This window comes from Numenius arquata, chromosome 2 (assembly GCF_964106895.1).
Source record: "Numenius arquata chromosome 2, bNumArq3.hap1.1, whole genome shotgun sequence".
Lineage (NCBI taxonomy): Eukaryota > Metazoa > Chordata > Aves > Charadriiformes > Scolopacidae > Numenius > Numenius arquata.
Window position 1 is genome coordinate 47054613 of NC_133577.1, and position 143853 is coordinate 47198465.

The 143853-nt window shown below is 40.3% G+C and overlaps 5 protein-coding genes and 1 pseudogene across 7 annotated transcripts; 3 read left to right on the plus strand and 3 right to left on the minus strand.

The window, feature by feature from the left end:
• Window positions 1-4833: 4833 nt before the first annotated feature.
• Window positions 4834-19073, plus strand: FBXO28 (F-box protein 28). Its single transcript, XM_074168545.1, has 5 exons — window positions 4834-5064; window positions 11267-11376; window positions 12441-12579; window positions 14971-15166; window positions 16980-19073. Exons 1-5 carry the CDS (start codon window positions 4852-4854, stop codon window positions 17372-17374), a joined length of 1053 nt encoding a protein of 350 aa, XP_074024646.1. The 5' UTR covers window positions 4834-4851; the 3' UTR covers window positions 17375-19073.
• A 3742-nt stretch (window positions 19074-22815) lies between these two features.
• Window positions 22816-28761, plus strand: DEGS1 (delta 4-desaturase, sphingolipid 1). Its single transcript, XM_074168329.1, has 3 exons — window positions 22816-22947; window positions 23805-24547; window positions 26703-28761. The coding sequence occupies exons 1-3, from the start codon at window positions 22866-22868 to the stop codon at window positions 26847-26849; spliced, it is 972 nt and encodes a 323-aa protein (XP_074024430.1). The 5' UTR covers window positions 22816-22865; the 3' UTR covers window positions 26850-28761.
• Window positions 28762-32754: 3993 nt separating this feature from the next.
• On the minus strand, window positions 32755-72018 carry NVL (nuclear VCP like). 2 transcript variants are annotated; one of them, XM_074164810.1, is made up of 23 exons: window positions 71726-72018; window positions 70051-70124; window positions 69270-69322; window positions 69085-69181; window positions 68154-68208; window positions 67531-67797; window positions 65900-66026; window positions 65532-65608; window positions 65128-65262; window positions 63427-63528; window positions 61431-61548; window positions 60831-60975; window positions 58065-58296; window positions 55555-55773; window positions 54151-54255; window positions 53297-53359; window positions 51804-51923; window positions 50264-50363; window positions 44017-44123; window positions 39715-39791; window positions 37879-37967; window positions 34822-34892; window positions 32755-33411 (listed from the first exon to the last, which is right to left on the minus strand). In XM_074164810.1, exons 1-23 carry the CDS (start codon window positions 71780-71782, stop codon window positions 33367-33369), a joined length of 2535 nt encoding a protein of 844 aa, XP_074020911.1. In that variant the 5' UTR covers window positions 71783-72018; the 3' UTR covers window positions 32755-33366. The 2 variants fall into 2 exon arrangements, with proteins under 2 accessions (XP_074020911.1, XP_074020903.1); XM_074164802.1 differs by having other exon boundaries at window positions 58026-58296.
• On the minus strand, window positions 37636-37746 carry LOC141462709 (U2 spliceosomal RNA; annotated as a pseudogene).
• Window positions 72019-72079: 61 nt separating the features above from the next.
• On the plus strand, window positions 72080-80448 carry CNIH4 (cornichon family member 4). 2 transcript variants are annotated; one of them, XM_074168793.1, is made up of 5 exons: window positions 72080-72198; window positions 73719-73787; window positions 74828-74940; window positions 79182-79322; window positions 79881-80448. In XM_074168793.1, the coding sequence occupies exons 1-5, from the start codon at window positions 72130-72132 to the stop codon at window positions 79906-79908; spliced, it is 420 nt and encodes a 139-aa protein (XP_074024894.1). In that variant the 5' UTR covers window positions 72080-72129; the 3' UTR covers window positions 79909-80448. The 2 variants fall into 2 exon arrangements, with proteins under 2 accessions (XP_074024894.1, XP_074024895.1); XM_074168794.1 differs by lacking the exon at window positions 79182-79322 and having other exon boundaries at window positions 72130-72198; window positions 79881-79908.
• Window positions 80449-83881: 3433 nt separating this feature from the next.
• WDR26 (WD repeat domain 26) lies at window positions 83882-117230 on the minus strand. The gene is made up of 14 exons (XM_074166833.1): window positions 116881-117230; window positions 115119-115218; window positions 114921-114977; window positions 108198-108334; window positions 107520-107617; window positions 106541-106697; window positions 101735-101873; window positions 97496-97636; window positions 96000-96119; window positions 94990-95135; window positions 94405-94483; window positions 93691-93820; window positions 90783-90968; window positions 83882-88941 (listed from the first exon to the last, which is right to left on the minus strand). The coding sequence occupies exons 1-14, from the start codon at window positions 117228-117230 to the stop codon at window positions 88916-88918; spliced, it is 1866 nt and encodes a 621-aa protein (XP_074022934.1). The 3' UTR covers window positions 83882-88915.
• Window positions 117231-143853: the final 26623 nt, after the last annotated feature.

The following is a 143853-nucleotide window of genomic DNA, read 5'->3' on the forward strand; positions in this document are numbered from 1 at the left end:
GCAAAATGTCTAAGGCAATTACAGCAATGTGAGAAAGCCGTGTCTGCTGCAGCCGCTAACCCAGCCCCATCAAGGAGTTGGGAAAATCAAACTCTGCTTTAGATAACCCCGGCAGACACAGGTACATGCTCTCTACAAGTGACAACAGACACTTTGGGAGCAGTCTTTTTCTTATACATCAACATTATTGGTGCAGTTTGTCATGTCAGTGGTGTTTTACTCAACTGGACTGATGAGACACAGGGAGACATTATTGATACCTTCACCGAGTTCTCTTTAGCATTGTGTAAATATATGGTAATATACTAAAATCAAAAGAATTCCTTAGAACTTACATCAAGGTAACCAGCAGCAAAACTGAGGCCTTCCCTATGGCAGAAACTGATTCTCTGTCCTAGGACTTTGCAAACACCTTACAAGAAAATAATACAGAGATTTAGCAAGTCATGTCATCTAATTAAAAACACCTTTTTCTTTGTAAAAGCTTTTTCACTTTTTACTTCTGAGCACAGCTGTGAGAGGACATGTAACCTGACCAAAAGAACATGCCCTCCAGTACTCAATCCCACAGCCTTCCTCCAGGGAAGGCATTTTGACTCCAAGAAAATAGAAAGGTTATTTTTCTGAACTCTTAAGCTTTTTATCCCCTAAGTAGCTCAGTTTACCTCATAAATATGTTACGTGTCCACAAACCCTTATTTTCTCGTGGAGCTGAAAATACTTTTAGTTAAGCTTTTTTTTTTTTAAATTTTAAACAGAAAACTATATTAAATGAAAGCTTGACTGTGCAAGATGTCTAGCCTGCAAGAACTACTCAACAGCCATCTGGTCCCCATACTTTTACCTGAGAAACATCTACAGAGATTTTATTTTCTTTCGTCGTGTCTTCTACCTGTTCTCCTTTTGCCACTTCCTCTCATTTCCCAGGGAGCATCACACTCTTCTGCCTCTCAACTTCAGCTTATGATTACTATCAGATACCTCATATACAGTGTTACAAATAAATTCTAAGGTAAATGTAGGCTTTAGAGGTGGTTTCTCAACCAGCTTTTTATGCAATATGTAGCACTACTGGGCCCTAAACTGGTTAAATTACCAAAGGTCCATTTAAATATTTATAGTGATTTAATTACACTGGGATTACATTCCTATCTGAAGCTATGACTCCACACAACAATAAATAGTAAGCTACCTATTAACGGATGAAAAGTCTCAGCTGCAAAACATGAATCTGTGCAAATATACACTCCTGTCTGCACTTGTTAAGAATATTTTAAAAGGAAATTTCAGTATGGCTTTCCAGGACCCTCAATGAAAATATGCCCCCGTGAGTATACCAGGCTTCTTTCAAATTTAGCATCTCTTAAAAAAACCCCTTAATATCCATAAAGTGAGCAAAATGCTGCTGCCCCAGAGAAGAAAACGTGCCATGTGGAAAGGCATTTCCTATTTTTCTATTGATTACACTAACTTAATAAAACAAATCTGTTCTCCTCCCACCCAACTTCTGCTCTTATCCTCAGTTTTTGAGCACATTACTCCTCTTTGCTCTTATATTCCATATTAACACGGCAGTTCTTGACCTATTTACACACCTCCCTCCAGTTCCTGCTGCTAGATTTCTTTCCCCCATCCCTGTCTTCCCAGATGTCTGCTTGTTAGCTCCTGCTTCTCACTCTCTTTCTTTCCCTTCCCCAAATTTCTTCTTCTTTCTCACGTTTGATATTTACGACTTTCCCTGTATTTGAGCCAGGCTCCTTCTCCTTTATCACATCTCTTGGCATTGCTCGTCCCCAGATAAAAGCCCAAACGAAATATTCTACGTACTTTCAGTAAAATTTCACGGTCCCTGCTGTCCTCAACAGACCACACTCAAATCCACTGGGAGCACAATATACAAACAGCCTTATAAGAACACAGTAAGCTGAGAGGTTGAATCTGTTCAGTATAGATACATCTCAAAATTTCACTGAAAAATTTTAGGACAAGTAATGAGATTTTACAAAGACTTATGACATAAAAAATTTTTGCGGATTACTACAAAGAAAGCAAACCAGATACCCTCGTCCCAAGCAGCCTTCCCTTTGAACTGTACAGTCCTAGCCCAAAGTACAGAGGCATCAAAATCCCCTAACATCTTTCTTGTGAGTCATTGAGATGTTTCCAAAAAACTTCATTCCAACTACACTTATCATTCTAACATGGTATAATCAAAACTAAGGCTATTTCAATATTTTTTATATCTTAAAAGCATTGAGTAGTAACCCAAATAAGGCAAATGAGGCATGTATCCTTCATTAGCTGTAAATATTGACTACAGTGTTTGCATGTTACTTGACATGCAACGGACTCTACATAACTTTCTATCATACCTTTCAGGAACTATTATCAAGTTGTCTGGTTTCATACCATCCTACAGTAAATGAAAAGTAGAGGCACCAGAGAGTCTGTGATGGGGATTTTGTGAAAGCGCATGCAGTCTGCGCTTTTGCAAAGCAATGCAAAGCAATGCACACTCAGACAAATGACACAAGATTCATTGGGGAAGGATGTGAATCAGAACCTGGAAGGCAGCAGAATTGGCTTACTTACTGGAGCAGACTTACTAACTATAAATCTATTTATATAGTTGTAGTTAGTAATATAAAACATATTGACAATATCATTACTATATTCTACTTAGTTATATAATGAACATATAGAACATAGAGCTTATATTTGTTAAACATAAAGCTGTATCTTAAAAACTCAAATTGTTCAAATTATACGACAAACCCAAAAAGTGTTCTTGAAACTATCTTAAATTATATATGCTTAGGTAGGATGAAAAAAACACTTGCTTTTGAAACATTAATGGACTGCCAGCCCAAACTTCACATGCCAAGTCACAAGTTTATAAAGAATTCTCTGGAGTGTGTTTTTAAACTGCTGACTGTGCATGTGAAAGGAGATCAGATCCTAAAATTATGCAGAAGAATGAAACCCTTGTTCCAAGACAGCCAGATCATTTTACAGCAGCACTGATGAGTTGAGGGGCAGGGGGAGCAAAACACTTCCAAATCCGTACAAGGCACACAGTGTTCTGCTCCCAAAAAGGAAATATTAATTTCAGTGCACATTTTTGGAGTGCCATTAGGATGACACACATAAAGGTTTACCCTTGCATTTGCCCCGCTCCCAAGTTAATTCTTTCCCAGTTGCAATTTTTTTTAAGAAAGAGGTTCCAGGTGAGTTTCCAAGGAAAGGGGGAAGATGCACATGAAAGAAATGGGTTAAGATAAACCTTCAAAGACAAGGAGCATGGCTGAAAAAAATGTACTAAAGCTAATGCTAATGATTTAGTTCTGTAATATTTTAAGCTGTGCTACCCTGGTGCAGGGACTGCTATGCATGGTCCCATTCTCTCCAAATATTTTATGGCTTTTTCCCATACGCTTTGCTACCGTCACTTCTGGCATGCACCTACTGATTTTCTTTGGCAATTGTCTTCAGCAGCACCAGTTCCCCAGTTGAGCACACACACTCAGTGCTACTGATGTGAAAAAAGCAGCAGCAGCAGCTGAAAGCAGAGGAGACTGGTACCGTGCTTTTCAATGGCTGTGTCAAGTTCCGTCAGGCTAAAATATTGTGAAACTACGGTGTAAGTGTCCATGACCACGCTGAGAAGCACCAGGGAATGTTCTGGAAACAGCCCTTGGTGCCATCTCTTTCCTGCCCCCAACTATTACATCCAAGAAACATCCCTAATATACAGGGTTGGAGGCAAATAAAGGAGCAGATTTTTTTTTTTTTTTGCCTCCTCAGTAACATCAGCTCATCCTGGCTCCCGCTGCATGTCATAGCCCAGGAGGGGTAGGCCCAGGCTGGACACAAAAGTGGGGTGTTCATCTATCTATACGTAGAGTAGAAAGACCAAGATTAAATTTGCACTGCTGTACTCCTGAGCAACAGCAGTGGCGAAGTTCTTGGAGGTCCTTCTCATGCAGTTTCCTCAGAAGGGGATGTGGAGAGGGAGGCGCTGATCTTTTCTGTCTGGTGTCCAGCCACAGGACCGAGGGGACAGCGTCAAGCTGCCTCAGGGGAAGTGCAGGTTGGGCATTAGTGAAAAGCTCCTCAGAGGGTGATCTGGCACAGGAATGTGCTCCTCAGGGAAGGGGTCACAGCCCCAAGCCAGTCAGTGTTCCAGAAGTATCTGGATATATACATATGGTTTAACTTTTAGGTTGCCCTGTGTGGAGTGAGAAGCAGGCTTGCCTGATCCTTGTGGGTCTCTTCCAGCTCAGGACGGCCTACATCCCTGTGAGCTTCTGCAGCCTCCTTTGCCTCACTCCACTTCCCCAGAGTGGAACATCGAAGTCCTTTAGCTTTGCAATGATCCAACATGCAATAAAACCATCCGTGTGGGGCCAGACTGCTGGTGTAGGGAGCTGAGGGGGCCATTTACCCACCACAGCCAGCGGCGGTTGCTCACATACCTCATGTGAGACACACACCAGGCCCAGGCAGCCATATTGCCCCATACAACCCAACACCGTTGTGCTTTTATCCTCTGCTGCATCCGCCACCAGCCAGCCCCGCGCCTTCATAACGCATGGTGGGGCAGATTTAAACCAAGCCGAACAAATAAATCTGCCCCTTGTGGGGTGCCCAGCTCTTGTGGAGGGCCATTTCCAGCAGGCCCCACCAGACCTCGGGGCCCTCAGGGACCGCCCCCTCACCTTCGCCGCGCTCTGCCGCCCTCTAGCGGCCGCGAGGGGCGGGGCGCCCCGCCCGTTATAAGCGGGGGCGGAAGTGTCGTCATAGGAAGGCTCGCTCCCCCCTCCCCTCAGTGGAGGAAGGACGGGTTCCAAGATGGCGGCGCCGGAGGAGCGGGTCCTGTCGGAGGGGGAAGGCGGCGCCCTGGGCTCGGCGCGGCTCTCCCCGCCCCCGGTCTCGGAGTCTCCCGAGGCTCTGGCGCCCTTGGAGCCGCCGCCTCAGAGCAACACGCTCATCGGGCTGCCCATCGTGGCGATCGAGAGCATCCTCAGTTTCCTGTCCTACGATGAGACCAGCCAGCTCCGCCTGGTAGGGGCTGGGGAGGGGAGAGCAGGCGGGCGAGCGAGGAGCCCTGCTGCGGCCGGGACCGGGACCGGGACCCGCCGGGGGAAGCCCTCCCTCCCGGCCGGCCGGGCCCCGGGGCGGGAGCGGCGGTGGGAGGAGGTGGGGAGGTGCCGGCGATGCCCTCGCTGGGGAAGGGGCGGGATGGGGTAGGATGGGGCTGGCTCCCGTCTCCCCAACCGCCCCCGAGCCTCGGGGACGGGCATGTCGGTGTGTGCCTCCGTATGCGCGGTCCTGAAGGTCTTCTGCCATCTCTTGCTTCTTTCATTCCGTTCGTCCTCTATAAGAAATTACTGGGCTGCTGAAGGCTTATTTCTCCTAATGACTGTTCTTCTTGGGGGACCAGTCCATTGTGTCTCATGTGCGTATTTATTTTACTTATAGGCCGTAAGCCTACAAGTGTAGGAAACGGTGAGCCTGCCGCTCCAAGGACCCTGCTCTATCTAGAAATAAACCTGGGGTGAAAAAGAAAATGTAAGAAGGCCCTTGCCTGCCTGAAAGGCTGCCTGCTTCTCCCAGTCATAGTAGTAGGTCTAATAAAAGATATTACCTCTACCTCCAAACTTTATAATGCCAAAATAAAACGCAGCTGTCAGTGAGGAGATCAGCGTGTATCAATCTTTAACTGCCTGCATAAGAGCCTGATGTATACTATGACATAATATGATAAGCTGCTCTCTTACTGAATTTCTTATGAGGTCGTAAATGGAATAATAGTGAGGGAATTAATGCATAGCTTATGTAACCCTCAGAAAACTTGCATGTACTGTACTGTTTCTATTTTAAGAACTCTGTTAGCCTAAACTGGATAATATTGCAAGCATCTTTCTGCAGAAAAGTGGACTGCATGTGTCCTGGATCAGCGGCACGAAGTGTGGCACCCTGACTGTAACTTTAAACTGAAAGCTCTTCAAGCAGAAAATCTGTTCTTTCGTACTGCACTGAGTACACCAGTACCTAAATATTTCTAGCAGGCTGTCAATCCACTAAAGGTGTCTCCTGCTTCTGTGAAGAAGATGTAGTACTGCCTTTTTTTAGTTTTTTTTGAGTTGCAGCCTCTGCTTTTGAGTACTTATAGTCTGAATGAAGGGAGGAGAAGCACATACACTGTTTGGGCGTGCTTAGTGTGCGTGGTCTGTACCACAATGCCAGACACAGCCCTTGGCTGTGACTTTCCTGTCGCCTTTCATAAATGGTGGTACCTGTGGGAGCTATCACTAGCCAATAGAAGGTTTTTTTTCTTTCTGTAGGGTGAAATTACTGTTTGTAAGCAGTGGTTTGTCAGCAGTGGGAGTTGGGAATAGGAAAGATGGTGGAGTAAGGACTAGACTAGCTGTTTTAACTGTCCATGCTACCTAAAAGTGTTACATTTTACTTCTTACGCTCTGTTACGTAGCACCTACAGGTTCATTTTTCTGAAAGACTCCCCCTTTCAGAATTTTCAGAAATATACAAAACCAGGCTGGATAAATACCAACTTTGGCACACACGTGGAACAATACTGGGTGTAAAATGAAGGAAACTATTCAGTGTTCCTATTCTTAATTTTTAAGTCAGTGACAGCTGAGAAGCTTAATCTCCATCAAATTCCCTGCTGTTCCCCTTAAGCACATCAGAAGTTATGTGCGTTCCTCTGAGAAGAAACTACTCTTGGTTTTGTTAAACAGCACTAATGTAAAGAACCAAAGCCCGCTTGGTTTGACCTAGTCAGAAGTGTAGCTCATAACCACATAAGCTTGATGAGCCAGGTCTTTTGGATGGCCAGTCAGAACTAAGTGCTCTTCTGGAGATTCACTGAAGGCTCTAAACAGAGGGGAAGAGACTGGTTGTTTTCCATAACTCCAGATGCTGTTGATGGAGAATTAAGGTAGCTTTTTAAAATAACAATTCATAGTGAAATTTCATCACTTTCAGATTTTTAAAGCCTACAAGTGGCCTTGGGAGACACTTGTATATTCCTGCTCTAAGATCCGTCTAGCACAAACAGGAAATTTTTCTTTATGAGAAAAGCAGCCTCATTAACCCCTTAGAATGTGGCATTCCATGAGATAAAGCATCTTGAGGAAGGTCGGAAGGTACAAGCCAGGACATCAGTCAATGTAAACGATGTTTGACTGTACACGTGTAGACATAAAATGTGGATTCACTAAACTGATCACTTTGGTGCATTCTCTGGATCCCAGCATTGAAGTAAATATCCTAATCTCTTTTTCTGGAACACCTTTGCTCACTGATCCAAAAGAAACAAATAAAAATCTTTGAGTGGAACTGGTGTTGGAGCTAGAGTGCGTGCAAGAAGACAGACTAGGGAGTTGGAAGGGTGGGAGGATGTAGAGCATCAGCAAGTTTTCAGATTAAAATAGAGATAGGAACCTGTATTGTTTATATAGAACATAATGTAAGTCGTCTTCTGTCACTAAAGGGTAAGTAAAGAATGTTTCCTGCTCATGATGGTTGCCATCAGGCAAGGCAGGAGCAGGGGCCCCCTCATTGTGCAAAGAAGTCCTTGCTTTCCTGAGCATAATGCTTTCTGCTATTCCTGGTGTTACTGCATTTAAAAGCATAAATGAAGCACCTACTGGTTAAGCAGTGAAGTAGATCTAAAGTAATGGAGACAAAACAATAGGTATTCAGAATTCAATTGTGTCTGAAATTATGCCTTAGTGCAGATCTTGGGTTCTATAAAGTGAATGACAGGAAAAGCAGCAGCATTTTGCTTTCAGCCCTTTTGAGTATTTACTTCATCTATTTCCTCTGATATGTCATCATAAGAGAAACACAGAAAACTCAAAAGATCATTATGTCTGAAGCTGTAACGTTCTGGACAAGCTGCAGCTGGGTATGCATGCTGATCTGGGAGCTGCCTTATCTTCTAGCTTTTGAAGACTTCTTTTACTGTGATTATTTTTTTTTTTTTTTGGATGACTTACAGCATCTCTGGAATTCTTACCTGAGTGGGATAATAATTAAATTTTTTTTGCTCATCTAAGTGAAAGAATGTACTTCCCAATGCACAACGTCTAAGCTTGGAAATGCACTTCATTCAGGCTGTTAGTACAGCAAGTGTGATTGAAAACAAACAGTCCGTAGCCTCCTTCCATGAACAATCTGAGGAGAGGGTTATCTTGGATTCTGATACGCGTCAGAAGTGTCTTTGATTCTGCAGCAAACTCGTGCTTGTTTTCTGCACAGCACAAAGAAGGACTGAGAGCCTTTGGACAGCACAGATTTAATCTTCCCACAATTTCAATAAATCTGTATTTACAGGCATTTCTATTTTAAAGCTTCTTGCTGAAGTCATCAACATTTTGTCACTTATTTATACTTTACCCTAGAAAGGCATTATGAAACATGGTGTCTACATAACCTCCAAGGAAAAGAACATGTATTGAATCTATATAGACATATATATAGAGAAAAATATCCTGTCTTTGATATTGGTTATCTGTTAGTGCAGCTTGGCAGAAGTAAGACAAGCTTGAGGAAAGGGAAGCTGGTAGTAGTCATCTAAGTATAGAATCATAGAATGGTTAGAGTTGGAAGGGACCTTAAAGATCATCTAGTTCCAACCCCCCTGCCCTGGGCAGGGACACCTCCCACCAGACCAGGTTGCTCAAAGCCCCATCCAGCCTGGCCTTAAACACTTCCAGGGATGGGGCACCCACAACTTCTCTGGGCAACCTGTTCCAGTGCCTCACCACCCTCACAGGAAATAATTTCTTCCTAATATCTAATCTAAATCTCCCCTCTTCCAATTTAAAACCATTACCCCTTGTCCTCTCACTACATTTCCTGACAAAGAGTCCCTCTCCGGCTCTCCTGTAGGCCAATTCAGATTGGCCAGATTCAGAATATCCAATTCAGATATTGGAAGGCTGTAGTAGTAGATTGTGTCAGTTTAGTTTGTTTACAAAGGAAGTGGAAAATTAGTTCTTTCATAGAAGCTGTTACAGCATATAAATCAGGATGCCAAGAAGCAACCACCTTTTCATTCTGCTTTTCACAGGGACTTGGAGTAATTTTCTGTCACTGAAATTTGAACACAGTGTCTGGTTGGACTTGACATCTGATGAAACTTCGGCTCTTTCAGCTTTATGGCTAGAATTAGAAATTATTCACAAAAATTTGCAAATACAAATATGAGCAAATTTAACTTTTTACTTTCTTTCAATAGAAAAATATTGAAGTCCATCAAACTGTCTTGGAGTAATATGAACGCTTAAAAGCATAATAATGTTACTTTGCATAAGACTGCTGACTGTGCAGTCTAAAAGAAGGATCTTGTTCCTATAACTTCAGGTGCTGGATGGTTTAAATGGTGACATCAGGAGCCAGCTGAGAATTAAGAGGTGATTGGTAAAATAAATCGCAGACAAACACTTCTGGTTTCTGGTGGTACCTGTTATCTGTTTGGTGTTTGGGTTGTAGACTGATTATTGGAATAAATATGGGTAATGTCCAAAAATTGAAGGAAATAATTCTTCGTGCTGCATAGTGTAAGCAAATGAGTAAGATTAAAAAATCCAGTGTTTTAAGAAATGTAGTGTTACCCATTGCGACCTGCTCTCTTGTACTTGGGAAAGGTCCTCGCTGCCAGTAGGGGTCAGTGTACACATGTTTAAAATCGCTCTTTCTGTGCTTCCTCTGAAATTGCAGCTAATAATGTATCTAGGATTGGTTTTCTCTTGTGCTGAATAATTGCAGAGCTAACACTGCCCTTGGGCAGGTACCAAGGCCTAGTTCAGGGGTTTGGTAGTATTAGAACTACAAGTCTTGTACTCAAAAAAGGCATCAGACCTAGGCATCACTAATGCAGCTAATGTCTTGGAAAAAACATGACAATTTCCTCCTTCCTGTAGTTGAAGGGCCAGTGTTATTTTTTTATACACTGGAAATAATTTAGCTGATCCAGTGAACGTGGGGGAGAGTGTACTGAGGCTGTACCTCTGTTGTTATCTTGTTATCCTTCTCCTTCAACTCTTCAGAAGGAAGATCCAACATGAAGGAGCACTGACAGCTCGACAGCAGTTGCTTAATGGTCTGTTAATACAGACTTCTTTAAAAATGGTCAGTTCTTACAGAAGTTAAACTAGCTCTAACTAGAGGAAGACTCATAGAAAGTAGAACTTCTTGAAGTAGTGCCTTCCATGCAAACAGAAAATAATTGCAGGCTTTTCTAAAGTGAGAATCTTCTTCTTCAAGGTATAAATTTACATAGACTTCAAAAGTTATGAGATGAATAATGTATGGAGGGAAGGACTGTTTATTTAAAAACAAACAAACAAACAAAAAAAAACACAAAAAAACCCCACAAAAAAAAAAAAAACAAAGCGAATTCATTGGAAAGCGGGGTCATGGGGGGAGTTGTGCACTTAAAGTACAAAAAAACCCCAAACCCCAAAACAATTTCAAAGGGCAGTTGGTTCACTAAACTCTTGCATCCTCAGAACTGAATTGCAATTGCTTTAAACTTTTGTATGAGTTGGCTTTGTCTTGTAACTAGTTACTTGAGGAAGTTTCAATTTAGCAGTTTGTTATATTTTCTGCAGCTATTAATGACCTTTCTCCCTAAAACTGTGGGAAAAAATGAGGCTATTGGTATCCAACATAGCAAATAAAGGAATCTGTTAAACAGAAGAAAAGGCGCTTTTTAATATATATATAAAAAGGAATCTTATTTCATGTGCACTGTATTGCATAAGTTTTTAAATTTAACTGTGGCTGTCTTCATAAACATAAGCCTTAAACGCTGAAAAATTTCTTGTTTGTAAAAGGATCTTTTTTTAAGATTACAAAATATGAACTTGATCTACCAGAATCACTCTGGAGACCAAGTTAAAAGTCAGGCACAGGCATTTGCAACGTCAGTTAAAATTGGAGGAAATTGTATATGCTTATATATGGGTGGCATTCAGCTTCGTGTCTCCTGTCAGGCAATATCAGGAGATGAATTTGTGAGGTGTGTGGAACGTAGCTGCTGCGTTTTGGAGTATCATGATCATTGTTAGAGATGGTGATGCCTTAAACTCAACTGCGGTTTCTGCTTCTTGAAATGGAGCAAAAACTGATAAAAGAATCTTTTACTACCCAGCAAGTATGGATGAGATAATAGTGAAAATGACTTGTGGCCTTAACTGAGCCTTAAGTTTTTCTTTTTACTTAAATGCAGGTTTGTAAGCGAATGGACTTGGTTTGCCAGCGAATGCTAAATCAGGGATTTTTGAAAGTGGAAAGATACCACAACTTGTGTCAAAAGCAAGTTAAAGCTCAGCTTCCAAGGTACGTATCAGTTACATCTGTAGTTAAACTTAAATGTGCTAGATTCTTTTAGGCAGAATATTGAAAAGGAATTTCTTGCTGGCTAATTCCACTTATATATCTTGAAAATTTGAGTCATGTTTGGTTTTATTTCATTTTTTTTTCCCCAAAGCACCATGAACTTAAGATCTAATTACAAGATAATGGTGTGTATGAATGTAAGTTGTCTTATACTAGGAACTGGAATATGGGAGAGTCTCTGGTATTTTAAACGGAGAAAAGAGGAGTGGGTCCTGTATTACTCAACTCTTCTGGCAAATCAAGCAAGGACTCCTAGGAATAAATAAATGCCATTCCTTTTCAAGACTGCTTGCCTTCACTGATGATTTATCTATGAGACTGCTTGAAAAAAAAAACAAAACAAAACAAAAAAAAACAAAACAAAACAAAAAAAACAACCACACGACCCCCAAACACGCAAGGTTTTTCAGTGCCAGGGATTAAACAGGGGAAAGGAAGGGGGGTTTGACATGTGAGTGTTAGTGGGAGCTAGTTTCTCGACTGCTTAGCAACAACTAAAAATGCTAGTGCGCTATCGACAGTATTTCCCATCCCAAATCCAAAACATAGCGCTATACCAGCAGCTAGTAAAAAAGTTAATTATCCCAACTGAAACCACAACACACTAATAATATAGTAAATTTATGACAATTACATGGAAGTACTAACTGTGGGTATGGGGGGGGAATAAAAATTTTCACATAGACTCAGTGTCTACTGCTAGTGAGTACTGAAAGCTTGTTTTTAAATAGTCCTAAATTACATATGGAGTTTATGGATCACATAAGATGTAGTAATTATTTACAGAACAAACTTTGTTTAAGAAAGTGTAGTATGCTATTACCATAGCATTGAGCTGGTTCTCAATCTATATCAGGTTTTTTCCATAAAGACAAAACTAATGTTAGTGGTTACATTTTCAAACTTCAGGGGGTTTTGAGGGTGAAATTACCTTGAGTGATTGTTCCAGTTTCGTTTTGTTGACTCATTGTTAAATCAGTGTCACTTAATGGTCTGTCTTCTAGACGGGAGTCAGAAAGAAGAAACCATTCATTAGCTCGTCACGCAGACATCCTTGCTGCTGTAGAAACGAGACTCTCACTCTTAAATATGACTTTCATGAAGTATGTGGATTCCAATCTCTGTTGCTTCATACCTGGAAAGGTAAAACATAGACTATGTTATGTGAACGTATGTTATTCTTTTTTTTAAAAAAAAAAAAAAAGGATTGTGTAACTTAACCTGGGTCAGCTGGGACAAATGTATATATTTATATAATACATACTGAAACTATGTTTCAGATACTTGCAAACAAACACACAAGCCAATATTCTGCTGTAACAGGCAGTGTGAAATGAATGAACCAGAATATATCTAAATATTAATTATTTTAAACTTCATTTCCATTTTCTCTTAGATTCTCTCTTAATTCTGACGTTTGACTTGTGGTGTATACATCCTATACAATCTTTTACAGAAAATACGTGATGTGTAGGGTTTAATTGTGAATTTTAATTGTTGGAAACAGCTGGAGGCCAGCTCGTCAGAAGATGTAGTAGTTTAGACTACGTATAGCACTAAGCACTCAATCAGGACGATTTTAGGCACCTTTCTTAAGCGTTTGAGTACTTCACATTAATTGAATTAAGATGCTTAGTATGTGGAAGCACTGTTCAGTACTACAGTGGATGGCGTATTTTTGTACAGTAAGTGGAATTAATTTTAAATGTAGACCAAAGTCATGATGTGAGGAAGAGCGGGACAGCTCAGGGTTGAAACCAGGTGTGGGAACATTAGGCTAATGCTCTATTCATTGATCTTTCTGTGTGAGGAGGTTGGTATTAATTTTTCATGGGCAGAGAATTGAATCGCACTGGAATGGATGGAAAAGTCAGCTGTTGGGTTCAGGTGAAGCATGGCGGGCAGTTTTACATTCAGCAGGGTAGGATAGGCTGGTGGTGTGAAATGTGTTTTTTATCTTGAAGAAGTAACTTGATTTCTTGTTGAGTTGATATTTAATTTTAAATTAAATCATTATAGTTTATATTTATGCTTATTTGACTTTATATTATATTTTTATATATACCATGTATTTTAAGAAATGTAATATAAAGTCAAATAAACTGAAGTCCTTGATGCTCACATAATAAATGGAATACTTGAAAGAAATGTTACCTTCCTTTTTGGAACAGTAGATGGAAAGGCAATATGCAGCCCAGAAGTGGGGTGTGCAGGAGTTGGGCAGGTGAGCTTCCCAGCCATTTTTTGTGGCCACTGAGTCACACGGACCTTGTTTGTATTCTGGTGTAACAGCTAAGAAGTTTGTTCTTTTTTTAAATTATTTACTTGCTCTGTGAGCTTGTTAGTGCTGCTGCTGCTCTTTCAGCAGTTACCAACTCACCAGAAAATCCTATTTTGGTCAAGCAGATTGAAGGCTCAGTGTTTATTTCAGCCTGTGGTTTCCCCCACACCTGCCCTGCTCCCCGCAGGAAGCTTCCTTTGAATGAAGCTGCCACAGAATTGTCACAAAGTAAATTTGTGTTAGAATATTTGAATCCTGATTTGAGGTTCAGCAAACCATCTGAGGTTTTGTGGTGATAGCAGAGCGCTGCTGCAAGATTTTGTGTGGAAGGTGGCAGGAGAAGGCTTTTTTTTTTTTTTTTCAGGGATGTTGTTGCTAACAGGATGTAATGTGGGTACAATTAGAGAAGTCTTTCGTAAGCTTATTGCGTGATAAGACGCTTCAGTCTTGTTTAGCGTTTGCAGCTTTTTAGCTGAGCTTCCTTGATTAAAACAGAAGATTGCAGCTGTATTGTGGTACCTGTGATTCTTAAGTCCTTGAGGTCTGTGTCCTTCAGGAGATTCTTCAGCCCTTCTCAACCCTGGGCATAATACCCATGTCGGTAGTGAGAGCCCAGCGCTCCTACCCTGCCCTGCCTCAGACTGTAATTCATAGATGAGCAGGACACCTTTCATCTCTCCTCACCAAAGAGCTTGTTTGTCAAACCTGTTAAAAGAGCGCTTGTGTTCTCTGTCAGTGGTGGGTTGACGATTTATAAATGAATAAATTTTGGACTTAATCTGAATTTGCAGTATTTTGGGTGTAAATATTTACAGCTCTTCAGACTGACGTAACAATAATTCTTGCTGTTCCATTCATGTGTTTCGGATGCCTCGTACCTGCCTGGGGGAGTGGCTGTTGTGTAGTGTGGCTTTAGTGTATTTTGCTTCAGGTTCTCCAAAAAGAAATGATTATGCTCTGCTGAGTATAGAATATATAGCTTAGAACTGAAGTATGGCTGTAGTAAAACAAAATTTCACACAATGAGCGTTATTTCATGAGTCTGAAGAGGGCTGCTGTGACAGATCAGAGAAGCTCTTCACTTGAAATATCACAAACAGCACTGTGTTTCACAAAGCGGCTCTAGAACTAAAGGAGACAGTGGTATGTGATAGTTATTGTAGTAAAAGCCCCTGAATATGCCAGCACTTCCAGAATGATCTGAAATAATCTTGCCTTTATCAGAAAATCCTAATTCTTCTTAAATGTTTTAGGTAATAGATGAAATTTATCGTGTGCTAAGGTATGTAAACTCTACAAGAGCTCCTCAGAGAGCTCATGAAGTTCTTCAAGAACTAAGGGACATTTCCTCCATGGCTATGGAATATTTTGATGAGAAGATTGTTCCAGTACTGAAAAGAAAGATACCTGGGTCAGATGTATCGGGACGTCTGCTAGGAACTGCCCCAGGTATTAATTCCAACGTATAGTTAAGTTTTATTTAGTTTTTCTGTAAAAAATCACAGCACTGTGTCTTTTTTAAGCTCCCTCCCTTAAATACAAGCTTTATTACATAAATATTGATGATACTTGTTTCTTAAGAATGTGAATCGAAATGCATTTCCTTTGGAATTTAAGGAGCCTTTGTACTACCAAAAGAACAGTCACTTAGAATTATGCATAGTGTGTATTCATTAAATAGACGCTTTTGTGCCACCAATGAATGAGACTTTATCGTTGCACTTGGTTGAAATTTGGCATGTGAGACGACAACTTGATGCCTTTTATTTTTAGGACAATCAGCAAATGAATCAGCCTAAGCTGCTGTACCCAAAGAGAGCTAGACCATACTTGGATGTGCTTTTTTACCTTCCTGGGGCACTAATGTATACGCTAACGAGCCAAATACTTCTGGGTAATAGTGAAAAGGCAATTAAGATAACAGTCTATAAATAAACAATTAAACTAGTCCTTCGTACAATCTGTCAGACTTTTTCCAGAACTTTTGTGAACCAACATCTAAGGCAGCTGCCTCATGTAATGGCCAAAAGCAAAAGGTGAGGAGAACTGTAATGTTTTCCCTGTGCTGACCGTCTTTATACTTCCTGGGAACTGTGAAATTAACTCTCTGACAGGGAAGCTTAATAAAAATAATTAAAAAAAATAACAATTACATCTTAAGCGAAAAAGATAGGCCTAACTGTAAGAGCTGCTTGTTGTTTCTGGTATGTCCTGTCCATCCTTTTAGCCATAAGTGTGTGTACCGCCTCTTAATTATATCATGTTAATCATACCTCAATTTGAGGAAGCATTGCCCAAAACCATAGTTGATGTCAATTGTCTTTTCAAGGCCAAGACTTTATGTGGCATAAAAATGCCTGGTTTGTGCTGAGGGAGGAGCATAACCTATCTAATGGCAACCTTTAGTGTCACATAACTGTAGCTGTGCTGGCATCTTTAAGGAAAAAAAAATAAAATAAAATAGGAGGATGACGACTATTCTAGGCTGTTCCAGACTGTTCTGTCTTTGTTGCGAGTAAAGGTTGCATCTTACGTGCACAGCATTGCTAGAAGAGTAAAGTAATAGAAATGGAAGAAGTGATAGATATATTTTATGATAGAAAAAGTGAAGAAATTATACAGTAGCTGTTAGTCTCCTTGATTTGCAGGAACTTTATTAAAATCAACATTCCCAAGCTCAAATTCCAGTATGGTTTTAGTACTTAGGAAGAGTGAGTCTAAAGAAGCATGGAAAATAAATTCCTTTCTTCTAAAAAGTAAGTTAAACTGAAATACCTTGTTAAGCCCCAAACCACAAAATTTTAGAACTTTAGCTGTCTACAGCTAAGACAGCAGAATTGTACTGCTCTATTGGATTAGATTTATTTGATGTAACTATTACATAATAAGTAATTTATAGACATGTTGTGGATTTTTGGCTTAAAATCTGTGACACTAAGTCTAGATGACAATATAATCTGTCTTCATGATTTTCGATACAGCAAAAGGAGGGGGGCTTATATACAGAAACTGAACAATGAGCTGTTTTCCAGACTACTGAAAATCTAAGTATTTTTAAATTGAACTAGTTGTGCTCTGAGATACCATACGCTCTTGTTAGACACTTAAATGACTGTAAATCTGTTTCCATGTTCACATAACTTGCAGCCAGAATTCGGATTCATGTTTGGGGAGTGGGGAATAAGCAAAATAGGAGAAGTGGGACACAGTTTCTGCCTTTCTCTTGAAAGTTGCAGAGGATTAATCCAAGTTTTCTCTGAAGTTCCAGGGACTTCTGCAGCACTGACAACGATGCAGCTGTTCTCCAAGCAGAACCCTCTAAGGCAGGACATCACCAAACTCCAGCAGCAAGTCAAAACAAACGGCACGGGCCTGACGGCACTGAAGCGGGAAATCTCAGAGCTTCGCGTCAAAGTGCAAGAGCAGCAGAAACAGCTCCAAGATCAAGACCAGAAACTGCTAGAGCAAACCCAAATCATAGGGGAACAGAACGCCCGGTTGGCGGAGCTGGAACGCAAGCTGCGAGAGGTGATGGAGAGCACAGTAGGAAATTCTTCAGGTTCTGGCTCAAATGAACAGTCTTCTGGGAAACGGAGGAAGGTGGTGGAAGCCACAGACTGTCCTAGGAAATCTAAACGCCTTCGGAACAGAAAATAACTTGGGAGAAAAACGACGCCTTCAGGAGGATACACTGCTTCAGTAGCCCAAGCAGGTCTGCTCGTTGGGATACTGTGACTAGCTTCACGGTGTCCCTTAGTCTGCTGGCTCTTCAAAACACCACTTAGACTCGAACAGTTATTTTCTTTCATGGAGACTTTCCCTCCCGCTTTCTGTATGGGTTGGTCTAATGCACAGAATCTTTCAGATTTGCAATAGTTACATACTAACCAGACCTGCTCTGTTACATTTTGAAGGTTAATCTTTTTTTTTTTCTGTGCAGATGTGTTTAAAGTAAACTTATTTGTGTTTATGCATATGTTCACATAAAATCTTAAATAAATTCAGTCTTAACTGACTAAAAAGTTAAGCGTAAAAACAGATGTCCTGTTCACTTGAAGGAAAGATCCACTTCTAAAATCTTGTTTTAGAGAACTTGACTTTTTTTTTTTTTTGTTACAAGTGACCTTGTCTGGAATGTCTGAAAAGTAGTTAATACTTTTTGGGAATCTGTGTAACAAGTAAAACTGACTTCTTAAGCTACAGTATTGGCTATATATTTTTGTAAACTCACAAGGAAGGGCCTTCTATCCAGTCTTGACCCACACACAGCCTGGTTCATGGTCTCGGGAGTATCCTTCCAGTGAGGTGCTCTTCCAGTCGCAGGAGAGTTTGAGCCCAGGCTCTCTGCTGCTTTCACTGCCTGTAAAATCAGGTATCATTAGTCAAAGCTAGAGAATCGAGAAGCTGCCTACGCATTGCTCAATTCATAGGCCAACATCTAGTACGTAGCAAATTGTCCCCACAATAACCCAGCTCAGGGGGACGTCATTTGAATGAAATGCTGTATTATGGAAAAACTTAAAACTATTTTGTGTGTACGTGTTGGGGGTGGGGTGGGATGGAATTTTCTCTGTAACACTGATGATGATATTCTAAGCTTTCCTTACCCTAAAAGGTCAATCACTTCAGACAAAGCTTTAATTTCTTTTGCACTTCTGTTTTGAGCTTGTAACTGGAAAAGCATGTCTTGCACTGTTCAGTCTCTCTGGTCACTTTAACAACCTCAGAGTTGTCTACAGTGATTTTTTTTTTTTTTTTCCCCATCTGTATATTTTTGGAACCTTGTACAAATACCATATATAATGGTATTAGCTCATATCAGAAGTAACATTGCAAATGCCTAATTTTTGGCAAACGTAATTTTCAAATAAACTTGTTGGGGAGTTTGAATCTTTTTTTAAAAAGGCATGTTTCTTAAGAAAAGCATCAAGGAAAAGATAAAAGGTTATCTGGGGGAAAGGTTAAACTGTTACAGGAACATTTGCTATTACTGGTCTTCCATGGTTCAGAATTTTTTAATGTTAAAGATCTCTTTAAGATAGATATCTGCTGTTCAGTTTAAAAATACTGGCAAATTCTTTCTCTTTTAAAAATAATTTTGAATCAAAGGGTCAGTATGATAGCTGCAATTACTGTGTATCATTTGATACAGATTCATTTAATGGTCATTCATGATGACAAATTAATGTAATGGTCTAATTACCAGATATTTGTGGTTAAATACTTATAAACAAGTATAAACCTGTGAATTGCATTTACTGAAAAGGTTTATTTGTACATCTCTTAATATCTTTCACTTTAGTTTCTTTATTAATTTCCCCACCCCTGACAATATACCAATAGATCCAGGTTATTCAAGAGTAATGTTTATATGTTGATGAATCTCTAGCTGTGTATAAACTGAGCTGGAAAGAACAACAGCCTGTTGTTAAGTGAAACTCTCCATGAATGGTGCCAACTTGGAACCTCCAACTCCAGGAAGCATCACGTGCTGTGAGTTTGCAGGTGCATCCTGATCCCCTGTGTGCTACTGAGTGTAGTAAAATTGACTAAGGCCCCCAAAACTTAAGGGGTGGAGGGGATGGTTACAAGCTCTGAGAAGTGCCACAAGAAAGGTACACCACTAGTTGGGGTTTACTTCCTAGGGAAGGAGGGAGACATTGGTATCAGATGGCTCTCAGACTAACAGAATGAGCTATTACTTTAGAGAAAATAGCTGGAATGTTAACTACTGATGCCAGAGTGTCCCTTATTAAATAAAAAAGGATGCATTTTGCAATAAATGAACAAGTTGATAAATAGCCTGAAGGAAAACTAAATCACTTTTGACTATAAATGCGTATGCAAGTTTACCTGAGTTGGTATATCAGCCTCAAGAAGTACAGTGTTAGTAGTGATCAGTGATGGTATAATCTCTTCAAAGGAGAACCTCAATCCAGGGAGACTGGGATGTAGTTTACAACGTGACATGACAAATCATTTTATTTGCAGCCAGTGTTCAGTTTTAGTACTTGCAGTGAGGGCTGAAACCAAACAGCTCAGGCTTGAAAGACGACGCAGTAGTAAAGTGTCTTTTATACTTAGCAGCTTAATAGCTTAAAACCACTGTGGTGATAGTTCATTAATGTCACGACAATGCCTTCACATAATTTTTTAACATAAAAAGTAAGACTGTATTGAACAGAAATTTATTTGTTCCTACTGAGATCTTCCAACAGTTAATTGTGGGAAGCACTAAGACTGCCAAAGGAACTTTCAACATCAAGTCTCTTGAAAATAGGATGACGTAGGATGTAGTTAAATGTGTCTTCAGACAGGAGAGGACAACCTGATTTCTTGGTGTTCGTGGTGGTTTTAAGAAGGTAACTGGAAAATTACAGCGATAGATTGGTCTTTCATTCGTAAGCAAATTTCAGTTTGGAGTATTTTATAGCACCACATCTGCTAGTTGTGAACTATCATGATGCTCTCCAGTTCCATTCCTGTGCTGCTTTGCCCTTTGCCTGGACCAGCTCACTTGTCCCTGTGCTCTCCGCTCCGGCAGAGCTGCGCTTACTGGATCTCGCCTTCCTGGTTGGACGGGGATCGCTGCCAGCTCTGGTTTCCGTGTAAGTGAACGCTTCAGGATTTTTTGTTCTAGCTTCGTGCCAGCTAAACGTGTGCTTGGTACTGGATCTCTTTGTCTTTGGAAGGGAAAATGTTAGAGAGAAAACCTGTTAGCTTGCTGAAGACCTAATAAATCTGGGTTTGCTCTATGGACTGCTTAAACCAGACTGACTCAGTGGTTAAACAGGAAAAAACACTTTGCACGCCAGGACACTTGGGCAATTAAATTTTCCAAAACCTTCCTATTTAATATTTTTCTCGGTTGTTAAAGCATTGTTTAGCTTCTGTGGGATATTTAGTTTGTAAATCTGGGATCTTCTGTTTAATTAACCTATTAAATACTTCTATTTAATTTCAGCAATTATTTAATTGCTGAAACTTGTCACCATTTACAAGCCTATATACATTGGCAGTGTTGTAAACCTGCCTCTGTGTGCTGAGCTCTTGCTAACTGTTTCTCTCTTCCAGTGCTCCTGGCGACAGCTGTAACCTTTCTTATCAGCAGTTTATTCTTTGGGCAGGATCCTTCCCATGGACAAGAAGGTCTTTAGTGCAGTGATGGATAGCAGTCCTAATATTTGAACTACAACAAGATGGGAACATTTTCCAGAATTGTTACGTACACTGTTTGGAGTGCATTTGAGTGAAACACTTGTGATCCTGGCAATTTTGCAGTCAGCTTCTGCCCTGGTAACTCAAAAGCACTTCCTGGTTTATTGTGAAGTGGTCAATGAACAAAAAAGGAAAACTGAACAGCCCTTGCAAGGACAAAAATGCCTTGATGAAATCTATAAACATCTGTTTTACCTCTTACGCTGCACCAGTCCTCACAAAGGCTACAAAATTCCGATCGTCTGACTAAGGAGGTAAAAGCTATGAACAAGCTTTACCATCTCTCCTCTACTAGCTCCCTTTTTCACTTCTGATTCACATCCTAATACGCACAGATTAAAAATGCACGTACACAAAAATAATTGCGAAGCTGTTATGTTTTATAGACCCTGTGCTTTGTCCATTACTTTAGATTGCAAACATTTTCAAGTAGGGATTGTATTTCCCCTTCATCTGCATGGTTGCACGTAGGGCTTTTAGAAGTTGGTACATATTAGCCTTTTTTATTCATTGTTACTAATAAATTTTAAGTGGATTATCATAAACCTTGAGATATTCCTATTACATTCATAGATAAGGTATAATTTAATTTGTGATAACTTCCTCTGTTGTTTTTATCACTATTCTTGATTTAGAGTATTTTAATTTGAGTGGATTTATGGAAAACTAAAATTCCAAGCAAGCAGTCATTCAGCTTATTCATAAAGTAATCTTTGTAACTCAACTGCCTGCAGTCAATATTATATGAGAAACAGGCCCAGGGACAGGTTAAATGGAGTTTAGTGCTTACAGAAGAGTTTGTCAAATAAGTAAGTTCTTAAAATATCTTACCATAAAAAGTGAAGAAAACAGAGACCTTGGCACAGGCGTTTTGACTTGTGGTTTGTAGTTGTAGGCAGCTTATAGAAATTTAGATTTTGGACAAGTGATAGCTAATCCTTGCAACCACATGTCTCATACCTGTGGAAAAGTGTTTAATTTTAAAGAGCTAGTGTAAGATGCTGTTTCTGTTTCCAGTCTCAAGAACGCAAGTCGGCGGGACTGCCCGGCTGCCTGCGGTGGCTTCTGGGCAAGGTTGTCCCACCAGCTGAGAGGGACAGAAACCTCACGGGCAGCCAAACCTGGGCAAACACGCTGAAAGGAGGCGGGGGACGGGACGCGGAGCGGCTGAGTCCTCACCCGCCCCGCTCCTTGGAGTCCAGCTCCTCCTCGCTGCCGCGGGGAACGGTGAAGGAGCTCCTGTTCCCCCCCGCGCCTCGGCAAGGCCCGGCCTTACAGGCCGAGAATTTTCTCTCCCTCCTTCAGTATTAGTCACGCGGGCGGCGGTGTTAAAGGCACCCCCAGCGCCGGCGGCGACGCGGCCGGTTTGAGAGGCGAATCCCCTGAGGCGGCAGTGCCTCACGGCCCCTCGGGACCCACCCCGCTGTGGCCGCCGAAAAGGCGGCTGGCGCCGGCCGCAAGCTCGCCAGGCCGCGGCGGCCGCGGGATGAGTCAAGGGGGGGAAGGCCGGGGAGCCGCAGCCCGCCCGGGCGGGCGGTGCCGGGGCAGAGCGGAGGGGCCTCTCCCCTGAAAAGACGGGGAGCACAGATCACTCCTCTCCGGCGGAGCCGGGGGTCTGAGGGGCGCCCCGCGTCCCCCCGGCCGCCGCCGGGCGGAGGCGGCAGGTCCGAAGTCGGCCGCCACCCGGCCCCTCAGGCGACGGCTGCGCCTCGCGCCTCGCCCCGCCCGGCCGCCGCCAGCGGGCGGGGGGGGCGGGGCCCGTCAGCCCTGACAGCCGGCGATAGCCAATGGGGAGAGAGGACGGGATGGTGGGCGAGGCGGGCGCCGAGCCACCTCCGCCGCGCTATAAAGTGCGGTGCCGGGCGTCGCGGAGCGGAACGACTGGGGTGGTTGTTGTGGGTTTGGGGGCAGTGGTCGTTGCGCTGCCGGGATGGGCAACACCGTGGCCAGGGAGGATTTCGAGTGGGTCTACACGGACCAGCCTCATGCCGACCGCCGCAAGGAGATCTTGGGTGAGGAGGAGGGGTGGCGGCGGCTCCTTGCTGCGTGGCGTGGCGGGGGGGGACCCCCACAAAATGGCTGCCGGGGTGGGGGGCCGGTCCCTCGCCGTCGGCCGTTAAGGAGCTCCTGGCGCCGTGTGGGGACATGGAGCTGGGCCAGAGCGGGGCCGGGCCCGCTTGAGGGGAGCGGCAGGGGCCGCGTACGTGGAGGCGGGAGCCGCCGCCTTGGTGGCGTTGGCGGGTGAAGAGAAGGAGGCGGTGGGAGGGGGACACGCAGAGCCTCGAAACGTTGCGGAGGGCGGCTGGGGCTTCCCGTCCGAGCCGCGAAGCCGTTGCAGAGGCCGGCAGAGCGCGGCGGGCCGGCGGCGCGGTTGGCCGTCCCCGCCGAGGGGGTTGCTCTGCGGGCCGCTCCCCGCCGCAGCCGCCCGCCCCCGCAAGGCCCTCGGTGCGGGTAGGGAAGGCGCTAGGTGATCGATAAGGTGTTCGCTGGTGGGGGTAGATAGGGCGTGGAGGTCACGGTGGCACCCGGGGTTTAGGGTAAATAATCGCGTTTTCGAGTAAAACGCTTTATTGGGACCGGAGCTCGCTCGAGGCCTCCTGGGTTGCTGGGGGGTTGTCGGTTCAGAGCCGTTTCCTTCCTGGGGAGGGTGGAGGTGGTACCGGTACTTGTCATCTACATGTCTAGTTGCTGAGCAACAGAAAAAATGCTAAAATGATTTAATTCTAAAGGATTCATTCATTACCTTTGTGGACTAATTGGGAGGAAAGGGAGAAATGACAGTATCTGCTTTTGTAATATCATTGGGATAGTTGGCTGTGAAGAAGAGCTTCTAAATAATTGCTTTTTCGTTTAATTCTCCCTCATCTAGCTAAGCATCCAGAGATAAAAGCACTGATGAAGCCAGACTACAACTTGATCTGGGTGGTTGTGCTGATGGTTCTCGCGCAGTTGACTGCATTTTATCTCGTTAAAGATTTGGACTGGAAATGGGTAATCTTCTGGGCGTACGTTTTTGGAAGCTGTATTAGCCACTCCATGACTCTGGCTATTCATGAGATCTCTCACAACAGTGCCTTCGGCAACAGCAAAGCAATGTGGAATCGATGGTTTGGAATATTTGCCAACCTCCCTCTTGGTCTCCCGTACTCCATATCCTTCAAGAGATACCACATGGATCATCATCGTTACTTGGGAGGTGATGGAATCGATGTGGACATTCCTACCAACTTTGAAGGCTGGTTTTTCTGCACCCGTTTTAGGAAGTTCATATGGATTGTTCTTCAGCCCTTTTTCTATGCCATTAGACCTCTCTGCATCAATCCCAAACCCATTACTCGACTCGAAATAATCAATTTGTTGGCTCAACTTTCCTTTGATATCGTGATATATTATTTATGGGGAGTCAAATCCACTTTTTACATGCTTGCTGGCTCAGTACTTGGGCTTGGGTTGCACCCAATTTCAGGACACTTCATAGCTGAACACTACATGTTTTTAAAAGGACATGAGACTTACTCCTATTATGGGCCACTTAATTTGCTCACTTTTAATGTTGGCTATCACAACGAACATCATGATTTCCCCAACATTCCTGGCAAGAGCCTTCCACTGGTAAGTTTACTTCCAAGGTTATAACTTCTTAAAATAAGCCCTGCTTCAACATGAAAATTGGGTAGAACAATGGAAGCTGGGAGATTAAACAAACAAACCCCCAAACCCCTGAGAACAATTTCTAAGTTGAGTGATGAAGGGGGTAACTACCATTTTCATGGTGTCCTGAACAAGCTCCCAGCGGGCTGCCTTCTCCAGCCTCTTCCATCAAAGGGGAGGGGGAGAGATGCCAGTCTTAGTTTTCTGTAATTACAACCAGACTTCTGATTTCTTCAGTTTGAAAGAATGCAGAAAACAAGAAGTTGCAGGTACCTTCAGATATTTGTCAGCTCTGTCTGAAATGTCAAGGACAATATTGTAGTGCGTGCTTATCTTTCAGTCTGCTCTATCACTGACATTCTCAGGGGTGGGAAAGAGGGTTTGAGGTGCTGCTAATGTTTGTTGGACTGCTGGGAAATGTTTAATAGCTTTCTGTTTTGGAGCAGCTCAGTTTCCTTTAGTGAGAACCTTTGAACCCCTACATGAGGATCAGCTGTACTTTGACAGAATTAAGGCTTCAAAACCAAGACTTGGACATGACACGTCTGTCTAAGCAGCAGATGCGAATTTTTAAACTGGTTTCTCCCTACTTCAATCTTTGCTGGTTTCCTTCAAGCAGGAGCTTAATTCTTATTGTATTCCTGTTTCCCTGTTGGAGTATGGGAGCACAGGCTTCCAGGGTTATACCTAAAACTCATCTTCAGTGAAAAGTGTTTTTAATCAGACACTGAATTTGCAGTTGGGCTTGTAGCTTTGTTACTGGACTTGGTGATAGTAAGGCCTTGTGAGCTTGTGCCTTTGGTGGAGTCTAAACTTGATTATTTCTGTTGTCAGCAGTGGAAACGTAGATGAAATAACTACTCCAGCACTTCTTTAGCAGGGCAGTTAAATTCTGTAATTGGTTCGTTAAGATTCTGCTTTTGTGGGTTCTGTTGGTTTTGGTTTTGAAAAGAGATGACTTCTCTTATTGATAGACTTCATCTTTCAAATACAGCTGAAGCTGCTTTAACTCACCTTTGATACCTAGACCTGCACTGGGGAACCAGTGTTCTACTTCTTGCACCAGTACTGAAGTTGTAAATAGGGAATGATTTTTCTCCCAAGTGTTTAATTGCAGAGGTAAATACCCAGCTCTGCTACAGGACTGTTAAGAAAACAAAGCCGCCTTTGAGAACAGTGTAGTTAATTTGATTGGACTGGGCTCTGCTATGATGTGTGCTAAAGATCACTGAAGTACTGAACGCTTAATTCCAGCTGGGGTACTGGGGAGCTGATAATAACTACTGTTGAATAAAAGTTCACTGGCTCCATGCACTAATCTGTAAGTGTGAGGACAGATCAAAACGATCTTCAGGCCTAAACCAGGCATGCAAATATCTTGGGTTTGTTTATTGCTTATACAGATTAATACTTCTGTCTAAAGGTATGGAATTTAGTGAAAAATGAGTTTTGTTCTGGTGAGGTTTTCAAGGATTTAGGTGGTTGGTCTTAAAAATAAGTAACTGGAATTTCAGCTCTTAGTTTAAAACAGTGGTCTAGTCTGAGACCACTGTGCAGCGTGTACACCTGAGAATAAAGGCTTTGAAGCAATTTATATTCATTCTTTAATGTCTATCTTCAGAAACAAGATGTGACGTTCCTCAGAAATAGGATGGTTTTTCTTCTGAGCACTGAGGTTTGAAGCTACATGTAAAAATAGCTGTTTTAAACATCTCTTCCTAGAATCGACAACATCCTTTTTTAAGTGATACACACTTATGAGTCAGCGCCAGACTGAGTCACGCACTTCCAGTAGCAACCAAGCTGCTTGCTTTTGTGAGCTCCACCATGCCGTAGATTGCACAGTGAGCAGACTTCAGAGTGATAACGGAGTTTGTTCTGGGCAGCTTCACTAGAAAAGCTTCACATGAAGTTAACTTTACAAGGAAGTTGCTTTTTCCTTCATGAGATTTTCACACTGTGGCACTAGTAGCCTTTCCTGTAGCCTTTCCTGTAGACTCTTAACATCTAAAATGTAATTTAATGTCGAGCACTAGAAGTTTCAGGTTGAAGACTGTAAAGTTGTCATGATTGGTGCTAATATAAATAGTAAATAAGCCTCCTATCTCCTCTTCAGGTGAAGAAAATAGCAGCTGAATACTATGACAACCTGCCACAATATAACTCTTGGATAAAAGTACTGTATGACTTCGTGATGGATGATACAATCAGCCCGTATTCACGCATGAAAAGGCAATTAAAGGGTGAAGTGAAGCAAGATTAAACTTCTGGCAACAAAAAAAAACTTGGAAATGTCTGCTTGCTTTAAAGTGGCTGGTATAAGGTCTCTTGCTAAAGATGCTCCCCGGTGTCCTGAATTAAGATCTCCAGCAACACAGCAATGCATCCTTAAGGACTTGGTAGCAGACTCCTGCCAGCTATATAACATTCCTCGCAGTCCTCTGATTCATTGGTTTAATGTTTGTGTGTTTGCCTAAGGATCAGTGTTATATGCATAAATGCTAAATCACTTTGTTACAGAATTTACTTTGGCAGGTGTTAAATCTATGTGAAAGTATCTCTCTGACTCGTAGTATTTTCTAAGTTCTTCATGTCGTACACTGCCCACAACGTGCTCTTTAGATGACTGTAGCGTTAAAATGCTGTACTTACTGATAATTCTAAACTAACATGAATTAACTTAAACCTTCTGTCGAACCTGTTTCCTAACTGATGGGTGGAAGAACTAAATTTGCACAGAAATGCTAAGTCTGCTTTTGTTTAAATATGTAACGTGTCATTTGAAGCACTGCTTTAAAGTTCTACCTTTTCTACTGGACGTAGCTTAAAGGAGCAATCTATGGGAATGAAATTGGCATTTTTGAGATGGCTTTTGTAACCTCCTTGTAAAAAATGTAGGGAATTGCCAACTTCAGGGGTCCCCACCTACTGCTGGAGCTGCTTGTGTCAGCACATGGCTCCAGCAGCCAGCACTTGGAACTGTATTGTATCAGCTGCTGGGTAACATCATACAACTGATTAGTTTTTTTCATATTTGAAAAATCTTGTTATAGTTTGGGGGTTTTCTGATCCGCCAAGAAAAATGATTAAGATTTCTCTAGTTGGCTCTGCTGTTACCATGGCTTTAAATGCTAACTCTTAATATTTACACTCAGTTGGAAGTTTGGCTTGTATGGAAAACTGAATCAAGTGAAGCAGATCCTGTTCTGGCAAACGAGGGTAGTTACACCCCCTGACAACTCGACCTGTTAAGCATATTAGTTACTTGTCTACACAGAAAAGTGTTGCTAATTAATCTTGGTTTTTTGTTTGGTTTTTTTTTTTCCCCCCCTAAACCTACAGTACCCTAAACAAACACTTGTCTGTCTTTCGTATTAAACCATGGTGAGAGTGCAGGTGGTGGTACCAGAGTTCTTGCTTAAGAAGTTTTAAAATCGGGGACAGAGAATGGATAGACTTGCTGAACCCTGAGGAATGAATCTATGCATACCTCAGCACAGTATATTCGCCTTCTGTCATCTAATGCTTTAATGATGGCTTTAAGCTGTCACAGATGGCTACAAATCACCCTACAGTATGTTCTTCACTTATCTGAAAGATGGAATCTGATGAAGGTGGAAGCCATAGCTACTGTCAGCACTGGTCTGCTGTAAGTAACTTAATTTTTAGATGCCTCCAGCTCCTGCATTTTATGGGGGTTTTGGGAGCTTTTGGAAGAAGCTGAGTGCCTGAGAAGAATGTGCTGGTCTATCGTTAACCCTCACTTGATTGTAATCCTGTTTCTAATGCTTGTTTTGTTTTTTAAGTGTGGGTCCTTATCTGTGTTTAAATAATAGAAATGGTATAAAAGTGTGCCAGCCACTTACAAAGTGACTTTGTTAAGATGCCAATAACATGCCAGCCACCAAATTGCTCAGGGTATAGTGTCATGTCAAAATAGTCCTTATCCGGTATTTTTACATGTAATTAAAAAGCAAAGATTAAAGTAACATTGGGTGAATTTTTGACTGGTCCCCTAATGCTGAAGGACTTAATCTTTAGAGGAATTTGGTGTTTTTAAAGCATCTGCAAGAGCTGTTCTGTGGAGTGGTGGTGCAGATGAACTGTAAAGAATTGCTGCTTTGCCTTTCTCCTGGGAACAAAACTGATTTTGGCTGAAAGACTTGAATAGGTTTAAGTTGCAAACCAGCTTCTTTTTAAGCCACTTCTGCGTGACTGTGTCTCAATTTAAGAAGTGAATGGTGGAATTAAATATCTTTAATAGATTGCCATAGCTGAATGAAGGACGGAAGGTGTCTCCAAAAAGTCTTACAGTGAAAAGCTGCAGTTGAGAAATTGCTTATCTGAAGTATTCATTTGGGTGCTCAAAATTTAACTTTCATACTTGGGTGTAGTTCCCTATTGCGTAGGATCACTGCCCCTTGCTGTCTGCCCAACGGGTGGTGCGAGTGTGAATTCCTGCTTTTAAACACCATTTATCTTGTTTGAAATTGCAAATACTGCTTTAAGGTGTCCTGACTATGACATTCCCTTCCAACTCTGATTATAAATACCTTGTTTTCAATTTAAGAGCTGCAGAATAGTGGGGGCTTCTGTGGGAGACACCTATGCTTGCATAATCTTCCCGAAACATATGCTACTGCCTACTTATTGGAGTAAATTTACTGGACTAGGGTCATCTGAGCCAGTGAGACTGCTGTTTGGATTGAAACCATGGTGTGATTCTTGCAAGGACCAGTAACTACCATTCTTAGGCATAGAATTCCTGCGCAATACACAAGCGGCTTTGGCGTCTAACTGCAGTAGCAGGGATTTTGCAGAAGCAGATCATCTGAAAGCTAACCTATATTGCAGTATAGCTTTATCTCTAAAAAAGAGTTAGAAGCGTGTCTGAGCCACTGGTAAAAGGAATTAGGAGCAGCTGGACTACTTGTCTTGTGTTTGATATATTCTAAATGAATAACTAGTTTTCTCCAGTCATAGATATAATGTGGTATTTAGTCCAAAGGCATGGCACAAAAATAAAAAACAGGATTATTTTTTTTAAATATCTGTGAACCAGCTAGTTATTGTTTTTAAGGAATTAAATAAATTTCATTAATGCTATTAAGATATATCTGGCAGAAACAGGTTAGTATAGTTTTTGAAATACATTCAAAGAAAGTTGGAGGGAGCTTTGCTTAACCAGTGAAGAACAAATTAAACCTAAAAAGCATTAAGAACCCTGACAGTTAACCTAATTTTTTTTTTTTTTTTAATAAATCTATTCAGATGGAATGAGTTAACTTTGTCCTTTCTACGTACCTGTTAGGGTTTATGTAACTAAAGCATCTTACTAGTCTGGCAGTTTGGCAAACCTCTAAGTGAAATCAGCCAGAAGTTGAACTGTCAAAGCACAGCTGACTCTGTTAAACAGACTTAAACAGTTAAAACTTACAGTTTTGAGAATAAGCTGCCTTGCATGGCTTGTAACACACCTTCTATCCCCTCACCCCAATTATTTGAAGCTGCTGAAGTAGCATAAGTAATGCAGCCAGGAGTCTCATCACACTAGGCCTGGGTTTTCCCACAGGACAGGCGTGGATATGGATATATTCCTCTTTCAAAACAACTCTTGCCTCTGGCATTCTGGTTTTGCTGTTGAACCTGTCTGTTCCACAACAGTGGCCAATTAACATGTCAAATGGGTGCATCTCTCTGGCTACAGAGCTTCATACTTTCAGATCCGGGACAAAACTTCCTACCTGGAACCAGAGGCCAGTTGAAAAGTAGTTAAGACTTTGGTTTTGTGTCTCAAAATTCCCCTGGTTAAGTCTTTAAAAGTAGCCAGCAAGCACATTATACTTAACTAATCTATGTATGTTGGGAAATGGATCTGTTCTGAGTAAGCAGACACTGTTAGATAATTAGCTCGGTGATTCACCTCTGCCTCCTTGGCATTTATTTCTGTATCTGCCACAGCAGAATTTCAAGCCGTTCATTCCTTATTTAATGATAAGGTTCACCAACCAATAATGTCAGTGCTGTGGATTGCAGGTGGCCATACTAATCCTCTTGGACACACATGAGAAAAGGCTCTTTCAGGGAGCATCGTGCATAAGTGGTCTAAGATGCAGCTTTTGGAAATTTACTCCTCTGTCCTGTCATTTGAAAGAGTCTCAAAATACTTCAGGCAAAGCAAGTTGTGCTGTTCCAGCTGGCACAGGGCAAAGTGCAGGAGCCGCTTCTGGGTCTGCCAGGACTGTTTCTGCAAGGTCCCAGGAAAACAAGCTGACAAAAAGGTGTGTCCAAATCATGTAGATGTGTCTTTGGAGTAGCAACCTTGCAGGTTATATACGTATATATATATATATATATGTAATTATCTCTTCTTTATCAAATCCTCTTATTTCACAATCCAGCCTGCAGTGGTAGACAAGCCTTTAGTGAGGGCAAAATTGTTGAAAAGGTTTCCTTATTGAGCCAAGAATGAAAATAGCACTTCATTTCTTTTGGTTTTTTTTTTTCCTGCTGACAGTTCCCTGCGCTGCCCCTGCCTGTGCTTAAGTCAGCATCTAACAAGCTCAGGGACAAAATCGTTGCTGTGATTGAGATACGTGGCAAGCCTCAGGGAAAGGGAAAAGAGAATGGCAGGATGAACAATTTCTTGGTCTTGTCCCAGCAGAAACAAGATGACTGGAGGGAAAACCCCCTCCAGGCACGTCTAGGAGGGTGGCAACTGCACACGCAGAACAAAGTAGTGGTCCCTACTGCATGAAAAGGCTTGTTCCTTAAAGTGATTCACATTTTCTATGTACAAGTACAAGGGATCTTGCATTTTATCTCTTATCAAGTGTTTTTAGTGGTTAGTACTATAGCCTAAGCAGAACTTCCCACAAGAAAAGGTAGCAGTGTGGGTGCAGCACTTTCTTGTGTAAACAGTTTTGTTATAAAGCAAAACCTTTTATTTAAGAAAGGTGGTAAAACTGTGAAGTTGTAGATTTAGAGGTAAAATGGGAAACAGCTTATGTAACATAGGTAATTCTTGTATAGCTCTGTATGTCTAGGTATGATTTCACATTAAAATGAGTCACTTAACTCATATGTATTAATTGCATTGCCTCACAGTAATGAACAGCCATGAGTGAAACTACTCCAAGATAAAATGATAATGCTTCATTTTCGATTTCTGGGAATCATGGTAATTCCGGAAGCTCCAAGCCTGGTTTACAATGCCAAGCAGAGACATCATCTTCTGCTCTGTATGCAGGGACGTCATTTGTTAGTCATGTGGCCACAGCTCCAGTCACTGAATCTCAGGTTCCCTAAAAGGAGGAGGGAATATCATACCACATGGTGCAAAAATCACAGGGGTAAGGACTGGCTGCTGTGAGCGTCAGTATTTTTAAAACACAGGTCTGTGGTGATTAGTTCTGTGCAATAACCTTGGGGGGAAAAATGTACAAGATCGTTCTTCAGACAGCAGTTCAGAGCAGAATCTCAGATGTGAGGTGCTATTCCCACTCCCAGCAAGGTCAGACTTAAAAGTTGGATCAAGCTGTTCAGGGTCACATGCTGTTGCTTACAAAAATTGTTTTACTGTTTTTTACATGGAAATTTCATGACTTTGGTAACACCAAACTTGAAATAATTTTTAAACTTCAAAGGCTTTCTATGAAATTTGCCAGCAGAAATCATCCTTTTCTGATCCCTGACAGATGGTTGCAGTGCTTTTAGGAAGAGTAAAACTGATCAAAGATAGGAACTGAGATGAATGATTCAAGAACTTCATAGAATGATGGCAGTGCTAAAAAATTGTCCATGAAGGCTTGTAGGTTTCAGAAATTAGTTCCTCAGTATCTGTCACCTTTCAGTGTTGTCTTAACTCATATACTTCCCAGTTTGCTGATGCTAAAAGTTATGACCCTCTTTCCAAGATGGAATTTCTTGTATTAAAAAGAAAATATAAAAAGCTTGAGGCTCCTGGCCTGTTTCTTAAAACAGTAATATTTTCCTTCTTCCAGAGGACATCAAAACACTTAAGAAATTCAAATCCATAGTAGAAATTTTTGTTGTTGCAGATTTGTCTGTTTATAAAAAAAAAAATAACTAAGAACCAGCTTGTTAGATAAGAAACATTTGAAACAGTAAGTTAGGTGGCTGTTAAATCATAATATCATAGTACTTCTCGGGTTTCCAAACTTTATTCTCTCCTAGATAACTTCAGGACAGCTTGCCATCTGTGGATAGTTTCTTTTGACAGGTGAAGAGAAGCTGTTAGAGGCTCTAAGAACCGGCGCTGGCACAATCACAGTGTGTCACTGTATGTGGGAAAGGCGTGATTAATGGTGTGATAACATCCAGTGGAGCACTTTCCCAGTCTGCTTTCACAGCCCTCTTCTCCCAGAATCCTCCTTCTTCAAAATGTAACTATTTTCATTTATGGCTGAAAACAGCCATCTGAGCAGTGTAAACACTTTGAAGAGTTTGCCTCTGCCTCCGAGGGTTTTCTGATGAAGGGCACCAAATATATCAGAAAGGCATTGGCTCTTTAGCACCAAAAGCGTTCTTTTTAAAAATGTAAATGGTGATAAGCAGGAACTGTGTATTGTATTTTTTTTATTCTGGAAATAGTTAAGGATGGTTTAGAGCAGTAGGTTATGACCACCATTTTTTCAGGTACAGTTTAAAAAGCTGAGAAATACTTAGTACAGCTTCTTTCCAGCGTCTCTTAATCAGGTGCAGTATCACAAACCTCTCCACCAATGTAGAACAAGGCTCTTTTGGGAATTGTCCACGTGTCACCTGCACAGTGACTGACGCAGCTCTTCATACATTATTTGATCCTAACAGTGCCAAGATAAGAGGAAAAAATACTTCAGACAACAGTAAAAAAAATCATGCCATGTTTAAAAGTGATTTTGTTCAATAATGTGTATAAAGTGAAACAAACCAGCTATATAAGCCACTAGCTCTGGTTTAAAACATTTGCAAACAAAAACCTAAATACAGCAAATCCCTCCCACCCTGGTGCCATAAATGAGGTTCTCCAGTGACAGTCACTAATGAGATGTAATGAATAGAAGCCTTTGGCAGAGTTCTTGGACTTACTCTTGCTGTGCCAGGTTGAGGTTTCTTAGTTTCACTAAGAAGATACTGCCCTTTTTACCAGGGGAGCTGCTGAACTGACACTTCACTCCCTCATCTAGTTCTGCCAGAATGAACAGACAAGATCTGCTTTTCCTAGTTTAACTTACTTCATTGTAACTGTTCCTTAGTCCTTTTCACTAATCACTCAGGTTTGAGGAACAGAACACTTGAGATGTTGAACTTCCACTGAAATAACTGGCTTCAGAAAGTGATGCGTTTTTGTGGTTGTTGCTTCTGAACCCTTTGCTTAGTGATTTGCAAAAGGAAGAAAACAACAACCAACACCATCTTTAAAGGGTCTTGGAGCCAAGGATGACTTCTAAGTTTTAGAAACGGCCACTGACTTGATATCACCATACAATAATGAAAGCAAATAATTAACTAGTTAACTTTTCTCTGACTAGTGTTCAAAGTGAATATATTAACGTATTTTGGCCGCAGTACGCTCTTGGCAACAGACTTATACACAAAAGTTCTGCAATTCCTATATATATTAACTTCTAAATTATAGTAATTAAGGTGATTGAATAGCTTTCCTTTCAGTCATGAAAAAGAACAGGTCATAAGGAAACCTCGTAACAAACTTCCTTGACAAATGCAAATAATGAAAAGACTGATAAGAAATAACTAAGATGATAAAGTGTGTTTGATGTCCCATCTCAAAATGATGTCTTTTGCACACTGACAGAAATGGTTGAACATCCTTGGGTGTCATATCCATCTGGGGGGGAAAAAAGGTGGTGGCAAGGTGTATTGCACTCTAAAGGTTTTGGCTTTTAACTGAAAATTCCGCAGACCTGAGAGGTTAGGGACAGGTAAATAACTAATGTGGGAACGTCAATGAGAAGTCCAAGGTGCCACACTAAAAGATAACCTTGATAGCACAGTAATCCATCTACGTGCAATGCAGCATCTGCAGCTGAAAAGGGAGACTTTAATTTCTGACCTTGTAAAAACCATCAGGTTTGTTTGATGCAGGAAAAGTAGTGTCACTTTGAAATACATGCAAGTGGACTGCAATATCAACTATTCCCACCCGTCTCCAGCATCCTCCAGTATCGTTTCCAGGGGAGTAATAAGTCTTACATATTTGAAGCTTATCTTACCTTTTTTGATACTGAAGATTTCACTTTCCTAAAAGCTTCTTCAAAGTGTTTCCGGGAAATCTTGATTTGTCCTTAAAGAACAATGCATAATAAATTATTAAGATTGCAGGCAAGTGACAATCAAGAGATTGTTGCACGTATTTCCAGGCAGCATTCACGAAACCTAACTAATTGCATGTGCTGGTCAGCTGGATGAGCTCTGATTCAGCAGTGTGATGAACACCCAAACTCTTCTGTTTTACGTAGCCTCCTGTCTGTGCTTTTAGGGGAGATCTAAATGCCTCTGTCCCTTGCAGCTTAAGCCAAAGAATACTGACTTGTTTCAGAAAGTTATTTTAGGTATTATAAGATATATTAGGTATTACTATTTAGGCATGAGTAATATTTGGTATGCGGAGTTAACTGCAGCTTCCATCAAATCCATTTAGAATTCAAGTCTGTTAACCCTTCTGGAAGCGAATGCCTCAAATCCTGCTACTTCCAGTTCTGGGCTTTATTTTCTATCCATATTTAATATTAAGTTTCCCTACAGAGCGTTATTTAGTGAGCACCCAGAAAACATTTTGTTACCTTTCCAATTCTACTCCAGGATGCTCAATTCCTAAATAACTGCCTTCATGTCATTGCTGTGTCTGTCATTACCCAGAAGTGATGAAAGCTTTCACTTTTACAATTCCCTGTGTTTAAGTTTATGCAAGTTGTCTTTTTGACCTTAGTGCAGCTATCCAAAGTAACTATTCCTAATCATAACCTTTTGAACAGGTTTTCTTAGCATGCTAAAATGTAAGCATACCTGTAATAAATCGTGGATTCCTCTGCTCTCACAAGCAAGTGCCTTGTTTAATGCAGTCTTAAGAATCCCAAGATACCACTACTGGACAGGTTCCTTATATTACTAACATGCAGAGGTATCAGAGATGAGAGGTAGAAAAATTCTATCTTTAGAGTCAATTTGGTGCATTTTTTTAATGTATTCATTAAGAGACTTTTTGCTTCCACAGATACATACTGCCACTGCCTTTGTCATGTGAAATAGGATGTACTGACATGAAAAAACTGTTAAGATTCCTCATTAATATATTTGATGTCAGAGTTTAACAAAAATCTGCTGCTGCTATAGCAAAAGACTAGGTAGCAGATGGAAGGCACTAAATTAAAGAGGAAGACTTGCTTAAGGTATAAAACAGAATAGCAAATAGCCTACAATTATTATTACTTGCTTTAAAAGTCAAGATGAAGGTTCAAGTTCACTGAACTAAACATACAACCTTGCTGCTCCTTCTCATCTCAATTCTCTGAAGCTCTTATGCAAGAGTCCCATTAAAAGATAAAGTTATACCAGTATAAATGAAGATGTAAATCAAAAATACCAGCTTTTTAACTTATTTCCCCATGAAAACACTGCTTACAGTAAGAAAAAAAAGTTCCACTTGGGTCTCTCATAGAAGCCAAATTACTTTAAGATTGAGTCATCAAAACTCCATAAAATGAAGCTATGAGGATTTAATTTTGCTTTCACTTTTGTTTTTAAGCCTGTAACTTTTTAATCCAAGTTGTGAAACAATATATAGCCTCAACTATAGGGAGGGAGAAAAGGGAGAGGAGAAAAGAACATTAATCAAACCGGGAAGATCAATGTAATTAAGGACGTGCTTATCAGGAAAAAGTCAAGGTGAAAGAGTCTGTGATACTAATGTAAGAGTATTAGCTGTAGCTCGGTATAAGCACTTTTACTTACTGCCAGGTAAAGTAATTTACCTCTCATTGAAATAAATTAGGCTACTTCATGCTTATTGCATGATAAAAGCATGCACAGTGCTTGACACTGGGGAGAATTTAACTGTCAGTAACTTAGACCTTGGCTACTTGCATTAACAGAGTTTTCCTTGATTTCTGATGACAAGGATAAATTCAGCAATTTCCATATCAAATCAAGAGTTTTTTCCATCTACAGCAAGCAAAATGGGTAACTAAGTCATAAAACAGCAAAGGTTTTTATAATTTGTTTCTCCCCCCTCCCCAAACGAACAGGCTAGTTCCCTCAAAACAAGAAATACAAACATTCTGCTCTGTTAACCTACTGCTGTTAAAAACCAGATGAGACTGGATATGTACTGGATCAAAAAGAATGATTCAAAGCCATTAAAATTCCAGCATGGTTCTTAGACATCAGAGGCATAATGAAAGCCTAATATATTTTCCAAGGACATAATGTGAAAAGTCACAACTCCATCTTAGCTTTGCATTTTGACTTAAGGGTAAAACAACAAAGCTACTGGAAAAAAATCTAGATACACATTTTGTATAAAAGAGTTTCAATTTCCAATTCCATTTTCCTATCTGCACACTAAAAACAGTAATTTAAAAACCAGGGAAATAAAAGTGCAGAGAGAGATGAAAAGGGCAAACACTGTACTTGAAACAATTTATAACTCCCTGTTAAAGTCTTGGCAAGAGCCACTGATGAGCTAAACCCCTAAGATCAAAACGACACTCAGATTTTCCTCCTGCCATTACTAATAGCTGCATGATTTCAGTTACACAATACCATTGTGTGCCATCAGTACGTACGCAGAGACAACTGTACTCAAGTCTGCAAATAAGGCAGTATAATTAGTCTTTGGTAGCAATGTGGAAATTTGGCAAAGACTTACTCAGTCTGGTATATAAATTGTCAGTTTAGACTACTATTTAACATAAACTTCTCTTTAAGGCTACAAGGTTAAACACTTTTAGAAAAAAAATATTTATGCTGAACCTTCAGAATAAACATTTTTTCCTGTACTCTCCCCTACATCTACTTCAAAGACACTTGTGTGTTCTTGAAAAAAAAATCTGACTTAATTTTTGTTTGGCTCAGAAGTCATCAATTGTTTACTACACTTGATACTACACATGATCTTAGCCAAAAGGCTGAGAAGTAATTTATGTACAAAATGCTCAGAAGCATTTATGTACAGCGTGCACACCTTTGTGCTTGTCTTGAGTGACCTTAAATCCTTTCCATTCCATTTATCTTCTCACTGCTCAGTTAAGATTTTTGTAAAACTTTCTTACCTTTCTTGCTCTGAGTATCCTGCAGGGCCATCTCCTGTCTCAAGGCACAAATGGAAGCCTCACGCACCAGAGCAGAAAGGTCTGCCCCTCTGCAGATACAAACAGAATAGGTTATTTTAGGATAAATTTCTCTTATCTTTTGCTGATGCCATATAGAAAGCTGAGGTGCCACTAATGATCACGATGTTAAGAGACTGGTAGTGCTGTCATAAAGGTTCATCTTAAGAACACTGGAAAGAGGTCCGGGGTCTCCCCGGTGCTGCAGCCTTCAATATGGAGTGATGTCCTCCAGACTTTAGCCACGGATTAAGATCAAATAAAAGAGAAGGAAGAGAAGAGAGAAAAAACCCACACAACACCCTTAAAAATGCCAAAGGATTGATTAATATCGTGCCACTTGGCAACAAGACGCTTTTTTTTTTTTTTTTTTTTTGTATCAGTCTCATGAAAGATTCAAGTGGAATCAGCCATTATTACAAAAGGGACTTGCCTTGCTCACAGCTGCACCAACAGTTAACATGCTCTTAAAATAATAGTATCCACAAAACATGGTCAGATCAGTCTTTCTAAATATTTGTTTCCAGCTGTTGAACTTTTCACAAGCCTTCAAACTGGTGCAAGTCATTGAAGCACAGAAAATTTTTGCAATTAACCCCCCATACTTCATTTGGGGGTGCTAGGAATACTGCTATATTTAAGAAAAATAAACCAACAAAAAAACCCCAAAAAAACCCCAAAAAACCAAACCTAACCAGAAAAAAACGCCACCACCACAAAACCCCACCCACAAACAAACAACAAAACCCAAAATAAAAACAAAACCCTAATATAACATAACAAAAAAACCCCAAACAAACTCCAAAAAACCAAAAACCACACACACCCCCTGGCAAAAAAAAGACAGTAAGTGAAAGGGGCAGAGAAAAAGTACTAATTTTTCCCAATTATGAAACAACGACAAACTAAAAATCCTTACTGGTAATGGGCTTCATTTCTAAGATTCAAAAGCAATATTGTGACAAGCAGCATGTCATAAACTATCTTTTCTGAACTCCAAAAAATCATTAACTATTAATAAATTTAATAGATTAAAGCTTTTTGAAGCTTTGTAGAGCGCCGTTGCAAATTATTCTGACAAATACAGCTATTGGGCTTCCCTAAAAACCACACCTTGGTATTCCCAAAGCACAAGTTGAAATGGGCCCTGGTTACTCCCTCAAACACAGCGCTTCCAACTGTGTGACACAAGTAGTCAGTTACGGTTGCTTAACCAATTTGCTTTCATCATCACTGTATACGGGTCCAGAACTTAGAAAGCTCTTTTATCTCTTTTATGGAAGAATTATAAAATAAAACCAAGAGGCCTCTACTGATTCGTAGTTACAACATGAAGAAGACTATTCCAGGTGAAAAAGCCTTTAGCATTCATATATTCCTACCGACTCCTTGGAAAAAAGCACAAGTGAAAGCAAGAAAACCAGCATAAGGCTTATTTCACTGAATTTCACTGAATTTTTAGAGTTGGAAGGGACCATAAAGAAAGATCATCTAGTCCAACTCCCCTGCTGAAGCAGGATTGCCCAGAGCATGTCAGAGCATGTTACTCAGGACTGCATCCAGGCGGGTCTTGAAAATCTCCAAAGAAAGGGACTCCACAACCTCCCTGGGCAGCCTGTTCCAAACCCTGTTATAAGCCTGTTATAAACCCTGAAAGCCTGTTATAAACCCTGAAAGTCCAGAGAACCTCTTAGTAACACCGTAACACATGTTATCATGCAGCAGAACACTGTGGGCACTGCACATTAAATATTAAACTCAAAACTAGAAGCTACTCACGTATAACAATCGCACTGCTGACTGTAAGCAATTTCTTCAAGGCTTACATCAGTATCTAGTGGAGGCCGGGTGCCATTCTAAAGGAGTTGAGATAATAAAAAGAGGAAGATAAGAAAACATTCTTTTTTTTTTGTTTGTTTTGTTTTTTTTTTATTTTACACATATCATCCCTGACGTGATTAAGTTTCATCTATCAGGAATCACACAGGCGTCTGACAAATTCCCTGAAATACCCATAAATATGACCATTTTTAAATCCCAAACTGACAAGGACAACCAAACTTAAAAAAGTTTAATTATTAAATAATAAGTAATGCTAATTTTTAACTTCCACGAATGGATTAGATTTCCTCTAAAAGAAGACAGGAAGCCTGTACCAGGGCAGTGTCACATGGACACTATCCCAGACATGGACATGCCTGAAGTAGGTGATTACAGCAACAGCATTTGTTGAGCTGAACTTCCTCTAGTTTTACTGTGTGTTGAAATCAAATAGCTAAGCAATAAGCACGTAGATTTAGTCTTATCACCTTTAGGACTGAATTAATTGTCTATCTTTTATGTTCTAGACATATATTTTCAAACTTAGACGTTTTCCATTCTGGATTTCATACAAGTTGACATATACTGTAATCATTCCTGTAGGCTTTTTGACACTACGCTTCCACATTGTTGCTGCTTCCTCCACAAAGATCCCAGAAGTGGTTTCTTTTGTTATTATTTTTGCATCTCCCACGGCAAAAAATACTGAACAATGTTACAAATTACACTTGAAACTAGCCAACAAAATTTTCAAACACTGTAAGCATGGAGATGTCCCTATTAACCTTATTCAACAGTAAAGCCGTGTCACAGTAGCACAGAGATTCTAGATGTCTATAGTATCAAACAACACGAGTTCAGACATGAAAGGACACTTTTTGATACAATTGATTGATTTCTGCCAGAAACTCATTTTACAGAAATGCACAACTTCATATAATTCTTTTCTGACTTCTTCAGGTGAGCTAATATACCACATACCTATGATACCTTCAAGAGAAAAAAGTAAAATGTATAGTAACTGGCAAGTTAAACCCTCAAATACTTGACAGTAGAATAATCAAGGACTCGGCAGAGTAATGGAGCAATCTGAACTGAATCTTTGGTAGAATACCAGTTAGAAAGGGGGGAAAAAAACCCCAACCCAACAAAAAGACAAAGGAACAGCCTGATTTTGAAAGGACAGATTTCAACCTGGAAAAAAGGAAGCCTCATCCTATTTCACAGGGGATACTTAAGTGACTGTTGTATGAGACACTTTCTCTGCTAAAAATAAATGTTTTCCCTAGTGCTTTAATTAGTATATTGGGCATTTTTTGAGTGGGATGATCTGCCAATGCTGGAGACAAGCTCAGCAGTACGTGCAGCAGAGAAGCCTGATGCAGCTTGGGATAAGGTGAGCACACCAGTAACTTCAACATGTGAAGACACGCTTCTCTTGCATAATTAATATGCAATTTGGAAATGACTGATTTGTGCAAGTTAACTGAAATAAAACTCCTTCACAACAATCTTCAACCTACGTTTAGGCTGTCTGTCTTTCTTACAACCTATTCCTCTCCATAACTCCCTCTTCTGTTCCTCATGCTGCTTTTATAAGCATCTGTGTTCTCCCTTGGCAGCGACTCTCAGCTTCCACATCCTGTGCGTGTATTCCTCCAGGATTTCTGGGAATCAGGGAAACAGTCACCCAGAAGCCACTCACATCTGCACCCAACATTTTGTTTTATCTAGCCCTGAGCACATATTTAAGGAAGTGCTCCTGTACACAGATTTTTCAAATTTCCTTACCTAGAATGCATGGATGAAGTCTGACAAAAAATAAGGTATTTCTATTAATTTAAGGTATTTTCCTCTCTCCATATTACATGTTCTTCTTGCAGATAGCTCCTAAACATTTTTAAAGAAAATAACAACCTATTTCTTGTTTTTTACACTAGAAATAGGAATCTTTTCCTAGCATTATGAGAACTCTGGTGACTGCAGAAGCAGTAAAGTGAAAACAGCACCAGCCTCTTCCTGGAATGAAGACAGAAACATGCAAGGAAAAGATTCGTTCAGAGAGTGTTTGTGTCTCTTTCTGCTGGGCTCACAATTAAAAGCTGAGAAAAAAAATCCATCAAAGACTTAGCAACTCATTCACTACAAAGATCTGGAACCAAAATATTAAGACTAATGTGAATTAAGTCTGCATGGAAGTATCTGGCATTCCAAAAATAACACGCTGTGATAATCAAGGACAGGATCCACAGGAACAGAGCTAGGAAACACCGTGCGATGTGTTGCTTTCATCACAAGAAGGCCCATAATCAGACAAGGCAACAGCAAAGATGGTTCGTCAGCAGAAGACAAATACGCTCTGATAAGAGGATAATGACAAGGTTACCACATCGCATGTGCCACTCCTCTTGGTGTCATCCCAACAGGAGGATGGACTAGAGCCACAAAGATTCCCAGAAGGAGGGAGCAAAGACACTTTTCAGCAACCTCGCCCAAGATTTACGGCAGCTGAAGTAAGCACGATTCTCAGCTGCTGGATTCTTAAAGGCAATCTAGAAAACAGCTCTCTTTAACGACCCGTTTGTCATTGCCAGTCAAGAGGAAGCCAAGAAATGAAGTAAGGATTCAGCACAGAGTTCCTTATCCTCAGCGTTGCACACAAGTGATCCCACATGGATGCTGCCGTCTTGGTGACCGTGTGTGGTGTGAGAGTGTGAGCGAGTGAAATCTGTGAGAACGTGACAGAAATCAGGTCTGTTTAACATCACCTCCCCTTCCCGGGAAGTCTTCCACCAAGCTTTGCTGCGCTCTTTTGTTGCACCGCTAATTACAGTGAGAGCCCGAGACAGTTACAAAGATTCTCCAGCAAAAATTTGGGCAAGTAAAGGCCCAATCCCTGTATGTAAAGAAAACAGCAAACGTAACCTCTGACCCCAAATCCTTCTGCTCTGTTCAGACAGTCTAGACTGACCCTTACTGCTCACTTCTTCCAGGAGAACAAAGTTGCTTGTATAAAGTCAGAACAATCATATTAGCCCAGTTTTTAAAAGAACACTTTGAGTTATCTTTAAAAATAAAATTGGCAAAATAAAACCCAAGTCTTTACAGTATGTTTGAATGGATGTCACACCCAAATTCTCTTGAGGTCTTTTAAAAGGCAACCATCTTTAAGAACAGGGTTGTAAAGTTTTAACTGAAATGGTTTTATAAAACTATTATAAATAGAATTTTTTTTTATAAATGTTTTTATAAAACTAATAAACTGATGTACTGCTAATAGCAAATGGTGACATATTTTTTTCCCCTTCATGAAGTAATGCATAGAACAAATAAAGGAAAAAGTCTAACGTCCTAAATTTGTAATGAGAGTCTGACTTTCAAACAGCCATTTTGGCATGAAAGAACATACTGGAATGAGTTACTGCTTTCTGAATTTTCCTCTGGGATTAACTATTGCCTACACCACAAGTTTATGCTTACGCAAGTCAATTAGCATCTTTACAAATTTGCTAAATAATTTTTGCCACACTTTTCATAGCACAGTGCTCTTTTCTCTACAGTAGAGACTTGGTCTCTTTTGCAGCTCAAACCAACCTGGTGGACACCTGCTCTTAACAATCAATGTTGATCTACTCAAAAAAGTAGGAAATATCTGAGTAATTCATCATGCTTTGTATGATCTTTTTTTTAAGGCCTTCATTACTGCTGTATCGTACTTAGAGAAATACTCAAATAGAATTCTATAATCCAAATCTCTGAAGTGGCAGACTGCCACGAACCACAGGGAGGACACGTGAAGGCAGGTATTTTACATTTTTATATTTACTTTGACCTACAACCTCTACCATCACAAGCTTCCTTCCATCGTAAAGGCAATTAAGTGTCATAATTACTGTTGAGCAACACAGCTGGAGCTTGTGAATCATTTTGGTGAATGTGTGGAACCCCCTCCAAAAAAGCTTACAGAACACCTCTAGACCCATTACTCACTCGGATGGTAATCTTTTAATTAAATCTATTCAAACTGTGACTATAAAGATAGCAGCTTCTATGTTTAACAGGTTTGTTTTACTCAAGATTTATCAACTCACAGTCTCAGAGCAAATTTAACAGCAGATGTGGCTGATGGTTTATTTTTATGACCTCATGTAATATCTGAAAGGGTTTCATGAGACAGGATCTTGCAATCCTCTGTAAATTTAATTTGCCTTAAATCATTCTGCCAAGCTTCGAGATAAGGATGTATTTCCAAATACTCACTTTGGTGATGGTCCTTAAAATAGCAAGTCGATCTTCAGGTGGTGGCAAACCCACATAGAGCGTTTTATCCAATCTCCCAGGACGCAGGATAGCTGGGTCAATTATATCTTAGGGAAGGGAAAAAAAAAAGAAAAAAAAGAAAAAATTATCCCTTTAGGAAACTATACAAATGAGAAGGAATATATGCATACTTGTACTGAGATTCAAAGAAGCATTTGAGCCACAATGTGAAGCTCTGAGCATTAAAGTAGCTGACTGAAGTAGTTTCATCTCTGTCAAGTAGGAGCCTCTATTACCCAGTACAGTTAAACCGTGTCTGCTCAAAGACGGCTCATAAATACCAGTTTCGCCTCTTCACAAATGAAGACAAATGTATCTTTGCCAATACAGCAGCAGAACTATACATTTTTACTGTCATACCAAGCATGGGCAAGTGAGGAATTCCACATTAATTCATAACAAGGGAAAAAAATGCTTCCAGTTTGTTCTATTGGAAGGAACTCTACCCGTATTAACCGTTGCAAATCTGCTTGAAGGGTACAGTGATAAATTAATAACAAGTACACATGGCAAATCATAAAATTAAGTATGTAAACAATTTTACTGGTCAATTGCATTTCTACTACATAATAATTTTCTGAATGGCAAAACAGGAAACCTGTGAAAACATAAAGCAGAGCTGCAAAGTACAGAATTTCTGTCCCAGGAAGAACTCCAAATTTTATGATATGCGGAGAAGTAAGAAACCACAAATCATCACAAATGGTTTCTAGAAAACCATTCAAAGCTTAAATGTAATAGAAATGTCCAGCAGCTTTTTAGCACCACAAGCTTCAATATTGAACTTCCACAAAGAGTAGGTTGGGATATAAATACTAAGGACTATTAGTATAACCAGAAATACAAACAGGGCACATGACCTGGGAAAGACCTCAATTCCTCCCCAGATTTCAGCACAAACTGCCTGGGTGATGTTTTTAAATGCTTCTTGAGGCCCTATTTCCCCATCTACCAAAAACAATCACGGTATCACTTGCTCTATTTCACTAAGGAATTCCATTTCACATAGATGTGGCACTTCGGGACATGGTTTCCTGGTGGACTTGGCAGTATTAGATTTACAGTTGGACTTGATGATTTTAAAGGTCTTTTCCAACCTAAACGATTCTATGATAGCCTGTATACTACAGCAATGTGAACAGCAAAGTCACAAAAATACCCACAGTATATATAAAGAAAACTGTGGTATTTAGTATAACAGCCTTTTCTGAAATCTGTGAGCTACATAGATGCGTTAGGTACATAATGCAGGAACCTTATCCAAAAGTAACAGTTGAAAGTTACGCCTAAGTCTTAAACTGGAAACTATCAAGGACTCCAAATGAAGCTGAAACACCCTTGCAATCCTTACATCCTCTTGACAAAATGTAGCTAACACACCATCCACAAGCCTTCGTGAATATTAAAGCTGAAGAACTGGGAAGTCAAGCTGCTAATCCTTACTGGACAGAGGTTTAAAAGAAAAACAAAACAAACCAAAAAATCCACCACCCAACCCCCAAACCAGTAGTGTGGACGCAAAGCCATCTCTTTTTTGCAAATGTAAAAGTTTGCTTAACTCTGCCGAGACTCCAACTACATGATCCTACCACAGCATAGTCCCAATTCACTTTTTATCAAGCAAAAATCAGCTACTGCGAATGTGACGAGAATGGTGAGGGGAAAAAAGGAAGAACATGATGTATGAATTTAATCCAGACCAGATGAAACAACGGTTAAACAGAACCCCTGCCATGGCAGGCCCAGACAAAAACATCTTTCTTACACGTGTGTGCTGCGTAATACTTGATCCTGCTTTTGGCACAAGTGCACTTCCCTGTGTTTGTGTCTCTGTGGACGGAAGTCTTGCCACACTATTAAGATGACAACGTTCGCTCAACAGATCAATTACAAACATCAAAACAAATGCTCTCAATAAGGACTGCATTACAACACCACGCACCTGAGAACTTCCACATTACAAATTTACAAAAGCTCTTTTAAAATATTAAGCTCAATATGGGAAATACTGTTTCGGTTTTGCATGCTGAGGACATGGCACTTGCAATGCTATTTATCCAATGATAGAAAGTTAGCGCTACAGTCATCCATTTGTATTTAAGTTATTAAATTGCCCACATTCAAAGAGTTACCCCAACTCACACGGACTCAATAAGCCGCAGTAATGTTAGTTCACGATGAGAAGACCATACCAGAGTTTAATATACAGATCTACACTCCCCATCTCCCTGTGAGTCAATTCACTTCACTCTGCTGGTTCAGAGTGAAGGCCTGAAGTTCTTGAAAATTCAAGTAATTTAACGCAGAAAATTAGTATTTACGCATTGGTCAAACTCACTCATTAGACACACTTCGTATCTGTTTAAAGAATTGAATCACGCTCCCCTTTTAGGAATTTCAAAGCATTCCATCCTGATAAATCACAATGTTCTCTTCATATATATTATCTTGAAACTTACCTAAACAGGGGAGAGTCAACTAATTTTAGATACATTTAGCATTTTACTGAAGTAAGGTAGTTATCACAGATTCCTCTTTCAAAGCCTATTATTTTCTCTCAAGTTTGGAAGTGAAACATGGAAACATAACAACACACAGCACTTCTTTTCCAAGCAGTTCTCTCACAGGGAGAATATACTTCTATTAAGAGAAATGTCTAGTTAATAATTTTCTGTCTTAGTTTTCTGAGGTAGTCAGTGATGTTGACTCTTTTGTTAGAAGACAATAGTACCATTTTCCAAATAGTTTGGCAAAAATCACATAAGATGGCATTTAAAGAACATCCATTCCTTGTTTTTAAAGGTTAAAACAGGCACTAACCTCTAGAGAATTAGGTAACATTTCAGTTTGCTACACTGCTCTCCAAACTACTGCAAAATTGTATCCTCCTCTATTAAATTTTATTGAAAATATCATTGTGTGAATCCCTATAATGTGACATTCTATTGTCCTATAATACCATCTATTATTCTCACACATTTCCAGTCGATTATTCATGTCTTATCTAAACTCTACAGGAGTCAACAACATTTACAGAAGTTCAGTGTGTACCAGCAACGACTATTGTGCTGAGTCCATCAAACTTCTATACTCACTACAGCTTTTGAAGTTATATTTGGTCTATATAAGAACTAGGTCCTCATGCTCATGACATTCTGGAATGTGGACTCAGGAGCCCTAAAAGGTTTTCTGAGGCTCCAGATGAACACTGCAATTAACGACTTTGCTCCTACACAACAAACGAACTCCACTAAAGTTACCATGAAAGATACGTAACACCGAAGGGCTGGTGAAATGCAGAAACATAATTTCTGCGAATTAGAACTATCACGAAAGTAATTGTTCAATGCCTCACATATTAGCTGCTTTTCTTAGATCTTATCTTGCCTTTAATTCAGCAACGTGTATAAACAGGTATAAACATAACAAACAAAAAACCCAAACCAAAACTGTAACTATTGTCAGAGACTGAAGATTATTTTTTTTTTACTGTGTTTCAAAACATGTGGTTCAGGTGAATAGCTCTAGAAAAGTAACATAAACTTGCTAAAGAAAAACAGAACCCACTGAAACTAGAACCATACTATTAAGGTAACAGCTGAAGGGGAATTTGGCAAGAATTATTTTTTAAAAGCTAGTGAAAAAGACCATGAATAAAAGCAAAAACATGACCACAATTTATGTCAAGCTTAAATCACTATCAGTTTGTGGTGTTCCACTGGTTTCTGGTCTGTTTCCTCAGGTTACACACAGTTCCTCGGATCCCCTGGTAAATGCTGCTGCAGTCAGCATTTCTCTAGAGTTTATAAATGTTCAAAGCCTGGGGAAGCAAGAAAAAAAAGCAGGAGGCAACAGTATCCAGTACTGAAACTCGCACTGGTAACTAGAAAATTCTGGGAAATTACAGACCTTAATTAACAGTAGTGCTTGATGTTTTTTTTTTTTTTTTTTTAAGTATTTAGTCTCAGATTTTGGGAAGGAAGCAGACTGAAAAATATAATTATTCTGACCCATAAAGTTTCTAATAGGACATGACATTTCTGCCTCTTCTTTTCTCCCTCCTTTCTCTTTTTAATGACATTGAATGCTTTAAAAGTTTAATCCTTCTCAGACAAAGTTTGAAATTGGTTCTGCATTTAGGTGAAAGGAGATTGAGCTGGGAATACTGCATCCCTGCTAATTTAGCAGTAGTCAAGAAAGATCTACAGAGGACTTTCAAAGTCACTGAGTAAGTGCGAAAAAACATTCAAATATCCTGCTTTTAAGGACAGATCAAAGGCTTATTTCAACACTGCCAGAAAAAGAACTACCATTTGCAGATTGCATATGATAAACAAAGGAACCAATCTATTGTGTCTGCTTTTTTTGGCAAATGGGAATTAGAGTGTTCCAAGTCCTTAAAGGCTATTACAAAAACAGAATGCGTCAGTCTTCGGCCATGGGGTACATAAACCACCCCCATTTCACAATAAAACCTTGTCACAACTGTGCCAGGAACATACCTTCATGCCAAAACTGGTTAAGCTACTGCTACCCTACTGCTAGTACTATTATTCTTTATAATAATAATATATTTATAAGAGAAGACTCTTCTTTTGGCACAATACATTTTCTCTCCTGTCCAGCTGAGGAGGGGAGTGACAGAGTGGCTTTGGTGGGCACCTGGTGCCCAGCCAGGGTCAACCCACCACATCCACTCACAGAATTTGCACAGACATTTATACCCTTCAATGTGATGATTATATTTGTTATCCCTGCCTTCACATTTTCTTTACGTTTGGCATTTTTATCTCAAATTCACTTTTTTCATCAATATCACTGGCTAGTAATACACCGCTGAGTTCATGCCTAACGAACTTCTCATCTTCCCTCAAATACTGGTTCAACCCTTGTTACTCAGGAAAGTTTTGTAATTCTAACTGTTCTGCTATAATAAAGCAGTACATCTATCACTGCAGCTGAACAAGGCAACAGTGACTTTTTAAAACAAAATAAATCCCCAAACACAGACATACTTTATACCAACATAATGGTAAATCCGCCTCCAGTATAAGGCTTATAAAGGGACGGATTAACAATTGCACAGACGGTCTGTATTCCCAGCAAAGATGGGAATTAGGCAAAACCTCCCCCACACAAGTATTGATATGTTGAAATTACCATCTGAGCAATATTTACTCTAAACTGTCCCTTGTAAAGCTATTAAACTACTTGCACCTGGCTGCCTCTAGGAGAGGAGTCATTAGCTAATAAGACTGCTTGATATAAACACTCGCGCCAGTGTAACAACTTTAGTGAGAGATCTTCTCCTCAGACAAGTTGATGACACTTGTCCTAACACCCTTGGTACATCCAACTCTATCTATATATAGATGTCCTACATTGTATAACCTTATTTTCTTTTCTACATTGCATTAGATAGGTCAGAATCATCAAGCTCATGCTAGGAAAACTTTAAATCAAAGAATTTCTACAAGCAGATACAGATTTAAGCATCTACTTCTCATACTTCACCATGTAGAAGCATGTCATAGTGCACAGAATTCAAGAGACAGGAACATTTTCCTCAAAATCTTTGCATTTTTTGACCATGGGAAGCCAAACCCACCTCATACTTGTGCGATTTAGGTGATTTCAGACCAAATTTTCCTTAGTCTATAGGACCCAAGCAATCTGTCAAGTATTTTAACTTTCTTATCTTCCAATTTATATCCAGAGTAGCTCTGCTACTACTTTTCCCTGTTAAGCCACTTCTCATCAGAATTCTGCATCTTGTCCTTACTTAATACATGCATGGATGAAATGAACTAACTGCATCTTGTCGTTACCAGTAATTTGCCAAATATATGCAAGCAGCAAAAAATATATAATACATGTTTTAGTTCTCTTTTGTTCTTTTATGTTCCAAGGAGATAATCAAAGTCCAATTACCTCAGAGATCTTTCAAACCATTTTACAGCAATGGTATCAGGTGCTAATTAAGACATGTTTTAAAGAGGTTGCTTCATCTCACACTGACACAAGAATGTGGAACAGACTAATTGATCAGAAAAGGTTTGGATTTGAGAAGACACTGTAATTTTAAGGTACAAACCAAGGTTAGTCATACAATTCAAGACCACATGATTTTATTAGAAGAGAACCAAAGACGTCTGATTGCTCTTGGTTATGATTTTTAGGTCCTTACCCGGCCTATTTGTGGCAGCCATAATGAAAACCTGCCGACGATTCTCCAGACCATCCATCTCTGTCAGTAACTGGTTAACTACGCGGACACTGGCTCCTGACTTTAAGAGGAGAAATTTGTCAACAAAATTGAGGAAAACAGTGGGAATATAAATATTTCAAAGTAAAAGCAACAAAAGATCTACTAGCTCCTTGACCTGAAATACTCCTAAAAGTTTCTTTTTCACACTTTCAAGGTAGTTGCATTCTGGATTTCTACTATCATGTTCTTAGCATGTTTCCTCCCCAAATTCACACTACCTATACACCTGCCACACATTTTAACATGTGGCAAACCTTTTCTTTCCCATTAAAAATGGAGTCACTTAAAGAAGTACATATAGATATTTATACTAATCATTCTCACATCTACCTCAACAATAACACCCAAAACTTCTCAATATTCAGGTTTCTGGGGAAAAAAAAAAAAAAAGTTCTCCAAATATTTAAAGCTCTGAAAGTTAACTCCATAGTAATGACATCCTATAACCAAACTCAATAGCCTAATCTGAATTTCATTCTAGAGTTGGGGAGACAGAAAAAGTGAAAGCACAGAAGCTACAGAACAAGAGTTCAATTACACAGTTTGGAAACGCCAAACACCTCTGAGTTTCAATTATGAATCCCAAGGATTGTTATCGATCTCACAGCCAGAATAATAAAGTCAGGAGTCTCCTGCCCAGGCAGTTCCTCTACATGGTAAAAGGAGGTTCTGAAGAGAAGGGACGGGCTTCTAGGCACCACGTTGCTTCCTGCTGTTGCCACCACAGAAGCGAAATATAGCGAGGCCACTTGTTTCCTCTCCTTGGCTACCATCTATGCCCACTGTGGTGCCCAGTACTTGACACCTTTTTTGGCTCTGCGGGAATCACCAGTAGAGTATCTATCACCAGCAGAGTATCATAAACAGATGCATTTTCTCTGCATAAAGGCCAGAGTGGTTTTCCTTTCAACACACTAACAGTGTGCACTAATACTGCCCCCCCAAAGCAGAAGTTAAGACCAGGCGTAGGTAGTTCCTATTCCGAAACAACCACCAAAAAAAATCAAGACAGAGAAAACTTCACGGGTGGAATAACTCTGAAATCTAATGCATTCCACTTATGCTGCTGCCTCAAATATTTGCATGATCCAGTTCATGTTGTTCAACTAAATACATGCTTCATGCAAGCATTACCGTTGCATACAGCTGTCAGGATCTGATGACAAATTAAATATGATAAATTGCACTCTCATTTTTTCCTACAGCTCTACACAGCCATTGGTGGAAATACACACATTCTCTGGATATCTTTTTCTACATACACATACTAAAAAGCGTATTAAGCTGTATAATATGTGACCACATATTTTTCCTTCAAATATGAGAAAGCCTATTGGATTGTTTTTCTTGGGAAGATATTGAATGTAATACCTTTCCAGGTACTTCTGTTGCTAACACAATGCCACAAAAGCTGCGACAGAGATCATCTATTTACGGAGATACTTTAAGACAGACTCACTTCATGGTCAGACCTCCGAGGGCACAAAGCATCAACTTCATCAAAAAATATAACACAAGGGGCTGAATTCCTAGCGCGCTGGAATACCTGACGTACAGCACGTTCGCTTTCACCAACATACTGAAACAAATGACAAATCACAGCGAAACAATATAAGACATGAAGATTTTTCTTGAAAAATAATCAGAGTTTTCAACACTATTTGAGGTGCTTTGCAAGGGAGAAGTGCAACCTGCTAGCCAGTTTACTGCTGATAACAGTCTGTTATCTCTATTGCCTTACGGATCAAGATTTACATGGGAACTAGTTGTCATGAGCTCGGTCTTGACAGTTTGCAGTACATTCAGAGTTTAACAGAATTCCTGCTTTCCAGGGAATAAATCTAACTTGTCATCAGCTGATGAAAATTAACAAATACAATCTTCACTAAGGACCCTGTTGTTCTTCAGCTGTTCATAAGCAAACCCAGTGAGCAATTTGAACACAATGAACATCTGAGGTTCATACAGTAGTTGCCTGAAGACAGCAGGGTTGGCGGTAGGGGACTGAACAGTAAGCCAGAATTTCACTTTGAATAGCAAACTGCAGGGGTGAGTGTTGCCAATTTGTAAATGCAAACAATTTTTTCCAAAAGAACATGTTTTGATACAATTTATGCCTTAACACAGTCTCTGAATCCCAGACAGATGTTTTCTCTTGACTCCACAAGGAAGTAGGGCTCCTCATTACCTTAGAGTTGTATTTCCTTCCTGTATCAGTACTTGAAGTACACCCAAAAAATTGTTTGGGAATGGAATTATCACATCCAGTGTTTTGCTTTTAGCTTCCACATTATTGATAAACAGGTAACTGCTGTGGTCTTCCGAGATGTGGGCTGCTGCTCTTTTGCTCAGTTCAACACCTTCTCTTAGCTCAAAAAGGGACTGAAGTTTTATCACAACACTTCTCAGTCCAGTGCTTCAAAAACTCAGACCACAGCACTTTTATCTGTTAACATTTTAAAATCTTTAAAAATCACTTTGACCAACTAAAAAGCACATTGCTTTCCAGGGTTTCAAATGTCCATTAAGAATCTAAAATGACTGGCAGAACACATTTCTAAACCTTAAAGCTGAAAAGTTTATTTTGCTTAGTGAAAGCTGCTGATTTGCGGTTACTGATCACCAATTGTTCTCTCACTATAGATTTGAATTTTTGTTCTTTTTCCTAATCTACATAAAAGCAATGATGCATGTAGTTGGTCAGTTAGAAATCCTACTTCAGTCAAGAAGGCTCCATCTGCCAGGTAATTTAAACCAAGATATACACTTAAACTACCCAGACAGCTTTTTCATTTCACGTGAACAACTTCACTGCTAAAAACTTGAAGGAGAGGTTAAATGAGGCAACTTCAGTTGCACCAGTATCGGTTGCGTAATTATCAGGAATTTTGCTTGCCCCACGCTTTGGAAAAGAATTCCATAAATAACAAAAGCACGGTGATTACTGCATACCATATTTAGCAGTTCGGGACCCTTCACAGAGATGAAGTTCAGTCCAGACTCATTTGCCACGGCCTATCAAAAAGGGAAAGGCAGATGTGTACGTAAAACACACATTTTTCATGTTTTCTTTAGTTCTGCTCATGGAGCGATAAACAAACTTGAGGAAAGGAACACAGTTATCAACTGTTTGTAAAATACAGAAAGCAGTATAAAGTATAATTATATGCAATTAGGAGTGGGAAGGGGGCGGGGAATTTAGCAAGGTGTTCTCTCTATTTAATGAGGCAGTGTTCCAGATTCACATCCACCTCCCTCCCTCATATTAGCTGAACAATTCTTAATAATTAGTGGGAGCTAAAGAGACACTCAACTACATAAAAGGATTTGAAAACAAAGATGAGTGACAGTCTGGAAATTTGCATGACTATCTGCATTTCATGGGGAGGCCTTAAGAATTGAAATGCTCGAGAAGGAAAACAGAAGTATTTGCAGTAAGGTACGTACAATAAATAAAAATACATAAATACAATGGTGTAGACTACTTCCAAATATGTAATTTAGTTACAGTGAAATATTCCATAGAAGCAGTTATCTAACAGAGTTTCTCCCCATCTTTGCTATTTCCTTCTTAACCAACTTCATTCCTTCCAGTTTTGCAGTAATTCCCTCTCAATTCAAGCAAAATTGTAACTTTATGACAACAAAACCACGTAATTTCAGCACAGAGGCCCAAATTTCATTTTCTGATGGGAGGTGGTGCAAAAACCCAACTTCTGTATCACCCAGACTCAGTCATTCCTACAAAAACATCCACTTCAGGAAGGTTCTCCAGTATTTTTATAGATGTTTAGAAAATGTATTACCTTGGCTAAGAGTGTTTTGCCACACCCTGGAGGCCCCGCAAGCAGAACACCAGCTGGAGTAGTCAGCCCCAGAGCTTTAAACTGCTCTGGGTTTCGCACCGGTGCCTATAAAAGAAATTCAGTTATCTGTGACTAAAAGCTAACATGAAACTTTTCATTTCAGTTACAGCTAGATGAAAAATCATCTTTATTCTTTATGCAAGTTCTTTATTCCATTTCCTTATAGGCTAAAAGAACAAACAGTTGATCAACATCTTATTATCTTGCACCATAAGCACCATTATTCAGAGGCAGAGACTTTATTTACCTGAATTCTCATCTGAAGGTGTTAGCATTAAGTATTCCTCTGACTGGCAGTGAGACTGCTAACCTTCCAGCTAAGCAGTCTCCAACTCTTTGTGTGGCAGTTGCGTAACTAAGGGTATTCATGGAATCATAGAATGATTTGGGTTGGAAGGGACCTTAAAGATCATTTAATTCCACCCCCCTGCCATGGGCAGGGACACCTCCCACTAGACCAGGTTGCTCAAAGCCCCATCCAGCCTGGCCTTGAACACCTCCAGGGATGGAGCATCCACAACTTCCCTGGGCAATTTCCAGTTGCCTTTTTCCATCCTCACAGTAAAGAATTTTTTCCTAATATCTAATGTACATCTCCCCTCTTTCAGTTTAAAACCACTACCCCTCATCCTATCACTCCACTCCCTGATCAAGAGCCCCTCCCCACCTCTCCTGTAGCCCATTTAGGGACTAGAAGGCTGCAGTAAGGTCTGCCCAGAGCCTTCTCTTCTCCAGGCTGAACAACCCCAACTCTCTCAGCCTGTCCTCACAGCAGAGGGGCTCCAGGCCTCTGATCATCTTCATGGCCTTCTCTGGACCTGTTCAAACAGGTCCATGTCCTTCCTGTGCTGAGGACTCCAGAGCTGGACACAGTACTCCAGGTGGGGTCTCTCCAGAGCCGAGCAGAGGGGTAGAATCCCCTCCCCCGCCTTGCTGGCCACACTGCTGGGGATGCAGCCCAGGATGCGGGGGGCTTTCTGGCCTGCAAGTGCACATTGCTGGCTCGTGTTGAGCTTCTCATCAACCATCACTCCCAAGTTATTGGTATAAAACTCATAGAACACGTTAAGATTCAGTAATAATGAACCTATTGTATTCATGCTTTCAGTTTTCAGTAAGTGAAATGTTAAATACATGCACCAGACTTGTAACAAATTTGAAAGCAAATTATAGAAGTCTGACTATTTTAAATGAAGATGTTGCAAAATTTCTAGTTTGTAGCATGTTATAACTCCTGGGCAGCACATTATACCTTAAATAAATATTAAAACCTAAACAAGCATACTTTATTTCCTGCATAAGCGGAAGTGCAAAAAAATCTTTGAAACTAAGGTTAAAGCATACCAATATTGCCATAGTCAGCTCCTCCCGAACATCCTCCAGGGCTCCGATATCTGCCCATGTCACATCAGGAATTGTGACAAAGCCTTCTCTCTTGGCAGAGGGTTGCACTGATGACAGCGCAACAATAAAATCATTCATCTCGATGCACAGCTTCTGCAGCTGGTCCTCAGGCAACAGGTCTTGGTTTTTCAGCAAATCCAAAAGTCTGTGAAATTCATCCTTAGGGTCCATGGAAAGGGAGAGAAAAAGATTAGGCACTGGATTAGATTTTAAGAACTTTTTTTAAGGGCTTTTTCAAAGCAATGCTTGCTTCAACTATATTAATTACTATAAAACAAATTATTATGTACAGTACACACAAAATACGTAAAATAACATTAAACATCAACATTAATGATAAAAAAATTCCAGGAGAGCACTAAGTATATTTAGCACTTGTGAAAGCACTGAGCTAACAGACTACAATCTTGATTTAGATACTACAGAAACAAAGTGAGCACATGTATTTTGTCTTCAAGTTTTCCCTACTGCTTCTCCCACACTGATCAGGAGAAAGTTCTTTCCATGCCGAAATTTCCAAAATATGTATTAATTACATGTATTCTTTTAATGAGAAATTGCTCTCAAGAGAAAGCAAACAACTCTGCTGAACAGTACAATTCAACAATTTGCGGAATATTCCGTTACTCTTAACACACTTTTAGGTTATACACTTTTATTTAACGTAATCTGATTCCAGGTTGTCAACTCAATTCCTCAGACTGATTAGACCTGGTTTTGTAACCAGGCCCTGATAAACTTTGGGCAAAGAGAAGAGGGATCCAGGGTAATGCTTTCCAATGCTGCCCCATCGTTCAGATCACAGTGCCCCAGGCAGACACATTCCAGTTTCCCCAATCAGTTCCTTACTGGGGAAACTGTATGAGAAAATACCAGATCAAAGAACCTTATAACTTCATAACATAAATACATCCCTGTTCTAATATGGAAAGGCAGGATCAAAGCAAATTGATACTGCACCACAAGTAAAACTATACCAGGATTTTCATTATAAGATAGAGGGAGAAGAAAAAAAAAAATTGTAAAAACTTTTCCATATTTTTTTCCTACAGCAGTATATGGGAAAAGCACCATCTCCTATTTGTTGCAACTGAGATAACTCTACAACTGACCACAAAGAAACAGAAGTGTTTATAATGTCTGATATTAATTTTAAGCCCTCTCTCCTTAACAGAACCATTAAGAGAAACTCTGAAATAGCTGAGACCACTGGGTTTGTTTACTTGAATTGTGTGAATGACTTTTAAAGGTTTTGTATGTTTATTTTTTCCATTATAAACATAATATAGCGGGTTTAATGACAATAGCCTGTATTAGACTATGTCAACCTCCTGCCAGCTATCAAAACATGGCTCTGTTAGGATTAGACTTCCTCATCCTCAATAACCCCTTTGATCATGGTGATGTTGATAAGAGCTGCGACTACCTGCCCCTCCCCGCTTTCTTTTGGCTACAGCAGGCCCCAGGAAACACTGGGAGGAATGCAGTATGATTATGTTACTCTCATACAAAGGCTTACTACAGCTTTTTACACTGTTTTTTCTTAATTACAGTAACAGTTTTCTTTGACAGTCCTTCTAAAACCAGAATCTGAGCACAATGTGGATTTAAAACCGCTTTGTTTTACTTCTCCAGGCAAATCTTTGGGAAGCCTACTTTTCAAGAAGTAGGGCCAAGAATTTCTATATAAAGATGTTCTGGTTCACTGTCCACAGCATGTTACTTGGACCACAGAATAATTCTGGCATTGGAAATGCTATTTTCTGCAACAGAATTCCAGCTGTACTGCACATTAGCACCTTAACTCACATTGCTAACCGAACTTTTCTACTGGATAGTCAAAAATACTCTTCCTTAAACTTGCTATAGGTACTAGACACCACATGCCCCAAGTAATCACATAGCTACAGATAAAATGTAGACTGCATAAATATTTCTGTTCTTCAGCTAACTGTAACTACACCAGGTCAGAGAAGAGCCCCATAATAGATATTTCCCTGAGGGCACAGCAACTAGCTTGGTAAACGCTCAGTGAAAGTGAACATTTTTTACAATTATTTTTACAATTCCCTTGAAGTCAATACACTTTTGAAGAGAGATATAGGAACTATTTTAAAATCTGGTCTGCTAGAAAATAAAACAACATAACACAGACAACAACGAAAAACCCAAGGAAAATGAGACACCTTGTATAAAACGTTAACACAACTTTTAGAAGGTGTGGCTTTTGAGAGCCACTTATTCAGACCCATCATATGGGTCATTAGGAGTTAAACTTCTGGCTTATCTAAATCTAAATTTAATATTAAGTTGGCCATAGATGTTTAAAGATTTATGAACAATGACTTTCACAACTATAAAACGGCTCAATTCTTAAGATACTAGAGGCACGTGCTTCAAGGAACAAATACCTGAGGAGGAAGTTCTAGTTGTTTGGTATCCTCTTCCACCAGGATGTCTGTTCCTGCTCCTGTGCTTTCCTCAGCTGTGTTTCCTCCAGCATGTACGTGTTTCCTTTTCTGCTCCTCAGATTTTATCAGGATCCTGCTCACTGTGCACATGGCTGCCTCGCGACAAAGCGCCATCAGATCAGCCCCTACGTAACCCGGAGTCAGCCGTGCTAATTGATGAAATTCAAAGGACTCTGGGAGTTTAAGTTTTCGACACAAAGTCCGAAGAATTCTAATCAAGTAGGGAGGAAAAAGAACAATAAAATAAAGATGAAGGTGCAGGGGTTTTTTTGTTTTCTTATGGAAACAAACAGCATTAATTTAAAGTCTCTTTCAGTCCACGTGAACTGAAGTAGTACAGTGGGAAGCTTTCACTCAACCAACACTCTAACCTGCAAAACTATGCTATATATTTCCTTTCAGATCTTAAACAAAACCCAACAGCATCAACCAGGCAATGTCAATCAGTGGGTAAAAGCTAGTTTTGCTGAATCTAAATATTATAGATTCTTTAAACCTTAGTTTGTGATTCAAAATTGACAAAGCAGACCTCAGACCGTACGAGAGATGCGCACAAGTTATCCATTGAGATATTTAACCCTGTACTCCTGACAACCTTAAGTCTGCACTGTCTGTTCCATCCCACTTTTATTTATTTATTGGAGAATATCCACAACAAACTATTCTGTGAGGAGCAAATGAAATCGGACTATGTGAGGAGCTCTGTCTTTTAATCTCCAGTGTCTTTCCCCTACCATTGTCGGTCGCATACAACTGCGGATATTTCCTGTGTCCCCAGTAAGATTTCCAGCTTATGTGTACATACACCTCGTGTGTTACCTCATCCGAAAGGCAAAGTTACACCTGCCTATGCCATTTTCATCACTAACACAAAACAGCTCTCTCAAACTGACAGTGAAGTGCTAGGCCTCATGCTTTCTTTTTCTTAATGGGAGTTTTTTCACTCTGTATCAAGGCTGAAGCTTTAAAAACCTCCTTCAAGGCCCAGCAAGACTTCCTGCTGTTCTTCTAAGCCAAGGACAACTGAAAACTACATGAATGGTCAAAAAAAAGACAAAAGCCAATGTCACCACACAAATCCTGGTGCTGGAGAACTCTGAGCAGAGGGATCAAATCAATTTGTTTAAAACAGCCAAACATCACTTCATTGGGAAAATATTTTAAAAATGCAGCACAAACGAAAAGAGTGAAGATCATTAACATACTTTCTAGTTCCAATGAGAACTAGTTTATTTCCAGATCAAGTAATGTAACTTGTAATGTAATCACAGAAAAGATATGAAAAGAACGAGTTATTAAACTATTCAAAACTCTGAAATAATATGTTTCATCTGTTTGCCTCCCCTACTAGCAAGTTCCATCATCTCTCATTTAAATCTTTATTAGTGGTATTAGCTCGGTTCTCAAGAATTTTTCAACCTGTCTGACAACAGTTGTAGCTAATCAAGTGACTCAAAGTGTAAACAGTTAAGAACTGTAAATGGCTTATTCTGAATTTGTGTCCTACCGATATTACTGGTCTTCATGTACTTCATACATGCACAAGAAAATACCGCAAGTAAAGCAAGATTTCCAGGTGCACCTCCTCATCCTACTCCACCCCCCTAAGGCTGTAGAACCACAACTAAACAGTTCAAATCATGCCTTCAGCAAGACTGATTCATTATGTGGTAAATCAGCACCTTATAAGGACTTGTGTTTCTATATGACCCTTTTATTTTAAAAAAAGGAACAAAACTCCCCCACAAAAAACACCCCAAAACCAAACCAAAATGTAAAAGCATGGGGATAATTTAAAAAGAAAATAAAACCAACAGTTCCTGTAAGCCTACACCTCCAGGAACACAAATACAAACAATTGTAAAAAATAATAATATAAACAAATGTGACCACACTCTAACTTGCAAACAATCTCTATGCACCGTGATGGCTTTCCCATTTGAAACACTGCTGTTTCTGGGAACATCATATTTTAACATGAACCTAAGAAATATCATCAAATCAGAACTCCCCTCAGTCAACTCTTTAGTTCTACCTCTTGCACATTTTCCCACAACCAAGAGGAACATAATTACTATAGGGCTGTAGATCTGGAGGAAGAAAAAAAAAAATAAAAATAGTGGAGGCACGGCCAAAAGTGGGGTGGAGGGGAAAGGGTGGAATAATGGACAGTAGCGCTAACAACACAGTGAGCAATGCTGCAAGCAGAATAGTCAGCTTTTTCAACCTAGAAATAAGATTAGTTGAGCTAGAAGGAACTTATCCTTTAACCTTTCTTTCCTTCCCATAACAAGATAAGCCACATCTGTTTTTATACTTCCCTTCCTGTGTTTTCTGCTGTTGTGGAAATGAGTAGAAGTTCCTTTTTAATTAAAAAAGAAAAAAAAATTAAAAAAATAAATGGTGTGTGTGACATATCTTTGGAGTAAAAAGGGCCAGTTATATAAAACAGGATGACTGCAGCTCAGCTTGATGCCTGGACTGGTGCATTTCCACGGGAATGGAATAGAAGAATCTAAGCCTTTTGCTTAAGGTATGTGCTTGAGAGGACTAACAAATGGGCTATGCTTTATTTATCTTCCTAATACAATAGTTATATAGGGAGCACCAAAGGCAGAATGTTATCTTCCTGAACAACAGAAAGGATATATTTTATTCCATCATATATACCGTTAAGGCACCTGAAAACCCATTTACATAATGCTAAAAGCATTCAAAAAGCAGCTTAAACTTTATAACACATACTTTTCTCTTGCTGCTTCATCTGGGATCCCTAAACAAATCTCTCGATCAAATCTTCCTGCTCGTCTCAGTGCAGGGTCCAGTGAGTCAGGCCTGTTCGTTGCCCCGATGACAAGGACTTGGGTGGTGGCAGCCACGTTATTCAAGTCTAAAGGAAGGAAGGAAGGAAGTTAGTACTCATACTCACCCTCTCAACTTTGCTCCAGTATCTGTGTGACTGTTTCTGCAGCACACCACAATACTCAGAACGGCAAAGAAAGTACCAACACTCAAACTAAACTGCTGTTCATCCTGCCTAGAATTTGCATTTTGCACAGTCAAGACAAAATAAGCATTTCAATTGACATGTGACACATTTTCCCATTCTGTTTATACAACAGACAGGCTTATATAATACTGTACAGACCTCTGTGAAAATAATGTAGTAACACCCCCTCAAATTTATTAGAATCTTCCTACCACCCCCAGGTAAACTGTGCCAAAATACAAAAAATTATTACCACAATCTCCCCAAAAGTAACTGTAAGTCATTACTGAAGGAAAGCAGACGGTGAGCCTGATAATTACAAAGTTTAGCTTAGGAGAGATGTTTCTGAAACTGACCGTCCATACAAGTCAGGAACTGAGCAACAATCCTCCGCTCCATGTCCTTCGATGCAACTTCTCTTTTTGGGGTGATCGCATCAATCTCATCAATGAAAAGGACACACGGTGCACTGGTCTAAGAACAAAAAACATTAATTATTGCAAAACTACACTGACATAGTGCATTATGAGACAGAATTTTTTTTTTTCCAAATTTTTCTGTTCTATAATTATTACTCTAAATCTGCTGCAAAATCGACCTGTCCCAGAACAATTCTGTTGTTACTGACTATCTGGAGAGCTGCCAGACTATGAAACTGGCTGAGCTAGTGAAATGAAATAATTAAGGCATAAGATTCAAAATGTGTCTATATACTGTTTAAAATTTAAATGTAGCTTTCTGTTGCTTTATGTTTTCCATAAACATTCCGCTGTGGCTGCTTACTTGCTTAAGCCCAAAAAAAGAAAATCAGACAAGAAAGGTCTGATTTGTTTTGTTTGTTTGTTTTCTTAGTGACATTAGAGCTGTGGAATGTCAAGAGCTGGTATTACTGACACACATAATGAAACAAAAGGAGCAGTAGGTGGTCATGAAAAACGATCTGCCAATTTCAAGATTACTATAGAGCCTGACCATGTTCAAAGAGGAAAAATAAGGAATGAGAAACTCCTAGAAGTGTTTTAAAGTTCCATGTACTTCATGCTAATAAAAACCCAACACTAATATAGAATAATAACTACTGTAACAAGAAGTGTTTAACTGACATAACATTATTAATATTCTCAAAAAGCACTAGTAGTGAAAAGGAGTACTAAAGGAAAATACTAGAATCAGCTTAAAAAAATACTAGAATCATATTAAAAACAAGTATTTTAAACCCCATGCATTCTGTTATCAGGCAGCAACTGCGCCATCTAGTTGTCATTCACCTTCCCACTGTCTGAGAGAGGGGAAAAATTCAACTAAGCTATAAAGATTATAAAAAAGATTCCACAGTACATGCATCATGTAGAAGGGAACTATGTCTTTTTTTACCTGCACAAAAATTGTTGCAAAAACTAAGTGGAAAAGCTCCTTAAGTGAATGTGAGGGACTATAAGAAAGGCAACAGATTTTATTTTTAAACATTTTTTATGCAATACATTTAATTTCTTCAAAAATAACTTTTAGAGCAACCTCCCTTCAATCGCTATACATACAAAAGGCATGTAATTTCTAAAAACTCTCTGCAATCACTTATTCAATTTTATCCTAAACAACATCTTAAAAAGGCTGTCTAAAAGTATAAATGTAGTATGAACTGGAAACATAATCATCTAACAGCTACACAATCAATCTTTTTGCCCTGGTTAGAACTCTTTTTTACAGGAGCGTACTCTAAACACCTATATACAGTTGTGGGGTAGAGTAGAAAAATGGAATAATGTTGGAAAACCAGAACATTCTCAGAGCTGAGGAACAGAAAACTGTCCCAATGAAGTAAAATATTAGCCACATACTAAAAAAAGTATTTTCATTTTTTAAAATGAAAATTATCTCAATCTGCCTGGTTTTTTGCTTCTTACTAAATCTGGAAGTTGCACCAAAGCAAGACTTCACCTGTAACTTGACTCCTGCTCTTATGATATTCCCCCAAATTTCTTACTTTATACTGAAACCCCCAAAATCTCTCACGTTCAACTCAAATTCCATGCCATACAAAAACAGCAAAAAACCCTTGTAATAAAAAAGCACAGTGAATGGCTCTTACATCTTTTTGGTTTTATATATCAAGCCAAGATTTATATAGCTTTTGTCAAGATTTCAGAATAGTCATCTTTGTGCTCTATGACAGTGTAACACCGAGTACAATGGAATTCTGGTCACAGAAGGGCAGACACTATGACTTGTGTGCAGCAATATAAAGATTCACTCACTAATATTCACTCAAATTCAAACCACAGCAACCAAGCATAAATCTTTACAAAGAAAAGGACAAACAATTCACAGTGGTATTTCCAATGGGCGCCTCACCACAGCCTGCTCAAAGAGTTCTCTCAGTTTCTGCTCAGATTCCCCCGACACTCCAGACACCATCTCCGTTGCTGCCACTTTCAGCATTGGGAGCTCAAGCTCCTGAAAGAGACAAGGAATGTTGTATGATACATCCAGAGGCTAGAAACGTTGGTTGTCCTAGAGGATTTTCCAATATGACATCTTTTACACCCAAAGATTACATAGTCAAGACTAGATCTTAAAGAGCTCTTTAAAAATACGAGTTGCACCCTCTGATTTAAAATGGGTCTGAGCCATTTGGCCAAGTGAACAGCAATGGGTACAAACCCTAGGTTTCTCTAACTCAGTTAGAAAATGACTGCGCTGCCAAAGAGCTTTGCACCTTGGTCCCCTGCCCCATCCTTCATAACGCATGTATTTCAGTTCATCCTTGAGCTCCTTTCTTGGGAAAATTGTCTATTTCCACCTGTAACAAAACATCACTTAGTGTGGAAGAGATCCCCACCGGGTTTGGTTCCCTTAGTCTTGCTCCAGATACATCCAAGCAGGACTGGACATTAAGATACTTGTAAAACTCATAGTCAAGGTTTTGTGCTTTTAAAAATAAATAAATAAAATTGTAACTTTGACAGACTGTAACCCAGTCGTACTACAGGTAGTTGCAGCCTATTTCAAGCTCTTTGAACTATACATTAAAAAAAAAATCCTAATTTATACATATGGTAGCCACCACCTGGGGCTTGGAGGAGATAATTTGCCTTGAATAACTATTGACAATATCTTATTTAAGAATAAGATTTAAGAAGTAGTCATTAAATTTTTTTCATCTCTGAAAATTTTTCACTTGTGTCGTGTTTCTTCCCCTAAATTTAGTAACCTTCTAGGATACAAACACCAGCTGAAGTATTCAATATCACAGATTAATTCAACAGCTACCTTTTTACAGTAAGGCATTAAAAAGAAATAAAAAAACAAATCTCTTGGTAAAAACACTCAACATACAGTGTCAGAAGGGTCTAACCAACACTTAAGTAATAAGTACCAGTATTTTATTTCAAAGATAAAAGCTGTACTACAAAAGCTCGTAACTTGCACATATATAAATTTAAGGTTGTAATGCGACATTTAAGTAACAACTGTATTAGAGACAAAGAAATGTCCATGGTTACCCGTGAATAGCCCTAAATAGCTCATAGATTTATATCCAAGACAGGCACAGAGCAGCACAGCAGCCCCACCACACACCAAGTGATCAATAACGTCATATGCACTGGAATCACTAGCTCGACATAGGCAAGGTAACATCCAATTTTGGAATTCAAAAAACACCGTTTAATGGATGCCACCCAATAGAATCAATGTAATGCCTCACAAAAGATGGTTGAGACCAGACTTCAGTTTAACTAAACTTATCTTCCATGTATAGCCTCCTCAATATCCATGCCTATACTGCTGTCCTGGGAATGCCTCAAAACAATTAAGTCAAACATAAAACCTTGTCACTATGCCCCCTCTTCACATGAGTTTCTATTAAATACAGATTCAGATGGAATTTAAACATAGGAAGTGAAAATGGATATATTTTAGACTAAAAAAGGAAGAAGAGAAAAGAGATAAAAAAAGAGAAAAAGATCTAGTCTATCATGAAGAAGGATTATTTCATTTCTCTCTAAATATAATTCAGAAACAGAAGAAACTGTAAATTTAAAGTTATCTCACCCCAGCAATGGCCTGTGCAAGCAGTGTCTTTCCACATCCCGGTGGTCCATGTAAAAGGAAACCTCGAGGTGGAACCACGCCTAAGTGGTTATAGACTTCAGGGTGACGGACGTGAATAAGCATTTTGCAAATTTCCTGTTAAGGACAAGAGATAATTCCATTTAAATTGAAGAAATCAGTATTATAGATTGACTAATCTCTCTGAAAGCAGTTACTGAGAAGATTAATAAAGAGAACTTACTTTTATTTTGGCCTGTCTATAAAATTAGCAAAGAAAAACCACCCAAAACTTTGTTGCTGTTGGTATAAGCAGTTATTCTCAGGACCAGATTTCTTGTTCGTCATTTTTCATGCGACATTTTATTCAGAGCATTCTGTGTCTCACAATTATAATTTTAACTGACCTTTAAAGTTTCATCATTGCCTCCCACATCCTCAAACTTCACTGAGGGATGGTAAAGCTCCGGTCCCTTACTTCTAACTGTAAAAAAGGAAGAGTCACACAAATTTAGACATGGCATCATAGTAGTTGCTAACACTGAAAAAGAAAGAACTCAGCCTGAACAATTAGCTAAGTACAGGGAGGAGTATTATTTTTTTGTAGTAGACAGGATGGGAATATTGATTAGTACAACATTAAGGCTAAATTTCTTAACAAAACACTCAAGGTCACTTCTCTGCACCTCAGTGTAAAACACTTCTGTGGTAATGGGATTCCACAGAAAAATACCATCTCTTGGTTTGGAGCAGCACGTCAAAAATAACTTCTCACCTTTCTCTTTAAGTAAGATGGCACCAATTTCTTCATCTACATCTGGAAATTCTTCTTTTTTCCTTTTTGTTCTCTTACCCTTTGTCTTCTTTCTTTCACTCTCCAAGACAGAAAATTCTGTTGATTTCTAGGGCATAAAACCAGAATTATATACAGAAAACCTTCCAAGTCAGTGAATTTCTCCAAATACTTAAAAGAACAAAATGTGTAAATGACTATGATGCTTAACTTACTTACACATATTATATGAATAAAGACAAGCAAGGCAGGAATTTAACCCCTTCTTTTTGTAGAAAATCCTTATTTCTAACATAAGATTTGCCTTTTTTTTAAAGGGTTAATTACACCGGTCACTTTTTCGCTAAGATGATGTACTTATAAGCAAAAAACCCCCCAAAACCACCAAACCACTAACCAAAATCAGACACCAGTTATTTGTATAGCATAGAGCAATCCACTTTGGGGACAAATAAAACCATATCAATGGATGCAATTTTAAATTACTAGTAAGTCATCAGTGGCTGTAAGAAAACATTATTTAGTGCTGACAAGTTAACGGCATGTAAGAAAAGGACTAATACAGGAGAAAAGAAAAGAAAAAGACGTTTAATGAAAGTTGGGTTTGTTTGGTTTTTTTTTTAGAATGCAGTATTGCAAACATTTTACAATTTGAAGATCTCCCTTTTATTCAATTTCTCTATAGAAGAAGATGCAGTACTACTATGATAAAGAGATAATTTGTCAGTTCTGCCTATTCAATAAGCATTTTGTGCGATCAGAAAGGTAGATGTAAATGTAGTTCTTCCTTGACATAAAGGAGAGCATCCTGCCAAAACGTCTGGTCAGCCACACAAGATAAATGTTATCTCCCATACATAAATGGAAAGTTTTCAATAGCTAAACAAAGTTGGTTTTTTTCTAAATAAAAAAAAAAGGGGGAGTGGGGTCAGGGTGGGTCATAAAGTGGGCAACATGTCTGGATAGGGAGTAGGACCTACTTTTAATTGCTTTATAAATCAATGCAATTTCCTTCCAACTTCCCAAACTCTTGTCCACCCAAAAAACTTCTGCTTTCCCCAGGCTCACTAAGCCTTAACCACTGGCTAAGGGAGATTACACGCTATGGCTACAGAAAGCCACATGCTTTCCGACTAGTCAGGCTGGTCACTGGCAAGCAAATAAATACCAGCTAAGTTCCACTTCTCTTTCTCTCAGTATAGGCACTTTCCTGGGTCTCCCTAATACTGAGCACTACATTTTCCTCAAAAAACGTGGATGAAATGCATAATTTTGTGACTTTTTACCTCCCCCACAAACATACCTGAAATGGTCCAGAAGGTTCAAAACCACTTCTGACACAGCAGAAAAATGGGCTAAGCCCTTTCTTCTTCAGCAACCAAGCTGAAAACAAGTACTCCACTAGGCTTGAGCCAGTCTTTCCCTTTTATTTAACACGTTCACTATCTTTAAACACAGCATGCATTTTTGTAATAAAAAATACTTTAAAAACCCAGAAAGACAGGCAGTCCTTTTGATCTTAGTTATCACCCTTCAAAAGCCTTTCACATCACACAGGGAATTATATTCACACTTGCTACTTAAAACCACATTGAGTTTGTAAAACACAATACCTCAGAAATCAGTTTCTTCTCATCTCCTTCTCCATCCTCAGAAAGGTCAATGAAAAAGTCTTTTCCACAGGGAGTTTTGTCAATGAACCAGCCGCCTTCGGAGATGCGGGTTTCAACTCGTGTTCCTGGGGAGAGGGTGCTTGTCTGAGGAGCTCTTCGCACAGGAGGGGGGGTTTCCATTGCTTCATTTTTTGGCGTTGTCAGAACAAAATCGGGATTTCCTTTCTTGTATAAACTCAGCAGGGAACTGTTCATGTGATTTGTAGACTGCAGATTCACGTATTTAAAAGAAAACACACAAGTTACAATTTGGGTTATTTATATTAAGAGACCAGTGAAAACTTCCATAAACCTTGGTCAGCGTCCTCACTGGATGTCAGCGAGTCGGCCCTCACTGGGCTCCCAGTGCGCTTTCCTCAAAAGGCATTCCCCCATCATAGGTTCTTCCTTTTTCTTCAGAAAATAGACTCCTTTTAGCCCTGTAGATTCTCAGTTGGAATTGCCAACTCTGGCTATACCTCATCTTCATCTCCACTTTTAAACTCTCCAAGTGCATTGCAATTTCACAACATAGTATCACCTGTTAGGCGAATACAATCAATCATAATAAAAATACAACTTACTAGATCTTCTGGAGAATCATCACCATCAGAGACATCTGTGGCGCTTCCTGCAGTCCTTTACAGCGAAGGAAGGCAAAAAACTATTAATGTATCAGAGCAGAACTGCAATTGAGACATAAAACATAACAAATGCGATTTCCACAATGTGGTTCCCCACAACCATGAAATGTAGAGACTGGACAAGAACTCCTGACTAGCGCACTCTAAATTTACTACTATGAAGAGTTAAAAAATGCATCCTTTCCAAGCCTGTGATGAGTTGGATCAGCTTGGTAACCTGGCTGAAAGAGTTCTAAAACAAACTGATGTGAGATCACTCTGATTCAGTTCACCAAGAGATGACACAATCACCAATGCTGGCACAAGGGAAGTAACAGCAAATCACTGCTGAACTAGACTAGTCCTAATTACAATGTCCTAATTTCCCAGGAGAGTCTTAATATCTGTCACAGGTTAGAGAAAACAGAACGGTCCATGAGACTATGCACAGGGTTAAGAGTTAGGAGACCACAATTCCAACCTCATAACCAGTGGTGATTTACTCTGAATAACCTGTCTTGCAGTCTTATCTCTCAGATTTAGCTAGTATCTCTCACACCCAAGAAAGATTAAGAACAAAACAAAGGAACTGAATCATATGAGGACTGGGGCCTTATGTGGAAAACTATCAAAAAAGCCCCAAGGATGCCCACTAGTCTTTTCCCCGTAACAGAGAAATCATGATTGGCTCTAGTATCTGCTCGTCTTCAGTGAAAAAAGTGCCTCCATCAACTGCAGGTAACTTCTGATGAAGACAAGCCTATGGGAAATCAAGGATCCATCAGTAACCTTGAAACTACCAAAATTTAATAACATGAAGACAGAAAGCTTTAAAGAAATGGTAACACTAATGGCATTATGAAAGTATTCTAATGGTAAAAATTCTTCTTACTCGTTTTTCTCTTGTTGTCTTGCTCTTTTTGCCACATGTTCAGCTTCTAAAACTGCTAAATCTTCACGTTCTTTTTCATTACTGATTATTCCAAATACTGAAAGAAAAAGTTCAAACACGATAAAAAAACAGCCAAAGCATAATCAAAGAATTTGGCGTCTTGGACAAAATACTAACAGAACTACCTTTTTCCACTTGTATTCTAAAAGCATTTCTTTTTCTTCGTCCATATTCTGTACTGAAAAAACACAAAATAAGTAATTTATATCAACTGCTTTTCCCCTCAATATACTGTCATTCTCAGTGGAAAAAATACATTGTAAGTTGATACCCAAGCTTACACACAAGTTCTTATTAAAGACCAACTACGTGTAAAAGTGATTGTTTTTTCTTAAGCCTGGAATAGCTCACTCACTGGGATGAAACAAAACCACTAAACTATACTGGTCTCTAAAGATATATTTAGTAAAAATTATCAAGGTCCTCTTTAACTGTAGATATAGATAAATGAGCAGACTGTATTCTATTTCACAACACTACCGATTTTTTTATTTTAATTCAAACAAGAACATGTGGATACAGGACTACGGTCTAGAAAGAACAGTCCAGCAAGAAATAACTGTGATAATCAATAATAGTCACTATGAGAAAATTCAATAAGCATCCTTAACCACAAACCAAATCATCAACCTTTTATCTTCACTTACTAAGAGTATATTTTATTTATTTGCTTTTATAAAATAGCTGACAAAGGAAAACCAAACCAAACCAAAATCCCAAGACCTGTCAGCATCATAAGCAAGGGATGATCTTGCCATTTCAATCAACCTCAACAACTGGTAACGAAGCTAACATTAAAAAAAAAATAAAATTCTGATTAAAAAATACACAAATGCAAAAAACAAAATATAAATAACATATTCTGTATTTTATGTGTAGAATATAAGAATACAAATCTTTGCTTACCTGTAGGTTTTCTGCAAATCAGATGCTAGAATTCCAATGTCAACATACTGGCCACACTTACTACTTGCGAGATACTGAAACGAAGAATTTTAAGCAGCAAATAAAATAATTGTCAATCACTTCAGCAGAACAGCTGGATCAAATATGACGATTTCAAACTCTACACTTAAAAGTCTAAATGAAAATCAGAAACAGCTTTGAACTGCCTTGGAACACATTAGACAGTATTTCCCACCAAAATGGGAAACGCTTGTTAAGAGACAGATAACTAGCTCGCTCCATTTCCCAGGGAAACAACCATACTGTATTTTGGTGCTTCAGTGACTTCTGCTGGTGCAACGTCATTGCTTATATTCAGTAAGAAGGATGACTTTGTAACTCGCAGACTATCTTATTGTCAGACCTTCTAAAGTTACTGGTTTCTCTCAGTTAACCTCCGTTCGTTTTAGATCTCTGACCTTAAAAATGAAACCATCTACATCAATTAGTATGGATAATGCCACAATAAGAACTTTACTCTTCACAAGATGTTCAAAAAATACTACAGAAAAGTATATAAATGAATGTGAATTCTGTCTTTTTTTTTTTTGCCTGGCAGCAACTGATCCAACCCATTTTCGAAGCACAACTATGAAAACATGAGAAAATGCACTAAATTTCAGGTACAACCGTAGTCCGTTTGCTTTCTTCCCTCACTCTCCAAATCAGTAGTGAGAAGGAGTTTCAATACTGTAACGGGGGATTCCCTCTTTAAAAAAGAAAAAGGAGATGGAGAATCTCCCTAAAACATATGGTATCACAAATACCACAGCAAGGAGAATTTTAAAATCTCATTTAAATTAATACCCTTACCTAAAACAATCAAATTGCTTAAATTTGAATACAGAATTATTTTTTTAAATGATGTTACACTTCATGTCACCCATGGGCAGCTACTGACCCACAAAAATATCAAGCCTACCACAAATCCAGCCAGCTCTTTCACTTCAGAATAGTCAAGACATGGTCACTGTGATCTTGTAACAGAAAATAAGCAACGTCCCTCAAGCAGCTGCTCACATTTTAAGGAATTAGAAGCAGAGTAGACTTACACACAGATGCAGAAAAATGCTTTGCGAAGTCACCATAAATATTTGTAAAATATAGCACAGCAGTATGACACCTGAAGGAATCGCTGTTCTCCCCACTCTTGGCCCGTGTACTGTGAAAGCAATCACCTTTTCTGGCCTTTCTTCACTCATTTAATATAATCGATGTACATGTTTCCAAATGCAAACACTTCCAATTTACCTATATGTACCCAGAGTGCTTTTTTTTTTTTCTTTTTTTTTTTTTTGACCATTCATTTCACACTTGAAATAGCAGTAAGCTTCAGGATCAAAAGTACTGAAGAGAATGGAAGACACTAACAAAACAAAATAAAAAACGGGGGGGGGGGGGGGGGGGGGGGAGGGGAGAGGAGAGGGAGGGGGAGACCTTTTTAAAGGTCTTTTTAAACCCCTGAGAGCCCAGGCCAGGTTTGACTCTCGCTGCCATCCCCTCCCGCACCTGAGCGGGCCGGATGCTCAAGGCGGCTTCCAGCGAGCAGGGGGGAGGCGAGGCACGCCATGCCGGCGGCAGGGAGCTCTCCCGGCCCGGGGGAAGAAGGAGGCCCGCTGCCCACCCCGGCGGGTACCTGCTTAACGCGCTGCTTCAGCCGCAGGTCCACGAAGTGCCCCGGCCGGCTCCTCATGGCTGCCCGCCGCCTTCTCCGGCCGAGGGCCTCCCCGTCGGCCCAGGGGCTGTCCTAGCGCCTCGCCTGCGCGGAGCGGACGGACGCCTCAGCAGTACCGGGAGACCGACCCGGCCGCGAGGCCTCGCTCCAGGCGCTAATTCACCCGCCAGGCCGCTAATTAAGTTTCAAAATCGGTCAGGTCCCCTGTCAGGGCCGCAGCAGCGCCCTCACGGCCCGGCCGCCGTCCCTGAGGCGAGGACTCCGTTTCCCAGCATGCTGCGCGGCGGGGCCCGGCCCGGCCCGGCCCTTCCCGGGAAGGGGGGGGCGGGGCGTACGGCGGCCGGGAGGGCGGCGGCCGCGGCGGGATGGAGTCGGTGGTCTTCATCTTCTCGCTGATTGACTGCTGCGCCCTCATCTTCCTCTCTGTCTACTTCGTATCCTTCACCTCCGGGGCCGGGAAGGGGAGGAGAGGAGAGGGTCGGGTTGGGGCTGCTTCCGCGCCCGGCGGGACCAAGGTGGGCCGGGCCCGTTGAGGCGCCGCTGAGGGCGGGCGGGGGAGCGGGGCCAGGGCTGGGGCTGCCGGTGGGTTGAGGGTGGCGGGGCCTGAGGGCCTGTCCTGGGTAATGGCCGCTGGCGGGGGGGGGGTTAGGGGTGGCGGGAGCGCCTCGCTGAGGGGAAAAGGCGACTGATTCAGCGCCCGAAACGTGTTGGCTCCTTCGGGGGCGGGAGTCGGGGGGGGGTGGGCTGCAGGCGGCCACGGGCGTGTGCGGCCGGTGGTACCGGTAAATCCACCGTGCCTCGGCTGCGGTAGCATGTGCTTGGCGGTGCTGTGGAGAAAAGGGCGCTGAAAGCGTGTTTCACACCCTCAAAAACTAGCCGGGCCTGAAAAAGAATATGGCCAGACCATCGTCTCTTAACTGTAAGGACGCTTTACTCTATTTCAGACGATAATCGCTTAATTGTAAGGATACCTTACTCTGTTTCAGACGCGAGGTCATGGCTGGGAGACTGTGGGTTCCTCGACAAACAGAATTTCCATATTCTTGGTTACAAACTTGCCTGCGGTTTTTGCTGCCTGGTGTTGGTAGGATGTCAAAGCACTGGTTTGGATTTTGTTTGTTTTTTTGATAAAAGAAAATTGGCTCTCATACCCTTCCAAATCCTGATGCTATATAAGAATCTACCCAGTTCTCCTAACAGAAAAAAAGTACAGAAGCACTTGAAAGAAATACATCCTAGAAGGATAGGTTATTTGCTGAAAAGTGAAAAGACTTCACCTATTTTTTTTAGGGATAGAAAAAAAAATCACATGCATTTTTTCTTTTTTTTTTTTTTTTTTCACTTTCTTGGAGAAAAGGAGCACGAGCTTTACAGGACATAGCATGATGATGTGCACAATGCATGCTAAGCCTTTTTTGAGAGGACTTTTATGTCTGAAATCTTTATATATCAATTACTGAAAGTTCATTTGATAATGATGTTACCCTCTTATTTCCTAGCAAAGGATGAATTAATCCAATGTTGCTGCAAACGTAAAAAAAGTAGATCCACTTCTCAAAACTGCACTGTTAGGCTTTATTGTGAGGAGACTTTTAACAGTGCATTAAGTTTTTCTTCCTTTTCAGTTCTGGTTTCAAGTGTTGTAATAATAATTCTGATAACGAAAAATACTGAGTTTGCTTCCTTGGCCTTTTTAAAGTGTTGCACTGAACTTTAGCGCTTGTGCAACAGTTGCCGTTGGAAAAACGTAATAAAATCATTTGGGTTGATGATAAATGGTGACATAACTTTCTACCTGAAGTAGGAATGAGTTGTAACTAATTAAATGCCTTTGGCAGCTCAGCTGGAGAACAGACCATGCTGAGAGCAAAGTGCTCTCCCCAACTTATTGGATAAAAATAAGGTTTTGTGTATTCTGAGTTACCGTACATTTTTTCCTTATCTTGGACTTCAGATAATTACACTGTCAGATTTGGAATGTGACTACATCAATGCTAGGTCATGCTGCTCAAAACTCAATAAAGTAAATTATCCTTCTTTGCATTTAATGTGGTTTAAGAAAACAATCTTTTATCTTAGCATGACAAATAATGGGGGCTACAACGTATATCTGAAGAGACTTGATTGGCAATATTTTGCATCTATCCTTTATTTCAGTCCACTTGTCTTCTTCGAACGCCCGTCTTTCAGCATATTCAGTCACGAAAGGCTGTTCTGGCCCTTGGTGCTCTGAGACGGGCTGTTACTCTGAATTCCTGGGACTGAGACTTAACTTTGCAGAGCTCTTGAGTTCTATGCTTTATTGTTGTAGGGGTGCCAGGCCAAGGATGTCCGCTCGTGACTTAACTCTGGGATCTTTGTAGCAACTTTCTATGATGCTTCTGTATAATTTCTAACCTGTCTTGAATGTTTAGAGAGAGTTAAAGCAATAAGGAAAAGTCCAATTTTAACCAAATCTGCTTAAAACTGGTTTCATTAAATCAATGTGGCCTTAGGTGTTCATTTTTATGTAAAGGTATTTTTGTAATGTAAGAGAGAGTGCTACAGGATACGTACAAGCCAAAAATGTGTTATTGCCAGGGGCTGACCCAATTTATTTATTCCAGTTTTCATATTGATTCATTTAATCTGTTCCAAGCCTGAGGTTGTTTGTATGTCCTGTGTCTGTGCAAATTTTAATTATCTGCTTCTCTCATTCCTAAATCCAATGTTCTCTGCAGTGATTTCAAATGAATGCTGTATACTTTCTTCATGCACTTTCTTAAATGCTTGTGTAATATCGTTGCATTCAAACACAACTTCTCTCTAGAAATTTTTGTAACCCTTAGATAAAGTACCTCTGTTACATCTTATGGCCTGATTTCTGGCTTACTCATGTGGAGTCTGTCTCGAGGTATTAATTTCTACGTATTATGATAAAATCACATGAATTTTCTTCTTCCATGAGTTTTTTGTCTGAGTTTGATATTATTAGAATCAGATGATAACTCCATATAGATCTTCTTTTCAAAAAGGAATTTACATTTGTGCATATAACTTCTTTCTTTTCTTCCCTTTTTGCAGTGGGTGGTCCCTGAGGTGATTGGCCATGCTGTTGTAACGGTATTAATGCTTATTTCATTGCACTGGTTCATCTTTCTCCTTAATTTGCCAGTAGCCACATGGAATATATATAGGTAAGCGCAAAGGGGTTTGTGTGCTTTTTTTTTCTCATTGTTACTTAGTTTATCTTTCAGTGTAGAATGAAGATAAATAATAAGTCACGATGAGATGTTTCACTTGTGTTCTTGAGTTGCTGACGGTCTTCATGGATCTGCCTAATGTAAAACTCTCCTTTGCTTGCAATTAAAATTACAAGAAACCCACCAGTGTAAAGGATATGAAGCTTTTGACCTTTTGTTGCATTCACTCTAATGCCCAGGAATCTTCATATGTGAATCATTCCCAAGTTTGTGGGAAGTAATAGCATGTTAATTGGGATTATGAAGTAGTTCTGCAAACATAGTTGTTAATGTTTTTCATGCCGTGCCCACACACCTGATAGCGATATCAGGGTAAAAGCACTTGGGTCAGCATGGCTGATGGTTGTAAAACCATGGGCCTCTCGTGGTATCCCCCACACCCTTCCTCTGCTGTCTTGTCTCTTACCCTTATTTGCATTAATTTTTGTCCCCCATCTTGCCTTTTTGTATTTGGAAGTTTTTTGCAGACTTTTCATCTTAGGACAACTGCCAGTGTTACTGGTCTTTGTATACTGGGCCGTCCACCGCTTGGAAACAGTATACTGGTCAGTAGGGGTTTCCATGTGGCAACATCGGGACTGTCAGTTCAAAAATATTCCTTTTTTCTTCTATCATTTGATGAGTGGAGAATTGAACGTTTACAGGTGATATGCTCATTAGCATTTCATTGAACTGGGTGTGGACTTGTCACAAATTCTCTCTAATCACTGTACTACAGGAAGTCCAAAAGTTTACGATAGAGGCATGAAAAGTTAGCTGTAATTCTTGTTTGCCTAAACCAGGTAGGGCTAACTATTTGCAGGGATGGGTCGAGTTGTTGGTAAAATCAAACAAGAGGTTTCATATTTCTCATTAAAATGAAGTCGAGTATCCCTTTACTGATAACCTCATTGTTCTTGGGCAAAATAACCATGCATTTATCACCTCTGTTTTCTGCAAAACTGCTAGCAAAGCCTTCACATATTTCTAAGCTGGAGTTGAGGTGAGACAGTATAACTTGTATGCTTAATAAACAAATTTTGCCTAAATGCACACACGTAGGGATAGTTTTCTGTACATATAACTGTATTATGCACCGTTGCACAAAATGACCTGTACTCCCTTTGGTATCTGCTGGCAAGTATGGAGTTTGCATTTGGTTTTTCATTTATGCTGAACCGTTTCTACAGAGACAGTAGAGAGAGAATGCAGTTTCTTTAAAGCTTTGAAGATTTCTTGTACTGGTTATCCCTTTGCTGCTTCCTTTTCATAGAACCATAGAATGATCTGGGTTGGAAGGGACCCTAAAGATCATCTTGTTCCATCCCCCCTGCTCTGGGCAGGGACACCTCCCACTACACCAGGTTGCTCAAAGCCCCATCCGGCTTTTGCCTCCATATGTTAATGTTTAAAGTTGCCACATGCTTTGACTTTTAAACCTGGTCAGATAGAATTTTGAAAGATAAGTTATTTCTATTTCCACACCTCAGGCAGTAAGCTTTGACTGCTGTTTTGAGTTAACAGCTCTCATTTTATACCTGTCATACATGAGGTAGACATTCTGAATATCCTAAAATCCAGGATCATTTCCTCAATTTTAGACGTCTGGTGTAGGTGATAAATGAAAATGACAATATGATACTTTGTCCTGCCAGAAGTCAAAATGTTAAGCCTATATTGCTAATCCTGCCTTGTTTCTGAGGATGGAGGCGTTTCACCTGCGTTGTCTGGACTGTCCCATCTGCAGTGAAGGAGTTAGAGGTCTGCAAAGCAAGCGTGGTGTTTAGCATTCTAAAGGAAATCTGATGATTTGGGATAGAACTTAACATTTGACCCAGTGTTCAGTGGACAAGAGATACGTTAGTCAAAAAAAATGAGGGGCTGTAAAGTAATTTGAATACACTGAAGAGAGGAGAAGGCATCGATTACTAAACCAGGATTGAGTGGAAACACATAAAGCGTGAAACTGTTATTATGAGCTGCAAACTTCCAGCATCAGCTGAATGTGTTGGAGTCTTCTTCATATGTTATAGTATTTCAGGAACCAATTTCTCAAGTAAATGTTGCTGCACATGAATTCAGAAAAGTTTAAGATTATAATTTACTCCGAGATGAGTACAAATACCAAAATAATTGTGTTGAGATTGAAGAAGTCTGTGCTTTGTGGTGTATCTTAAGTGATAATAGAAAGAAAGGTGGGATAATAATCCACTTACTCTCTTTCCTTCAAAACGTGCTTAATCTTGATGAGTAAGCAGTTCAGTTACAGGCAGCATTGGCTTAATTTACTAATTGTCTCAATGATTTCAGTGAGAGGAGAGAGGTTTTTTGTGAAAGGGGCATCAGAAAGAAATCCTGGGGAAAATAAATTTGTCAAAAACAGCATCGGGGGGGCTTTCAAAGTGCAGCATGGTTACTTTAACACCCAACTGGCCTTTCTTGTTCAGCAAACTCAGATGCTCATTTAATTTGGTTTGGGTTTTTGCTGAATTTTGTAGTATCTTACACAATCTCTAGTAAGATGTAGTTTTGTCTTACATTCTGCTTGTTTTAAAACCAGTTATTGAAGCAGCTTATTTAAAATCTATTCATATTTCAAAGAGGTATTTTTTAGTTCATAAATATTTCTTAGACCTTCTACTATGCAAAAGAAGCAAGAATTGCAAAGGAAGTGTTGAATGTGACTAGTCAAAAAGAAAGAAACTCTTAAAGTTGAACACTTCCCTTTCTTTGTTGTATAGAAGTGCTTGAGACAATAGGGCAAAATATTATGAACTGTAGTTCCTTAGGTGTATAATATGACCAGTACCAGCTTGTGAGCCCCTTGGAAAAACTACCTCCCAAGTTCCACAAGCTTTAATTAAGTTGCATCGTTTAAGTGTTCTCACTGTTCTTAAGAGGCAAAAATGATAAATCCTGGAGATACAAGGTAACTACATTCACTATCTCTTTTTTCTAAGAAAAATTGGTATGGAAAACTTGTGTTCTTCCTTGTAATGCATTTTATTTGAACAAATTTCCAGTAAATGGACAATGTTTTTTGTTATAATATTAAAAATAGACCAATCGCTTAAAAATTCAAATTTAGAGGAAACTTTCAAACTGTAATTATTTCACATGAACTATTTTTAATGGCACATAATTGTCTTTGTTATTAGTCAAATATGCTGCAGTGCTTTTTAATGCTTCTGTGAAAGAAAGACAAATACCACAGTCTTAACTTTTCCTTTTTTTTTTTTTTTTTGTTCTCCTGCTGTTTCTTGTTCCTTTTCATCCCCTCCTATTATTGAAATGAGTGTTGTCAGAGGTGGGGGTGGGGCTTTTGGAGGATAAGTGGTGCCATTCTTCAAGTGTATAAAGAAAATCAGAAAGTGTTCTGTTCTGAGACCTTGCTTTTCTTCCAGGCGTAAGACCAAGGGTTAAATTCCCGTGTAGAAAGAGTATTACTGCAGGAAGGCAGAGCCTGTTTGACATTGAAGTGAAATAATAATACTCTTCTAGACTGAGCTGAGTGAGAACTTCATGCAGCTGCGTTTTGCTCTCTTGAGAAATGCTTATGACAAACACGTCGCTTGTTGAATTTTCACAGGCCATAAACGTTTCTTTTGGTGGTTTTATTCTTCTTTTTGTTTATGTTTCACTTTGTTTGACTCAGCTTTTGTTCTGATGTGGACTGGGACAGCAGCACTTCAGTTCTGCCCAATCTCATCCTCTTCAGCCTGAGTGTCTCTGCCGAGACCATGTGAAATGGTGGTGACAAAGATGGCAATAACCCATGGATCCCTTCTCTTGTCTTATGCTGTCTCATTTTGACCACTGAAGTTTGTGATGATCTAGGGGGGGGGAGGTTGTAAATAAATCTAATTCTTATCTAAATTAATTCTTTTCCAGTCCCTTTCATCTAATGCGTCTTTCCACTGTGGATGGATGTTTCATTCCTAACCCCAAATAACCCTGCACAGCAATTAAAGTGAGCTGGAATCGGCTACTACCTGTAAACTCTCCCATTTAGACATGAGAAGCTGGGCTGATGCCTCTAGTACTTCTTGTCCTCTTTATTTGTGGGTTGTAGTGGCAGAGACACATGCTATGTGCTGACACTGAAATGGTTCTCCTCCCCATGCCCTGATGCTCCCTCATGTTTTGATTACTATCCTTTTGTTGTTTTTTTTTTTTTTTTCTCTTTAAACTTTTAGGTACATTATGGTTCCAAGTGGAAACATGGGGGTATTTGATCCCACAGAGATCCATAACCGAGGACAACTGAAATCGCACATGAAGGAAGCCATGATTAAGCTGGGCTTTCATCTGCTCTGTTTCTTCATGTACCTTTACAGGTTAGTTTTGAGAATTGCTCCTGGGGAACAAAGGAATTGTCTGCCAGCTATTTTTATCTCCTCTATTGTGCTAGTATAATTGCTGGTACTTGTAAGTGTCTTACCTTTTTGCATCCTGCTAAGCCTCAGTGATCTATTTTGACAGCTTTCTCCAGGCTCGTTATATGCCTTTATTCTTTCTAATCAAACATGGTTTGGAAACTCAGACTACTCCTTAATCTCAAACCCACTATGAGTGCGATATAAAGAGTTACACATTTCCAGCACCTACAATAAGTGGCCTATTTAGAAATTTAGTTTATTTTACAGGCTATGTTTTAGAAAATAGAGCTGATCTGGCTAAGTTACAAACAGATGAGTTCTGTGATGGGGCCACTTACTAGAAGATGGAAGAACTTCTACTGCAGAGTTACTTCTGCAGCCCCTGTCTTCATGAGCAAAGCACGTAGTTGCCTTTTATTTCAGAATCAAGTGCCATTCTCTTGTGAAAGCGATAGCTGTTCCTCCTTGTGCGTGCCTCAGTAATCCACTGGTATCATGTTTTCTGTTTTGTCACAGTATGATTCTGGCTTTGATAAATGATTGAGATGTGGAAAAAGAACCATTAGCTGCCAAATTGGGTCATAACTCCAGTGACTGGTTGTGGAGCCACAAGACACCTTCCGAACGTACCTAGATCAGTGTCATCGTGCGGTATATTTTTTCCTCTCTGAACAAGAAATATTTTTCTGTATTTTTAACATAAAATATTTTCGAAAGACATTGGATTTGTGTAGCGGTTGTTTTTGTTCCTTTACAACCCGAACTGCTGGAGCTGCTGCTTCTGTAAGATGAAATCTTTGCTTAGAGAATTGATCCCTTAGGAATTAAATGGGGAGAAGGGAAACTCATTCCAGCAGCAGCGACTGATAACGGTGGTTCCAGAATAAAATTTAAGCTCAGTTCTGCTTCTCACTGAAAGGTGTCAGGATGTGCCTCTGGCTGTCAGGCTGTCCTGTTAGAGCCTGTTGGAACACAGATTTCCGAGTGCAACAGGAGCACAGCTCGCAGCTTTGTGTCAGTTTTCTTGCCCACTAAAAGTGATGAAATAAAAGTTGTGGTTTTCTCCCTTTCCACCCCTCCCTCCAGCAACCTCTCTGAAGTCTTGTGTTTGGATAGATTGAGGCTCCTTTGATGAAAGTGACACTTGTGTGTAAGAGTGAAAACCAGATAAATAAGAAATGTGATTAATACTTGTTTTTTTTACTTCAACTCCTGTTTTGTCATTGAAATACACTGTAGACCTCCATACAAAATGAAAGAGCATCTGCAGCTGCTGGTCCTGAACCTGCTTTTTCCATCTCCAGTGAGGTGAATCAAGAGTACACCCAGTTCGGGAAGATGGTTTGATAAACCATATCCCCAGTTCCGATGTAATTGCTTTAAAGACACCAGCAAACTCAGTTCTTTTTGTGGGGCATTTGCATCAGCGATAAGTATATAAACCCAAGTTTGTACTCTCGCTGTCTTTAATTTTTTTTATACGTGCTTTGAAACAAACATGCCAATACAGTTCTGTAATTAAGTCCTGAAATTTATGAGCTTCTCCTTCTTCAGTACTTGTTCTTTGGTGTAGAGCTGTAGTTAGCAGGTTGTTGTCACAGCCAGCAGTGAAAAGACAACGCTGAAGCTTGATTTCTGTTTGTTCTAGGAAAAGTTTGGCTTTAAATTTATGATGGATGGAGTCCCAGTTCAGCTGTTGCAAAGATGAAAAACTGCTGAAAATTACACTCATAAAAAAAATAACTAAGCATTAAATAGTTCCCACAGCTGCATCCCACTGACTACCCAACACCACAAAAATCAAACTACAGGAAGTACCGCCTTACAAAGCTGAAACCCGGACAAGATGTAGGTCTGGAAAAAGGAGAGCAAATAACATGTGAAGAGAGGAAAGTCAGTAATTTTTGTAGCAGCTTATATGGTAGGCAATTAAGTTATCTTATTTGTGTGTGAAAAAAACATACTACATGTATGTTGGGTTTCACACTGAGGAACACGTTCATTGATCTGTAAGTTCACCACTTACACTGGTAGTTCTTTATCTCATTTTAAAGAAATTATTTTGAGCTAAGAGCTTTATTATGAATGGAAGTGTTTGTGAGGTACATTGTCTTCAATGATTTCTAACTGCTAGGACCTCAGAATTCCAGTGATGCCATTAGATCGGGTGCATCTGTTCTCCAAGGGAGTTGGTAAAATTTATCACTCAGCTTCTGTTCTCTACAGAGGGAAGTGCTTCTTCAGAGATAGGAGTGGGACTGGGAAGGAAAAGGGAAAAGAACAATATATCTGAAAAAAAAAATCAAAATGAGGGAAGCATATGTCTTAATTTATATCCCTGAGCGAGGGGACTGTTACTGGGGGTTCCTCCCCACATCCTTCCTCAAGAGTGAAGTATTAACCATGACGGACCAACAGAAAAATAGATGGTGGTTGTCAAATACCAACCAAGCTATACTTTTATATGAATGCAAACTTCTTACCCCACCCTTTTTTATATAAATAAAGTATCTGTTCATTCATATCTAACACCAACTTCTTGTAGTAGTTGCAAAAACTTCAGTAGCAGAGATGACAATTCTGCCGAGTAATTACACTGGCGGTTTTGAAGCCATCCTTACTATACAGGGTCATTTCCTTGCCTTAATACAGAGTATTTGTAATTTTAAATGTATTTGTAATTGCTAGAAATGTAGTTGATTAGCTGCAAACAGGGATCCTACAGTCATCTCTCTCCTGGGAGATCCACAGCGCACAGGAATTTTACACTAGTAAAAACCAAAACCTCCCTACTTTCTGGGTCTCCATCGGGGGAGAACAGGGTAATTTAAATACAAGCTTACTATACAAAATTCAAGATAATTACAAACTTTAGACTGATTTTAAATAAGGATTTACCTAACTTTATCACTATGAATCGGTGTGAGACCAACACACAGATTCCCTCCTCTTCCCTCACTAGGATACGTTTCCCTTTGGCACTCAGGTATCCAAGTGTAACTTCATGGGGGGACCATTAGTTTCCCCTTCAAATGATGAGCTGTGATTTATAGAAAGCTCTTAATCCATGAAAACAAAGCTGAAATTGGTTTACAGGAATTGTAACTTTTAACTGAGGTTATTAAGCTCTTTTCCTCAGCCCCAGTCTAGAGCCTGGTCATCTTGTGAAGAGATTAGTCATTGAAGAGTTTCCAGAGAGATGAGATCAGTTAAAATATGTACAATAGCTTATCCTCCCCCCCCTCCCCCCAATTAATCATGTTACAGACTGTTGGTTATTTATCTTGTCTTATTAAAGACTATACTGATCTCCTCATTCTAGTAAACTACTGTTTTATTCTAAAATATTATGGAACACAATAAATCAGTGGGATCAATAGTATGACCAGTTCTGCTTGCAGGTTTACAATCAACCCGAAACCCTGATAAACCTGTAAAAGCAAATCTTTTATCTGTTCAGTATTGACGTAGCTTTAATCTAATTCTTTTTCTCACAAGATGCTCTCTAGGATTTTGTACAAATGGTAAGAAAAGACCTTTTTAGCCTCTAAGGATATTATGGTAACGATGAGATTGGAGGTGGTGGTAGAAAAAAAATGCAGTTATCAGTACATTAATGACTTTGGCAGAAACATTAGAGACATCGGGCATTCCTCTGCTCAAGCTTGTACCTGCTCAAATTTCACAGTTCTATAGAAAATACCGGCACCCAAGGGAAGCGGAAAGGAGTAAGCCATAATTATCTATACCCTGCTTGAACCGGAAGGGAGGGAATAAAGTTAATACAAAGGTGCTACTAGAGAAAGTAAAGCCCTTTTCTAATCGATATAGAAGCTCAGAGAATTAAAAAATTGAATGCGCTTCTGCAAAAGGTTTGAGTTGTGAAAAGCTACAGGAAGGGGACGGCAAATTTGAGCTAATAAAATAAATAAATACACCTAAAACGCAGGACAAAGACAATGTTCTGCTTTAAGGCAGAGGGAAGAACAGAGCATTAGTCAGAGGGAAAAAAGGCACCAGTTAAGAAGTAGCTTCAAGACCACAAAAGCTGCTTGGGCCGACTCCAGATAGAAGCCCAGAGGTCCCTCATCTCCAGTTTAAGAGAACTCCAAGCACGAGATGCAAGTACTAAAGTAAATACCACAAAACCCACCACGCACCTACAGCAACCCAGGCCAAGTATTTAAGGAAGCACCGGCACTAAAGAATTGGGGTTTTATGGAGCCTCGGATGTTCCAGAAGTCAGAGAAGCACAAGAACGGGACACAGGCAAGTCGACCCCTAAATGCAGAGTGAAAACACAAGCGGGAGGTAGGTTAGAGCCACACATCAACAACTGGAGACACTTCACCCAAGACCGAGCAAATTCACCTTCAGCTGAACTGCCACAAAGTGATATTCCTAGGGAGAAAGTGAAATACTACAAATAGGCAAGAAATCTATAATTAATGATCAAGCAATTAACAGCTGAGTCAGTTGTAGAAGTGAAGTTAGGGAAACTAAGGACTATTCATTCCAGTTGTTTATTCTGTTTATTGAATTGAAAGAAAGGGAATACAAACATTTCTGTTAAGTGCTGTGCACCAACATGGAAAAAGTGTATTTTTTTTTTTTTTAAAAATCCTAATAAAAACAAATCAGAAGTTAATGTAGTTCCAATTGAACAATTTTTTAAAGATATGTTTAAAATACTACACATTTATAAAATAAAAAAAGTTAAAACGGTGTTCTGTAAATAATTAGTAAAACAAGTGAAAATAAATACGAGACCCAAAGTTCTTATGTTTTTAATGTAATATAGCAAAGAAATTTTTAACTACTTAATATAATCCGAGGAGAGTAACAAAAATCCAGAAAGTTTAAGAACGCAATCCTTTGAAACATTTAATATCAGTCCATAGCAAATAGTCATTACATACCAAAAGCTCTAAGTGTTAACTAGTTCCACCACAACTCCATATAAATCTCGACAATTTAGAAATCTTGAGATCAACAATAAAGTTCTTTTTTCTTTGATCTCTACAGCTTGGTTTGTAAGTACATACATGCTTTGAGGATCCGTTTTGTCCCATGTGTTTTCAAGGAGCCAATAACTTTTTCCATCTGTGCCTAAAAATGTTAAGAGATTCCAATCTAAGCACATAGACCCTAACAAGGAAAAAAATGTGTAAGGAAAAAAAAAAAAAAAAAAAAGATGGGGCACAATGAATTTAAAATTTATAAAAATATACTGATATTAACCAAAAACCTTCTGGTCAAAGGACACTTCACATACACACGACTTAAAAGTATGCAATAAAAGGGGACAAGTACCTAGAGCATTGGGTTCTCTGTCTGTTGGTGGGACACACGCACACGCACACTCACACCCCATGGGAGGAACACGCTCACGGACCTTTCGCTGAACCCAGATTCGAGAATCTGGATTAATCCAGAGAATCCACATCCTCTGGATGAACAGACAGAAAAACTCCTCTACAGTTTATTTCCACAACTAGAGGCAGCTACCGCAGCAGTAGTTCAACACTGCACACTTCAATTAAGTCCACCCTGTTTTAAAAAAGTGTCTGAGTTAATTTTTTTTTAATGTTTTTTATTTTTTTTATTTTTTCCTTTCTAAACATCATTTAAAAAGTAGCATTTTTCAAAATTAAGTATGGCAGCTGAAAACGGACTCGAGCCGATGTGGAAAAGACAGGAGGAGGCCCAAAGGAGGATTAGCCATTTATGGGATGGGTGTTCCTCTGAATAGTTGTCTCAAAAAAAAAAAAAAAAGTGTATTTTGTAGCTAAAAATATGGACATACTATTGAAAGTGCATTTTCCCTCCTCCCCCTTGAGTTACAGTAGTTTGCTGGTCAGTAAATCCTGCTTTTTCTGGTCATTCCTCTTTCTCTCCATCCCTCCCCATTTGGGTCTAGACTATCTCCCCTCAAACTAGGGCTAATCGTAGGAGGTTTCCTGCTAAGGAATCCGTCAGAAACTGCTCTGGGGTGGGAGTATGGCTTAGCAGGGTAGAACTGTACACCTCGACACAAGCTCCCAAGAACACACTGAGTTTCAGTAAACATTGCCAGTCACTTCTCAGCTGAGCTTCAAACAGGTAAGATCTGGATAGATTTCTAGCTTGAATCTTTGCTCTAATCATTAAAAAGAAGTTAACTTTAAAGCTGGAGAACTTCAGAAAAGGCAGAGGGAGTTTAAAACAAAGGTGTCGTTTCCCCCCACTGCCCTCCCCTCCCAAACAAGGCCAGATCTAACATTTTCCCTTTTGTGCTCTGTTGTGCCTTGAACGTTACTTACCTGAACAGCTAAAGAAAATTCAGATAATAAAATACTTCAGTGTCATTTATTTTAAAGATCTGCCTCGACAATAACCTGGGGCTACAGTGAATATTTTAAGCCAAGAGCCGACCAGAGAAGAATTACGGGAGGAGCACACGCTTACAGTATTTTCCTCTCTCAAACCATGGGTCTGTTGACTCGAAATACAGTGATTTATTGGGGGTGCGCACTTGTTCCAGCCTTAGACTTCAGCCTACGAACATTTTTAAGCACATGGAAATCAACGTGTTGCAAATGAGCAAACTTGGGTTCCCCCCTCCCCCCAGTCTCATTTTATCGTCTGTGCACAAAAAGTATTGGTACTTTTCAATTCACATATTGTGAATATGACATGTTGGAAATAGCTGAGGTTCCTCATTAACCTACAGGTTGGAATGGCACTCGTTACTGCTAGATCCGTAACATCAGGTCACCGTGGGACCAAAAATGAAGATTCCTCTCACCTTTCTTTCCTCTCTGCTCATCCCCTATGAGGAGCATGGAGCTATGGAATATGCTGTTACTGGGACACGCTGGAAACGGTGCCCTCTCTACGCAGCTTGCTTTCACGTGGCACGGTTCCATCACAAAACTAAAGTGAAAATAGCAGAACATGAGCTTCTCCCTAACTCTGCTTCTAAATTGTATTCGAGAAGTACCTATCGAGTCCAGAAGAGAAACCCCTGAACGGAGGGGCAGGATTTTGGCAAATATAAGATTAAATTTCTAATTATAATGCATTGCAGTGGAAAGTGGGCATCAGCCCATCCTTACCTGTACCAGGTAAAGAACCTCACTTTCTTTAGATACGTCCACCACATTAAAAATGCCCATTTTAAGCACATATGAGACTTTAAATCTACACTTGATGTTTGATCCAGCCTTCACCCCCTGCTTAAAGTTCCCACTGAAGCCCCAGGAGCATGAGGTAAGCAAGTGGTGCCAGACTGTTGTGTGAGACGTCGTCAAGAGACATCAAACCCAGGATTATCCTCCTCACTCTCCCTAAATAATGTTTCATTTGAAAACCTAAGTTCCAGAGTAAAACAATACTAGGGTAACTTGCAAAGAGTCGCATACTGTCATTGCTAATGAATTATGCTGTGTTTTGAACATATAAAACACTGTTTACAATTTAGGTACTCAATTTTTATTTAAAACCCGAAGATTTAGCTTACTCAAATCTGAGCTTGGGAAATTGTCCGTTTCCCTGCAACACCGATGCCACAGGAGCAAGACTAATTTTAGGCTGCCTGAACCAGGAGGAGAAACAAACAGCTTCCTCAAGAACTGGCCAGTAGAAAGAGGAACTGATTTGTACTCTGAAGTTCACACACGTGGAACGGCAATTGCTATCAAAGAAATTCACCTTAATTTTAAGGCAAATGTACCAGATTGATGGTAAGAACATGAAGTTCCTACTTCATTTTGGAGGTACTAAAAGAGCAGTTTGTCAGATTCAGGGCTGGTCTAAACCAAAGTATCAGAATTCAGTTTGCACACAAGGCAAGAAAAACAAAAACACACCACCCACTGATGGCTGAATTAAAAAAAAAAAAAATTAAACCCCTCTAACCTGCTAAGCCTCACTTTGTTTGCCTGGGAAAGAAAAAAGGGACTGTTTATGTTAAACACCACATTCCCATTTGTCAAAGTGGCTCTGCTTCTCTTCCCAGGAACTCCAGCAAACCTTCCCCCCACCTTCTTCCACACATGACTAATAAGGACACTAGATCATTAGCTCATTAAAGGATGAGATCCCCACTCCTGGTCACCTCAGTTCTTGGTGGCATTCCTTTCCCTGCTCCCTCTTCACTTCTCATCAGTACCAACGCTACCTTCCACCCAGGGTGGCAAAAGGGAATCCAGTGCCATCCCATAATGAACCCGTGCGTAGTGCAGAAGCACAGAGGTGCCAGGCCATCTGTTTACATCAAAAAGAATAAATAGTTAAATTATAAACGTCTTTCTCTTTTCTTGACGTGGGCTATCAGTGGAACTATTCCTAGATGTGTCAAGGCGTTCACAGCACCAACTCACGACAAGGTCTGGGAGAGGCATTTAAATCTGCAAACTTAAAAGTATACTCTCAAAAAAGAAAACTCTATACACCTTTGTTTATCAAACAGAGAAAAGCTTCCATCGTAATACAAGTGTTTAATTACGATTTGTATGTTAATTACTTTTACAAAACATCGACTTTGTGAAGAAAGGATTCAACACATTCTCCTCTCGAGATATTGCCTACCTTTTACCAGTGTTGTTGCATATATTTATGTCATTAAAAAACCTCATCTTGTTTAAGCTCTTAGTCTGGTGATGCCCTCTGACCTCTTTTTTCCTAAATATCTGTAAAGATGGACAGTGAGTTTCTCCCTCTAAAACAAGCTTTGCTGCCTACGTAACGCTCCTTCCAGCCACTGCCTTTGACAGGGTCTCAAGACACTCCAGCAAAGCATCAGTGATCCCGTGTTTCACGACACTTCTTGCATCGTTTTAATTCCAAATGTATACAAATGAAGTCACTTTAATCCTATAAATAATTTATTTTTAAAAAATTGTGCTGTTAACCCCTTTTGCAGGGCAACAAGCTACGTGAAAAGTACAAAACTTTTTGTCAAATGTGATACTGAGAGTGCTTTTTGACATAGTTCCTTGGGTTTTTCATCTCAATTGATAAGATACTGCGCAACGGGCAAGGCTAGAATCCATGAACCAAGCTGCAAAGATCTCAAGCTAAGTAAGGCGGAGAGAGACTTGAGAAACAAGAGAAGGAAATACTTTCCTATCCAATGTATACTCTTCAGACTAAAGCACTCGTTCTATCAAGCCTTCTAAACTGTTAAATAAAGTGTTCCAAACAAGCATTTAAACTTCATTACACAGAAGAGCAACGAGAACAGTAGCCTGCCGGACAAAAAGGCAGGAGGGAAAAAATATATATATTGAGTTCAATGGTTAGCCTGAATGTAGCACAGTTCTTCACAACTGATGGGGGGGTAATTTCAACACGGTGTCCAACAACGTTCTAACGACGTGCTTCATCTTGACTGGTTACTATGAAGCAAGGTGGTAAATGTTTGGCCCCAACCGGGCTTCAGAAATGGTTCTTTTTCATGACGAGCATGTCTGTCCAGCTATCAATCATGTTTTGTTTGCACCAAATCCCAAGCCATTTAAAATACGACTAATTAAGTTAAACTGAAGTCGTCTGCTCCGAATTCGCCATCAACTATCCATGCTACTGCATTCCTCTGAGCAAAAACAAAAACATAAGAGAAAGAAATCACACCTTGAAGATCTTATCAATAGTTAGTATTTCTACTATAAGGTCATTAATATGGTACATTTACGTAAGTTTTACTGAACACACATTAGTTAATGGCTCTGTATCTAAATCCCACGTAACTAAATCCCATGTGAAAAGTTACTTATTTTAGATATCATTATTTTTATTAATTTAGCATGTTAGGTGTTGGTACACAAAAAGCATCTCTTCCAAAGAGAAGTAACACACATTTGCGTTCCAGGGGAGCATGTGAATTACCAAGCTGTCTGTCATCCATTTAAGACTCCTAAATTGTTGGATATTATTCCGTGCAGCTACACCTCTTGTGGAACCATTGCCATGAGCAATCCAAGCACAGGAGCAGGGAGAAGAGGTAATTCTTCCTCCTAATATCCCTCCAACTTCCAGCTATTTCCACCTGAGGGACATTCTGAACTATCCTTTTTTTTATTTTTATTTTTTTTTATTGTCTACTGATCTAGTAGCACTCAATGGATTTCTCTTTGATTACTTTGTCTGGGCTCCCCTTGAACTTGTGTCCCCACCTCGTATCCATACGGTCCTGGAGCAATGGGATATACTGTATTTCATTCTCATGTCCATGGTAAATTTTCACCACGAGGTTGAATGTGCAACAACAGAAGCCCATAAACTGCAGAACCACCCCCTGATGGTGACCTCGTTAACAATTCTGGGGGGGAGGTAAGAAAGGTTGGGGAAAAGTGTGCATTTTGACAGCAAAAAAAGCTGTATCGTGTCTCTCTCCTGAACACAGACGATTGCTGACGGGTAGGAAAGAATCAATTGGGTAAAGATTTTACCAAATTGGTGGTGGGAAACTTCACTCCCTCCAGACTTTAGAGATTGCTTTTGCAAGCACTGTAATGCCATTATTCAATTTGCAGTGTGGTGAGAATGCATCCATTAAAATTTAATAATAGTGTATGTTATTAAACCTCAAGCATCAGAGGTAAAATTTTTAAGAATTCTACATAAATAAGTTAATATAATCCTGAGGTCTTTGTGACACCAGTTTTCTATAGGGCCATGTCAAAATTTGAGTATCGTTTTGGAAATACCAGTTGCTTCCTTTTTATTCTACAAACATAAATAACTAGATAAAAATCAACAGCAGTACACTAGAAAAAAGAAATCAGTAACTTTTTTTTTTTTTAGTAAATGTAATGATTCTAACCCAAGAGTTAATAGAATGGTAGGAGTTGGAAGGGACCTTAAAGATCATCGAGTTCCAACCCCCCTGCCATGGGCAGGGACACCTCCCACTAGACCAGTGCTACTTCCCCAAAGCTCTGCTTTGATGGGCACTGAGGTTTGCTTAGCATCAGACACTACTTGGGTCACGAGCTGCTGATGGTCAGATGTGGGAGGGGAAAAAAGTGTCTCCAATGACCAAAAAACCACAAGAAAGGTCTCTGACCTGTAGCAAGATAGTTGAAGGTGTGTATGAACCCATGGTCCCTAAGAAACATGCAGTGTTTTCCACCTAAGTCTACGTATTACTCAGAAGGAAAATCATTGTCGCTCCCCTACTCCTTTACATGCTCCTTCGCCAAGGTACCTCACTGAAACGGTTGTGTCTCAGTCTAACGATGGCCCTACATCATGTGACACCAGCTGATGCTGCTCACAAGTGTTCTCCAGCTTTTAAATGCTATTTAAAAAAAAAAAGTTAAAAGCATTTTTCTATCCTATTCATGGTAAAGAAAATTCACTGAGCTAACTGCCTTTGATGTAAGCTTTTAGTGATGAGAGAACACACACACACACACACACACTGATTTTTACCTTCAATATCCTGGTTGTCTACGAAAGGCGCCGGTCCCCATATTCTAACAGTGCCATCATCAGAGGCGCTGGCCATCATCGATGGTATCTGTGGGTTCCAGCTCACACAATTAACGGTACGCGTGTGCCCTGTCAGCTCAGCGATCGGCAGCTCGCTACGCTTGTGCCAAATATATACTTTGTGATCTAAACAAAAGATGCATTTAAAAAAATTAAGATGAAACATTGTTCTGCACAGACAGATTTGTCATATCAACTAGCGCTTCCACACAAGCTCTCAGCAATTAAAAACCCATTAATGTTGCAAAAGCCACATCTAAACCCCCTCTCTGTTGAATGCGCAACAGCACTAACAACATTTTTCTTTTAAAAGTGATCAAAATAATCCAGGTAAAGCTTTTCCACTAAGAGGCACATTCCCTTTTAACTCTTGCAAGTCTGCTACACTTGGTATTTGAAGAAAAAAAAATATTTGAGTACAATGCAAATGAGCCAATACACAACTAAATAGAGAAACCAAGCTACTCTTAAAGATATAGATTTGCAATCTTATTCAAAAGATTAAGGTTTTTTTTTTCCTCAACCATATTTAGAGATTAGTACATGGGTTATAAAGTCAGAAGTACTAAGGCAGAATATTTACAGCTACCACCTGTTGATGAGCGCTCGATAAGATCACTCTGTAGTTTATGAAATACATCTTGATACTAAAGACCTCAAACATTCCAGGCAGAGTGCAAACAGAGCAAACGAGGGAGGACAACAAAGCTGAATGTCTCAAATTGTGAGCTATTACCGTCTTCGACAACAATTAATTCTTGTGTGGTATTTAAAGATATGAATTTGTACCTATTAAATAAAGTAGCTGCAACAAACAACCCTACAGATCTTATTTTGTGATAGGAAACTTGTAATTACTTCTAGCAACACGCTAGAAATAGAATAGTGAACTGCTCAGATACTCCACTGCTTACCGCTTTATAGCCAACCATATTTAAGAATAAATGACTAAAGGTGGTTTGATGTTTTTTTGGGGTGGTTTTTTTTTTTTTCTCTCACCCATAGAGTAGCAGCCTTTAACAAGCCTGACCTCTCTAGGAATGCCTTTGGAATATTCCAAACAGAGCTATACAAACTAAACAAGTACGCATTACTAGTATTACACAAAAGCCTAGCATTTAGGTCTAGCATATCAAATGAAAGTATTTTCATCTATTTGAAAGGTTTTAAGGTAGATGTCACTCTGAAGGCTTAGCAAGCAAACCGATCTTCCTCTATTCCTCCACCCAAACCCTTACAAAACAAACTTTCTCTCTGACCTATCTGCTAGAATATCATCATGGAACCACGTGATAACTCAACTGTCGTCTGCTGAATCAGCTCATTTTGAGTATATCACCTTTATAGACACTGGTATTGATGCAAATGTTCTGGTGGTGTTAACATTCCACTTAGGATTTCAAGCGACTACATATCCAGGCTATTCATCAAACACCACAACTCACTCTCTGCTTAAACGCTGGACCTGCAAATTCTCTGGGAGAGTCAAAGCCTAAACGCAAACCAGTATTTTGGTGCTTGTCTGAAGGCCTGTATTTTGTTTTGGAAAAAACAAGTAAACTACATTAAGGCAGCAGTCAATTCCCCTCTCATTTTCTTTCTAGGGATGAAAGCATTAGAAAAAAGCCTGCCCAGCTGACAACATACATTTGATTACATTGTCACAACCTCTTAATCTATTACTTTTTTTTTTAAAAAGGCTATGACAATGTGATTTGTTTTTTTGGTTTTCTTTGCTTGTTTGTTGTGGCTGCTCTCTCAGGAGCCACAGCTGCAAGAATTCAGTGCAAAGAGGCAACAGCTTCAATCTAAAGAGTGCCGTCAGTCACCTACTGCCCAGTAGTTTTTAGACAATGAAAACAGTAAAAAATAAAGAAACAAACAGCGGAAAAAAGGACTGGTGCACTGTAGTATCTACAACTACATATGCACAAACACAAATCCTGAACTTTGGGGTACTCAGGTCCCAAACCAGGAACCTTTTTTCACCATGAAGAGGTTCTCACCGGACTGGAGGTGCTGTCCTTCAGCCACTATATTCCACCGGGTCTGGTCACAGGGTGAAATTTGGTTTTATTTTAGACATATTTGGTATTTTCCAGAAAAGGATAGTAGTAAATGTCCTGGCCAACCTTATTTCCTAACAGCTGGGAGTTACATAGCACTAATAGTGATTGCTTACATATTCCAAGTGTAATTCTTAGCCTTACACAGGCTTGAATCTTAAATGACCTCCATAGGAGGTGATGGCACAACATCAGTGACAGAACCGAACCAATCAAAGATATAAACCCTTAACTAATTTCTATCCTTGCCACGGACAGTTGGATAAGAACATACCACAAAGCCTTTGATCACCAAGAAACCCTACCAGACTGTGTCAACAATTGCTTAATTTGAGACTACTCTGTCCGTAATTAAGATGATGACTCTATTGAAATTAAAATAACCTCACCACACCTATATCTTCAACAGGCAAATGAAGTTGTTACTCCCCAGTAGTAGTTTTGATTCAAACCATAAGCCCAAGTACCACATCACAAAAAGAAAAAAGCCTCAAGAACACCCCACCCACTTCTAATTAAAACTGTGCAGGTGCTTTTGCTTAAGAGGAGCAACACAAAATTGTCATTAATGCTTCCTACTACCACTGTCCTCTCAAAATATTCTTTCTGCCAGCACGCAATGATTTTATGAAGTATCTCACAATCTCAGTGCTCCTCAAACTCACTTAATGAACCAGTTGCTTGCTTTTATAGATGATAGCTGCTTAACAACAACATTATAAAAGTAAGGTAGAGGAAGGATACAGCGTTCCAGTTTTCTGCACAAAGGGGAATGATGTTACCTTCACTGCCACTCGCAATGAAATCTTCATTATGACCTCCAAAACACGAGTGAATTGTGTAAAATCCTTGTGTAACACCTTGATACTTTCTCACTAAAACTCTGTCTTGTAAGTCCCATAAGTGAACTCCCTGGGAATAATAGTATAAAGAATGTTATTTTACCATTAAACATTATTCATTGCATTTTTTGGAAACGCTAAAAAAAAATTAAACATGAAAGTACATTACTTCAGGCAACTTCAGTACTGTTAATGGATCAAAAGAGTAAAGATATATCAAATTACTAGATTAAACTTCCAGTCTGCAGCCCCTTCTGTTCTGAAAACTCCTATTCTTACCCAAGGTTCCAAAAGTAGAAATAAATAAGTAAAATCTAATTCTCACACCCCCCAGACATTTCAACTTGCCACAACTCTGGCTGTACCTGGCTTCTCAGTGCAATAGCCAGATATTAACATTTAATAGTACATATTTCATAGTATGAAACTCTTGACTATAAATCAGTCAAAAAAACCCCACAAACATCAGTCTCAGGAGTAAGATTGTCTTCTCGTCAGAGAAGGCCATGCTATACTTACAAATGTTAAGGCCTTCATATTACATGAAATACAACTGGTTAATATCTAACATTCCAATTAGCATCTAAATATTTAAAAACGGGTAGCAGTTGCAAGCAGATTCGTTTGCATTTCCATTTATCACCCCCAACTCACCTGAGTTGCTACATTTAACAAAGCTAAACGGCCATTTTTTGAAATAGTAAACGACATAATAGGGTGATCTTCTTGTACTCTGAAATGGTAAGACACATCGGCGTTAAGAGGACACTTCACCAAACGATGCAACACCAAGACAAAAGGCACATCCTGTCTCTGCAATGTTATCAGGTAAGACAGTTCTGAATTTGGAATTAGGAATGTCTCTGTGTGTCAGTACAAACCAGGTCTGCAATAGTTTGCTCACACTTATGACAAAGTGTCTTCAGACCTCAAATCCAACCCCTAACTTCAAGGAAGGATCTACTAAAACATGCCAGGAATTGAGATGAAGATAACTCTTGCTAACAGAAATGTCAAAACACCCACCAGAAACCTACTCCAGTGCTTATATGAAGTTATTTCTAATATTTGATCTAATGCTTCTTGCTGAAACTGGAAGTCACTAACTCTTGTCCCCATGTTGTTCTCCTCTTCTGTTAATACTGAGAGCATTTTAATAACTTATTTCCCATCCTGGTACACCAACCCTTCCTCAACACCCGGAACTAGGAGTTCAAAACCAAAGAAAGAAGTAGTTACATGTTCCTGTCTGTAAGATCCTCGAAGTTATAACCCCGAATTCGCTGGTGTGTGTCCGACGCTAGAACGGTTTTCCCGTCACTCAAGCACCAAAGGCATTGTACTCTCACCCCTTCCCAGGAGTCAAGGAGATTACCATCTAAATCCTGATAAGGAAAGAGAGGAAAAACAATAAAACAAAAACTGTTAGTCTCAAATTTTGAGTTGTGACAAAAGTATCAGTAGTGTAGGGTAGGGTAGATGGTAGTGTAGGGTAGATGGTTGGACTTGATGATCCCAAGGGTCTCTTCCAACCTGGATGATTCTATGATTCTATCTTTTGCACCTTCTGTTCAGATTGCTACAGAAAGCAGTTTTACCCTGTAAAACAGAGGACTTAATGAATTAGGGCCTTGGTTGTCTTAACCAAGAGCTTTGGTAGGTGTCTGTCCTGGAGAATGCCTTTCATCACTTATTTTCTTGTGCATGACACATGCAATCTGCGTCAGGTGACAGAGCTCCCCTTTGCAGTGAGTGAGGTTTGCACACTGCGCTATTATTATTCACCAATTCTGATGACAAATAATCAAAGTAGGGTGAGACTGTGGGCCACCACCCAAAACCAGCACTAGCCAAGGAATGAGGTTTCAAGTTTCTGTTTACATTAAGCAAAGACAACATGCAAAAACTAAGAAAGACATAGTAAAAAAAAAAAAGTAATGCCTTCGTCCACAAATGTTGTTTATTTCACAGGTTATTATCAATGTATTTTCTAAAGCAGCTAAGAAAAAAATTCCCAGCCCACAAACCCTCCTGTAGGCAGAGGAATCCCTCTACACCAGATGCTTGAACGCCTCTAACTGCTACAAACAGAAGTGCTGCTGAAATAATAGCATTAATGTATTGCTTCTTTGAATTACAAAGGATCAGAAGCTTTAGTGTACACACACATGAAAAAACCATGAACCTCAGACATGACTGTGACAGAACTTTTTGCTTTGTTTTCAAGGGGACAGACGCAGAGAACTTACACACTGATAGAACTGCCCGCGCTGACCTCCCGTTACAAAACGCTTCCCATCAGGATTCCAGGCCACGCTGGTTAAACTGTCTTCGTGAGACTGGCTCATCTTTGTCCTCAGCTCCCCAGTCTGGAAAAAATCATCAAAAAGCAGCAAGGCCTTATATCAGAACCCTTTCCCAAAAAGGCATTGATAAAGTTATCTGACCTGGATAGTGTTTGGAAGTGCATTATTTCAACAAGTTTATTAAAAAGCCGCACAAACCTATGAATAATGCAATAAAAAGGCAGAACTACTGCAGCATCTCCAGTAACCCCAGACTTGATTTGGGACAATTTCTTTTGTCCCTCAAATCAGAAGGGATGGAGTAGACCTTATGTCAGACAACTGGAAGATTATGAGTAAAAAAAGGAATTAAAAGAAGTCAGAAGAACATGTAAGAGAGGTGCAATATGAAAAGAAAACAAACATGGAAAGCAAGGAGGTAGAAGGAAACCAAAAGAAAATGGAGATGATAAAATACATTTTAGTAAAAAGTTGGAGTATCTAGAACATTTTCCTCCCTGAGCTGGAGTTCTCCATGCCAAAATTTAGCTTTCATCCCCATTTTATAACACTACTCTTTCACACAATAGAGAGCCAGTAAACGGCTTACCATTGTCAAAACAGCAAGGGCTTCTCTCTACTCCCTTGTGCCAGCTCTAGTGCCCTTCTCTGGGCCAATTTAATCAACTAGATAGAAGAAAAGTATTCCAAGGGTGAAAAAAAGGAAACATTTTTCGTTTAGGAAACTAAATTAGCTTGGAGTCCAAGACAGCAAAAGAAAGACTATATAACCTGCAACTGAGGTGGGGTAAGCTCTTACATCAACTCAAGTGCCTATTGAAAAAAAAAAAAAATCAATAGCAGAAAAGGGGTTTCAAACTCATGGAGGAAATGGTTAAATAACCCAGTGTCTGACTGAAATTACTGAAAGAAAACGTTTCAAAATCATAAATTTAAGCCTTTGTGGACCTTCCACCAATATCACTGGGAGTGTTACATAAAATAAAAATAACTTGTATTTTTAACTTTTGCTACTTGTCAAAATCTTCAATGAGGACTTGCTCTGCTTAGATGCTAATTGTGCCCTCTGTTTCTCTTGATTAATTTACTCTTTTCATCCCTTCAGTAGCTCTCTAGGGTCCTTTGGATTTACACCATCCCTTCTCAGAAATGATCAGTAACCAGATACGCTAGAATTGGTGCACAGTTCCGGACACTTAGACTTGAACTCCAATTTCAGTTCTGTACAGAGTACAGAATTTGTAGGGTGCCATAGTCTGTTTTTCAAGTTAAGGAAAAAAAAAAAAAGAAAAAGATCGGTCTCTCTTCTCTACATAATCACACTTTTGTACAACAAGTCTGTAGAAGTGACTTCCTTCATGCTTAACGTATTTAAACATCGAAACAAAAGCAGTAGGCTGACCACAAAGTCTTATTTTTGACTCTTAGTCACCACTTACTTGTACATTCCAGAGCCAAAGCTCAGAACAATCATCTGGGCCACAGGCAACAAGATAGTTGTCATCTGGACTCCAAGCAATATAAGAGACACCATACGCATGACCTTCTAATGTCTTAAGTAGTTTTAGCTGGTGAGTATCCTGAAACAAGAGAGATTTTGTTAAGACAATGCGAATAAACTACTACATTTCACATACACAGTGTGTCCAAGCCCAGCACAGCAAGTTTGCTTTATGCAACTCAGCACCTGCATTTTACAAGACGTATGAATAAGTTCTTAGTGGAAAAGCAGTTGATGTTTTACAGAGTCGAAACAAAATAAAAGCTTCTAAGTTTCAACATGCAACACATGAACACTTGTAGACAATTTTGTTCTAATATTCTGTGATTCTGAATGTGGAACTCTCAAACTGCAGAGTTGTACATTACATTACACTTGTTTTAGTATAAAAGATTTCTGTAGCATCAAGTCTCTATCCATCTACTGGTATACAAAAGTACTATTATCCATATTTACACAATTAAGTTACTTTCTTAAAAGTAAAGACGTGTGGAAGCCTGTTACAGTTAAGCAGAGAACCAAAACCTTTATGCACACTGAGAAGGGAAAAACCTCCCAGTGCCAATATTTTTATAAACTTGAGTATATTTTGTGTGCTGCTCAAGAAAAGTTTTACAGAAAGATATTTTTAAAAGCCTCCTTGAGAGGTGTTCTTATTTCCAAAGTGCTGCCTACAGCAAGCTGTTGTATCTTTTCTGCCAGATTTAGTGAATGAAGCACACTCTGCTCAGAGTATCTTGTATCACCTTTATGCTACAGTGTTCTACTGCTGCCTTGTCAGAAGAACTTAACTTATGAGCAGCTTATCAAAATAAAGAGTAGGGTTAGATGCTGTGAAATAGCCACACGCTAGCTTCCTAAATACAGAAACCTGCTTCAATACAGTATTAGCACTGACTCTTGACAAAAAAATGCACATACAGAAAGTAAAACCGAGCTTGGTAAAACATTGACAATTTTTGTGAAGCCTGTTGGAAAAGGGCAAGTGGATTTTCCTTCCTTCTTCCCCTTCCCCCCCCCTCCCTGCATGGAGGATGTTTATACCTCCTATTTATCTTCCAAAAGAGTGACCCATTTGAAAAATCTAGCTTGGTTTCTCACATTGTCCCTTCTCTTTCTTTTGTTTTAGTATTAATCAGCAGAGCACCTCTTGATTCTAAAGAGAAAGAACATGGTCAGAGAAAGAGTGTGACACGAAGAACTGTTTTCCTGGGAGCAGGTAGGAAGGATGCAGTGACTCTCAGCCAGCCTGCAGCTCAGAAGGTTCTGTTAGCTAGAAAAGCTACATTCCTCAAAAGAAAAGTGGGCTAAGAATAACCTTCAAAGCACAGAGCAGAGGGGCAAACAAATGGACCTCCTCAAGTCCCCTTTCCCATTCTAATTATTACTCCTGGTCTGCATTATAGACTCCTGTGTCTGTTGCTAAATGGATCTGTGCAGAAACGGAGTCACATCTGACATCATCTCACATCCCGGAGAGTGCATGTCTGCAACCGATGGGTTTCTTTTTACACCAGGATTAAGCAGCCTGGTCCTTCTGCATCACATTTGATATTCCTCTTCTAATGATAGTACTTTGTGGCTGTTACTATCTCTCGCTCTGCTCTCATACTTCTCTCCAAACAGAGAAAAGCTGCTACACCGTGTTTTGCTCTTGAACAGCAGTTGATGGTATTTCAGGAAAACGTCCCCAGATTTAGTCAATCTGCTTCCCACCCACCACCAAAAGAAATCTCAGCCCTTCTGTCCCTTACATACAGCTTCCCAGATTTTTGTTATGTAGAAGAAACAACTATTCAGGTATCAACTTAAGCCTGTAGTAGTTGAGCTCCTCAGCTGAAAAGCCAAAAACCTGTCAACAGTTTTTTAGAAAGCACAGAAAAACAAGGGAGGTTTCTGTAAGGAACAGGTTAGAGAGCTCTATCCAAGAAGACGCGTGCCAGACAGGGTGATGCGCCCACTGTGCTCATCCTTTGTGCTCTAGAGATTCTGCGGTGCTTAGAAAACAGTCAAAAGTCTTCCACAGACGTCCTAGTTCACTCAAGACATTATTTAATGCTGCTGAGTCTGTATAAGAACCTCAAAATGAACAAATGAAAATGAAAAACAGAAGCATGGGTTAAGACAGCTTAGACATGTAGCTGGGTCTTAGAAAAGAAGTAAGAAATTCATGGTATGAAATGAAGAAGAGATACAGAAGCAGCATCGTTATCCTTCAAGAGGTGTGATGAAGAAAAGAAGGGGAGAAATAAAGGATTCTCACACACATGAAGCATGTGTGGAAAAAGAAATACTGCTTATTTAGAACAGCGTTCTCCCATCACTTGCCCAGACACAGTTGGATGGATGTTTCCCTGTAGTTCATACATACAGATTAGAATAATTCTAAATACCTAAAACCTTGAAAACCTGATTAAGCTTGTGGTTCAAAAGATGTTGTCCACTGCTACAGGAAATTTGAGAAGCGTGCTCTGGCAAATATGAAAATGAACTATTTAAAGTTGTGTGTCCTAATGTTATTTAGGCATCCACCTCCTTGAAAGGGTTGTGTGGTGTTTTTTTTTTTTAAAAAAGTACTCAAAGATAAAATTCTAGAAAGCTGCTAACTATATATTAGAGATTTTGTTCCTTTATCAACCCTTGGCCAGAGTTAGCCTAAACCACTCACAAAACATTTATTTTGTTTGATTAACCAGGTATTAGCTAACAATTAGCTATAAAATGTGCTAATCAAGATGTTGGGTATTAAAACCCATCAATATAAAAGGAAGATGGGCCTCTACAATCAAGTGACAAGTCAACTGCAAAAACAGTTGATCCTTAATTTACTTAGAATTACTCCATTAACGAACAAAAAACTACAAAAAATACACATAATTTCCTAATGAAATAAGATAAATCAGATTATGCTGCTACGCATGTCTTGGCCCAGAGCACACTGGTTCCAGTAACAAACCGACCACAACGGTTCTAGGCCTGAAAAATCCATAGCCCTTGCTATTAGTTCACAGGCTACATAACCGCTATGCACATACAACAGGATTTTAAGTTCTTAACAACAAAAAGGACTCAAATTATATGGCTTCCTAACCTATATGGAAGAAAAGGATTAAATTCAGCTCTCAAATCCTACTGAAAGCCAGTATGGAACTGCCAAAACACTTCATCTTCCACTTCGCATACCAGTTTGCGGGTTAAAAACTGTAAGAATCTTACTTCTGATAGTATTTTACAAGGATTAACAACTTCAAATATTGCGTGCTTATGTTCAAGTTTATTCAGTTTTCAATTGTTACAAAATATATGGACCTGCTTTCGTATAACTTCTACAAGTCAATTAAAACAGTCTTAGATTCACCGCTCCATCTTTTGATTTACATAAGAATAGATATGGGTAGGAAAGATAAATCTTGGAGCTGTAGGATATTTCATGTAAGAGAAATAGTACCACGCATTAGTATCAGTCTTAAACCCACAGTCTGTAAGGAAATGGATGGGTGCACTTCCACTTGTCAGTGAATTCTGACAAGGGTTTAAATCTTCACCTCAAGCCAAGGCAAATCTTACAACAGCAACTAGCACGAAGCAGTGTAACCGATACACCATTTTATTACTCAGAACTAAGTAATAAAATGGCAAAACAGATAGAGTATTTAGATTCAAGTGTACTACTAGTAATAACAAGGTAAGTCCCATACACAGATTGGAAGAACTCCAGGTAAGAGTGATTTAGAAGGAAGATTCCTCGCTGTCGTGCCCCTTCCATTCTCACCCAGTGCTTCTCCTCCTCTGGAGGGCACCAGCAGGCTCTGTCCTGTCCTACTGGTCAGTGGCACTCAAAGTTCCTGCCCCAAAGCAGCCAACAGCTTGAGCCCCTTACACTCAGGCACCAGGTTTTCAAACACCCTCCATTGTCACCTTACATTGGTGGGAAGTGCCCCCACCCATGGCAGGGGGGTTGGAACTCGATGATCTTTAGGGTCCCTTCCAACCCAAACCATTCTGTGGTTCTACGATACACTGACTGTGATTTTCAGTCTTTTATACCCCAGAGAAACACCCCAGCCAGCAGGCACAGCCTGTCCGGCAAAAATCAAACTATTCTAGAAAGGAAAAAAAGAAGAGAGAGGCTAGGGAAAGACAAGTCATGCACATTTAACACACGTTGCACACTTACTGGATCAACCTGCCATATAATAACGGTTGTGTCCTTAGATCCTGTCGCTAGTTTAGTGCCGTCATTAGAGAATTTACAGAACCAGACTTCATTACAGTGCTCCGTTAGTATCTGCTGTGTATAGCATGGGAACTGTTTCCTGGGAAGAGAAAGGGACGTAGTCGCAGATTAATAAGAAAGCAGTAAGAGATTTTTGGTTTGTTTTTTTTTTTTTTTAAATCGAACTAGTAAATACCAAAACAAAAACTTATTTAAATGCAAGACCAGACAACTTGGAAAATTCCTCTATTAACAGCTGCTTCAAATATGTACAGAATGAAGTCTTAACTGCTAAAAAGCTCACACCACCAAGCGAATCGCAACTAATTTTAAGAACTTAGAACTATTCCTATTCCACTCACATAATTTGTTATGGTTTCATAAAACTTGGAATAAAACTGACCTCATTAGCAGTGTAACAGGTTATTACTACACACTTGTATGATGCATAGGAAAATACTGCAGTCCAAACCTCTTTGAACCCTGCATGCAAAGTTTTGTTTACATGTGAGGTTTCTGTAAGCACCTAACTCATTGTATCTTGCCAAGTCTTTAGAAGTGATTCTTACATAAAAGTGGAGTAAAAGAATAGTCTTTCTTTTTCTTAAACGTGATCTTGCAATAAGGTAGGTGTTTCTTTGCCTTCATTTTGTGCCACTTTTCTTTCTTTGCAAAGTATCACATACAGTATCTAAGCATAACTAACGATATCATTATGAGCTTTCCAGTTGAACTGTTTTCCCTCACAAAATCTATGTTATTTTGTAAAACATTAAGTGTTTATCAAACAAAATATTATATGATAAACTACTGAAAAAAAAGAGTCAAACATTTCTCTAGAGCTAATATTTGATCTTCTAGTTACATACCGAGGAAAAGCTAACAGTCCAAATATGAAGTTATGCAAGAACTGGGGACAAATTTTATTTTATTTATAGCTTGCCTGCTGCATAAGAATTTGAGAGCTAAGACAAAATAAATGTAGGCTTTTACAGTACATGACTGTTTTTATAAGTAATACTGCAGTTAATGACAAGTTCACTGTTCAGAGGCACTAAAAGGCAGTCTCTAACCACCAACATTTTTTCTTGAATTGCAGGGATCCTGCAGTGCTTTAGCCTTACGCTGAGTTTTTATGGTGCTCAGGGCAACACAACTCTAATGGGACACAGTGGCACTAATGTAACACAAAAGTCTCTGTGAATGTACAGTTGTACTTATCCCTGGAGATAAACTGGCCTAAAAAACAACACCCTACTTCCTTGAAATTGGTGTTTAAAAATACAGTTTGGTGGTAGCCAGGCTAACAGACACGTGAAAAACTACTTCTTACCAGAAGGTAGAAAAAGTTCTGCTTAATACAGTGTCTATATCCTCTCAATCCATTTTCTTATACTGGAAGATGCTTCCCAGTCCAGGCTTGAAGACTATCGAGCAGCACTAAACGACCATATAACCCTCATTTCCTGCCTTATGGCAGAGGAGGATAAACAAAAAGTACGTTTACACATCCGTATCTGTCGTTGGCTTCCTTGGGTACATCTACTTACTTGTTTAGAGAAAATGCAATGCTGTTCTGCTCCCGCTCTAAACTGACCAGAAGCTCTCTAGCTGCCACTAGAACAACACTGAGCCCAAGGTAAAAAGCCCCACCCATGAAAGACGACTTTGTTTTCCTTGAAGTCTAGAGGGAAGTAGGCAAGCCCTTACACAGGTATGTGTACTTAAGGAAGAGCGTTTTGTTATTATTTAGCCATATTGTCGTAAGTTAATGTTTCTCCTCGGTGCAGCAATTTGCTCTAGAAGGTGAAAGAGACTTTATCCATAACTCATACAAAGTACAAGGGGCACACTGTGTCCCAGAAGAGCCCTTTCAGTATCTTTCATTTTAAAGAATATTGTATAGAACAATAGCTCTTGTATTTCAAAACTTAAAGAAAAACAGCCAAGGTTCTACAGACATGAAAAGCAAGCAGTATAAGGCTGGAGTACATGATCTTCATAGTAAGGTGGTCTTTAGGTTCCTAAAAAGGGTAACAGGCACAGTTGATAGAGCTGCTGCAGACGTCCCAATATTGAATACTATAATTATATTTGAAATCCAGTCAGATCAGAGTGCCCTCACAAGAAGTTCTTTTAACTAATGAAAGAGAGTCCAGCAGGTTTGACTCCACAGATAGCAAAGCATACGTTAAATAACCCTTCTGCAAAAGGAAATAGCAGCAGACTCGAAACAAGAAACCAAAACCAGTTGTCTAACAGTTTCTGGTTTAGATATTATTGCAGCTCAAAGGTTTTTCTTCTTTTCTTTTTTGAAGTGTTTCACTACAAATTCTGTTCAGCACAACACGCTCGAGTCATGTTGTTCACATACTGAAATAAAGTATCTAAGAAAGCTGTCTCTTGTTGTATTTACAAAGTTTAAAATCATAAATCAAACATCTCCTTTTTTATTCCCCATATGTACAATGGAAGATCTATTCCACAACTCCCACAATAGTTCTTTTTCAAAAACGCTACATTAAGCTAGTACCTAGAAAGCAGCAGCATTCACCTCTCATGTAGGCTTCACTGTTTCTTTGTAAACTCAGACTAAAGTTTACTTACATCAAAGACAAAAGATGAGACAAAAGGGGGGGGAACCGAACAAAACCCAACTAGGCTGAAGGCTCTCAAAACAAAAAATGACCACCCCCAAGAGCATCAATTCTCTATTATCAAAATCTCAGACATAATGAGATGAAATCCCTCACCTTCACTCCCAGCGGTTTCTCCCTCTTATCTCCCACTATTACGAAGGGATTAAGTTTTAGTTAAATATTCTACCTATTAGTGCAATTCAAGCATGCTGGATCAAAATACTGCCAGAGGTCCAAAACAGATTAGTTCCAAATAAAAAGGGGGAAGTTATCAGTGTTCCATCATTTAAGTATTACAGAACTTAAATTGTCTAAGCTATTAGACTACTGTTACTTCTGTCAGTTTAATCCAAATTTGGCTTCCACTGTCTTTAACTCACCTCATCATGCCCAAGCATGGCAGCACGTACAGCGCACCACACACTGATCTCAGATCCCTGCAATAGGTAGGTACAACAGGTTGAGTTGCGGACAGGATGGAAGCCTTTGTTTTGAAGTGGGGTTTTTTTTTGACATTAAAGTAGTCACAAGTATGTATGTATGTATACATACCAAATATGCAAGCTTAGGAAGTACCACATTAAGTGGGAAATAAAATAAATACAAACACACCACCTATGGCCAAACTTATGTCAGCAAATAGATTCAGAGAGGTGACATTCAAGTCCAGATTTGTTGCATATAATATCTTTTATATCTGGCTTTAGTTAGTCCAACTTCAGTAAACCAGGTTCTTTACAGTTGGCTTGAATGCTCGTTGGGGTTTGAGGAATCACAAACCCCCACTGAACATCCAATGTTATTTAGGGACTTGCAGAAAGACTAAAATGAAATCTCTTTTCCATTAGTCCGATTTTAAGACTCACTTCTGAAGCATGGAAGCCACAATTCCAGTATCTGATCATTTCCAATAGCTCTTAAAAATGGGCACACACACACAAAACTGCTGCAACAATGTGATGTAGCAGAATTGCAAGCTAGACAATAGTCTAAAAAAGTTACTTGAATACATGAAGTGCCAAGGATATTAATTTTAAAACCTTAACACGGCGACAGTGAAGTACTATGGAAGTCTGCATCTTTAAAAACAGATTCCAAGTAACCCAAGAACGAAAGGCAAAGCAGCTGAGTTCAGAAAGTTTCTGTAAGTGAGTTTATCAGTACTTGACTTCCTCAGAGGAGCTAATCCTAACATGAAAACAAAAACTCCCCTGTAAGCCCAAGGGTTGGGTCTTTTACATGAACAAACATATAAGGGTATCATATATTTTATAGGTGTCCTAGCCATCATTCCCTTATTACACCATGCACAGTTTTCCATAAAAGCTACACTGAGTTTTTAGGTCATTGGCCGAGTTCTGCTGGATGAGGAGAAACCACTGAAGTCAGCCATTTGTTACAAACAAACATCTTCCTGCTTCACATCTACTGCAGTATGGCATCCTGAAGATTCAGAATCAGCGTTAGTTTTGTTAAAAGTTATCCAGGTAGCCTTAAGAGCTAATACAGAGGTGTAAGAGACATTCAATTCTTACTACCTTAAAAATCAGATAAAATAGTTCTTTATAGCATTCACATTACACATTATGTAAAACAGAAATGTTGATTGCACATTTCTACTCTGTTTTAACCTTTGTGTCTAAAAGCACCTCACTGTCCACTATTAAAAGCTGAAGCTGAAAGTTGACTTCATGAAGCATGCCTCAGTAGGCTTCCTACATTCCAGCAAGCTTGAAGACAGTCTGGATAAGTCACATACTAGTGATTCTCCAGTGGAAAAAAAACACAGCAACCACGTGTTGATGAATAAACAGACCGACTGTCCAAAATTATAAGAAACAAGTGGCTAAGGATTAGCATAGTAATATATTCTATTCATATCCATCTGATTAAAATTTTAAAGCTTCAGTCTGACTCCATTACCCCATATCCAGCTACCAAAGTCTCATACACACCTTTTCTCCTCCCCCCCCAACTACTTATTTAATGAGAACTGTCTTTTCCCCATCAACTCCTGTTAAACGAACTCAGAATAGTTGTCATGTTCCTTTTTACAGTAGGTACGATTATCTTAAAAGACAAAGAAAAGATACTGTTGCCCATCTTAGAAGTAGCGAGGGTCTCTTACCTACTACAAACATGATCTATTAGCAGCGAGACAGAATCTAAATTACTGTCTAGTTTGGTATTATGGTATAGGCACCGGTCCCGTTGTAGTTCCACAGCCTGACGTAGCAGGTTCTGTAAACGCCTTGGAGGAAGCATCACTGATGGGGGTAGGTACGCTTTAAAAGAGTAATTAAGAAAAAAAAAAACCAGATATATCAAGACCAAGTTACAAGTAACAGCATATTTGATTTGAGTGTTTTTAGAAGAGACCTTAGTAAATAAAGCTTAAAAGCTACGGGAAAAGAACACACACAGCTTGACAGATTTACAGCTATACATCTGGAATTAGAAGCATGAACTTCCAGAGACCGGAACTGTATGCAGGGTATTTGTAGTTACAGTATCTGTTGTCCTAGTCAAGAAGTACCACTTACACAAGCTAAGTCAAACCCCACCATTTAACAAAATATTTACCATCATAAACAACAGCATCAGCTGTGTTTAAGGAATTCTCTATTAACACTATCAAAACATAGAATACCATGGATTTTACAACTCTGATACGTAGTATTATACCAGCCACAAGAGAGAGAGGAAGAACCATAATTCATACCAAAGTCTGAGACCACTATCAACCAGTACTAGTGTCACTAGTGGTTACAGGTCACTCTTAGTTTCAATCTCTCGGTAGAGCTGGCATTTACAGAACAATCTACCCTAGTCTGAAGCACACATTTAATCACTGAGTTACACTATTATTGCATGCAGCAGAACTAAGAAGTAAGAGCTCCCGTTACAAATAGTTTATCAGAGAAGGCAAAAGGTTAGATACAGAAGACCAAAGGGTAAAGGCACCTAAAGACATCCCCATTAAGCAAGAAATACAAGAACAGCCACCAGCAAATGCAGTTAAAGTAAATTCCCTCAGATACGCCATTACGCAAGACGTACTGGATTTACAGAGGTGAGAATAAATTCTAAACACTAGAACATCTTACTCTGGAGTTTGTCCAAAAGTTTAGATCTGGAAGCTGTTCCTTTCCCTTCCCACTCTGCTTTTGCACGCAAGTCTTCTGCATGGCTACACATCAGATACCTGTTTAAAAAATAAAGTGCACACACACCAACAGACCAAGTCTATCTGGAATCATTCTTTTCACTTTTAAGCATGATATATATAATAACATTCTTAATGAACTGGCAACAGGTGACTTAGGCTTCAGACTGATAGGAAAAAAGGCAAGGAAATATTCCATACAAACATGCATCATCAGAAGAAGTGTCTACAAATAGGCAACAGAAAAAGTAAACAAAACCGATTTTAGGGAAGGAAGAAATGTCTTATTTTCATCTAAGAACAAACCAGACTACATTCATTTAATTATTCATTTATAAGAAAACAGTTAATAATTCTCAAGATCAGATAACTATGCATGTGTATGTATTAATTTGGGTTCTAGTATTATAAAATTAAATCATAACCAGGTTGTTTTCAAGCATCTGAAACAGAACACCGTCTACTGAAAACTCTTCTTTACTCACCATTTTAGCATATCTCACTAATCAACACGATAATGGCTTTAATAGTGTTTGAGTTTCTACAGTGTCAGCTATCAAAAGCTACGGAATTCCTCAGTAAATCCCACTGAAAGAGCTCTCAGAGTCCAAACACTTACCCACTGAGGACATGAATGCGTTCTGTATTGTATTTCAGAGGCGTCAGTTCACAGCGTAGAACTTGAAGTGCCTCCAGGACCTTGCCATCCTCCAGGTATTCCAGGTACTTCTGCTGCAGCAGCAAAAACTTCATCCTCTGACATGACAGAAAGCAGCAGTCAGGGGAAAAAGGTTGACTGAAGTTTCAGAAAACGTTTGAGCCTAAACAGAACAGTAGAAACCATTCTACTATGCCCTTCAGAAATGCAGCTATATGTAATGTTTCATTACTCATTTTCTTTTTGCTGGGTTTTTCAACAACAGCACAGCAATTAAGTCACCCATGAATTTCCTTCCTGCCTTATGGGCTCCAACTATCTTCCTATCTCATTTCTCAGATCCCCCTTTCACTCATTTTCACATTCACTCCCTTTTCAGTCACTGTTCTTCAAACCCTGAACTAGACAGGCTTCCCAATCTTACATTCCATCAAGAAAAGCACCCAAAAAGTAGCTAAATCACATACTTAGGACTGCAGCACAGCACAGAACACAACAGGCCACCTCGACAAGTTCTTGTACTGCTTACACAGGAGCTAACAGGGATTGTTTGCATAGCTGTATAACATACAGCAATAACAAATTGACACCACCCCAGGTTTTGTTTTGTAGTCCCATGTTAAGTTGTTTTCCTTGGGTGTTGTATCATTTTTCAGGATTACAGAAAAAAAAAAAAAGCTTCCTATATTTAGAAATCACTTCTCAGAAGTAATCACTGCTATTTCATAGTGTTCCTGTCATCTTGTACAGTTTTTGGTTGTTTACTTTTAAAAAAAAAAAAAATTAAGCCTGCTATTCCAACAACAACTGTTTGTGGATTAAAAAAGAAAAAGCATTCATTTACTATATTCAAAAACCTGAAGTCCAAGAAATTTTTTACATCAATTTATTAGAAACACAGTTTGTTGTATTTGGATGAAACCAACTATTCTGTGTTTGCACATCTTCTTTACTGCTAGCAGTTACCAGAGAGAAAAGTCATTTCTGGTCCACGAGACTCACCAGGTTAAAGAGGAAAATGTAAATTCTGAAGATGTATCGCTGAGAAACAGTATAAAGATTAAACCTAGCAAATTACATTTGCTTTTCTAATGAATACACCACCAGTTCAATCACCAGTTTCCTTTGCCTTGTCAGACCTCCGGCACCTCACTATTTTCATGCTCATATTTGGTCAATGTTTACTCTGTTTCAAACACTCTGCGAGCCTCCTGAAGCAGAGGGATAATCAGGAAGTTTAAGATGCTCCTGTCCTGTTAAAGCTTCCGTGAAAGTTTGAGGCTTACTGTATGTAAAATCCAAAGTTAAAGCATAAAGCAGTTTTAGTTTTCAGAGATGTTCAGTTCTTCAAAAGGGTAAAGTTTCCACATACAGTGCTATTAACTCACCACAAACAACTTTGTGAAGCATAAAACGGAGTGAAGGCGATTTATGCACTAACATGTCAGTGGTACTCTTGTCTTGTACAGGACAGGCAAACCCATATTACATTCCCTACCCAGTTCCTTAGTTTATTTGAATTTGGAATTATCAGAGCATCACTGCGTTTCTTCCAGGTGAGACATTTTTTGGTGTTCTGACATGTAGACACCCAAAAGAAAGACATCCCAATGATTTACAGCCCTGGTGGTTGGTTCTATGCAGAAAGCCAGCAGAGCTCATGCTGTTGGCTTATATACAAGCAGCAGGAGGGATAAGGGCTTCCTCTCCCAGCTATGCCCATGCCACATACCACACCTTACTCCTCTTGGTCACCTCACACTGATGATCACCATCAGATTAAAAATAAAATAAATAATCTGATATTTCCAGTTTGCAATAAAACCCATAATCCCTCCAACTCTTACTTCTCCATTCACTGCATGTAATATTTAATAAAATTATATCATCTTTCCCTTAAATGTGATAACCGTATCTGTATCGAATTACTGCCTACTTTTAGGACTTGGCATGTTAATTTCATTTCTTTAGGGGAAAAAGTTAGAAGTGCAGAAAACCCTAATAAACAGTTTTTGCAACACCAGTCCTAACAATTCCATGGAAGCATTACAGGAACACTACCATGCAGAATGCTGTTGCCAAGTTATCCAAAGACATCTAACTTCAGAAAGTACAATTTAAAAAATAAGTCAGTATCATGTGTGACTTTGGCATATTAGGAATATAAAAGCCTTCAGAACAACACAGCACCGCACACGTCATGCAGGAGTCTACTGTTAACATAATGGAGAATTAGCATAAAAGATAAGCAGTTTGAAATTGTAACTTATCTATAGCAAAAGGCAGTGACTAGAGCAAACTGTTGACAGGGAAATTACATTGATTTTCTAAGCTATTTTGATAACTGCTCCAAAACTTGCCCTACAGCATACTCAAACAATGGCATGAATACAACATCCTTAAGGCAAAAGTCACACTCCAGTGACATTGCATTTCAAGTCATTCTCTCTATCGGGACACTCATGGCCTCCTGCCACTTGTTTTTGTGCAACTATAGACTTTGCTGACAAACAGATTTCACTGAACAACTGAATTTTGTCTTCATTTTCTCAACTACTAATAGTACTGCTCATTACTTCCAATACCACCTTCTTAGGGTAGACAAGACCATTTTGAGTACATCATCTCTTCTCTTCTAGAGCTCAAACAACCTCTGCTAGAAGGAAAGAGAACTGTTTATAATATTGGCAAGTGTAAAATAAAAGCACAACCCCCACCTTTTAAGTAGACTAGAACAAGAATCTGACACATTGCACACAGAAGAACAGCTTATTCATATTCTTTATCTTCCTTCCAAGGAAGGGAAATAAAAATTATCATAATCCAAAATTATACCATGTACAAATTCCAGGCACTTCTGTTACATTGTTATCATCATCTCAGTGTCTGCAATGTCAATTCAACATCATTACACTCTTTACCATTGAGCAACTTAAATCCAGACACCACCATCGCTCAGCCTATAGCAAAGATTCTTCATTCTGCAGGACCCTTGGAAGAGCCCAAAACAACAGTTTCAGTGCCACAGTCTGGCTTGTTTTGTTCACTTATTACTACCTCATCCTGTCTTTCATCTCTGGAGAGAGGATGAGGATAAAGTGCATTACTTTGTTGTTTCTAGAAGCTATTATTTAAGTGTAAGTTGAACCTCTGATCACCCTGGGGCAACACTAAGACAGAGTTAATAGATCTACACGGGGGGGTGTGTGTGTGTGTGTGTGTGTGTGTGTGTTTGTTTTAATGTATGTACTACTAACATTTTGCTTTCTTCAAACTACAGCTTTCGATTGCTAACATGAATGTTTAGTACTTTACTCCTTCATTGTCCTAATTGTTAGTAAAGCCCCTTGCAGAATTTTAAATTCTAGGAAGTTTCATGTGCACTATGATTTACCAGCACTAAGAAACTGAAGGTGAAAGCCTCAGCAACACAACTGTGAAAATAACAGGACAAGCACCCTACCACCATCAAGAAATTGACCCATTTTGATGGCCGATTACAGTAGCAAAACTTCAGAAGTTTAAAGAGTAAAATGCATAATAAGATAATTTTAGGATTAGATTTTGGTGTTATTTTTGACCTGCATATCTTAACAAGCTCCATAATAATTTTATTACTGTACTAAGAGTTCAAAATAAATAAGTAAACACTGCTGAAACAACTCGCCTTTGAAATGAAGGAGGTAACTGAAAGACATGCTGAAATTATCACCTGATGTTTTAAGACATAAACCCAACACAGCAGCTCTCTGCTTATAGCTGACAGAACTAAGACCCCAATTTTCATCACTGTAGTCTTGTAAAATGCTGATAAATACAGTCAAAAACCATCCAAAACTTAAATGTAAGACTTGATAAGAAAAGGGAAGAAAATACTCTGGCCTGTAGAATTTAACAAGACTTCAACCATACCAAATCCTGTCACTTAAAGAGTAATTCCTTCTCATGGGGAGCTGCCCTTAACACTAGTAGCAAGAGGGATACCACGCAGCCAGGTGGAGCACTTTGCTCCAACGACAAGATATAAATGCCTTTTTTTGTTGTATTGCCTGCAGGCTGCATACCTACAGAATTGAGGGAAAGTCCAATTTAAGCAAACGAAAAATAAAAAGAGGACAATTTGTAAGTATATTCTAGATGACTATAGAAGAATAACGTCCAGATCTCTTCCTAGGTTAAATTAGTCACTCAAAATAGATGCCATAATATGCCTGAGTAGCCCTAAAGTAAGCAAAACCTTGGGCTGGCTTGAAGCTGGCATTTTCTAGATGTTACTCAAGGAAAAATAACTTTTAAATCAACTATAAAGTTCTAGAGTTTGTCTCAAGACAGCTGTATCTAGCATGCTGGAAAAGTAAACATGACTAATCACATGCTATATAGCACTCAGTTGTGTTGACACAAATAGAAATAGCAGAGTGTGGTGTCCCCCCAACATACCAATGCTCAGCATCAAAGATTTACAAATTGAGATCAGCCATTTCACATTTAGTGTTTTCACCTGTAGAACTTACAGTGCTTTGCAGAAATAAGAAAATTAAAACAGAGTAGAATTTTCAACATACATACGTATCCCCTTCACAGACCAGACATTTCAAAAGCAGCTATATATCCTAGTTATTTTGTCCAGGTCATATTAACTATAAGGAAAAAAACAAACACAAACCAAAACCAAGCTACCACACACACACACCCCAACTTTGTTAAATACTCTGTGTCATCTAAACTTTTTAGGTACCCACTCTTCTTGTACGCACACATTTTTGAAGTGTCTAGTCACACAGTATGAGTCACAAGCCAGGGAAACCCAAAATCTAATTTTCTTTTTTTAAAGAGTTACCTGCAGCAGTATCTTGTCTGGACTTTCCCTAATCAAGACATTTACCACCTTCATTAGCTCTGACTTAGTCGCAGTCCAGATTACCTACAGAGCATAAAGCATTCCTCCTTACCTGTAATGATCTTTCACTAATTTTCCGGGTACTGACTACACTAATACCCACCCATCATCTCAACCACGTACAAAAAAGCTGGGCGGGTGTGAGGTGGAGACAGCACACAGCAAGAGCTCAACTCATCCTTGCAAGTCAGTATTGTCTTACCATCACAGACATGTAAGACATTTAATGCTGTTTTAAATTATGAGGTATACATAAAGGAGAACAACTTTAAAAAGAAAATAGTTCATATTTGTTTCAGGTAAAGTTTAGTCTAAACCAAGCATTTTTACTGCACTAAGTTTTATTCAAGCAGTTAGATGTCAACATTAAAGAAGAGCATGCTTTCAGAGCCCTCCAAAAAACCAGAGGGAAAACAGCCTCTTATTCCTCAAATTTAAGTTCTCCAAGAAGTACAACATTGATACTCAGTTAAATCTCTTGACTCCCAGATGCATAAAACACTTTAATACCACAAAGAAACTTGATAACTTCAGTAGTTCAAAACATGAGAAAAATCTGCTTCAAAGGACCATTCATATTCACATACAGTGGTTTTGTATTTTCAGTCTCCACAAACTATTGAAAGCTGCATGCAATATTCTAAACTATTTGAACAGTAAATCTTATGTATATGAAGTCTTTGAGAAAAGAGAAAGTGAACTACTAGTCTAATTAGGAGGTGCTAAGCTTGGGCCAAATTAACAGGACAGAATGTAAACTTCTCTCGAGTACCCTCTGATGTTTTGTTAAACATCTGTTTTTCCGACTTCACTTCCTGTTCCCTCTTTCTGTCCCTCCCCCAGACAGGAAATTGTCTTGACAACAAATGAATCAGCTAGAAGTGGAGCTAAGCAGCCATCAGCTGATTCCTCATTGTTGACAAGCACAGACACTTCAAAAAGCCCTGCTACTGTTTTCTTCCTAAGTGACCTTAGTTGTTCTAACTTCATTTCATTACAATCAACACTTAAACAAAACAGAACAAGCCGTTTGAAGAGCTAAGTAATGATTTTTTTTTATTTTTTTTTTTTAAATCTACAGACAGAAAAATCAAACCAAGGAACACCTTCCTCAAAGAAACTGAAATCATAACAATACATACTGTAATTGTCAAGTCACAGGACCTACAAACCTCTATTTCTAGGTTCATCTTTAAAAAAAAAAGCCAGCCAAAGAGAAAAAGCTCTAAATAAAATCCCAAACAGCAATACAAATACATTTGCTCTTTAGAAGCCATCTGGAAAAGCAACAGTATTGTTCATGGTCTATAGCAGCCTCTATATTCTTGTAATGTGCTATTACAATGCCAACTCCACGTTACTATTACTGCATTTTGTTTCTAAACTTCCATCCCCTCAAGAAAACCTGACTCTCATAAACATCACAGAGATTGGGAAAAGTATTTCAAGTTTGAAATTAATATTCAACATAGGCAGTTTCTACAGAAACTGACCTCTTTTAGGACTGTTACAGGATTTATATTTTATCAGTTAGGTATGTTTAACACAGTTTAAACATTCTGTACACCAAATATTAGCCTCAATACTTTCGGGCTTCCTATCTCACATTCTAAAAAAGAATGAAAAAATTCAGATTAGTATGACGTTTGCGATAGCATGCAAGCCACTTAAAATAAACAAAAAAGAACACAAGAACTATGGACAACCAACTCCATATGGAAAGACTACACCACTACAATTAGTCCAACTATACAGCTCTGAAAGAGTTCAAGCGTGCCTCTTACCACAATTGCATGCGGAGAATGCACTAAGGCCTTAAGTTCATTCAGGTCGTTCTCAGCCTGCAGAAATTGGCATAAGAAAAAAAAAAAGGACAAAAAAAACAAACAAAAGAAGTATATAAGGAGGTTGGATTTTGAATTCTCTCACAGATACTATAAATTTAAACAGTGGTTAATACAGTCCTATAAGCCCTACGTTACCTTATCCCATTCTCCTTCCATGACATGATTGCGGAATTTGGTAGCAGAAGGATGTTCTAAACGACATCCTGACTCTTGCATGAGAAGATCAACAGTCTGGCTGCAGGAGAGATACAGTGTAAAAAAACCCGACCAGTTTTACCCTCACAAATATACCGCCTGCTATGATAACAATTAACCATATTTAAAAGTAACTTTAATAAAGTAAGAATACTGTGACCAGGTTCAGACAACTTCTCCAAAAAGACTATCTCAGTTGCCCGAGACATGTAAACATCTACCTAGAGCTAAAGCAAGTTGTCAATGAGCTTGAAAGCTTTGCTGAAGTACCATAAAGTATGTGACTTACCAGCCACCACAAACAGCCATCCCTGCACAGAAGACAGACTTCATGAAGGAAGATACAGACTAGAAAGCTGTTAGCTACTGCCTACCATCCCCTACCCCCTCCCTCTCTCCCCTAAAACAACACAGGGAGCTACTACATCTGCCACAGGCCTAACTTTTTCTTCTTCATCACATATTAAAAGACTGGCTCCTTAAAATAAAATAAACAAACTCATGAACCTGTAGCCCTCCCCCTTTTACACTAAAAATAGCTTATTTACTGTGGTGTCGTCTATGAACAGTCACGAGTTGTCTGCTGCTGTAAACTTGCCTCTTGTGTCAGAGGCAATTTATTTTATGTACTGAGTTCTTTCTGAGTTGACCCATTCCACAGTGTGTTTTGAAGACCTCTTTTGTGGGAGCTACGTGAAGACTTCGTGGGACTTCTCTAGCCTCCTTCCAAAAATCATGACATGTTGGCTTTAGCTTTACTCACAAAGCGAGCATTGTGATTAAATTCTTAGACTTCCCCGGCTCCGCTGGGAAATTATTTTTTCCTATTCTGATTTTGAGAAAGCGCCAACATACTTGTTTCTTTCTAATCGACAGATAAGATTATTATCAAAAAACACGTGTCCAGCACCAATCTGCAGAGGCCTTCGCCATTTACAGGGACGAAGGTTTTCAGAGTGAAACCAAACAGCCTCTTTAAGCGGCAGTTCGGTCTGCGCTCGCTTCCTCCCAGCTGACAAGCCAAATCTTGGAGCTCATCCGCAAAAAGCCAGCCCCCGTCGTCGTGTCGTCCCCCCCCACCCCGGCCCAGCTGCAGGCTCCATTATGTTTACCAGATAAACTTCTCCCCCACTAACACATTGGTATTGATCTGCCCTTATCGGTGTGCAACTCGACTTCCATATTGCCATCCCTGGCAGGGGGAAGCTCCCGGCCTGTACAAACCGAGCTGACGGCCACAGGCTTAGAAAACACATCTCAGGCTCCATTTTTATTATTTTTCTTTTTTTTTTTTTTTCTTTTTTTTCTTTTTTTGTGAGCGGGCCTGTCCCCACTGCTCTGCCTCGCACCCAGGCACTGGTCTCTCCTCACTGGGGACTCACCAGGCAGCGACAGGGCAGTTTTTGCCACCCCCACCCCCCGACCCTTCTTCCTCCGGAGGTCCCTCGCTCTCCCCCACGCCTCAACTCCCCATCCTCCGCGGGGACCACCGGCCTCCTGCGACCCCCGCCGCCCCCTCCCCGCGGAGGGCGGCGTGTGTGTGTGTACGGGGCCTCCCCCGGCCCTTCGGTCAGGGCGACCCAGCCGGCGCGGGGAGGGAAGGAGTCACCCCCCTTTCAGGTCCCCCCTTCCTCGCCCCCGGCTGCGCTCCCCCCCTCGCCCACCGCGGCCTCCCCAGGCCTCCGCGGCCGCGGCCACTTACTTGAGGCCCAGGCCGTGGAGGTGCTGCCCGATCAGCCGGATCACGTCCTCGTCGGACTGCGAGAGCCGCTTCTTCTTCTTCAGGGCGCTGCCGCCGCCGCCCCCCAGCTCCGCGGCGGCCGGGCCGGGGCCCCCGGCGGCGGGCACCCCGTTGTTGACGCTGAGGCCGCCGGGGCTGCCGCCGCCGCTGTTGGCCGAGGGCAGCAGCCCGTTGGCGTGGGCCAGCTGGTCGCCGGCGGCCGTGCCCGCCGAGGCCTCGCCGTTCTGGGCGCCCAGGCAGCCCAGCTCCGGGCCCGCCGAACCCTGCGGCGGCTGCTGCTGCTGGCCCCCTCCTGCCCCGTTGGCCTGCATGGCGCTACCGACGCCGCTGCTACTGCTGCTGCCTCTGAGCGGGGCGGCGGCGGGGGCGAGCCCGGCGGGGAGCGAGGGGGACTGGGACGAAGTGAGGCCTGCTCTGCCCGCGGAAGCCCCGGGCTCTCCTGCTCCCTCCACCGCCGCCGCCGGGGAGGCCCGGGCTTTCTTCCGCGGGGGCGGGGAGGCTCCGCCGGTGTCCGAGTCGGAGGAGGAGGAAGCGGAGGCCAGAGTTTCCTCGCCGAGAGCGGCCGTGGTGGGAAGCCGGGGGGGCGAGGAAAGGGGGGGGGAGGCGGGGGGGGGGGGAGGGGGCGGCGGGGGTGAGGGGAGGCGGAGCGGGGCCCTGTGCCCCCCGGGGGTCCCGGAGGCAGCGCCGCCGCCCGCTCGGGGCTCCCTCTGGCGATGGCGGCCGCCGCTGCCCTGAGCCCCCGCCCGGCAGCCCCAGGCGCCCGGCCCGCTCCGCTCGCTGCCCGCTGGGTTTGTCTCCTCTCAGCCCAGCTGCAGCCTAATGGAGTCCGGGCCGGGACGTCACAGGAAATTCCTATACTGCCCCCTACACACACTTCCGCCGCCCGGGGCTGGGGGTGGGGTACGGGCCCTATAGGTGCCGGGGGGCGGTGGCGGGGCAGGCCTCGGGGTCGCCGCCGACGCCCCGCTGGGGCCTCCGGGGTCGCCCCCGGTCGGGTCGGCCCGGCCTCCGGGTGCGGGAGCCGCAGATGCTCATGGGGGGCCATAGGCGTCCTGCCCCGGGGGGGAGGGGGTGAGGATCCCGGGGGTCCTGAGCCTGTGGAGACCTGGGGCAAGAGCTTGATGGCAGAGACGTGTGAGGGCATCCATGGTTGGCACCCATGATGTGTGAGCGCCCACCACCCCAACACGTCTCTGGGCCCCATAACGCGGCAGAGGTGACCGGGCGGAGGAGGGTTACGGTAATTTCCTGAAGCAATCTGTTTTAGTGTTGGGTTGTTTTGGTTTTTTTAACAAAAAATCAGAAATGCTCAATGAGGTCGCATTCTGTCATTGGCCAGGTTGGCTACTGGAAGGGCTCGGACCCGTTGCCTGTTGTTGGTCTTGTCTTTTGCAGTTGCCGCGTGCATTGGCACGGAAGTGGGGGAAAATGGCCCACTTTTTGCTTTAGGTCTTCCAGGAATGTTGAGAGTTGGGATACATTAGTCAGGATAGCGTGTCGGAAGACAACTGGGCATTTTGGGGGGTCCTGGTCTATGCTCTGAGGTGTTTCCTGCCCGTCCACTCCTGTGCAGTGGAGGGGAAAATCAAATCCTCAGCCAAGTCTCTGGTCAAAAGTCACGAGACGAGTGAAATCTTGGGTCTTTAAAAATAGTGTCTTGAAATAATACGTTCTGTGTTACTTGGTTTAGAGCCTGGAATTTTCATTTTTTATATTCTCTAGCTTTTCTCCAAAACCCGGAGGGAAATAACAAAATTTTTTCTTAATGAAAGCTGAGATTAACATCTAATCATCTTCCTCTTCAGAAGCTGAGGTTTTAGGAGCACTGAATATTACTGACTTATGCTAAAATGATAAGTTTGGACAATAGTGCTTGCTTTTAAGTGCAGCTTTGAAGAAGCCTGGCTGAGGGAAACTGGGTCCAAGACCAGTGGAGAAGTCTGTGAAGAGACAAAAGCTGTGAAAGGAATAAAAGTGGAGAAGGAGATGGGACCGCATGGAGGCCTTGGGCAACTGAAGTAGATCCTGTACCGTGGCCCTGTTTAGAGACCTCGGAAGGTAGATACCAGCTGAAGCATTCTTACACCAGAGGGAGAGGCTGGAAAGAACGTTGTCGCTGAGTGTGGCCATAGGGTTAAATTCAGCATTGGTCTTCTGGAGAGAGGAGTGGTTTGATTTTGTGTTCCTTAGCTCACCAGCCATTGCTGGAGAATGCATTGCTTGTGTTTTAGCCACTTCACCGCTGCCGCATCTCCTCTCATCTCCATCGCTCTGTCTTTTCACCATTCTTGAGGTCTTCTTTCTCAGTCCTCCCTCTCCCCAGGTGCTGTCACTGAATCTATAATTGAAAGATTTGGGTAAAGATGACAGGAACGGTACAGAGGGCAGCACAGACCCTGTGAAGGACCTGAAAGTGAACTCTAAAGAGCGAGACTGGGTTTTCAGGAAAGTAAAGTTGTTACCTGTGTGTAGCCTGCTGCTCCCACACACCAGCTCCTGTTTTGATGACCCTCTGAGGAGCATATTTGTGGTGAAAGATGTGCAGAATCCCTTTCCTGTAGCTGGATGATATTGTATGTATACTCGTCTGTGGTAGAAAAGGGTCTCAGAGCTGTGACTTTCCCCATTCATTTCAATTAAATACTCTCAGGGAGTAAGAGTAGTGCTTGGAGCTGAAAAGAATCTAAAAGATAACATTTAAGAGGTACATATTGCTGCATTAATTGCAGTGAAAGTTCTTGCTCCCCTTCCCCACCATCTCCTTCCCTGGGGGAGGAAATATCCCAGCAGAAACACAAAGAGCTGGAGGAAGAAGCTCGATGTTGCTGGGATGGCTCCTGTGCTGGGGGGGCTGGGATATGCCGTCGGAAGGGTTCTCTGAATCCCAGCTGACATGAAGCTGTATAAGGGGAATCATATGAAGTTCCTGGAACAGTTTCTGCTCCTTTCCTCCTTTGTCACCTATGGTTTTCCTAGTCATAGGACAGGCTTTTCGTTCACCTAGGCTTTTCCTAGTCATCAGGAGGGACCTCCTCCCTGTGCTGCAGCAAGGAAAAGGAGAATCAGGAAAGGGGCAGTGGCACTGTGCTTTGGCAGTCTTTCACCAGCTGAGCCCTGATTTGGGTTCTAATTCTATTCCACTCCCTTATGAGAGAGAGCAGATTTAACGGCAATCCATATAAGCGTGCAGCTCTTTGAGCAATTGGATGAATCAAGTGTTAAATACAAAACACACCTTACTTGTGACAGAGGACCTTATTATAATAACAGAAGTGGGCATTCATCACATTCAGACATCTTCAAAGATTCCCAAATGTGGACAATAAATGCAACAGTCCAGCAATAAAAATTGACAAACTTATAAACACCCAGAAGAGGAATTTTAAAGGCAAATTTTGGCAACTTTAAATACAGCTGTCATAATATCAACCATGTTACTGAAGTACAGAGGTAATACACAATTATGCAGAATATGTACAATTCTGACTATATCATAATTCAAACGCCTTCCTGTTGTACAGAGCCATATCTTTAATAGAAAATGTTTCAGAAACACTTATTGTGAAAGTTTGGAAGACTGAAGAGACCCATCACTCCACATAAAAACAACCAATGCAATGACCAAGCGTAGAATATGTTGAATATGTGGTATCTTTATGTGTAAGAAAGATGTCTCAGGACACTCTAGACTAAATAGAAGTGTTTGAAAAGCAAGAAACGTCTCCCTTTTCTAAATCTGGAAAGTTGAAAAAAAGTGCCTTTGAATTTATTTATGGGCTGACTGCAACTAATAAAACTTTGGCTAATTTCTCTCTCTTTTTTTTTTTTAATTTATTTTATTTTAGAGGAGGATGGGGCAGGAAGTCCAGATCTGAATAATAGGAAGGAACTCTTTCATTAAGGGGGTGGATTTTTTTTTATGACAATCATATGAAGTTGCTTAAGCAGAACCGAAATATTACAAACTATTAGAGAAAATCCTGGAGACCTGGATTAGCAGTCAAAGCTGCATGAGGAAGTTAATGAATTATTTGATTCCCTTCTATCAGGTGTATGTGTGTAGACTTTTCCTTTTCCTTTTCTTCTGCACCGAATTTGAGGTTACTGGAAACAAACCAACTAACAACAAAGAACAAAGGAAGAAAGAATAATTTAGAACAATGGCATCTTCCGCAGTACCAGCTAAATAAACGCTTGAACAGGCACCTGCATATGCTCACAACTTTCAAAAGCTGAGATATGGATGAAAAACAACCATCTTCCTTAAATAACATTTCTAGAAAGGATTCAACAGATAGAGGATTTGTAAGCAAACTACACTGGGCTGCAATTCTGTCGCTTCATGCAGAGGATGGTTAGTATTTTAGTACAGGAGTGGAATCTGGGAAGCCAAAGCTTGGCTGGAGTTCCAACTGAGAAGAGAACGTGATGGGCAACAAAAAGGGCTTCTACAAGAACATCGGCAGCAAAAGGAAGAAAAGGGGAAATGTGAGCCTGCTGCAGAATTGAGTGCTGACCTGGCGATAAAAGACAAAGAAAAGGCTGAGATACTCCAGGCCTCCTTCACCTTGGCCTTTACTGGAAAAAAAAACCGTTCCACATCTCCCAGGCCAGAGTTTGGGGGTGGAGGCAGCCTACCCACAGTCCACTAGGATCAAGTTAAAGTCCATTGGAGCAGACAGCGTGCATTTGAGCATTGAGGGAGGTGGCCGCTGTTGCTATGTGTGCTCACTCCCTGTGATATTTGAAAGGCTGTGGCATTTAGAAGACCAGTGATAACTGAAAAAAGGCAAATGTTAGCCTTTAAGTTGTTATGTCTGACCCAACATCACTGACTTTGGGCTTAGAGAGCCAGGGGAAAGTGGAGGATGCCATTTAAGCTTGACTTTATTAGGGCTTTTGAGAGGGTCTTTCTCAGTAACTTTATAGCTGGGGAGAAGTGGATGAGGAGGGCATACTGTGTGTGTGAAAAACTGACTGTACCACGAGGCTCGAAGGGTAGTGCCTCATTGGTTTGAAGTCTGACTGATGCCCAGTTAGGAGGGATCGGGGGATCAATACTGGAGCAAGTCCTTGATATGGTTGGTCATCAGGGACTCAGGAGGTGGGACAGAATGCACCCTGAGCAAGTTTCCAGCTGATCTCCACGCCAGACTGGGGAGGTCGGCTAACATACTGTAGGCCACAGCTGCCACTCAGAGTAGCCTTGGCAAGCTGCAGGAATGGGCCAGTGAGAACCTTGTGATGGTGAACAGAGACAAGTGCAAAGTCCCGAACGTGGGACAGACTATCCTCATACACTGTTACAGGATGAGAGCCAACTGGCTTGGGAGTAGCCCAGCAGTAAAGGGCCTGGCCATCCTGGTGGCCAAAAGAAGTTCATCATGGGAGTTCAACACCTACAGGGCTGCATTATCAATATCCCCCGCAGGAATGTGCTGCTCTGCTGGTGAAGTCACATTGGATGTCGACTGTCCAGTTTTGTGTCCTCTGGCAACAGCCCATACAGCAGAGGCTGCTAAGGTGGTAGGGGCTGAAGCACGTGATGTATGAGGAGAAGCTGAGGAAGTGGGTTTGACGACACCAGGATCTAATTACAGTGTTCACCTTCCCTGGGGGAGTTGCAGAGAAAACGGCACAAGGCCTCTGTCTGAGATGTGCACCAACAGGACGAGAGAAAGATGGCACAAGGCTTCTCTCTGAGATGTGCACCAACAGGACAAGAAACAAAAGTGAGAAGTTGCACCCAGAGAAATTCCAACTGTGCATAAGAAAACAAAAGTTCGAAGTGAGAGGTCTAGTACTGGAACACGTTCCCAGAGTGACTGTGGACTTTCCACCCATGGAGATAGAACTAGACTGGACAAAGCACTGAGCAACCTAGGTTAGCTTTGAAGATAGCCCTGTTTGGAGCAGGAGGTTGAACCAGTGACCTGCAAAGCCCAACTTTAATTTTGCTGCAATTATAAATACAATTCCTAGAAGAATCCCTGTGGTATGGGGGGGGGGGGGAACAATACTGGTGACTTGATAATTGTCATGTCTCAGGGGTTACTGTGTCTCAAAGCTTCAGTAGGGACATCGTGTTGCCTTGCAGATGAGCTCATGTGGCAAGGGGGAGGGCATTAGTGCTATTGTTGTAACCTAATTAAATATTAGGTAATCACACTGTGCCTTCTGTCCACCAAATTCATGTGCGTACACCAATGTTGACCTCTGCACTCTCCTGGGCAATCACAGCATGGCGGGGTAACAAAATAAACGTCAGAAAGCACTAAGGATCCCATGTGATATGGAATGTCCTGTTTAATATAGGATGGTGTCTCGCAGCTGTATATGGTCAGTACAATTTCTCATAGGAAGAGCGTGGTTTTCCCTGTGTTTCTGCTGCCATAGGTGTCTCTCTGAATGTGCAGGATACCATGTATTAGGAGAAGTCAGATTTCTCTGTGTGGGCAGGCAAAACACATGTGTGCAAGAGGTCTGATGCCAGACTTGCACCTACTGATAACTTCTCTGAGCATGTACAGCGAGACAACATTGCGTACGCTCCGAGTCTGATGTCAGACTTGCTTTGCCTGCATGATTTATCTGTCTGGGACTATGCCCGATACCAGCCTGCAAAATCTGGCTGTGTATGCATGGTATATCAGTCATTTTCAGATATCTTGGGAAGTTATGTGTAGCCAGGATTTGGAAAGATGGTAGGCCACCATGTCAGTGCTTCAAACAGATCAAAGAATCAGAGAATGGTTTGGGTTGGAAGGGACCTTAAAGACCATCCAGTCCCACAACTTGCCATGGGCAGGGACACCTCCCACCAGACCAGGTCGCTCAAAGCCCCATCCAGCCTGGCCTTGAACACCTCCAGGGATGGGGCATCCACAGCTTCTCTGGGCAACCTGTTCCAGTGTCTCACCACCCTCACAGGAAAGAATTTCTTCCTGAGAGCTAATCTAAATCTCCCCTTTTTCAGTTTAAAACCATTACCCCCCATCTTATCACTCCACTACCTGATAAAGAGTCCCTCCTCATCTCTCCTGTAGCCCCCTTCAGGGACTGGAAGGCTGTAGTAACGTCTCCCCAGAGCCTTCTCCAGGCTGATGTTTCCACATTTGCAATAGGCAGAATAGCAGTGTGCTTGGACTTTTTTTTTTTTTCCCTCCCTGTCTTGATAGGCATAAATGTTCACTCTTAACACTTTCTAAATCCCCTTCTGACCATTGTGTTCAGCAGGAGCTGGCGGGTATTCTGTGGAAAAGCCTAGCAATGATTTTGTCCCCTGGGGCTTTCTAAGCCCGTTGTTTGGAGTGTCTCCTGTAGCCTGTGTTCCTTAATATTAGTGTGTGGGTTTCATGTCCAGGGCTCAGATGGGTTATCAGTGTTTTTGTGCAAGATTAGATTTATCCTTCTATTGTTGCAGTTATTTTACTTTTCCTACTGGAGGGCCACTCCCCTGCTTTTTACTTCTTGCTAGCTCTCAAGGCAATTGTTCTTTCAGGCTTGTTAATTGTGTCTGCCAACTCCCACATAGCTCCTGGAGCCTAACACTGAGCTGGGTAACGCGCCACTTTCTATTGCCCCGCCATTGAACTAGGCCCTGCCTCTCCCAGAATGACATGTACACTCGTCCTTTCTCTCTGCTTTTTTTTTTTTTTTTTCTTTTTCTGTTTTCTCTAAAGGGTTGTATTGCAACAAGCTTTTACACCTGGAACTGAAAGTTCAAGACTGGGCATGTAGGCTGTAGTATCTCACATCCACTCTGGAATGGGCAGAGAGGCGAAATCGTTACGTAGTCACCAGCAGATAATATTTTAACATTGAGATTGTGAATAGCTCCTTGGAGCCCTGGGATTACTCAGTAATATTTTTTTTTCCTTCTTAATCAAGAATATATGGTTTTCCCAAGTCTGCATTTAACTGCCAGACTCGCATTATTTGCTTTAGATGAGAGATTAAAGGTTAATGTCACAAGAATGTCATTGCACTGTGATTTAGGTGCCCCTTATTTTTAAGGGAGATTACTAGTTGCAATTGTGTCTTTGCTTAAAATCCAACTTTCTCCACAAGCTTCTCCATCCTTATTGATACATAGTATTTCCACGAGAAATAAAGAGCCACGAAGCTAGATTCCTTCATGTGGCTCCATATATTTACATCATAAAAAATCTTCACCACTTCATGTCATTTGTCACTGTTTTCCAGAACATCAGCTCTGGCGCTACTTCTCATACTTAACGTCTTACAAAGTTTCAAACAGCTACTATAATAAAGAACACAAGATGCCACCAATAACCCAGCACAAAGATACTTCTTCTGCATCCTTGAGAGTGTTGTTCCAGAACTTTCCTGACCTGAGATGCAGGAGGGAGAAACAGAGTTATGGCCCACAGTGTCAAAGTCTGATCATTCAAGCTCTCAGGAGGACACTCCTGCAAGAAAGTACTGCTACTCCTGCTACTCCTTCTGTAGCCAACAGTAAGTGGTAAGATATTAAACCCATGTGATCTGATGACCTTTAAACGTTACAGTATGATTTCCAGAAGAGTTTATTCAGATCCTTTTCCAAAGGCTCCTGGTATCTTACAGTTTATTTGTTGATCACTATTGTTTAAAAATATTAATTAATGTTAAAAAAATAAATGCCCACTATCATGAAAAATAAGACTATGCTACTTTACATATGTTCTAAAGTTTGTCATAGGAAAGACAATTGTACCTATGCCTTTCAACATCTTTATATAGTTTTATAATTTTACTGACATAACATGTATATCTATAAACATTAATTTAAATTATAAATAATTTAATATATGTAAAAAACCCTGTGGATATTTGGTCTGAATTTTTTCAGCTACAGATACTCTGAATACAGTAAGTTGAGGCAGATTCAGATTGTCAACAGAACTGCTTCCATGACTTGCTTTTGAGACAAGTCTTCTTGAATAATATTGCATAGTTATTGCACTATCAGGTAATTTCCAAACATAATTAAAATATTTAATTTTTTAATGAAGCCTTCTAGCAGGCTCAGCCTGCTGAATTTTATGTTGGGCCTTTGGAATCCTTAGGGAACAGGGCCACTCCATGTTTCCAAAGGGAGCGTTTTCAGGGGCAGGCCGATAGAAAGCCTCTGAGATGGAGGAAGTTTTGCTGCTTGGATAAACATAATCAAGATAAAATCATGTCTTCAGTGGTATTCAGCTTCTGATGATTTATGCTTTTCTTGATCAGTGGACATAGATCAGTCTTCTAATTTCTAAAGATGTTTTCTTCAAGGGTTGTCAAGCTCAGCCATCATTTTTATTTGTCATTAGACTGGATTTCTGTTTGTACAGATCAGGCTGCGAGTTTTTCTTTTGTGTTTTGTTTTTTTTTTTTTAGAGCTTTTCATAGGCAGGAAAGAATACTGTATTGTTCTGAGTGACACTGACATGCAAATAAATAACACTGAAACTTGGAAGAGTGTTAATTAGAAATTATTATAACCTGACTGACCTGACTTGGCATCATGGTATCTTGCCAAACTGGCTTTTTATTCTTACGCGTGTCTGGTTTGTGTTTGTGGTGGGAAGCTAATGATTCCATGGAATTGTTTGGCTTAATCCTCCTCTCTTTACACTACAGAAGTTTTATGTGAGGAAGAACAAGTAAAATCAGAATGAGGTTCACCGGGTATGACCCATGGTGATCATCCTAAATAAGATTTGGTATAGATTTCTATTTTAGCAAGTTCAGGTAGATGATCTATTGGGCCTGTTATTTGTTTACTTAAATGAGATTTATGTTAGTTTAAGACTAGATTACACCTATGTAATTCTACTGGCTTCAGTGCATTAGTTTGGTAATTCATATTGGAGTGAGGTTGCAGTAGGGTCCATTGAAGCAAATTTGCATTTATTGAAAGATGTAATTAATCAACAACAATGTAAGACCCAGCTTGTAACTTCACGTTGCCATCCTTGTGGCTCTGCAAAAGCAGAACAGTTTAGGTGGCAGTAAACAAGAAGGACCGCTGTGTCCAGTTGGGCCGGAATCCCACTGAAAGAGGTCCCTCAGTTAAAAGAGAAGCAGATCTTATCTTTACATCCGTATGTTCTACCTAAACATCAAAAGGCTATTTCTTAAAGCCTTTCAAGTGAGATGGGTCTAACACTTAGCCTTCTCCTCGTTCCAGTTCCCCCAGGGACACTGGACCATGGGTTGGGGCTGTGGTAGCCACACATCTCCCGCCTTAGCCTGCCTTCCCGGCTGCTTGCCGCGCTAATTAGCTGGGGTGGAGCGCCCCGATGACACACCTATACAGCATCTTGTTTTGGAGTTAGTTGGTAGGAGTGCTGCGCAGAGCTGTGCGGTCATATCCTACATTTAACTATAGGCTTATGTGAGTAATAAGTCAGGTAGCTCACCCAAAGTTATCCAGAATATGTAGCTCAGGTGATGCAAATACCAAACAAACACTGGGGGCCAGTGCTGTATTCAGTAATTGCTGGTGTGGTTTGATGTGTTGGGTTGTGAACAGCACAGGAGCATTCTCAGTATGATGTATCATACTGTCCTTTTGGCGTCTCCTGTTTTTCATATTTTTTTTGCAATATTTCAGGAAGAGTTCCTGGAGGTTATTTTTTCTGTTTCCTTAGGAAGGTGTGTGGTAGTAGCCACAATCTGACATTACTTTACATTGCATTACTCAAAGTGCATAAACACAGTTTTAACATCCAGGTACCAGTAATCCCCACAGGTCCAAGCAGAATGAATGGTATTTTTGTAGATATTTAGTACAAGCATAAAATGAATGTCTGTCCATTCCCCAATAAGCTTACAGTTTAGAAAGAGAAGACAAAATGGGAAGGTAACATAAGCAGAACTGTTTGAATAGGGGGGATTCTATTGTACATTTTCTTAATGTTGACATTAGTCTTTCAAACTATTGGAAAGGAAGTTATTCTTGAGAAGCGATGGGAAGGGGAAAGTGAATACAAATAGTGGCACAGTAGTGTGAAGGGAAAGGGCAGAAAAGAATAAATTTGAATCAGAGAAGCTTTTGGTAACTGACTTCATGCAACTAATCAATAGCAAGAGGAGGAAAAGTCCATGGTCAAATCACATGAGGAGTCAGTCCAAAATTTCCAAATAGGTTACTGATGCTTGCTGGCAGCTTTTAACTCCAGCTGGAAGAAAAGAGCCTCTTTTCTCCACAAACCAGAATTAATCTGTAATGCTTTTCGCCTCCAACTCAAGTGACTTGTGTTAAGGGAGCAGCTTTCAGACAAGGACCCTGGACCGAGTTCTGTTTGGGTACAGTGGAAGATTTCCAGCTATATTTTAAAGCACCATTCACCTCCTGTGTCTGAACTGGTAATTTGCAGTGGGGTCACTCCCAACTTACACTACTGTTAGGACATTAATGGTCTAAATAACTGCACCTGCTATGTTAATGAAAGTGCGCATAATAGTTCCACTAATTTAGAAAATTAGGTATTGTGTTGGGGTGGGAGGAGGAGAGAAGGGTATAAGGGGTGAGAACTTGGTCAAAAGAAATACAGATTTAAGTTCGCTTGCTGTGTTATTGCCGCAGTGTTATCGGTGCTGCTGGTACAAAGCTTTCAGTATTTTCCTGACTGTATTCAGCTTTGCAGTTGAATGTGTTGAAAAGTGGGAGGGCCTTTTTGAGTAAGGAAAGAGGGAATCAGAATAATGTTAATTAAAAAAAATATCCTTCCTATTTTTTTTTTTGCTGGTAGCATTTTATGATCATGAGATTTGTTTAAGACCGATCCCTGGTGGAAGATAGGCCATTAGACATCCTTGAATCATAAAATCACAGGAAAACAGGACTAGAAGGGAATTTGAGCAATCCATTCCTTGCTCCAGTCTGCAAATGTGTATCCCGAAATGATTCCTGATAAATGTTTGTCTAGCCCTTTTTTGAAATCCTTCACAGCCTCCTCAAGCAGTCTATTCAAGTCCTTAACTATGCCTACTGCTAAAAAGCCATTTCCAATGTCTAATCTAAACCTCCCACCTGCGGTTTACACCCATTTCTTCTTATCGTGCCATGCTGGGCACGAAGAACAGCTTCATTCTCTTCCTCTCTGCATCCATCTTTTATGTATTAGATAATGCTTACATTCTTCTGAGTGTGCCTTTTTGTGTACATCTGGACTTGAAAATAGGTTAAAGACAAAAAATAAGAAAAGAATAGATTTCTGACTGAGACGGTCGTTTTAGCCGATCAGGCAGCCTGTGTCTGAAACGGAGGAGCTGGAAAATGCTGGGCAGGGCAGGGTGGTTTGCTTAAGGCAATCTGGGGCCCTAAACATAGTGCACAAGAGAGAAGGTGAAGCCTGCCGTGTGTTACACATCCCTTATGACAGCGCCTCTTTGGCATTTCTGTCTCACCTGCCCGTGTCTCAGCCTGTATCTCTTACCTGTCACCTGAACCAGGGCCAGGAACTGTAGGTGCTTCTCTTGAGCCTGATTTTCAGTGATTAAGTTAGTTCTCTGCTCCCATTTTTAGTTCTCTCCAGAGAACTAAAGTCAGAGATGGGTAAGAAAAACTAGGAAATGAGAAAACTTGAAATGTAGCAGCAGATATAAGTTGCCCAGCTGGTGGGGACAGAGTTAGAATGAGGGCAATGCTCCTTCATTCAGTCCTCAAAAGTCAGACTCCAATATACGCCAGGAAATAGCTTCTTCCTTCCTTCTTCACATCTTACAGGTGTAAGATCTGGCAAAGATCCCCAAAACTCTATTGTCCAGAATGATCCTCAAAGATGAGTCCCTGACTGGTATTGGATCCCTGTTCCCTTTGCATCCATATTCCAGAGGCTTCCTGAGCATCCTGCAGGCATTGTGGTGGCCCCGGACGCTTGGGAGCGTCACCCTGCTTGTCCTGACACACTTGGGCTGCCCACTGTGTCCCCTCCCAAGTGTCTGCAGCCGTGCCAGCCCTTCCTGATGGTATTCATTCAGAGTATAGGGAGTCTAAAGCTTAATGGTTACACAATTTAAATTATGTACCATGTTAGCCTGTATAATTGCAAATAATTTACTTGGTGCTGCCTGCACTTTGGATGCATGGAACAGCTCTCCAGTGCTGTAGGCCTAAGGTATAAATGTGTGTGGGTGAAACAAGATAGAATAGGCATGAATTGGCACTGATTATTTTTTTGGGTTTTTTTTGTGATGAAGACCATAAACTTTTAAATTAAAAAAACCAAACACCATAAAACTCACATTCTTCTGCTAGTTGCGTGATTCTGAGAGCTGGGACTTGAAGTGTAAGGCTATAGTTTTGTGTATACTGCTAGAATGTTTAGACTTTCTTTGAGTGAGTGTGTTTCTTAAGAAATGGAGAGAAAATCATTGATGCTCCTGTCACATAATTTTTGGAAAAGAAAGCCAATGGAAATTGTTCTTCAGGTCCATGAAGACTAGAATTGCTTCATTCCACTCTAGCAGTGAAAATACTTCACAAATGTGCAGTGAGACAGAATCTTACCTGTAGACTAAATTTGAAAGGCAAATCTCCATTTTGCTATAGCTTCTAAAAGAGCACAGTTTGTATGAACTCTGACTGATTTTTATTTTTATTGAGGAAATGATTTCCTCATCTTGGAATGGGGATGGCTATTAATATTATGGGTATAGGAATAGGTATTATCTCTGATTATATGAGTCTATTTTGAAATGAACCTGAAAAAGTCCTCCATGTGTAGAGTTTACTGTTGATAACTGTGACACCCAGTGGTCATTTAAAGAACCGTAAAGATGTAGTACAGAATGACTGCAGTGAACCTAAAGGCTACACAAAATACTGAGGTTTACACAATAAATGTGTGCTTTTAAGGGTAGTCCTCTTTTCCTCGGTAATGTATAGAGGTAGTAAAAATAAGCTGGTTTAGGAGTTATAAGACTTTCAGTCATTTTACCATATTTAATAAACATATATATATGTATTTACTTGTACAAAGCTTTTTAATACCTTGTGAGGCTGAGGTTACAGCTCTGATAAAACACGCTGGACGACTGACAAAAAGTTGCTTTATCGCTGTGAGGTATGAAATGGCTTTTAATTCCTGCTGGCGAGAAGCTGGCTCCTAAGTCTGGGAGATAAAGGGACCTTGTTTCCCCTCCTTTGTTTGCCGCTGACTCATTGTGTGGCTTAAAGCAAATTGCTTGTGTGTGTGGCTGATAAGTACTTCAGTCAGTACCTTCATAAAGGTGCAAAGTGTAATTAGTATTAGTCTAGGCGGCATCCACCTCCAACCATTTATGCCATAGTTAAGAGCGATTAATTGATATGCTGTGTATAATGCGTCATATTTCTGTTCCAAAGCAGAAGATTACTTTATGTGCTGTGTTTTATTACAGAGCACTGGATACAAATTTAGTCAAATATACCTGGTAAATGAGAAATTGAGTTCTATTGTTTATGGGTTACTGGCCATAAAATACTTACTCTTGGTGGCATGTTTTAAATAAAGGAATACAATCAAGATTCATAATATTTAATTTCAGTGGACCAAGCAGCACATGCCCATTACATATATTGTTCTATCCGTTGTTTGGGAATGTCTCATAGAACTACCAAAGCTTTTTCTTACCAATAAGAGGAGTAACACAGCAAAAGGAGCAACATCAGAAGGCATCCAGTTATAAACCTGGAGATGAGACAGAGCTGCAAAGTCAGTTATTGCCTAAGGCCCTTTTCTTGGCTGCATTGGCTGTGTCTATACCCTGTGCCTCAGGAGTGCTCTTCAGCTCCCTGTCTATGGCCAGAATTGGGTGACATCTGAAATCCCACCATTTATTCATCCCTACCCTACCTTCTTTCCCTGCAGGGAAACTGCCGCCAGAAAGGGAGCAATGAGACATTCTGGCAAGTCTGCTTCTATCAGCGTGAGGGGAAAACCAAGACAGACAGACAGACAGACAGACAGACAGACACATGCACACTGAAAGGCTGTGTCACAGCATTACTTCCCAAGAACATCAATATTAAAGTTTTCAGGCTTCTTTTAAACTTTTATGACCATCAGTGTAATTTAATAAGATCACATGAAAGGAAATATTTAATTGTCATAACCAAAATCCTTAAATACTAAATTTAACTTAAAAATCCCTTAAAACAACTGCACATGTTGGAGCTAAGTCGGTTAATCATGAAAAATACAGAATTTTTATACGTCATTACTTGAATTCCTGTAACATTTAGTAGTCCTGATTTCAGACCCTGCTGTCCTGATCTTTACAAGGACACAAAGAAAAAGCCAGTCCCCGCTTTCACCAGTTTACAGTCTAAAGATGCTGCAGGTAGCACCAGGTGGAAACGGAAGAGTGCACCCAAAGAAAATGAAATAATACTTCATAAAATGCATTGTTTAGTCTGTAGACTAATAGATTCTTGTCTGGTGTTCTTAACTGCAGGGTGAAGAAAAGGCAGAGTGTTTTGTCTTCCCGCTTCCGATAAGAACAAAGTACGTGCTATAATGCTGTTCTAACATAAGAATATGTGCTGGTGCTCGCTGATATACTGATGTATGTATGCACTTCATACAATTCTAGTTTAGTCCCTGGAAGGAGACTGTGAACCAATCTTTTGCTCTTTAAACTAACCCTGAAATACGGGTATTCGCTACAGACATTTGGTTTTGTTTAGTGTCTCTCCCCTGTTTATTTGGTATTCGAATGACTTGAATTCTGGCTCTGGGTTGTAGATGCTGGCTCTTGGTTGGGTTTTTCTACTTTATATTACAATTCAATCCTTCCACTTGTTTTTGTTGTTGTTATTGTTGCTTCTTAGCCTTAAACAGTTTGATTTTAGTCCTCACAGACTGGACGAATCATGGTAGAAACCCGTTTGTCTTCTATTTTGTTTATAGTCTTTTTTGCGAGCCAGCATAAACAAAGCCTTGGGCAATTTGCCATCCCGTTCTAGACAGGATGTCTAACAAGTGTAGTAAGTGCAAGACCTTTTGTTTACAATGTGAACTGAGTTTGGATTTGGTATTCTTTATTGCAGAAGTGTTTTGCTATCGTATGAGGAGAAAGCTACTATCTCACAACATGCAAATCTGCGTTTTTAGATATAAGAATATCCAGATACATGCCAGTTGGAAGGAATGCATTCCGATACTTGAATTATAGGAGAAAGAGTATGCTGAGCGAAGAAAGAAGCCTGATAAGTATGTTGATATTTATCTTACTTTATGTGTTGGAAAGAGCACGAGTAGTGATGTATTTTATCCCTTCCTGCACACTGGGGCCTGGCACTCACTGGAAGGGAATCTCATGGTTGTTGCTATAAATTGCGATGATGCAACACACCAGTGGCTCATGAAGTCTCTCTGATGTCTCACTGAAACCAAATGTTTCAGATACATACATAAATATCATAAAGTACATTTTTTCCAATAAAGCTACACCCCTACTGATTAGCCGGTGCCCTGGGGTCTAGCGATAATAAGACCTTCTGACTTAAACCTCATTCCTCTTCACACTACCCTTCTGTCACAAACCAGCTCTTCCATTGCTCACGTTCATTTCAAGAGTTAAAAATTATCTCCTCGCTCTCAAGAGCATCGAGGCCTCGCTCCTTGCAAGTGGTGGCTGCTAGATAAGCACATTAATTTATTAATTTAAGGGAGAGAAAAAAAAAGGGGGGGGGAGAGAAAGGAGAGAGCTTAGAACTGGAAAAAGAGAAAGAAGGAGGCTGGGAGATCTAAACAAGTGGATCCACCCTTGTAATCTTCTTCTTGCACAACCCCTGACACGTCTGTATGTGGATGTGTTTCACCCTGAAAAGAGGTGAAAAGAGGACAGGCCGCTGACAAACACGATGGTCAGAGGAGATAGAAATGAATTTTTAGACTCTGCAGCCCCTGCAGCCAGTACACTGAGTAAAATAACAATTACAAAGGATATAGCAAGCAAGTTGATTTTATATCAGGGTGCAACAGTTAATAATTGCCAGGCCAAACTCCTGCCTTCTGGTGTTCTGAACACTGAGGTATAAAAATAAAATGTATGAAATCCAAAGTAGGGTATCTGGCTGGTGGGAGTGAGCAAGATTTCATAAAGGATGTTTGTTTCAATACTGCTACAGCAGATGTAATACAGATCACACCATCTCACCAAGTCACAGGAGTTCAAGAGTTGAAAACGGCCGTTTAGGACTTGTGTGTAAAAATAAGTGTCAGAGAAGCTGGATAAATTCTTTTCCCTTGAAGCTGAAAAATCTTCTCAGACCTTACAAACGACAAAAATTTCATCTTGTTCACCAAAAAGCCTTTCCAGAACAGGCAGTGACTCAGAGTTTCAATGTAAGTCCTAAAAGCCTTCCAACACGAGGAAAGTGTGAGATGATGAAACATCCTCTGCTGCACATCTGTTTAAAGCACAGCACAAACCTTTCTTAGCACCGGTGTTTTCAGGAATATAGGAACCCGTCTCAGTCAGCAAAGCAGGACTGTTCCGTCTCTGTGGAGTTTTTATGGGCTTTTTTTTTGTCTTCAAGCACAGACAGCAAAGGGAGGAAGTAATTGATTGACTGATTTGTCGCTGTGACTGCTGAACACAGGGTTAACCACTTAGACATTCTTCTTCTAGAAGTCGTCTGCCACTCCACAGAGGCTCAGATGGGGCACTGTAGCTTTGCTTCTTCTTCACTTGTATTATGCAGTATTCCAGCAGAAGTACAAGGAAAGAGGAAAGAAACCAATGAAGATATCAAACAAAAGTCAGGGATATAAAATTTCAGCCACTGATTATAGCAGGATTTCAAGCCAGCTGTGGATTTCAACCCAGCTGTGCTAGAAATGTGCTGCATTACCTTGGACAAGCCGTTGCACCTCTTGGCACCTCACGCCCTTATTTGATTTAGGCCAGACGTTCATGATTACCTTCAGCCAACCTAAGGCTGCACCGCTGCCAAAAGGGACATTCCTCCCCCTTCTTACATCAGGGTAGGCACCCACATGACCATACAATAAACCAATCCAACCGAAAACCAGCTCTAGGAAAAAAACCCCAAACATTCTATGATTCTATGATTCTAAAAGCTTATGTAGATGCACCCAGTGTGTACCTGGGTGTACCCCTGATGCTAGTATTTTTTGAGACCTCTGGATGCTACCATAATACAAAAGTACTTATAGTCTATTTAAACTCTCTGGGGGTGAGAGGCAGAAATGTAGTATATCCAGTGTTGAGTGAGGAAAGAGGGACCACAAGGATTTCATGTGTTTTTATCCCCACAAAAGACTGAGTATTTTCTGTGGTCCTGCTTCTGAGCAATAGAGGTATGCGAAGGCTGAAGCTCAGCTCTCCGTGCGGTTCCCCTGGGTGATGATGCACCCAATGCTTTCATAGAATCATACAATGGTTTGGGTTGGAAGGGACCTTAAAGATCATCCAGTTCCAACCCCCCTGCCATGGGCAGGGACACCTCCCACTAGACCAGGTTGCTCAAAGCCCCATCCAGCCTGGCCTTGAACACCTCCAAGGATGGGGCATCCACAGCTTCTCTGGGCAACCCGTTCCAGTGTCTCACCACATTCACATGAAAGAATTTCTCCCTGATATCTAATCTAAATCTCCCCTTTTTCAGTTTAAAACCGTTACCCCTCATCCCATCGCTCCCCTCCCTGATCAAGAGTCCCTCCCCATCTCACCTGTAGCCCCCTTTCCTGCTGTTTGTGGTTGTTCCTCTACCAACACACAGCTCTGCTGTTCTCAGCTCCTGAATACTTCACCATCTGTCAGTCTGTGGACTCGCACTCTAGTTTAAATGTGTCTTTTTTCAGTGGGATCCTTAATTTGCCCTTTGGGGGTGTTCTGTGCAGTTCAGTGCATTTAGCACTTCCTAATATTTTTCATCGGTCACTCTGTAGTAAAAGTCAAGACAGCAGGGGGCACCAAATCTGCATAATTCTGTTAAAATGACAGCTTCTGGACCATGCTCATAAAATTGAAGTTATTATGCATACTCTCAGTTTAACACCTGGAATTTATTTCCAGTGCAGATATTTTTTAAGATATCTCTTTGCTTCTCAGGAGCTACAATGGTGAAAATGAGCATTGGATTTCCACAAATGTAGAAATCTGGGCCAGTAGCAGACATTTCTTTGCTGGTTGTCATCCCTCTCCCTTCCCTGGTGCTGTAGGCTCCAGAGCTCATGCCCTGATACTCTCTCTAACACTAAATTTGAGAAGGCATTTGTCCTGGCAGAATTGGATTAACTAAAGGCTTTGCCTCTCAGTCTGGAAGTGTGCTGGTCTTCTGTGAGGAGATTTTCTGCTGAAATCAGTGTTGGACCTTCTAAAGAACTTAACCTCTTAATGGCTATACAAAATGTTTTCGAGCCTAGAATAAGTGATGTAGCTTAACTCTGCCACTGTTCTTTTGCAGAAGCTGGAACTCAGCTTTCTTACAACTTATCTTTTAATAAAAAAAGTCCTCTGCAAAGTAAAAATGAAACTCAAAAATATTCTCTCCTGTTTTTTTGACTATTGGCTTCAATGTAATCTGTGAGGTATGGATCTGATTCAAAAGCCTTCTTTGTATGAGTGGTTCACACTCATGGAACATCTGTAGATACACTAAGAAAAGCAAAATTTATTAGTTGTGTATATAATACATATGTATTATTTATATTTTGGAAGTGCTTCAGGATTGGATCCTCATTTGATAACATACAAAGACAAGTAGCATTGCGGTTTGACAGACACTTTGAGAAATCTATTAATTGGGAATTACTAGTAGTGTATTTCTAGTAAAGCAGAAAAAACACATTCAAACCTTGATGAGATGTTCACCACAGGATTTTTTTCTGCCCTGCCCTGGATTCATATTCTTCTACTTCTTTGAAAATGCAGTCACTGTGTAACAATGCCTGTTATGCTCTGTGTTGAACTGATGGCACATGCTCAGCTGCTCTGTGCAGGTACAGACAGTCCCATATATTTGGATTCAGTGACATTGGCAGGTCTGAAATGTTAAAAGCAGGACCTAGAAATCATGTGTGCTTTCCTCTGAGGAGAGATCTCATCACTGGATTACTCTTCGTGATTGGTTTGCTGAGTCTTATTGCAGCATTTTCTCTTGGGGTTCATGAATCTTACAGTTTTGACTGTGCAGTTTCACTGACCTTACAGCATTATTGTGAAGAGAATAGAACATTAAATATTGGGCAGAGTACTCACACTGCTGTAGTGGGGATTGCATAAATATTCAGTGTAAATAGACTCTACGTTCTCATTGATTTATTTAGAGAAAGTTTACAGCCTTGAACTTTTAGCTTCATTTGTCCTACTCACAATAGCAGGCTAGAATAATGATTTCAAAACTGTATTTTACAGTCACCTGGCAAGAACTGTGTAAGACTCTTGATAACAGATCTGAGTCGTTCCTTCATCATCTGCAGAGTTGCTGTGTTTTTTCTGTCTCCGTAGCTCTTAAACCTTGTCAGCTTGAAGTTCAAGAAGCTGGGGCCTTTCTCACCTGTGATGTACTTCATTGATTTCTGTGGCAGGACTGCTAAATAAAGTTAAGAAACCTGCAAAACAAACGGACTGCTCCCCACGCTCAGTAGCAGTAGATCGCAGAATCACAGAGCTGCAGAATGGTTGAGGTTGGAAGGGACAGCTGGAGGTAAACTGGTTCAACCCCCTGCTCAAGCAGGTTGCCCAGGACCATGTCCTTGAATATCTCCAAGGATGGAGACTCCACAACTTCTCTGAGCAACCTCTGCCAGTGCTCTGTCACCCTCACAGTAAAAAAGTGTTTTCTGATGTTCAGAGAAAACCTCCCCTGTTTCAGTTTGTGCCTGTTGCCTCTTGTCCTGTGTTCAGACACCTCTGAAAAGAGCTTGGCTCCATCTTCTTTGCACCCTCCCTTCAGGTATTTATATACATTGATATGATGCCCTTGAGCCTGCTCTTCCCCAGGCTCAATAGTCCCAGTTCTCTCAGCCTTTCCTCATATGAGAGATGCTCCAATCACTTATCGTCTCTGTGGCCCTTTGCTGGACTCACTCCAGTATGCTTATGTCTCTCTTGTACTGAGGAGCCCAGAACTGGACACAAAATGCAACTCATAGGATAATGGGACCTTTTCTTTTTTAAAAATTTGAGACATTTCTTTCTTCCCCACCTTTCCATTGTAACCTGCCTTCTGGGGGCTAAGTGGCTTGTCCTACACGGCCATAACAAGTCTGATTTTCACAAACAGGTAATTCTTTGCTGGGATTTTCCCCTGGTACAAAAACTGATGGTTAGATGTGTCAAAACTTCAAGCAGACATGGACAAGAGATCCAAGGATTTCCTTAGCCACTTCTTCACCATATAGGTCAGTAACTTGCACTGCTTCTAGTGCTGAAAGGTCAATCCCTGTCCTAATCCTCTCCTGTCCCAGTCATATTTCATCTTCTTCTGTCTTTCCCTCACCTCTCCCACTTCTCTCTGGTCCATTCATAATATAGTAAACCAATAGATGGCTGTAAACAGAGCAAAGTTGGAGCCAGACTGCTCTGAACAGCATGGCCGTATCTAGGCTATTATTTCAGACTTCTGTAAAGACGTCACGTACATCGAGTGAGCCCTCAAAGGTTTACAGTTCTATCCAATTTCAAAGACCCGTCTATGCTTTTCCTCTTCCGACCCCTCCAACAGGGCAAATAAGAAAGTTCTCTGACCTTGGTTGTTAGAGCAATAAGTATATAAGCAAGAGCCTGATGATTAGCAGGGAAATCTCGTCATGCTTGGTTCACTTCTGAGTTTTGCAAGGCAGGCATCTTCCTCAGGATGCAGTGGTCCCACCTCTTCAAGGCAAAAAATGAATTTGTGGACGCCGATCGTCTGAATTAATTTTCCCAGTGACTTTTGTGATAGACTTTTTTGTCTTTCTGGGCATCTGTTAGCCTGCTAGTCAGCTCCAAGCCACCTCCCCAGTTTACGGGCATTGTAACAGAAGGATATTAATAGGATTCCCCGTCGGGTGTGAACTTACAGTTCACTAATTCACACTGTTCTTGCTGGAGACTCTTTAGTGCTAAAGGCAAAATAGCTTACTATACTTGCAAAGCAAGATTACTTTCTCCTTGCAAGACAAAGTGGCCATAGTGGGAATTAGGGCAGCTAAGCTGCAGTGCTTGGAAATTTATACCCTAATTATCACAAATTAGCTTCTCTATCTGGGCCAGAACAAATATATGAAGAATATGCAGGGGGTTGTCCAGTGTGTTACCTTTTCCTGCAGCATGATCTCTGCAGAGATTTGTCTGGTTGTATTCAGTTCACCACAGAAAACTGTTCCAGAGCTCAGATCAGCAAAAATCCATCTATCCTGATTTTCAGTTATCTGCAAGTGCAAAGTACCTCTTGGGAGGTAACATACATATACATGTTAGTGACAACAGTAACTGATAGATCATTAAAATGAGTTGTAAATGCCCGTACTGCTAAAGTGTCATCTTTGCTTCCCTCACAACCCTGAGTCTGCCAACTTGATTAGCTTTGCTTAACGGAATAGTTTTGCTTATGTTAATTGTTTCAATGGATACAGAATTAGTCACTAAAATGAATGCTTCAGAAGCCAAAATATGCCCCCTCCCACCTAAATACTTGCTGAAAAATATTTTTCTTTTAGATAACGATGCCCACAAAGAAAACCTGCCTGAAGTCAGTTTGATTTTGAGAGCTGTTTAAATTGAAATCCAAAGCAAAGTCTTACAATATCTATTTGGCAAAAAAAAAGTTCATTCCTATTATGTGAGGGTTTTTTCACATTAGTTTATCAGTCATTAATTTATGTAACCCAGTCAGCAAGAAAAACATATATAGCATCTACCCCTGTGAATCAATTAGCTTGCTGATGTCAAGACAGTGACAATAATGGAAGGCAGTTGCAGGTTAAAGCAGAAGAGAGCTTTGTTTTTCTGTAGAAGAACTAAATGCCTTCAACTGAGAAATGGAATTTGTGTGTGTGCGCAGTACCGTGAGTCACGATAGTTTCTTAAAGGCTGTTTAATGTGCTGAAGTTGACATGAGTCATTGTTCTTTTCCCAGGTAATGACTAGTTAAGATCACATTTAGCTCTTCCATTTCTGTAGTAACCTCTGAGACTTGTATTTCATTGATCTTCCAGTGAACAACTGCTTCAGAGCTCTGAGTGACAGATAAAGGCTTCAAGAAATAACACGAGAGCTCCGTTTGGAAAGCATGGATGACTGGAGCTGGCACCTGTTACTGCTCAACCGCTTCTGTCTCAGAAATACAAGTGACAATTGGTTTAACAAAAGAAAGCATACCTTGTCCTTACTCATTAATGTAGGTACAAAATATATAGAACACGGAAAAAGGCAACTCTGAATGACACAGATTTTATATTAACTTCCAAAAATTAACCCAAAAAGGGCAGAATTTTTGTTTACTCCATCACAATCACTGTCACTCCCAGCTATTCCTGGGGTTACATCAAGTATTTCAGATGGCATTCTGAATATTCACTTAAGATCTAGACCCAGACTTTCATTTTCTGACTCTTGTGGTCTAGGCAAGTTTATTCAGACTTTTCAAGATAACAGAAAGAAAAAGAAGACAGAACCCAAATGAAGAGAATATATTTGTGGTATAAAATACACTAGAACTTCCTATCTGGATGTCAAACCTTTCCTGTTGTCTTCTTCATAAGAGATGGGTAAATCGCAGAGAATCACCTTGTCTTGCTGGTTCTGCTTCAGACTAGAAACATTTTATATGATGTTAAAAACAGGATGGCTGATGTATTAAAGGTTTATATTTAGAATAGGAATGATCTTTCAGCACAGCATTCTCATGAGACATGTTCCCACTCCTCCATTTCCACCTCCAACCTTTTCTTCTGATATTTTTCCAATTTACAAATGGATTCTTCAGTTCTTGTTGTCAAATGCTAAAATAGTTTTTATAAGTGACTTTAGCTGAACTGACTAGAAATTCTAAGTGATACAGAGTGCCACAATCATTAGTTTAACTCCTACAGTCAAAAATGTCCCTATTTATGGGGTTTTAGTTTTCTCTCTGGTATAACATGAAAAACATGTTTCAAAGTTAGAAAAGCTTAGGGGATCAGTTTGGACAATCTTTAATTAAATTCAGCATTTGATAAAGAATTCTGTTATCGATATGCTAATAATACAGCTCATGTTTTTGGGGTAATTGATTTTTGTTTTCCTTTAACAGAGATCAGTAAAACGTGATGCTAATTTAGCAGAGGCAGAGAACAAGGAGGCAGGGTTCAAAGGGTCCCGAGCTGATGGCAACCAGCATGTTTGTACTGTCAGGGCAGCGCACAACCTTCTCCTTCCTTTCACATCACAGATGTACCCACCTCTCATAAAACCACATCAAAAGTGAGAAAACTTTTCCTGAACAAATACAGCCATAATTTAATGTTTATGTATTCATTAGTCAACACTTTCATTTATGCAGACCATATTGTAACTATTCATTTATGTGTGCAAGTTAAAAATGACTAAGACCATTAATTCCGTTAGAACACATATGTTGGTTTGGTGAAATACTGAATTTTTTCTAAACTATAGCAAAGATACCAGGCCTTGGTTTACTGCACCAGATTGTTGTTTTCTGGACAGCAGGGATGAGCATTCAGTAGCAGTCTCAGGATAAAGAGATAAAGAGGAAGAGCATTTTTTTAATAGAAGATAATTTATTCTTCCTCTGAGAAGGAGAACGTTGAAGGCTGTCACATACTTGACTCTGTTCTGGCTTCTCTGTTCAGAATGATGGAGCCATGAGGTGTGATCTGATACAGCCTGCAATGGGTGGGAGCAGCCAGCAGGGCTTGTACATCAGCAGAATGTTTCAGGCTCCCAGGTAGGAAAAAATGAAACACCATTAAAATTAGAGGAATTTAGCCCAGAATATTATTTCAGTGTTTGGACAAATGCATTTATGCAAATTGTCTTATTAGCATAGCTAGCTCTGCAGGATCTTCAGTGACTGATGAAGGATTTCTCATAGGTTACTTGTTCAGAAGATTTGTTATTCCATTTTCCTTTGATGGAATTCAGTTAGTCAGAATTGATAAAAGTCGGAGCCCACTCTTTCCCCAGCACAGACTTAAATTTAATTCCTTCTTAGCAGGATTAAACAACATTAATATGAATTACTTGTGTAAAGTTTCCATATACTGGTGAGAAGCAAATCAGGTAACGTCAAAGGCAATTAAGACTGTTTTAGATATTCCATGTTAAGATCTTACTTTCTGTTCCCTGCATGGTCTTCCATTTTTATGTTGGGCTTCCTTTCCCGGCTAAGGTTCTTGAACAGCTCAAAAAAATGTTAATAGAAAAAAAAGTAGATGTGTTATTTTCCCAATGCTGAAAATTTTATTAATAATTCATGGAAGGCCCCTGGCTTGTCTATGTATTGGGAGGACTCCACGTGTGGAAAGAGGAAACTTTTTTAAGATGAACATGACTTCTGCTGCGGCCAAAACTAATTATTGTCTTTGGCTAATTTTAATCCTGAAAATTTCACACATAGTTACTAGGAATCTGTTGGAAATAAGCAAATTCTTTTTCCATTCCATTTCACTGATTCTGCTTTAAAGCAAGACCTCCCCAGCAATTGCTATTTCCACTTGCTTTTGTACTCCGTCCTGAAACCAAGAGCAGATCTTCTGTCTTTCTGGAGTGCTTAGTATCCTGGTAGGTAGCTCTCCACTGGTGAGGAAGCAGTCTGAATGAATTCCCGGGAGACAAAAGCTGAATTTGGAGGAGGTGAGGAAGTGGGAGGCAGTGGATGGACCAGACTGAGACTATGAACTAGCAAGAAGATAAAGAAAAAACAGTCTGGTGGGCAAGAACCGTGTGATAGAGGGGAGAGGAGGCTGGAGAAATAGGGCAGAAAAGCTTAGCTTAGGACTCCAGAGGTGTGGCGAGATCTGTACTCACAGTATTGCTCCACTAACCTTGCAGATAATGAAAAAAGTCCCACATTCCCTGTTCTCAAACATTCTATTTGTCAGCAAATTATCAGTGACGTGCACAGTCAAAGTGTGCATCCCGCCTCTGTGGCACTGGTTATCAAAGCGTGGGACAGAATGGTTACCGAGATCAATTAGTTCAGGTGAGTCATCTAAGCTGCAAATCTGAAGCCCCAGTTTTGCCAGTGACCATTACAGGCACGAGTGTAACAGTGGGTGATTCTGGTATTGGCTGGTGAGTGAACAGTGGAAGCAAAGCAGCAAAGTGTCATGCTCTGAACAGCCTTATTTTGCTATTTAGGAAGTTTTCTGTATTGCATATTAATCTATGCTTTTTAAAATGGATGTCAATAATTAACCATCGGAATCATAGCCTGACAGGAACATTATGAAATTTAAAGTTGGGTACCAGGTAAGGAATAAGCCCTGGCAATGACACAGGCTGGGAACGGACAAGTCTGGCTGAAGATGACCTGAGACAGGCAGAGGAACAGCTTGGGCCATCTCTATCCTTGGAGGTTTTCAAGACGTGACCAGATGAAGCCCTAAGCAACCTGGTCTGACGTTACATTCAGCCCTGCTTTGAGCACAAGGTTGGACTAGAGACCTCCTGAGGTCCCTTCCAGCATGAACTTTCCTATAATCCTATGATAATGTAGTTAAAATGTATTCAGCCAGTTCCTACATACGAGGGTGGGAACAGTATTCTTGCTAGCTGCTGGGGAAATAGCGTATTTATTCACCTGGTGGTAAAATGAGATTATTGTCAGTGGACTCGTGAACTACCATATTCCTGGTGTCTGAAAATAAGACTTCATTAACAAAATGTCACTTGCCCTTATTATTGCAAAGGTAACCTTTCAGAAATGAACTGACCATGAAGTAATGCAGTCGTTTCATCTGGAATCTGCAGATAATCTGAAATAATAATGCTAAGAGT

Excerpts from the sequence above, each read along its gene's own strand:
- FBXO28 (XM_074168545.1), top strand. The coding sequence starts at position 4,852 with ATGGCGGCGCCGGAGGAGCGGGTCCTGTCGGAGGGGGAAGGCGGCGCC. Across the intron at positions 12,580-14,970 it reads GTTGCTTCATACCTGGAAAG|GTAATAGATGAAATTTATCG; the intron begins GTAAAACATAGA and ends TAAATGTTTTAG. Across the intron at positions 15,167-16,979 it reads TCTGCTAGGAACTGCCCCAG|TTCCAGGGACTTCTGCAGCA; the intron begins GTATTAATTCCA and ends TTTTCTCTGAAG.
- DEGS1 (XM_074168329.1), top strand. The coding sequence starts at position 22,866 with ATGGGCAACACCGTGGCCAGGGAGGATTTCGAGTGGGTCTACACGGAC. Across the intron at positions 22,948-23,804 it reads CCGCCGCAAGGAGATCTTGG|CTAAGCATCCAGAGATAAAA; the intron begins GTGAGGAGGAGG and ends TCCCTCATCTAG. Across the intron at positions 24,548-26,702 it reads CTGGCAAGAGCCTTCCACTG|GTGAAGAAAATAGCAGCTGA; the intron begins GTAAGTTTACTT and ends TCTCCTCTTCAG.
- NVL (XM_074164802.1), bottom strand. The coding sequence starts at position 71,782 with ATGAGGAGCCGGCCGGGGCACTTCGTGGACCTGCGGCTGAAGCAGCGC. Across the intron at positions 63,529-65,127 it reads TTGCACAGGCCATTGCTGGG|GAGCTTGAGCTCCCAATGCT; the intron begins GTGAGATAACTT and ends TGTCTCTTTCAG. Across the intron at positions 33,412-34,821 it reads AATCTTCAGTATCAAAAAAG|GATCAAATAATGTATGAAGA; the intron begins GTAAGATAAGCT and ends TGGCACTGTTAG.
- CNIH4 (XM_074168793.1), top strand. The coding sequence starts at position 72,130 with ATGGAGTCGGTGGTCTTCATCTTCTCGCTGATTGACTGCTGCGCCCTC. Across the intron at positions 74,941-79,181 it reads GCCACATGGAATATATATAG|GTACATTATGGTTCCAAGTG; the intron begins GTAAGCGCAAAG and ends TTAAACTTTTAG. Across the intron at positions 79,323-79,880 it reads TTCTTCATGTACCTTTACAG|TATGATTCTGGCTTTGATAA; the intron begins GTTAGTTTTGAG and ends GTTTTGTCACAG.
- WDR26 (XM_074166833.1), bottom strand. The coding sequence starts at position 117,230 with ATGCAGGCCAACGGGGCAGGAGGGGGCCAGCAGCAGCAGCCGCCGCAG. Across the intron at positions 115,219-116,880 it reads CTCCACGGCCTGGGCCTCAA|CCAGACTGTTGATCTTCTCA; the intron begins GTAAGTGGCCGC and ends TCTCTCCTGCAG. Across the intron at positions 106,698-107,519 it reads ACTTTTGGACAAACTCCAGA|CGTACCTACCCCCATCAGTG; the intron begins GTAAGATGTTCT and ends ACTCTTTTAAAG.